Source organism: Hyla sarda, chromosome 11 (assembly GCF_029499605.1).
Source record: "Hyla sarda isolate aHylSar1 chromosome 11, aHylSar1.hap1, whole genome shotgun sequence".
In the NCBI taxonomy this organism is placed as follows: Eukaryota; Metazoa; Chordata; class Amphibia; order Anura; family Hylidae; genus Hyla; species Hyla sarda.
The window spans coordinates 98,080,594-98,217,573 of record NC_079199.1 but is presented as its reverse complement, the minus strand read 5'-3'; the positions used below and the strand labels follow the sequence as shown (position 1 = coordinate 98,217,573).

General features: G+C 44.7%; 1 protein-coding gene across 4 annotated transcripts; it reads left to right on the top strand.

Annotated features, from left to right (window-relative positions):
• Nucleotides 1–50,583: 50,583 nt before the first annotated feature.
• On the top strand, nt 50,584–135,848 carry CASQ1 (calsequestrin 1). 4 transcript variants are annotated; one of them, XM_056544970.1, is made up of 12 exons: nt 50,584–50,599; nt 55,849–56,193; nt 76,277–76,361; nt 93,115–93,215; nt 98,189–98,300; nt 106,160–106,233; nt 112,943–113,073; nt 121,739–121,784; nt 127,237–127,291; nt 128,945–129,045; nt 130,868–130,942; nt 134,695–135,848. In XM_056544970.1, exons 2-12 carry the CDS (start codon nt 55,951–55,953, stop codon nt 134,929–134,931), a joined length of 1,260 nt encoding a protein of 419 aa, XP_056400945.1. In that variant the 5' UTR covers nt 50,584–50,599; nt 55,849–55,950; the 3' UTR covers nt 134,932–135,848. The 4 variants fall into 4 exon arrangements, with proteins under 4 accessions (XP_056400945.1, XP_056400944.1, XP_056400947.1 ...); XM_056544969.1 differs by lacking the exon at nt 50,584–50,599 and having other exon boundaries at nt 55,550–56,193; XM_056544972.1 differs by lacking the exons at nt 50,584–50,599; nt 55,849–56,193 and adding an exon at nt 69,726–69,912.
• Nucleotides 135,849–136,980: the final 1,132 nt, after the last annotated feature.

Genomic DNA, 136,980 nt, shown 5'->3' with positions numbered 1-136,980 from the left:
CAGACAGACTGCAACATGAGCAATGCAGGGGCTGTGCGATTCTAAGAAGCCTGGGTGACTCTATGACCCGACGATAGTCCCAGAGCTAGTATAATGGCAGCTATAGGCTAGCTACTTCCTTAAAGGAGTACTCCAGTACAGTTATAGCTATCCCCTATCCAAAGGATAGGGAATAATTTTTGGATAGGGGATAAGTTTTACTGCACTGGAGTACTCCTTTAAAGAGGTACTCCGCTGCTAGACATCTTATCCCCTATCAAAAGGAAAGGGGATCAGATGTCTGATCGTGGGGGTACTGCTGCAGGGGCCCCCCGCTATCTCCCGCAGTACCTGACATTCTAAACAAACACTGGGTTCCTGTGGCAGTGGTCGTGCTGTCACTGCCACGCCACTCGAGCTGTCATGCCATGCCCCCTCCATTCATGTCTATGGTAGGGGGCGTGTCATGCCGGCACGCCCCCTCCCATAGACATGAATGGAGGGGGCGTGGTGTGACGTCACGAGGGGCGTGACTGTGATGTCTCAATCACGCCCTCCGGCTTCGAGTGTTCTGTACAAAATGTGGAGCACCAGAGTACCCCTTTAAGTCAGACAAAGGTTCAAAGACGTAATCATCTGACATGGCACAACATGATGACATAGAAAGGGTTACATATTTTTTTTTGTGTCAAAAAGAGAAAATTTATTAAAACACAGAGATAAGGTACATAAACCTTGCATTGCACACGCAGGGGTTACATATTTTTTAACCTCATATTTGTTGTTTGTATAATTGCTAATTACATATATAGTCTCAATTGGGCCCCGAGGGTCCACATACCAAAGACTTATTATTAAGGATACTTTAGCGTTGGTCCATGCCCTTCAAAAAGTGCAAACTGTAAGCCAAGAATATATTCCGGAGGCCAACACAGTCTGAAAGAATATTAGTGGTTAAAGGAGGCCTCCAAGAGCCTGTGGTGTTTCCAAAACCATGACCACTCCTCTCACCCATTCATCATGATGTGTTACCCTTACTGGTAGCCATTGGCTCCATGGTCAGTAGATGTCGTCTTCTGTATGCTAAGAAGCTCTGAGAGTCAGCGCCATTTGGTAAGGTGGTCATGTGCTACTAGGAAATAGTGAGATAATAGAGGGGGGTCCGGCTGATAAGAGGACTACTGCTCATAGTGACATAATAGAGGGGGGGGGGGTCCACCTGATAAGAAGATTACTGCTCATAGTGATATAATAGAGGGGGGTCCACCTGATAAGAAGACTACTGCTCATAGTGACATAATAGAGGGGGGTCCACCTGATAAGAGGACTACTGCTCATAGTGAGATAATAGAGGGGGGTCCACCTGATAAGAAGATTACTGCTCATAGTGAGATAATAGAGGGGGGGCCACCTGATAAGAAGACTACTGCTCATAGTGAGATAATAGAGGGGGGGCCACCTGATAAGAAGATTACTGCTCATAGTGACATAATAGAGGGGGGGCCACCTGATAAGAAGATTACTGCTCATAGTGACATAATAGAGGGGGGTCCACCTGATAAGAAGACTACTGCTCATAGTGAGATAATAGAGGGGGTCCACCTGATAAGAAGACTACTGCTCATAGTGAGATAATAGAGGGGGGGCCACCTGATAAGAAGATTACTGCTCATAGTGAGATAATAGAGGGGGGTCCACCTGATAAGAAGACTACTGCTCATAGTGAGATAATAGAGGGGGGTCCATCTGACAAGAAGACTACTGCTCATAGTGATATAATAGAGGAGGGTCCACCTGATAAGAAGACTACTGCTCATAGTGACATAATAGAGGGGGGTCCACCTGATAAGAAGACTACTGCTCATAGTGATATATAGAGGGGGGTCCACCTGATAAGAAGACTACTGCTCATAGTGACATAATAGAGGGGGGTCCACCTGATAAGAGGACTACTGCTCGTAGTGGGATAATAGAGGGGGGTCCATCTGACAAGAAGACTACTGCTCATAGTGATATAATAGAGGAGGGTCCACCTGATAAGAAGACTACTGCTCATAGTGACATAATAGAGGGGGGTCCACCTGATAAGAAGACTACTGCTCATAGTGATATATAGAGGGGGGTCCACCTGATAAGAAGACTACTGCTCATAGTGACATAATAGAGGGGGGTCCACCTGATAAGAGGACTACTGCTCATAGTGGGATAATAGAGGGGGGTCCACCTGATAAGAAGACTACTGCTCATAGTGAGATAATAGAGGGGGGTCCACCTGATAAGAGGACTACTGCTCATAGTGAGATAATAGAGGGGGGTCCACATGATAAGAAGACTACTGCTCATAGTGAGATAATAGAGGGGAGTCCACCTGATAAGAAGACTACTGCTCATAGTGACATAATAGAGGGGGGTCCACTTGATAAGAAGACTACTGCTCATAGTGACATAATAGAGGGGGTCCACCTGATAAGAGGACTACTGCTCATAGTGGGATAATAGAGGGGGGTCCACCTGATAAGAGGACTACTGCTCATAGTGAGATAATAGAGGGGGGTCCGCCTGATAAGAAGACTACTGCTCATAGTGACATAATAGAGGGGGGTCCACCTGATAAGAAGACTACTGCTCAAAGTGAGATAATAGAGGGGGGTCCACCTGATAAGAGGACTACTGCTCATAGTGAGATAATAGAGGGGGGTCCACCTGATAAGAGGACTACTGCTCATAGTGAGATAATAGAGGGGGGGTCCACCTGATAAGAAGATTACTGCTCATAGTGAGATAATAGAGGGGGGGTCCACCTGATAAGAAGACTACTGCTCATAGTGACATAATAGAGGGGGGTCCACCTGATAAGAGGACTACTGCTCATAGTAAGATAATAGAGGGGGGTCCACCTGATAAGAAGACTACTGCTCATAGTGACATAATAGAGGGGGGTCCACCTGATAAGAAGACTACTGCTCATAGTGACATAATAGAGGGGGGTCCACCTGATAAGAAGAATACTGCTCATAGTGACATAATAGAGGGGGGTCCACCTGATAAAAAGACTACTGCTCATAGTGAGATAATAGAGGGGGGTCCACCTGATAAGAAGACTACTGCTCATAGTGAGATAATAGAGGGGGGGTCCACCTGATAAGAAGACTACTGCTCATAGTGACATAATAGAGGGGGGTCCACTTGATAAGAAGACTACTGCTCATAGTGAGATAATAGAGGGGGGGTCCACCTGATAAGAAGACTACTGCTCATAGTGACATAATAGAGGGGGGTCCACCTGATAAGAGGACTACTGCTCATAGTGGGATAATAGAGGGGGGTCCACCTGATAAGAGGACTACTGCTCATAGTGAGATAATAGAGGGGGGGTCCGCCTGATAAGAAGACTACTGCTCATAGTGAGATAATAGAGGGGGGTCCGTCTGATAAGAAGACTACTGCTCATAGTGACATAATAGAGGGGGGTCCACCTGATAAGAGGACTACTGCTCATAGTGAGATAATAGAGGGGGGGTCCACCTGATAAGAAGATTACTGCTCATAGTGAGATAATAGAGGGGGGGTCCACGTGATAAGAAGACTACTGCTCATAGTGACATAATAGAGGGGGGTCCACCTGATAAGAGGACTACTGCTCATAGTGAGATAATAGAGGGGGGTCCACCTGATAAGAAGACTACTGCTCATAGTGACATAATAGAGGGGGGGGTCCACCTGATAAGAAGACTACTGCTCATAGTGAGATAATAGAGGGGGATCCACCTGATAAGAGGACTACTGCTCATAGTGAGATAATAGAGGGGGGTCCACATGATAAGAAGACTACTGCTCATAGTGAGATAATAGAGGGGGGTCCACCTGATAAGAAGACTACTGCTCATAGTGATATAATAGAGGGGGGTCCACCTGATAAGAAGATTACTGCTCATAGTGACATAATAGAGGGGGGTCCACCTGATAAGAAGACTACTGCTCATAGTGACATAATAGAGGGGGGTCCACCTGATAAGAAGACTACTGCTCATAGTGACATAATAGAGGGGGGTCCACCTGATAAGAAGACTACTGCTCATAGTGATATAATAGAGGGGGGTCCACCTGATAAGAAGACTACTGCTCATAGTGACATAATAGAGGGGGGGTCCACCTGATAAGAAGACTACTGCTCATAGTGAGATAATAGAGGGGGGGTCCACCTGATAAGAAGACTACTGCTCATAGTGATATAATATGTTACGCCGAGCGCTCCGGGTCCCTGCTCCTCCCCGGAGCGCTCACGGCGTCTCTCTCCCTGCAGCGCCCCGGTCGGTCCCGCTGACCGGGAGCGCTGCACTGACATGGCCGTCGGGGATGCGATTCGCACAGCGGGACGCGCCCGCTCACGAATCGCATCCCAAGTCACTTACCCGTCCCGGTCCCCTGCTGTCATGTGCTGGCGCGCGCGGCTCCGCTCTCTAGGGCGCGCGCGCGCCAGCTCTCTGAGACTTAAAGGGCCAGTGCACCAATGATTGGTGCCTGGCCCAATTAGCTTAATTGGCTTCCACCTGCTCCCTGGCTATATCACATCACTTCCCCTGCACTCCCTTGCCGGATCTTGTTGCCTTGTGCCAGTGAAAGCGTTTAGTGTTGTCCAAGCCTGTGTTACCTGATCTCCTGCTATCCATATTGACTACGAACCTTGCCGCCTGCCCCGACCTTCTGCTACGTCTGACCTTGCCTCTGCCTAGTCCTTCTGTCCCACGCCTTCTCAGCAGTCAGCGAGGTTGAGCCGTTGCTAGTGGATACGACCTGGTTGCTACTGCCGCAGCAAGACCATCCCGCTTTGCGGCGGGCTCTGGTGAACACCAGTAGCCTCTTAGAACCGGTCCACCAGCACGGTCCACGCCAATCCCTCGCTGACACAGAGGATCCACTACCTGTAAGCCGAATCGTGACAGTAGATCCGGCCATGGATCCCGCTGAGGTGCCGCTGCCAAGTCTCGCTGACCTTCCCACGGTGGTCGCTCAGCAATCGCAGCAGATTGCCCAACAAGGACAGCAGCTGTCGCAGTTGACCGCCATGTTACAGCAACTTTTGCCTCTGCTACAGCAGCAACCATCTCCTCCGCCAGCTCCTGCACCTCCTCCGCAGCGAGTGGCCGCTCCTAGCCTCCGCTTGTCCCTGCCGGACAAATTTGATGGGGACTCTAGACTCTGCCGTGGATTTTTGTCTCAATGTTCCCTGCATATGGAGATGTTGTCGGACTTGTTTCCTACAGAACGGTCTAAGGTGGCGTTCGTAGTGAGCCTTCTTTCAGGAAAGGCCTTGTCTTGGGCCACACCGCTCTGGGACCGCAATGATCCTGCCACAGCCACAGTCCAGTCCTTCTTCGCGGAAGTCCGTAGTGTCTTCGAGGAACCAGCCCGAGCTTCTTCTGCCGAGACTGCCCTGCTGAACCTGGTCCAGGGTAATTCTTCAGTGGGCGAGTACGCCATCCAATTTCGTACTCTTGCTTCCGAATTATCATGGAATAACGAGGCTCTCTGCGCGACCTTTAAAAAAGGCCTATCCAGTAGCATCAAGGATGTGCTGGCCGCACGAGAGATTCCTGCCAACCTGCAAGAACTTATCCATTTGGCCACCTGCATTGACATGCGTTTTTCTGAGAGACATCAGGAGCTCCGCCAGGAAAAAGACTTAGATCTCTGGGCACCTCTCCCACAGCATCCTTTGCAGTCTACGCCTGGGCCTCCCGCCGAGGAGGCCATGCAAGTGGATCAGTCTCGCCTGACCCAGGAAGAGAGGAATCGCCGTAGGGAAGAAAATCTTTGTCTGTACTGTGCCAGTACCGAGCATTTCTTGTTGGATTGCCCTATTCGTCCTCCACGTCTGGGAAACGCACGCACGCACCCAGCTCACGTGGGTGTGGCGTCTCTTGGTTCAAAGTCTGCTTCTCCACGTCTCACGGTGCCCGTGCGGATTTCTCCTTCAGCCAACTCCTCCCTCTCAGCCGTGGCCTGCTTGGACTCTGGTGCCTCTGGGAATTTCATTTTGGAGTCTTTGGTGAATAAATTTTGCATCCCGGTGACCCGTCTCGTCAAGCCGCTCTACATTTCCGCGGTCAACGGAGTCAGATTGGATTGCACCGTGCGTTACCGCACAGAACCCCTCTTGATGTGTATTGGACCCCATCACGAAGTGATTGAGTTCTTCGTCCTTCCCAACTGTACCTCTGAGGTCCTCCTCGGTCTGCCATGGCTCCGGCTTCATTCTCCCACCCTTGACTGGACCACCGGGGAGATCAAGAACTGGGACTCTGCTTTCCATAGGAAGTGCCTCTCCCCCCCTCCCAGTCCCGTCAGGCAAGCCTCAGTGCCTCCTCATGGCCCCCGTCCTGGTGACACACTGCCCCGTGCCAGGCTTCGCCCTCTGCCCTCCCTCCCCATTCCCACTCTTGCTGTACTGCCTGCCTTTGAGGAAACCCTCCATTCACTCCCGGTGTCCTCGTCCCAGGTAAAGCAGTTGTCGGACAAAAAAAGGGGGAGACCTAAGGGGGGGGGGTACTGTTACGCCGAGCGCTCCGGGTCCCTGCTCCTCCCCGGAGCGCTCACGGCGTCTCTCTCCCTGCAGCGCCCCGGTCGGTCCCGCTGACCGGGAGCGCTGCACTGACATGGCCGTCGGGGATGCGATTCGCACAGCGGGACGCGCCCGCTCGCGAATCGCATCCCAAGTCACTTACCCGTCCCGGTCCCCTGCTGTCATGTGCTGGCGCGCGCGGCTCCGCTCTCTAGGGCGCGCGCGCGCCAGCTCTCTGAGACTTAAAGGGCCAGTGCACCAATGATTGGTGCCTGGCCCAATTAGCTTAATTGGCTTCCACCTGCTCCCTGGCTATATCACATCACTTCCCCTGCACTCCCTTGCCGGATCTTGTTGCCTTGTGCCAGTGAAAGCGTTTAGTGTTGTCCAAGCCTGTGTTACCTGATCTCCTGCTATCCATATTGACTACGAACCTTGCCGCCTGCCCCGACCTTCTGCTACGTCTGATCTTGCCTCTGCCTAGTCCTTCTGTCCCACGCCTTCTCAGCAGTCAGCGAGGTTGAGCCGTTGCTAGTGGATACGACCTGGTTGCTACTGCCGCAGCAAGACCATCCCGCTTTGCGGCGGGCTCTGGTGAACACCAGTAGCCTCTTAGAACCGGTCCACCAGCACGGTCCACGCCAATCCCTCGCTGACACAGAGGATCCACTACCTGTAAGCCGAATCGTGACATAATAGAGGGGGGTCCACCTGATAAGAAGACTACTGCTCATAGTGACATAATAGAGGGGGGGGTCCACCTGATAAGAAGACTACTTCTCATAGTGACATAATAGAGGGGGGTCCACCTCATAAGAGGACTACTGCTCATAGTGATATAATAGAGGGAGGTCCACCTGATAAGAAGACTACTGCTCATAGTGACATAATAGAGGGGGGTCCACCTGATAAGAAGACTACTGCTCATAGTGAGATAATAGAGGGGGGGTCTACCTGATAAGAAGACTACTGCTCATAGTGACACAATAGAGGGGGTCCACCTGATAAGAAGACTACTGCTCATAGTGACATAATAGAGGGGGGTCCACCTGATAAGAGGACTACTGCTCATAGTGAGATAATAGAGGGGGGTCCACCTGATAAGAAGACTACTGCTCATAGTGAGATAATAGAGGGGGGTCCACCTGATAAGAGGACTACTGCTCATAGTGAGATAATAGAGGGGGGTCCACCTGATAAGAAGACTACTGCTCATAGTGACATAATAGAGGGGGGTCCACCTGATAAGAAGACTACTGCTCATAGTGACATAATAGAGGGGGGTCCACCTGATAAGAAGACTACTGCTCATAGTGAGATAATAGAGGGGGGTCCACCTGATAAGAAGACTACTGCTCATAGTGAGATAATAGAGGGGGGGGGTCCACCTGATAAGAGGACTACTGCTCATAGTGAGATAATAGAGGGGGGTCCACCTGATAAGAAGACTACTGCTCATAGTGAGATAATAGAGGGGGGGTCCACCTGATAAGAAGACTACTGCTCATAGTGAGATAATAGAGGGGGGTCCACCTGATAAGAAGACTACTGCTCATAGTGACATAATAGAGGGGGGGGGGGGGGTCCACCTGATAAGAAGACTACTTCTCATAGTGACATAATAGAGGGGGGTCCACCTGATAAGAAGACTACTGCTCATAGTGAGATAATAGAGGGGGGTCCACCTGATAAGAAGACTACTGCTCATAGTGAGATAATAGAGGGGGGGTCTACCTGATAAGAAGACTACTGCTCATAGTGACACAATAGAGGGGGGTCCACCTGATAAGAAGACTACTGCTCATAGTGACATAATAGAGGGGGTCCACCTGATAAGAGGACTACTGCTCATAGTGACATAATAGAGGGGGGTCCACCTGATAAGAAGACTACTGCTCATAGTGACATAATAGAGGGGGGTCCACCTGATAAGAAGACTACTGCTCATAGTGAGATAATAGAGGGGGGGGTCTACCTGATAAGAAGACTACTGCTCATAGTGACACAATAGAGGGGGTCCACCTGATAAGAAGACTACTGCTCATAGTGACATAATAGAGGGGGTCCACCTGATAAGAGGACTACTGCTCATAGTGACATAATAGAGGGGGGTCCACCTGATAAGAAGACTACTGCTCATAGTGACATAATAGAGGGGGGTCCACCTGATAAGAAGACTACTGCTCATAGTGAGATAATAGAGGGGGGGGGGGGGGGGTCCACCTTGACCAAGAACCTAATAGGAAGACGACTGCTGAACACATGATGTTCGCGCTGGTTACTAAGAGTCTAAGGTTCTATCTAGAGACCGGTTGAGGTAGAGACCCTCAGCAGATTCCTCCGGAGACCTCAATCCTTGACCATCCCTCCCCTCCCCGGCTATTAATAACACCACCAGGCCGGCAGCTGTAAAATGTAGCACTCTCTGAAATAAGGTATGAAGCTTTGCTGGCGGAGGATAAAGTGTGCCCCATACCAAGTGCGTATCATTACACCACTCCAGGACGCCAGCTTCTCAAACGCATGTAAAGTGGTGACCTTTTCTGACCTCACCTGCTCACCGCCCCACATATCTGTCCGGGATGGAGAATATAGGCAGAATTATTCATGTTATCCCAAAAATCAGCAGGAAACGGCCAAAAGGGGTGCGCAGGACCTGTCGTAATGACCAATATTAATGTGGACAATGCAGTGATCATTTCTGTACTTAAAAATACTTTAAAATACTACCCAGGTGCCACCGCACCCTGTGCATCTCCTATAGGATTCAAATGACTGACATGTTTTGATGATAGTGATCTTATTCATAGTCTATGAGAGTTTTTCCCAACCAGGGTGCCTCCAGCTATTGCAAAACTACAACTCTCAGCATGCCCGGACAGCCGTTGGCTGTCCGGGCATGCTGGGATTTGTAGTTTTGCAACAGCAGGAGGCACCTTGGTTGGGAAACACTGGCCTATGAATAAGATCACTAAGATCAAAACCCTTAGGATTTTATTGGTTTGTTAGCTACTGTGTGAATTATAAAAATATGATGGACAGAGATGTCAGCAGAGAGCACTGTGCTCGTGATGTGAGCAGAGAGTACTGTGTTCAAAAAAAAGAAAATAATTTCCTCTGTAGTATTCAGCAGCTAATAAGTACTGGAAGGATTAAGATTTTTTTTTAAATAGAAGTCATTTACAAATCTGTTCAACTTTCTGTCACCAGTTGATTTAAAGAAAAAAAAGTTTTCCGCCGGAGTACCACGAACACATAAGAAGGTGCAAACAATGCATAGAAGGAAAGAACTACACAGACTGGAAAGAACTACACAACTTCCTCTGGATCATACAGCAGCTGATAAGTACTGGAAGGCTTAAGATTTTTAAATAGAAGTAATTTACAAATCTAAAATTTTATGTTCCGGCACCAGTTGATTTAAAAAAAAAAATATTTCACCAGAGTACCCCTTTTAGGATATGGGATAAGATGTCTAATCGCGGGGGTCCTCGCGGGGGACCCCCATGATCTCTGTGCAGCACCCGGCCTTTGTTTAGAATGCTATGTATGGGCAGCGTCATGTGACGTCATGACCACGCCCCTCGTGATGTCACACCATGCCCCTTCAATGCAAGTCTATGGGATGGGGGTGTGGGGGCTACGCCCCCTCCCATAGACTTGCATTGAGAGGGGCGTGGCATGACGTCCCGAGGGGCGTGGTCATGACGTCACGACTCCTGCCCGCACCCAGCTTTCGGAACAAAATGTTCCTTATGCTGGGGCAGTGGAGTACCCTTTTAAGTCCCTGCCTGTACCTGGACTCCACCTCTCTCTCAATACCAGAGAAGCGGGGGGGGGGGGGAGGGGAGGTATCACCATTAGTGCTTAGATACTCATGGGTCCAGCTCATTCGTTTTTTGAAGTGGCCGCTTAGTGCTGCCAACATGTCACATGACGACTAACACAAGTAACCTTGTACACGACGCATCTAGAGTTACCATTAATAAAGTCAGGCGTGAAATGTCGTCTGTTGTCTATTGTATTTTTAACCTCTGTACATATTTCGGCGTATGTAAATACAACGCAACGTGACGCCGCACATTTATGGAAGCCGCTCACAGACACATCACAGGGCCTCCTGAGGGCCTCCTGAGGGCCCACAAATAAGAGAGGGAAGGGGCCCAACCCCAATCACATCCTCTAAGGATCGGGCACTAGTGTACTGTAACTAACGATTATTAGGAATTAATATTACAGAGCGTTACTGAGCGGGGGCCGAATGGGGAAATATTACTAAGGAGAACAAAGGGGACACTATTATGGAATGGAGGGCCAACTGGGGGCAACATTACCGAGTGGAGGCCAAGGAGAAGCCTTTTACTGACCAGGGGGCCAAAGAGAGAATTATTACTGAATGGGGGGGAGGTCATTATCATTTAATGGGGGGGGGTCATTATTATTTTATGGGGGGGGGGGGTCATTATTATTTAATGGGGGGGGGTCATTATTATTTAATGGGGGCAGGGGTCATTATCATTTAATGGGGGGGGCATTATTATTTAATGGGGGGGCATTATTATTTAATGGGGGGGGTCATTATTATTTAATGGGGGCAGGGGTCATTATTGTTTAATGGGGGGGTCATTATTATTTAATGGGGGAGGGGACATTATTATTTAATGGGGGGGGTCATTATTATTTAATGGGGGGAGGGGTCATTGTTATTTAATGGGGGGAGGGGTCATTATTATTTAATGGGGGGGAGGGGGTCATTATTATTTAATGGGGGGATCATTATTATTTAATGGGGGGGGGGCATTATTATTAAATGGGGAGGTCAAAAGGTGCATTATTAGTGAGGAGGGGAACATGTGCAGTATCATGTAGTGGGGGGCTAAACAGGGCACGAAAGAGACAACCAGGGGGATTTATGTAGCTTCTCCCTAAGGGCCTAATGGACCATTATTACTAAGAAGGGAAACAATGGGGGAAAGTCAGTGAGTAGAGTAGAGGGGGGGGGGCACTATTATTGAGGGGGGCAAAAGTAGACACTGAGATACTGAGTAGGGGAGCCAAAGTTAGCATTAATACTGAATGGGAAAGGCCAAAAAGTGAGAAAAGTGAGGGGAGGGGGGGGGGGGCAAAAAGAAGCAACATTACTGAAGGAAGTCACTAAGGGGGCACAATTACTGATCAGGGGTCAAAAAGTGCATTATTATTGAGTAGGGGCACGAAGTGGGAACCAAAGAGGGAATGATTGCTGCGTAGGGGAAAAAAGGAGCACTATTATGGGGAGGATACAAAAACGGGCATTATTACTGAGCAGGGCACAAAGGGTGCTCTATTACTGTCTAGGGGCACAGAGGCTACAATATTACTGAATAGGGGCAATATTACTTAGTGTGGAAAAAAGGAGGGCAGTAATTTAGAGGAAGCGTCAATGGGGGCACAGGGAGGGCACTATAATTAGTGAGAACACAAAGGGGGCATTACTATTGAATATCTATGAAATCAATATTACTGAGCGAGGGCACTATTATTAATTGGGCGCCAAATGGGGTATTTTTTTTAACTAAATGGGCATTATGGTCAACTCAAGCTGTAATTCCTTTACGGGGCCTATAGGGGCCACAAAAGATGGTTACTGTGTGTCACACAAAGAGGGCATTATTGCCATCTAGGGCAACAGGAAGAATTTATGGTGGGAACAGGGTTAGGTGATTTGTTTGTTTTTCTTTTAGGGGTACAGAGGGGACCTTATTACCGAATGGAGACACAAATGGGGGTGCTAATATGGAGTGAACACCATATGGGGCATTATTATACTAAGGGTCTGAGTGGGCAATATTACTAAGTAGGGGCTGAAGGAGAAATATTACTGAGTGTGTTCCAAATGTAGCAATACAATGATGTGGGCAGCAAAGTAGCATTATTATTACTGAGTGGGGGCACATAAGAAGGCATTATTATTACTGAGTGGGGGCGCATAAGAAGGCATTATTACTGAGTGGGGGCACATAAGAAGGCATTATTACTGAGTGGGGGCACATAAGAAGGCATTATTACTGAGTGGGGGCACATAAGAAGGCATTATTACTGAGTGGGGCGCATAAGAAGGCATTATTACTGAGTGGGGGCACATAAGAAGGCATTATTACTGAGTGGGGCGCATAAGAAGGCATTATTACTGAGTGGGGGCACATAAGAAGGCATTATTACTGAGTGGGGGCACATAAGAAGGCATTATTACTGAGTGGGGGCACATAAGAAGGCATTATTACTGAGTGGGGGCACATAAGAATGCATTATTACTGAGTGGGGGCACATAAGAAGGCATTATTACTGAGTGGGGGCACATAAGGCATTATTACTGAGTGGGGGCACATAAGAAGGCATTATTACTGAGTGGGGCACATAAGAAGGCATTATTACTGAGTGGGGGCACATAAGAAGGCATTATTACTGAGTGGGGGCACATAAGGCATTATTACTGAGTGGGGGCACATAAGAAGGCATTATTACTGAGTGGGGGCACATAAGAAGGCATTATTACTGAGTGGGGGCACATAAGAAGGCATTATTATTACTGAGTGGGGGCACATAAGAAGGCATTACTACTGAGTGGGGGCACATAAGAAGGCATTATTACTGAGTGGGGGCACATAAGAAGGCATTATTATTACTGAGTGGGGGCACATAAGAAGGCATTACTACTGAGTGGGGGCACATAAGAAGGCATTATTACTGAGTGGGGGCACATAAGAAGGCATTATTATTACTGAGTGGGGGCACATAAGAAGGCATTATTACTGAGTGGGGGCACATAAGAAGGTATTATTACTGAGTGGGGGCACATAAGAAGGCATTATTATTACTGAGTGGGGACACATAAGAAGGCATTATTACTGAGTGGGGGCACATAAGGCATTATTACTGAGTGGGGGCACATAAGAAGGCATTATTACTGAGTGGGGGCACATAAGAAGGCATTATTATTACTGAGTGGGGGCACATAAGAAGGCATTATTACTGAGTGGGGGCACATAAAAAGGCATTATTACTGAGTGGGGGCACATAAGAAGGCATTATTACTGAGTGGGGGCACATAAGAAGGCATTATTACTGAGTGGGGCGCATAAGAAGGCATTATTACTGAGTGGGGGCACATAAGAAGGCATTATTACTGAGTGGGGGCACATAAGAAGGCATTATTACTGAGTGGGGGCACATAAGAAGGCATTATTACTGAGTGGGGGCACATAAGAAGGCATTATTACTGAGTGGGGGCACATAAGAAGGCATTATTACTGAGTGGGGGCACATAAGAAGGCATTATTACTGAGTGGGGGCACATAAGGCATTATTACTGAGTGGGGGCACATAAGAAGGCATTATTACTGAGTGGGGCACATAAGAAGGCATTATTACTGAGTGGGGCACATAAGAAGGCATTATTATTACTGAGTGGGGGCACATAAGAAGGCATTATTACTGAGTGGGGGCACATAAGAAGGTATTATTACTGAGTGGGGGCACATAAGAAGGTATTATTACTGAGTGGGGGCACATAAGGCATTATTACTGAGTGGGGGCACATAAGAAGGCATTATTACTGAGTGGGGGCACATAAGAAGGCATTATTACTGAGTGGGGGCACATAAGGCATTATTACTGAGTGGGGGCACATAAGAAGGCATTATTACTGAGTGGGGGCACATAAGAAGGCATTATTATTACTGAGTGGGGGCACATAAGAAGGCATTATTACTGAGTGGGGGCACATAAGAAGGTATTATTACTGAGTGGGGGCACATAAGAAGGTATTATTACTGAGTGGGGGCACATAAGAAGGCATTATTACTGAGTGGGGGCACATAAGAAGGCATTATTACTGAGTGGGGGCACATAAGAAGGCATTATTACTGAGTGGGGGCACATAAGAAGGCATTATTACTGAGTGGGGCACATAAGAAGGCATTATTACTGAGTGGGGGCACATAAGAAGGCATTATTACTGAGTGGGGGCATATAAGAAGGCATTATTACTGAGTGGGGCATATAAGAAGGCATTATTACTGAGTGGGGCACATAAGAAGGTATTATTACTGAGTGGGGGCACATAAGAAGGCATTATTACTGAGTGGGGCACATAAGAAGGCATTATTACTGAGTGGGGGCACATAAGAAGGCATTATTACTGAGTGGGGGCACATAAGAAGGCATTATTACTGAGTGGGGGCACATAAGAAGGCATTATTACTGAGTGGGGGCACATAAGAAGGCATTATTACTGAGTGGGGCACATAAGAAGGCATTATTATTACTGAGTGGGGCACATAAGAAGGCATTATTATTACTGAGTGGGGGCACATAAGAAGGCATTATTATTACTGAGTGGGGCACATAAGAAGGCATTATTACTGAGTGGGGGCACATAAGGCATTATTACTGAGTGGGGCACATAAGAAGGCATTATTACTGAGTGGAGGCACATAAGAAGGCATTATTACTGAGTGGGGGCACATAAGAAGGCATTATTACTGAGTGGGGGCACATAAGAAGGCATTATTACTGAGTGGGGGCACATAAGAAGGCATTATTACTGAGTGGGGGCACATAAGAAGGCATTATTACTGAGTGGGGCACATAAGAAGGCATTATTACTGAGTGGGGGTACATAAGAAGGCATTATTACTGAGTGGGGGCACATAAGAAGGTATTATTACTGAGTGGGGGCACATAAGAAGGCATTATTACTGAGTGGGGCACATAAGAAGGCATTATTACTGAGTGGGGGCACATAAGAAGGCATTATTACTGAGTGGGGGCACATAAGAAGGTATTATTACTGAGTGGGGGCACATAAGAAGGCATTATTACTGAGTGGGGGCACATAAGAAGGCATTATTATTACTGAGTGGGGGCACATAAGAAGGCATTATTACTGAGTGGGGGCACATAAGAAGGCATTATTACTGAGTGGGGCACATAAGAAGGTATTATTACTGAGTGGGGCACATAAGAAGGCATTATTACTGAGTGGGGGCACATAAGAAGGCACTATTATTACTGAGTGGGGGCACATAAGAAGGCATTATTACTGAGTGGGGGCACATAAGAAGGCATTATTACTGAGTGGGGGCACATAAGAAGGCATTATTACTGAGTGGGGCACATAAGAAGGCATTATTACTGAGTGGGGGCACATAAGAAGGCATTATTATTACTGAGTGGGGGCACATAAGAAGGCATTATTACTGAGTGGGGGCACATAAGAAGGCATTATTACTGAGTGGGGGCACATAAGAAGGCATTATTACTGAGTGGGGCACATAAGAAGGCATTATTACTGAGTGGGGGCACATAAGAAGGCATTATTACTGAGTGGGGCACATAAGAAGGCATTATTACTGAGTGGGGGCACATAAGAAGGCATTATTACTGAGTGGGGCACATAAGAAGGCATTATTACTGAGTGGGGGCACATAAGAAGGTATTATTACTGAGTGGGGGCACATAAGAAGGCATTATTATTACTGAGTGGGGGCACATAAGAAGGCATTATTACTGAGTGGGGGCACATAAGAAGGCATTATTACTGAGTGGGGGCACATAAGGCATTATTACTGAGTGGGGGCACATAAGAAGGCATTATTACTGAGTGGGGCACATAAGAAGGCATTATTACTGAGTGGGGCACATAAGAAGGCATTATTATTACTGAGTGGGGGCACATAAGAAGGCATTATTACTGAGTGGGGGCACATAAGAAGGTATTATTACTGAGTGGGGGCACATAAGAAGGTATTATTACTGAGTGGGGGCACATAAGGCATTATTACTGAGTGGGGGCACATAAGAAGGCATTATTACTGAGTGGGGGCACATAAGAAGGCATTATTACTGAGTGGGGGCACATAAGGCATTATTACTGAGTGGGGGCACATAAGAAGGCATTATTACTGAGTGGGGGCACATAAGAAGGCATTATTACTGAGTGGGGGCACATAAGAAGGCAATTATTACTGAGTGGGGGCACATAAGAAGGCATTATTACTGAGTGGGGGCACATAAGAAGGTATTATTACTGAGTGGGGGCACATAAGAAGGCATTATTACTGAGTGGGGGCACATAAGAAGGCATTATTACTGAGTGGGGGCACATAAGAAGGCATTATTACTGAGTGGGGGCACATAAGAAGGGCATTATTACTGAGTGGGGGCACATAAGAAGGCATTATTACTGAGTGGGGGCACATAAGAAGGCATTATTACTGAGTGGGGGCACATAAGAAGGCATTATTACTGAGTGGGGCACTATAAGAAGGCATTATTACTGAGTGGGGCACATAAGAAGGCTATTATTACTGAGTGGGGGCACATAAGAAGGCATTATTACTGAGTGGGGCACATAAGAAGGCATTATTACTGAGTGGGGGCACATAAGAAGGCATTATTACTGAGTGGGGGCACATAAGAAGGCATTATTACTGAGTGGGGGCACATAAGAAGGCATTATTACTGAGTGGGGGCACATAAGAAGGCATTATTACTGAGTGGGGGCACATAAGAAGGCATTATTACTGAGTGGGGGCACATAAGAAGGCATTATTATTACTGAGTGGGGGCACATAAGAAGGCATTATTATTACTGAGTGGGGCACATAAGAAGGCATTATTACTGAGTGGGGGCACATAGAAGGCATTATTACTGAGTGGGGCACATAAGAAGGCATTATTACTGAGTGGGGGCACATAAGAAGGCATTATTACTGAGTGGGGGCACATAAGAAGGCATTATTACTGAGTGGGGGCACATAAGAAGGCATTATTACTGAGTGGGGGCACATAAGAAGGCATTATTACTGAGTGGGGGCACATAAGAAGGCATTATTACTGAGTGGGGCACATAAGAAGGCATTATTACTGAGTGGGGGCACATAAGAAGGCATTATTACTGAGTGGGGGCACATAAGAAGGTATTATTACTGAGTGGGGGCACATAAGAAGGCATTATTACTGAGTGGGGGCACATAAGAAGGCATTATTACTGAGTGGGGGCACATAAGAAGGCATTATTACTGAGTGGGGGCACATAAGAAGGCATTATTACTGAGTGGGGCACATAAGAAGGCATTATTACTGAGTGGGGGCACATAAGAAGGCATTATTATTACTGAGTGGGGGCACATAAGAAGGCATTATTACTGAGTGGGGGCACATAAGAAGGCATTATTACTGAGTGGGGGGCACATAAGAAGGCATTATTACTGAGTGGGGGCACATAAGAAGGCATTATTACTGAGTGGGGGCACATAAGAAGGCTATTATTACTGAGTGGGGGCACATAAGAAGGCATTATTACTGAGTGGGGGCACATAAGAAGGCATTATTACTGAGTGGGGGCACATAAGAAGGCATTATTACTGAGTGGGGCACATAAGAAGGCATTATTACTGAGTGGGGGCACATAAGAAGGCATTATTATTACTGAGTGGGGGCACATAAGAAGGCATTATTACTGAGTGGGGGCACATAAGAAGGCATTATTACTGAGTGGGGGCACATAAGAAGGCATTATTACTGAGTGGGGCACATAAGAAGGCATTATTACTGAGTGGGGGCACATAAGAAGGCATTATTACTGAGTGGGGGCACATAAGAAGGCATTATTACTGAGTGGGGGCACATAAGAAGGCATTATTACTGAGTGGGGCACATAAGAAGGCATTATTACTGAGTGGGGGCACATAAGAAGGCATTATTACTGAGTGGGGGCACATAAGAAGGCATTATTACTGAGTGGGGGCACATAAGAAGGCATTATTACTGAGTGGGGGCACATAAAAAGGCATTATTACTGAGTGGGGGCACATAAGAAGGCATTATTACTGAGTGGGGGCACATAAGAAGGCATTATTACTGTGAGTGGGGGCACATAAGAAGGCATTATTACTGAGTGGGGGCACATAAGAAGGCATTATTACTGAGTGGGGGCACATAAGAAGGCATTATTACTGAGTGGGGGCACATAAGAAGGCATTATTACTGAGTGGGGGCACATAAGAAGGCATTATTACTGAGTGGGGGCACATAAGAAGGCATTATTATTACTGAGTGGGGGCACATAAGAAGGCATTATTACTGAGTGGGGGCACATAAGAAGGCATTATTACTGAGTGGGGGCACATAAGAAGGTATTATTACTGAGTGGGGGCACATAAGAAGGCATTATTATTACTGAGTGGGGGCACATAAGAAGGCATTATTACTGAGTGGGGGCACATAAGAAGGCATTATTACTGAGTGGGGGCACATAAGAAGGCATTATTACTGAGTGGGGGCACATAAGAAGGCATTATTACTGAGTGGGGGCACATAAGAAGGTATTATTACTGAGTGGGGGCACATAAGAAGGCATTATTACTGAGTGGGGGCACATAAGAAGGCATTATTACTGAGTGGGGGCACATAAGAAGGCATTATTACTGAGTGGGGGCACATAAGAAGGCATTATTACTGAGTAGGGGCACATAAGGCATTATTACTGAGTGGGGGCACATAAGAAGGCATTATTACTGAGTGGGGGCACATAAGAAGGCATTATTACTGAGTGGGGGCACATAAGAAGGCATTATTACTGAGTGGGGGCACATAAGAAGGCATTATTACTGAGTGGGGGGCACATAAGAAGGCATTATTACTGAGTGGGGGCACATAAGAAGGCATTATTACTGAGTGGGGCACATAAGAAGGCATTATTACTGAGTGGGGGCACATAAGAAGGCATTATTACTGAGTGGGGGCACATAAGGCATTATTACTGAGTGGGGGCACATAAGAAGGCATTATTACTGAGTGGGGGCACATAAGAAGGCATTATTACTGAGTGGGGGCACATAAGAAGGCATTATTACTGAGTGGGGGCACATAAGAAGGTATTATTACTGAGTGGGGGCACATAAGAAGGTATTATTACTGAGTGGGGGCACATAAGAAGGCATTATTACTGAGTGGGGGCGCATAAGAAGGCATTATTACTGAGTGGGGGCACATAAGAAGGCATTATTACTGAGTGGGGGCACATAAGAAGGCATTATTACTGAGTGGGGCACATAAGAAGGCATTATTACTGAGTGGGGCACATAAGAAGGCATTATTACTGAGTGGGGGCACATAAGGCATTATTACTGAGTGGGGCACATAAGAAGGCATTATTACTGAGTGGGGGCACATAAGAAGGCATTATTACTGAGTGGGGGCACATAAGAAGGCATTATTACTGAGTGGGGGCACATAAGAAGGCATTATTACTGAGTGGGGGCACATAAGAAGGCATTATTACTGAGTGGGGCACATAAGAAGGCATTATTACTGAGTGGGGGCACATAAGAAGGCATTATTACTGAGTGGGGCACATAAGAAGGCATTATTATTACTGAGTGGGGGCACATAAGAAGGCATTATTATTGAGTGGGGGCACATAAGAAGGTATTATTACTGAGTGGGGGCACATAAGAAGGCATTATTACTGAGTGGGGGCACATAAGAAGGCATTATTATTACTGAGTGGGGGCACATAAGAAGGCATTATTACTGAGTGGGGGCACATAAGAAGGCATTATTACTGAGTGGGGGCACATAAGAAGGCATTATTACTGAGTGGGGCACATAAGAAGGCATTATTACTGAGTGGGGGCACATAAGAAGGCATTATTACTGAGTGGGGCACATAAGAAGGCATTATTACTGAGTGGGGGCACATAAGAAGGCATTATTACTGAGTGGGGGCACATAAGAAGGCATTATTACTGAGTGGGGGCACATAAGAAGGCATTATTACTGAGTGGGGGCACATAAGAAGGCATTATTACTGAGTGGGGGGCACATAAGAAGGCATTATTACTGAGTGGGGCACATAAGAAGGCATTATTACTGAGTGGGGGCACATAAGAAGGTATTATTACTGAGTGGGGGCACATAAGAAGGCATTATTACTGAGTGGGGGCACATAAGAAGGCATTATTACTGAGTGGGGCACATAAGAAGGCATTATTACTGAGTGGGGGCACATAAGAAGGCATTATTACTGATTGGGGGCACATAAGAAGGCATTATTACTGAGTGGGGGCACATAAGAAGGCATTATTACTGAGTGGGGGCACATAAGAAGGCATTATTACTGATTGGGGGCACATAAGAAGGCATTATTACTGAGTGGGGGCACATAAGAAGGCATTATTACTGAGTGGGGGCACATAAGAAGGCATTATTACTGAGTGGGGCACATAAGAAGGCATTATTACTGAGTGGGGGCACATAAGAAGGCATTATTACTGAGTGGGGGGCACATAAGAAGGCATTATTACTGAGTGGGGGCACATAAGAAGGCATTATTACTGAGTGGGGGCACATAAGAAGGCATTATTACTGAGTGGGGGCACATAATAAGGTATTATTACTGAGTGGGGCACATAAGAAGGCATTATTACTGAGTGGGGCACATAAGAAGGCATTATTACTGAGTGGGGACACATAAGAAGGCATTATTACTGAGTGGGGACACATAAGAAGGCATTATTACTGAGTGGGGGCACATAAGAAGGCATTATTACTGAGTGGGGCACATAAGAAGGTATTATTACTGAGGGGGGGCACATAAGAAGGCATTATTACTGAGTGGGGGCACATAAGAAGGCATTATTACTGAGTGGGGCACATAAGAAGGCATTATTACTGAGTGGGGCACATAAGAAGGCATTATTACTGAGTGGGGCACATAAGAAGGCATTATTACTGAGTGGGGACACATAAGAAGGCATTATTACTGAGTGGGGACACATAAGAAGGCATTATTACTGAGTGGGGGCACATAAGAAGGCATTATTACTGAGTGGGGCACATAAGAAGGCATTATTACTGAGTGGGGCACATAAGAAGGCATTATTACTGAGTGGGGGCACATAAGAAGGCATTATTATTACTGAGTGGGGGCACATAAGAAGGCATTATTACTGAGTGGGGCACATAAGAAGGTATTATTACTGAGGGGGGGCACATAAGAAGGCATTATTACTGAGTGGGGGCACATAAGAAGGCATTATTACTGAGTGGGGCACATAAGAAGGCATTATTACTGAGGGGGGGCACATAAGAAGGCATTATTACTGAGTGGGGGCACATAAGAAGGCATTATTACTGAGTGGGGGCACATAAGAAGGCATTATTACTGAGTGGGGGCACATAAGAAGGCATTATTACTGAGTGGGGGCACATAAGAATGCATTATTACTGAGTGGGGGCACATAAGAAGGCATTATTACTGAGTGGGGCACATAAGAAGGCATTATTACTGAGTGGGGACACATAAGAAGGCATTATTACTGAGTGGGGGCACATAAGAAGGCATTATTATTACTGAGTGGGGGCACATAAGAAGGCATTATTACTGAGTGGGGCACATAAGAAGGCATTATTACTGAGTGGGGGCACATAAGAAGGCATTATTACTGAGTGGGGGCACATAAGGCATTATTACTGAGTGGGGGCACATAAGAAGGCATTATTACTGAGTGGGGGCAGATAAGGCATTATTACTGAGTGGGGGCACATTAGAAGGCATTATTACTGAGTGAGGGCACATAAGAAGGCATTATTACTGAGTGGGGGCACATAAGAAGGCATTATTACTGAGTGGGGACACATAAGGCATTATTACTGAGTGGGGGCACATAAGAAGGCATTATTACTGAGTGGGGGCACATAAGAAGGCATTATTACTGAGTGGGGGCACATAAGGCATTATTACTGAGTGGGGGCACATAAGAAGGCATTATTACTGAGTGGGGGCACATAAGAAGGCATTATTACTGAGTGGGGCACATAAGAAGGCATTATTACTGAGTGGGGGCACATAAGAAGGCATTATTACTGAGTGGGGGCACATAAGAAGGCATTATTACTGAGTGGGGGCACATAAGGCATTATTACTGAGTGGGGGCACATAAGAAGGCATTATTACTGAGTGGGGGCACATAAGAAGGCATTATTACTGAGTGGGGGCACATAAGGCATTATTACTGAGTGGGGGCACATAAGAAGGCATTATTACTGAGTGGGGGCACATAAGAAGGCATTATTACTGAGTGGGGGCACATAAGAAGGCATTATTACTGAGTGGGGGCACATAAGAAGGCATTATTACTGAGTGGGGGCACATAAGGCATTATTACTGAGTGGGGCACATAAGAAGGCATTATTACTGAGTGGGGGCACATAAGAAGGCATTATTACTGAGTGGGGCACATAAGAAGGCATTATTACTGAGTACGAGCAACTAAAGGAGGGAGCAATGTTTCTGGGGAGTGGGGGGCAAAGGGCTCAATATAACTGAGTGGGCACCAATAGGTGCATTATTACTGATGGAAGGGCACAATGAAGGCACAATTACTAAGTAGGGACACAAAAGGGTTAATATTACTGAGTAGGGGCACAAGTGGGGTCTTTTGCCGCAGTAATTCCATAGTGTGAATGGCGCAGCGGAATCCCATTGAGAACACTGGGGGGAGATTTATCAAAACCTGTGCTGAGGGAGAGTCAAGCAGTTGCCCATAGCAACCAATCACATCGCTTCTTTCATTTTTAAAAGGGCCTCTGGAAAATGAAAGCAGCAAGCTGATTGGTTGCTAGGGGCAACTGCACCAATCTTTTTCTACACAGGTTTTGATAAATCTCCCTCCCCCCCCCCCCCCCCCACCCCACAGGGAGGCTGTTGCATCGTGTTTTCCTAGCGCAATTCCGCTTGAAAAATCCGTAGTGTGAATGGGCCCTAATATTTCCGTGTATTATAAAGCTGCAGAACACTACAGAAGGATTAAAGGGGTACTCCGGTGAAAAAGTGTTTTTCTTTTTTGTTTTTTTTTTAATCAACTGGTGCCAGAAAGTTAAACAGATTTGTAAATTACTTCTATTAAAACATCTTAATTCTTCCTGTACTTATTAGCTGCTGAATACTACAGAGGAAATTCTTTTCTTTTTGGAACACAGAGCTCTCTGCTGACATCTCTGTCCATTTTAGGAACTTTCCAGAGTAAAAGGAAATCCCCATAGCAAACATATGCTGTTCTGGACAGTTCCTAAAATGGACAGAGATGTCAGCAGAGAGCACTGTGGTCATGATGTCAACAGAGAGCTCTGTGTTTCAAAAAGAAAAGAATTTCCGCTGTAGTATTCAGCAGCTAATAAGTACAGGAAGGATTGAGATTTTTTTTTATAGAAGTAATTTACAAATCTGTTTAACTTTCTGGCACCAGTTGATTTAAAAAAAAAAAAAAAAGTTTTTCACCAGAGCACCCCTTTAATCCTTCTATAATAAAGTGTTCTGCAGCTTTATAATACACAGGAATATTAGGGCCCATTCACACTACGGATTTTTTCACCGGAGTACCCCTTTAAGCTTTATTTATATACATCTGGGGAACAACGTCAATATGAACAGTTTGAGCGCTGTCCCTTTAAAGGTGCGGAGGGTGACAGGTGTATATAAGCACCGATCCGCCGCACTGCGCCAAGTCCCGTATCGTCTTACTCACCCTGACTGCTCTATACGCCGCTATCTCTTTAACTGCATTAGTGACGGTACAATGTGTCAGGACGGTGGGGGCTAACAATGAGCAGAATTTACCGTAATTTCCATATTTCTGTAGGGGGCTCATCCCCCCTCTGGCTTTTTGTTGCCCCTCCCACCCCTCCTGGTATTGTCACGGCTGCGGTGCCGGTGGCGGTCAGGGACGCGCTTCTCTTCCTCCGTCTTTAGGAGATTTTGTATAATCAGGCCGGAGTGTTAATCGTGGTAAGAGGATACACGCTGCATTTTAAAAATAAAGCCCCCCGGGTCAGCAGAAAGAAGTGAAATTCTGTCAGGAGCCGTCAGCCCCCAAACATTTCACACTTTTCAAAAATAACCGCAGCTGCGGAGCCAAAACTGCAGATATGATTGTAATTATACCGTAATCCAGAGTAACGGGGGGTTGGTGGGGTAGGGGGTTGTGTCATGGTGAGGGGGTCCTCAGCAGGTAGACGGAACTTGCCTGCAAACTTTTAGGGTCCACTCTTATGGCTGGTATTGGTGTTTCCCAACTAGGATGCCTCCAGCTGTTGCAAAACTACAACTCCCAGCATGCCCGGACAGCCAAAGTATGTGGCCCCTTGCCCCTCTATATTCAGTATGTGTCCCCCTTGGCCCTCTGTATTCAGTATGTGGCCCCTTGGCCCTCTATATTCAGTATGTGTCCCCCTTGGCCCTCTGTATTCAGTATGTGGCCCCTTGGCCCTCTATATTCAGTATGTGTCCCCCTTGGCCCTCTGTATTCAGTATGTGGCCCCTTGGCCCTCTATATTCAGTATGTGTCCCCTTGGCCCTCTATATTCAGTATGTGTCCCCTTGGCCCTCTATATTCAGTATGTGTCCCCCTTGGCCCTCTGTATTCAGTATGTGGCCCCTTGGCCCTCTATATTCAGTATGTGGCTCCTTGGCCCTCTATATTCAGTATGTGTCCCCCTTGGCCCTCTATATTCAGTATGTGTCCCCTTGGCCCTCTATATTCAGTATGTGTCCCCTTGGTCCTCTATATTCAGTATTTGTGGCCCCCTTGGCCCTCTATATTCAGTATGTGTCCCCTTGGCCCTCTATATTCAGTATGTGTCCCCCTTGGCCCTCTATATTCAGTATGTGTTCCCCTTGGCCCTCTGTATTCAGTATGTGTCCCCCTTGGCCCTCTATATTCAGTATGTGTCCCCTTGGCCCTCTATATTCAGTATGTGTCCCCCTTGGCCCTCTGTATTCAGTATGTGGCCCCTTGGCCCTCTATATTCAGTATGTGTCCCCTTGGCCCTCTATATTCAGTATGTGGCCACTTGGCCCTCTATATTCAGTATGTGTCCCCTTGGTCCTCTATATTCAGTATGTGTCCCCTTGGCCCTCTATATTCAGTATGTGGCCCCTTGGCCCTCTATATTCAGTATGTGGCCCCTTGGCCCTCTATATTCAGTATGTGTCCCCTTGGCCCTCTATATTCAGTATGTGGCCCCTTGGCCCTCTATATTCAGTATGTGTCCCCCTTGGCCCTCTGTATTCAGTATGTGGCCCCTTGGCCCTCTTTATTCAGTATGTGTCCCCCTTGGCCCTCTATATTCATTATGTGTCCCCCTTGGCCCTCTATATACAGTATGTGTCCCCCTTGGCCCTCTGTATTCAGTATGTGGCCCCTTGGCCCTCTGTATTCAGTATGTGTCCCCCTTGGCCCTCTATATTCATTATGTGTCCCCCTTGGCCCTCTATATTCATTATGTGTTCCCCTTGGCCCTCTATATTCAGTATGTGTCCCCTTGGCCCTCTATATTCAGTATTTGTGTCCCCCTTGGTCCTCTATATTCAGTATGTGGCCCCTTGGCCCTCTATATTCATTATGTGTTCCCCTTGGCCCTCTATATTCAGTATGTGTCCCCTTGGCCCTCTATATTCAGTATGTGTTCCCCTTGGCCCTCTATATTCAGTATGTGTCCCCCTTGGCCCTCTATATTCAGTATGTGTCCCCTTGGTCCTCTATATTCAGTATGTGTCCCCTTGGCCCTCTATATTCAGTATGTGGCCCCTTGGCCCTCTATATTCAGTATGTGTCCCCCTTGGCCCTCTATATTCAGTATGTGTCCCCTTGGCCCTCTATATTCAGCATGTGTCCCCCTTGGTCCTCTATATTCAGTATGTGTCCCCTTGGTCCTCTATATTCAGTATGTGTCCCCTTGGTCCTCTATATTCAGTATGTAGCCCCTTGGCCCTCTATATTCAGTATGTGGCCCCTTGGCCCTCTATATTCAGTATGTGGCCCCTTGGCCCTCTATATTCAGTATGTGTCCCCCTTGGCCCTCTATATTCAGTATGTGTCCCCTTGGCCCTCTATATTCAGTATGTGTCCCCCTTGGTCCTCTATATTCAGTATGTGTCCCCTTGGTCCTCTATATTCATTATGTGTCCCCTTGGTCCTCTATATTCAGTATGTGTCCCCTTGGTCCTCTATATTCAGTATGTGGCCCCTTGGCCCTCTATATTCAGCATGTGTCCCCCTTGGTCCTCTATATTCAGTATGTGTCCCCTTGGTCCTCTATATTCAGTATGTAGCCCCTTGGCCCTCTATATTCAGTATGTGGCCCCTTGGCCCTCTATATTCAGTATGTGGCCCCTTGGCCCTCTATATTCAGTATGTGGCCCCCTTGGCCCTCTATATTCAGTATGTGTCCCCTTGGCCCTCTATATTCAGTATGTGGCCCCCTTGGCCCTCTATATTCAGTATGTGTCCCCTTGGCCCTCTATATTCAGTATGTGTCCCCTTGGTCCTCTATATTCAGTATGTGTCCCCTTGGCCCTCTAAATTCAGTATGTGTCCCCCTTGGCCCTCTATATTCAGTATGTGTCCCCTTGGCCCTCTATATTCAGTATGTGTCCCCCTTGGCCCTCTATATTCAGTATGTGTCCCCTTGGCCCTCTATATTCAGTATGTGTCCCCTTGGCCCTCTATATTCAGTATGTGGCCCCTTGGCCCTCTATATTCAGTATGTGTCCCCTTGGCCCTCTATATTCAGTATGTGTCCCCTTGGTCTTCTATATTCAGAATGTGTTCCCCTTGGCCCTCTATATTCAGTATGTGTCCCCTTGGCCCTCTATATTCAGTATGTCGCCCCCTTGGCCCTCTATATTCAGTATGTGGCCCCTTGGTCCTCTTTATTCAGTATGTGTCCCCTTGGCCCTCTATATTCAGTATGTGTCCCCTTGGCCCTCTATATTCAGTATGTGTCCCCTTGGCCCTCTATATTCAGTATGTGTTCCCCTTGGCCCTCTATATTCAGTATGTGTCCCCCTTGGCCCTCTATATTCAGTATGTGTCCCCCTTGGCCCTCTATATTCAGTATGTGTCCCCTTGGCCCTCTATATTCAGTATGTGTCCCCTTGGCCCTCTTTATTCAGTATGTGTCCCCCTTGGCCCTCTATATTCAGTATGTGGCCCCTTGGCCCTCCATATTCAGTATGTGGCCCCTTGGCCCTCTATATTCATTATGTGTTCCCCTTGGCCCTCTATATTCAGTATGTGGCCCCTTGGCCCTCTGTATTCAGTTTGTGGCCCCTTGGACCTCTATATTCAGTATGTGTCCCCTTGGCCCTCTATATTCATTATGTGTCCCCCTTGGCCCTCTATATTCATTATGTGTTCCCCTTGGCCCTCTATATTCAGTATGTGTCCCCTTGGCCCTCTATATTCAGTATGTGTCCCCTTGGCCCTCTATATTCAGTATTTGTGGCCCCTTGGCCCTCTATATTCATTATGTGTCCCCCTTGGCCCTCTATATTCAGTATTTGTGTCCCCTTGGCCCTCTATATTCAGTATGTGGCCACTTGGCCCTCTATATTCAGTATGTGTCCCCTTGGCCCTCTATATTCAGTATGTGGCCCCTTGGCCCTCTATATTCAGTATGTGTCCCCTTGGCCCTCTATATTCAGTATGTGGCCCCTTGGCCCTCTATATTCAGTATGTGTCCCCTTGGCCCTCTATATTCAGTATGTGTCCCCCTTGGCCCTCTATATTCAGTATGTGTCCCCTTGGCCCTCTATATTCAGTATGTGGCCCCTTGGCCCTCTATATTCAGTATGTGTCCCCCTTGACCCTCTATATTCAGTATGTGTCCCCCTTGGCCCTCTATATTCAGTATGTGGCCTCTTGGCCCTCTATATTCAGTATTTGTGTCCCCCTTGGCCCTCTATATTCAGTATGTGTCCCCTTGGCCCTCTATATTCAGTATGTGTCCCCTTGGCCCTCTATATTCAGTATGTGTCCCCTTGGCCCTCTATATTCAGTATGTGTCCCCTTGGCCCTCTATATTCATTATGTGTTCCCCTTGGCCCTCTATATTCAGTATGTGTCCCCTTGGCCCTCTATATTCAGTATGTGGCCCCTTGGCCCTCTGCAATCAGTATGTGGCCCCTTGGCCCTCTATATTCAGTATTTGTGTCCCCCTTGGCCCTCTATATTCAGTATGTGGCCCCTTGGCCCTCTATATTCAGTATGTGTCCCCCTTGGCCCTCTATATTCAGTATGTGTCCCCTTGGCCCTCTATATTCAGTATGTGGCCCCTTGGCCCTCTGTAATCAGTATGTGTCCCCTTGGCCCTCTATATTCAGTATGTGTCCCCTTGGCCCTCTATATTCAGTATGTGTCCCCTTGGTCCTCTATATTCAGTATGTGGCCCCTTGGCCCTCTATATTCAGTATGTGGCCCCTTGGCCCTCTATATTCATTATGTGTTCCCCTTGGCCCTCTATATTCAGTATGTGTCCCCTTGGCCCTCTATATTCAGTATGTGTCCCCTTGGTCCTCTATATTCAGTATGTGGCCCCTTGGCCCTCTATATTCAGTATGTGGCCCCTTGGCCCTCTATATTCATTATGTGTTCCCCTTGGCCCTCTATATTCAGTATGTGTCCCCTTGGCCCTCTATATTCAGTATGTGTCCCCTTGGTCCTCTATATTCAGTATGTGGCCCCTTGGCCCTCTATATTTAGTATGTGGCCACTTGGCCCTCTATATTCAGTATGTGGCCCCTTGGCCCTCTATTTTCATTATGTGTTCCCCTTGGCCCTCTATATTCAGTATGTGTCCCCTTGGCCCTCTATATTCAGTATGTGGCCCCTTGGCCCTCTATATTCAGTATGTGGCCCCTTGGCCCTCTATATTCAGTATGTGGCCCCTTGGCCCTCTATATTCAGTATGTGTTCCCCTTGGCCCTCTATATTCAGTATGTGGCCCCTTGGCCCTCTATTTTCATTATGTGTTCCCCTTGGCCCTCTATATTCAGTATGTGTCCCCTTGGCCCTCTATATTCAGTATGTGGCCCCTTGGCCCTCTATATTCAGTATGTGGCCCCTTGGCCCTCTGTATTCAGTTTCTGGCTCCCCTGTACACTTCCATTACTGCTGTATAGTTGCGGTGTCCTCGGGCACAGTCTTACAGAACAGGACATGGATATAAATTGAGTTTGTCTGTGGATATTTCATATTGTTCTCGTTCGGCTACAATCGATTTCCCCTGTTGGATTGGGCGCAGGGCGCAGGTGTCTGTCCTCCCGTAGGGTTTGTTCTATGATAATTGGGCCCAATGATAAGTGCAGGCGCTGAGCACGACACCTGACTGTATACAGACTGGGATGTCTCTGGGCTTTGTCTGGATCTCGTCTTGTACTGGAATTAATGTGACGGCCCGTTCTCCACCAGCACCGGGAGGCAGTGGGGTTGGAGGGGGAGAAGATGCATGCTGACTTGCAGGAAAACTAAAATAATCCTGTGGAAGAGGCAGGGAGGCTGAATAGGGTCGGGAGGGGGATTACATTACGGCCCAGAGACTTCTATCACCCTGTGGGTAAATATAGAGCAGAAGGCTTGGTCATCCGGAATCTGCACACAGAGATGAGCGGTGAATGGAAATCACCTAGGCCTGCAACCCTGACCATGGAACGGGAGCCCTCATGGGAATGTGGCCGGCTACAGGAGATTGGGGGGGGGTATGGGTTCTGTTGTGTTAATGGAGATAAACACTTGGGAATTAACTAGTGGTGGAATGGAACTAAAAAAAAAAAAGTCATATATTAACTATATATTTCCCCGATGAATCATCGGCCACAGGTATTGGGCTGAACCCAGGGCTGGTGCAAGGATTTATGCCACCCCAGGCAAAAGCTAATTTTGATGCCCCTTGACTTGTCCCTTTGACACACCCCTCCTTACTACTGGGGTGACACACTATACCAAACCTCCTCCTCATGTAATCTCCATACTACTGGGGAGACACACTGTAACATACCTCCTCCTCATGTAATCTCCTTACTACTGGGGTGACACACTGTAACAAACCTCCTCCTCATGTAATCTCCATACTACTGGGGAGACACACTGTAACATACCTCCTCCTCATGTAATCTCCTTACTACTGGGGTGACACACTATACCAAACCTCCTCCTCATGTAATCTCCATACTACTGGGGAGACACACTGTAACATACCTCCTCCTCATGTAATCTCCTTACTACTGGGGAGACACACTGTAACATACCTCCTCCTCATGTAATCTCCTTACTACTGGGGTGACACACTGTAACAAACCTCCTCCTCCTCATGTAATCTCCTTACTACTGGGGTGACACATTGTAACAAACCTCCTCCTCCTCATGTAATCTCCTTACTACTGGGGTGACACACTGTACCAAACCTCCTCCTCATGTAATCTCCTTACTACTGGGGAGACACACTGTAACATACCTCCTCCTCATGTAATCTCCTTACTACTGGGGTGACACACTGTAACAAACCTCCTCCTCCTCATGTAATCTCCTTACTACTGGGGTGACACATTGTAACAAACCTCCTCCCCATGTAATTACCTTACTACTGGGGTGACACACTGTAACAAACCTCCTCCTCATGTAATCTCCTTACTACTGGGGAGACACACTGTAACATACCTCCTCCTCATGTAATCTCCTTACTACTGGGGTGACACACTGTAACATACCTCCTCCTCATGTAATCTCCTTACTACTGGGGTGACACACTGTAACAAACCTCCTCCTCCTCATGTAATCTCCTTACTACTGGGGTGACACATTGTAACAAACCTCCTCCCCGTGTAATTATCTTACTACTGGGGTGACACACTGTAACAAACCTCCTCCTCATGTAATCTCCTTACTACTGGGGTGACACACTGTAACAAACCTCCTCCTCCTCATGTAATCTCCTTACTACTGGGGTGACACATTGTAACAAACCTCCTCCTCATGTAATCTCCTTACTACTGGGGTGACACACTGTAACAAACCTCCTCCTCATGTAATCTCCTTACTACTGGGGTGACACACTGTAACAAACCTCCTCCTCATGTAATCTCCTTACTACTGGGGTGACACATTGTAACAAACCTCCTCCTCATGTAATCTCCTTACTACTGGGGTGACACACTGTAACAAACCTCCTCCTCATGTAATCTCCTTACTACTGGGGTGACACACTGTAACAAACCTCCTCCTCATGTAATCTCCTTACTACTGGGGTGACACACTGTAACAAACCTCCTCCTCATGTAATCTCCTTACTACTGGGGTGACACATTGTAACAAACCTCCTCCTCATGTAATCTGTGACCATTTAATACATTTGGTGAATCTACACATTACCAGCACACAAAAAAGGTGTAGAAAAATGCTTCACTTACACCTACAATGATAAATGCCGGCCAATGTCATTTGAACAAAAATGCTTCTTTCTCTCATTATCAAACTCAAGCAAGTCTATGGAGGGAGAACTCAAGACATGCAATGCAAGTCTATGGAGGGGGAGCTCAAGACAAGCAATGCAAATTTATTGAGGGAGAGCTCAAGACAAGCAATGCAAGTCTATGGAGGGGGAGCTCAAGATAAGCAATGCAAGTATATGGAGGGGGAGCTCAAGACAAGCAATGCAAGTCTATGGAGGGAGAGCTCAAGACAAGCAATGCAAGTCTATGGAGGGGGAGCTCAAGACAAGCAATGCAAGTCTATGGAGGGGGAGCTCAAGATAAGCAATGCAAGTATATGAAGGGGGAGCTCAAGACAAGCAATGCAAATTTATTGAGGGGGAGCTCAAGATAAGCATTCAAGTATATGAAGGGGGAGCTCAAGACAAGCAATGCAAGTCTATGGAGGGGGGAGCTCCAGACAAGCAATGCAAGTCTATGGAGGGGGAGCTCAAGACATGCAATGCAAGTCTATGGAGGGGGAACTCAAGACATGCAATGCAAGTCTATGGAGGGGGAGCTCAAGACAAGCAATGCAAGTCTATGGAGGGGGAGCTCGCAATGCAAGTCTATGAAGGGGGAGCTCAAGACAAGCAATGTAAGTCTATGGAGGGGGAGCTCAAGATAAGCAATGCAAGTATATGGAGGGGGAGCTCAAGATAAGCAATGCAAGTATATGAAGGGGGAGCTCCAGACAAGCAATGCAAGTCTATGGAGGGGAGAGCTCAAGACAAGCAATGTAATTCTATAGAGGGGGGAGCTCCAGACAAGCAATGCAAGTCTATGGAGGAAGAGCTCAAGACAAGCAATGCAAGTCTATGGAGGGGGAGCTCAAAACAAGCAAAGCAAGTCTATAGAGGGGGAGGTCGCAATGCAAGTCTATGAAGGGGGAGCTCAAGACAAGCAATGCAAGTCTATGGAGGGGAGAGCTCAAGATAAGCAATGCAAGTCTATGGAGGGGGAGCTCTGCCCACCAGATCTGGGAGAACTATAAAATATAGTTGAAGCCTGCATAGTCAAAATCTGCTGATAATGTAATACACAAGTTATAAAATGGCCAAAAACCGTGCTGCCCCTCATGTACAAACACAGTGCAGCTTATCCTGAAAAGTCACCTGAAATGACAGGTACGCTTATCATTGCACTGCATTTTAAATTAACAGGTTACCTCTAAGGCGTTGTCCAGTATTAGAATAAAATATGACTGCTTTCTTTCAAAAATATCACTATACCTATCCACTGGTTGTATGAGGTATTACAGTGCAGCTCTATTCACAACCCATAAACAGGGTTGGCTGTTTCTAAGGGCTTGTTCACACTGGGCTTGTTCAAAAGGTAGTTTTGTCGGTCATTCTGTTGGAAGGACGGGATTTGAGCGGAGAAAAAAATACTGCATGTCCTATTTTTTTCTCCGCTCAATTCCTCTAAAATACTGGACACCCAATGGACCCCATTCAAGTAAATAGGATCTGTCGGGACCTGGCATTGTCAGTTGTGCTCCGACCCGTTCAAGGTTTGTTTGGGGCAAAAAAAAAAAAAAAGGGTCTTAATAGCCCATAAACAGGTCAGAGCATAACAGCAGTGTGCACCCAGACTAATGTGCTTTTCCTATTATTATGATCTCTGACCTTTGAGACCCTCACATATGTGGTGACACAGGGGTGCAAGGAATACCTGATCACTTTGTGACACCAGGGCACTGTTAGCCTATAAATGGTCCAAGGTAGAGACAGCTTCTCCTGGGCCAGACACGGTAGGTGAAAAAACACATCGACGTCAGGTTATGGATAACTGTCTTTACTGAGCAGGGTGCAAATGTTATTAACAGTATGGAACAAAGTGGAAGGGGTGCAGTGTAACCTGTTGGAAGCCCTGTTGCCTTGCTGGGACTTATGGTACTTTTCACCCACTTGTTTAATACTGACTTGATATGAGAGATAGACGGCGCAAGGGGCGTGGCCGTGATGTCACAACCCCCGCCGTCCGCACCCAGGGTTCTAAACGAATGCCGGGTGCTTCACAGAGATCACGGGTGTTCCCACTGCGGGACCCCCGCAATCAGACATCTTGTCCCCTATCCATTGGATATGGAATAAGATGTCTAGGGGAGGAGTACCCCTTTAAGGGAAAAACATACATAAATAACATATCTTATAGAGAATATGAGAAACAGAATAAAATACATGATAAAGTGCTTGAACAATTTAAATACAGCAGACAGTCACTTAGTGGGCCCAACACCTGTGCTGCAGGTCTGCCCGCGGAGATCCGTACCCCACAGGACAGCCTTTGGTGCTGGGATACCACAAATATCAAGAGAATGGTGGTGGCTCTACACCTGATTCTACATGCAAAGACAACCATTGGCCAAATGCAAGAGACTCAACAGAGAGGTGGCCTTGCGCTCCATTCAAATCGATGGAACTAACGTAAACTCATGTGGTGAGCTGGGTGAGGCAATGGTGTTGTAGGGTCTGGTGGTAACCCTTGGTTTGTTGTGACGCCAGGGTTCGGTTTACTGAGTATAGAAGGCCCTGCCGCCAACCGGCCCAAAAACGGCAGGAAATAAACGGAATGTCCAAAGCTTGATTTATGAGATAACTGGAATTTTTACTGAACTTCGTATGCAAACAGTCTTTATAAACATACAGTCTCTCTCTGGAGGTAACCGGGATGCAGGTTCCTCACAGGCTTTGCTGGGACTAATAGTCTTTAGCTTTAAGGAGGCCACTGTGCAACTAATTGTATGAGTTGAGTTGATTAGTAGTCACAAGGATTTAGGAAACAGAGTTTTATAACTCACGGTTTTAGTGGCTGCTGGTTCTTTAGGCTTTGGCCTAGTTGAGAGGAATTGATATCTGCTGATTGTGCTTGCTTTATAGTCCGGAACTAAGAGAGTAGAGCAAGAGAGCGAATTTACAGACTACAGCCCCTTATTTACTAGGGGGGCTGGACTAATCCCATTGGCTGCAAAGCCTGTAAGTCCTGAACCCAGAGAACTCTGGGTACATCACATGACATTATCACATGACCCTGGAAGGTCCTAAATATCTATACAACCATTATAATATATCATGTGACCTAGGTTGGTCCTATATATTTGTACACTATACAGAAATACATTTATATGAGGCGACCAAGCGGTAAGCCCTGCAGGAGAGCCCTGAGGAATGGAGGGACTCTAACTGAGGGGACTTTGGACAGGGACAGGACAAGGTTCTGTACCGGGACACCGCATCACATTCTCCCTGTTGGTGTCAACGTTGGGATCTGCACCTATAAGACATAATACCACCGGGAAAGAACCTCAACTATCAAGTTCAACCTATCGCTTACCCAGGAAGGCAAACAGACAACTCAGATGTTTGTTGGTGGATCCCTGCAATGTCACTAGGATCTGCCGACAACATTCTGTGCTTGGGACGTGAACTGGTTGACTAGAGAGGGGGCTTGAGCCCCTGCCCTTATGATGTGTATGGTAACAGGGTGACCACCCAGGGATGTCTATTATCAGGGGAAACGAGGACTTGGCCGGCCGCATTTCACTGGCTGTGGATGGGTTAACAGACCGCCGGCTGATATTAACTTTGCTAGTGCTCAATAATTCATGCAGCTATAAATATTGCGGCCTCAATAATTAAAATCCTTTTAGCAATGTTCCCTTTGAGTGCAGAGCAATGCTATGGAGCTATCACTTAACAAAGTGGGCTTAACACACAAGACAGCAGCCGGCCCGGTGATGGACAGAGAGGAACAAGGGCCAGAAGACTATCTTGGGATATTATAAGTGGTAACCATGAGGGCTTGTCAAGAGTTGGCCTTTCTGTGAATCACGGGGTCATCGGCAGGGCTGGCTCTACCTATAGGCAAAATAGGCAGCCGCCTAGAGCGTCCTTATGAAAGTCACAAGAAAGTTAGACAGCCAGCATAAGAACCACTCGCTTAACCAGCTCAGCCAGCAGCGCCACCATAATCCCCTCGGATGTGTGTCACCCCAGTAGTAATGTAATTTCACGAGGAGGAGGTTTGTTACAGTGTGTCACTCCAGTAGTAAGGAGATTACATGAGGAGGAGGTTTGTTACAGTGTGTCACCCCAGTAGTAAGGAGATTACATGAAGAGGGGGTTTGTTATAATGTGTCCCCCCAGTAGTAAGGAGATTACATGAAGAGGAGGTTTGTTACAGTGTGTCACCCCAGTAGTATGGAGATTACATGAAGAGGGAGTTTGTTACAGTGTGTCACCCCAGTAGTAAGGAGATTACATGAGGAGGAGGTTTGTTACAGTGTGTCACCCCAGTAGTAAGGTGAGGCGTGTCAAAGGGCGGGGCAATGGAGAAAGTCAAGGGGACCTCAAAATTAGCTTTTGCCTAGGGTGGCAAAAATCATTGCACCAGCCCTGGTCCTCGGTTACCTTAGGCAGTGAGAGAGGATTTTATCAGAATTATTTTAGGAAAACTGAGATGCTCCCAGCTCGAGTAATGTCAATAGTCAAAGGTGTGGAAAAACTAGGGCAAAACAAGTTATACATATGAGGCTTCGGCAGAGGAAGAGTGTGCTGGGCCGGTGCTGACACATTCAGAGGGATGTATCAAATTGTGTAGTGTCCGTGTTCTAATCATCTGTCATATGCTGACTCGCAAGGCTTGAGGACTTTCACAACTCCAAAAATATTGTCACCATTATTGGGGTCAATTGACTTTGTTAATGATCTGGAACTCCTCAAAGGACGGGCACCAATGACCTTCGAGTTGGCTGGAAAATGTTAAAAGAGGACTCTCAACAAAGTTCTGAACTGGAGACAGATTTATGGTCGGGGCAAAGTGGTGGAGGAACACTGTATATTATAGAGTAATTGTCGCTCATCTATCCATACTACTCAATATATCTGCAAGAACGTCAGGAAAACCTGGGAGAATATGCATGTCAGATGGGGGTCACCCAGCCAGGACCCCTCGATTACCCAGCCCATAAATCCAACAACGTACATTCTTTAAAGGGGTACTCTGCCCCTAGACATCTTATCCCCAATCCAAAGGATAGGGGATAAGATGTCTGATCGCAGGGGTTCCCAGCACGTTCCCCTGCACGCCACCCCGGCATTATAAACTTTTTGTTCTGAACGCTGGGTTTGGGGCCGTGGTCATGATGTCACGCCATGCCACCTCGTGACATCAAGCCAAGCCCCCTCCATTCATGTCTATAGGAGGGGGTTGTGACGGATGTCACGCCCCCTCCCATAGACATGATTGGAGGGGGCAACTAGGGGCGGAGGACCCCTTTAAGGGCTGCACAGGCAGGGTCCTCTAAGAGATTGGGCTTGTTCCAGATTGGCAATGTGCCCATTAGAACCAGTGGTGAGAACTTTACAGCCATGTGGTCAGCAAACAAGTAGAAAAGCACTCATAATAGTGGGAGTGAAGGCATCAGGACCTTCTGTTATAGGCAGTGATGTCAAGCAGAAGACATCTAATTTTTATCTTTGTTACAGGCCCCTCTGTCCTCTTTATGTGGTGACACGGAGGGGGGTGCAAGGAATTCTTATCACTTCGTGACGCCAGGGCACCGTCAGCCTGTACACGCTCCGAGGTAGAGACAGCTTCTCCTGGGCCAGACACGGGGAGTAAGACACACACCTTCGTCAGGTAACGGATAATTGTCTTTTACTGAGCCGGTACAGATGGCATTACACACACAGTACGGAGCACAGTAGAAGGGATGCAGTGTAACCCGTTGGGAGCCCTGTTGTCTTGCTGGCACTTATGGTGCCTTTCACCCACTTGAATAATACTGACTTGAGATTAGAGACTGTAGATTTCCCAAACAGACTAGGGTTCTGACAAGGTCCAAGTACTATCACCGCCAGGGCTTGACTCACCGCTGTACGGGGGACACTTGCAGAATAGCGGGGCTGACTTGAGAAGATATTTTCTTAAGCTTCCCTAAGGATTTCTCCCCACACCACTTCACCTCCTTTCCACACTGTACTCAGCTTTAACACTCAGGCTGGACTGGGGCAACTCCTTCCCCCTACAACTCCTTCCCCTACAACTCCTTTCCCCTACAACTTCTTCCCCCTACATGGACTGGGGCAACTCCTTCCCCAAGGCATGCCCGAGGAGATCCGCAGCCCACAGGACAGCCTTTGGTGCTGGGACTTCACATATACACACCACCACAGCTATGAATTGAAAAGTCCACCTATCTTGGAGAACGTGGCCCATCACATTTTACTTTGGTCATCCATTATCTTCCACGAATAAGTAAAACTACACCGCACAATACGGATGTGCCGGCAGCGTCTTCTGGCAATATCACTTGATCATGGAGGGTCTCGCCAGTTGGACCCCAAGTGATCAGCCAACCACTGAGGTACCTATCTTGGTGGACCAACCACTGTTAAAGGGGTACTCCAGCCCTAAGACATCTTATTCCCTATCCAAAGGGCTGGGGACCCCCGCAATCTTGCATTCGGCACCCACCTCTTTGAGCTGCAAGTCGCGCTGCCAGCTAACAAACTGCCGGGTGCCGACCACGGGTCGGAAGTATTGGGACGTCACGACTCTGCCCCCGTGTGATGTCACACCCCCCCGCCCCCGCTATGCAAGTCTATGGGAGGGTGCGTGACGGCCGTCACGCCCCCTCCCATAGACTTGCATAGCGGGGGCTCGGGGTGACGTCACATGGGGGCGCAGTCGTGACGTCACGATACTCCGGGTCGGCACCCGGCAGTTTGTGAGCTGGCAGCGTGTTTGAGTTGTGGTTTACCATCTTTTAGCAGGTTATCAGCCCATTAGGAGAAGCAAATAATGGAAGGATGTAAAGTCTATGAAGTTTTTTATTTAAAAGTTTCAAAAATAATCTTGCTTTTTTTTTCATGATTTTAGCTCCTTGCGTAATTGTGTCGTCTTGGAGTTCCTCCTCCTTCCAGATAGAGATGCATTGACCCCGCAGTTTTGGATGAGTGTGATTCCGTCTCAGAGATGTCAGCGTAATCTAATAATAAAAGTAATGTGCACAGCTCCCAGCTCAAAGTGCTGATCCACCAGCACCAGCCGCCTGCTATGTACAGCCACACGGAGAGGGGATACATCTCTATCTGAGCTCACTACATGTAGGGAGGCAGGAAAAAGTAGATAGCTGATCGCTGATATGTGTAGATAAGGTTTTCGATACCGGTGTAAAGGCCTATGAGAAGAGCGAGCTTAGCCCAGCCTAGTCCTATTGTTCTATCACAGCAATGGCGGCAAAGAAGTGGAAACAGCAACATGGTCATGTCCACAACTCGTGTAAAGTGGTCCCTCAAGTTACAATATAAATTGGTTCCAGGACGACCATTGTATGTTGAGACCACAACTGTATGGAAACCTGGGAATTGGTTATAAAGCCAACAAAATGTCATCCAAAAATAGGAAAAAGTGAGGATTAAAGAAAAATAAGTAGATAACTAATATACAGTAGATAAAGCTAATTCTTACAAATAAAAGTAATAAAGATGTGCTGGGAGCTGTAATCACTGTCTATGTAGAAGACAGGAGCTTCTTCAGGGTCCTGTACAGTACACAGTGTCCTAAAAAACGTAACATGGAGCCGCCCTCACCTGGTGTCCAAAGGAGCAGGTAACCCTGGTACAGGTAAAGAGTACAGAACATGTAATACCTCCCTGAACTGTAGGGGGCGCTACCAGACACCAGTCAGTGCATACACTTCAGTAATACAGGTAAAGAGTACAGAACATGTAATACCTCCCTGTATTATAGGGGGCGCTACCAGACACTAGTCAGTGCATACACTTCAGTAATACAGGTAAAGAGTACAGAACATGTAATACCTCCCTGTACTGTAGGGGGCGCTACCAGACACCAGTCAGTGCATACACTTCAGTAATACAGGTAAAGAGTAGTACAGAACATGTAATACCTCCCTGTACTGTAGGGGGCGCTACCAGACACCAGTCAGTGCATACACTTCAGTAATACAGGTAAAGAGTAGTACAGAACATGTAATGCCTCCCTGTACTGTAGGGGGCGCTACCAGACACCAGTCAGTGCATACACTTCAGTAATACAGGTAAAGAGTACAGAACATGTAGTACCTCCTTGTACTGTAGGGGGCCCTACCAGACACCAATCAGTGCATACACTTCAGTAATACAGGTAAAGAGTACAGAACATGTAATACCTCCCTGTACTTTAGGGGGCGCTACCAGACACCAGTCAGTGCATGCACTTCAGTAATACAGGTAAAGAGTATACAGAACATGTAATACCTCCCTGTACTGTAGGGGGCGCTACCAGACACCAGTCAGTGCATGCACTTCAGTAATACAGGTGTTTTACCCATGAATGCCCATTCTGATTGGTCGGTTATTCCAGCCAGTGACACGTTTCACAGATCTGGACTGTCTGTACATTGTATGTTGTGTATGACTTCAAGTTACAATGGTCCAGAAAATACTGAAAATATTGTATGTTGAAGCCATTGTAAGTTGAGGGATCACTGTACATATGATGGGAGGAGAAAGGGGGTTGTTGGGTGGTTAAAAAAAAGCAATCATGCTCTCTCATCCCAGGATGGTGGGGTGTGATGATTTTTGCTATGGGACTCATACTAGTCTATGAGGGCTTGGGGTATCTGTATGGCACTATACTTACAGGGCATAATATCTAATGTAAGCTTATGAAGATCCAGCATTGCTCTTGGCCACCACCCGAGCGCCAACTAAAGTTGAGCCGACAGCGTGGCATCCCAGCCAAAGCAGGGATCGGCCCGAGGTTGCATGGAGGTGAGTGACACCAGGAGGGACACCCAAAAGGGCACTGCATCCTGAAAAATCCTTGTGAACGAACAACAAGCAAAGTGAACACAGTGACAAAAAGTTAAAAAAAATAAGAAGTACATTGTGAAATTCAGCCCGGACATCTGGCCAGATCAATAAAAATTCCTCATAAAGACCAGAAGCCAGAAGGCCGGGAAGTTACAGAGGAGTGCTCAGAAGAGTAAAGTGAAGGGCGTGAAAAGTGCTTTCCCTCAGTTGTAGTCCCTCACTCACTAGGGTCACCACTCCCAGGGAACTTTTACACATCAGCTCTAGACCTACCCGAAACCTCATGACCAGATCTGGAGGACCCAGTTACCTCAGGGTAACTGTTGGGCAAGCCTCTGCATACTCAGATCACCCTCTGTGTGCTTCTCCATTCTGCCTTGGTGGTCTACCATACTGCCAACTAACAGAACAGATGCCAAGAAGCAACCGAGAATGCCCTTTAATAGGAACCTTTAGGGGGAGTTACAGGAGATATCCAGTACTGAAAAACTTATCCCCTATCCTAAGGATAAGGGATAAGTTTCAGATCACGGGGGTCCAACCGCTGGGGCCCCCCGCGATCTCCCGCACGGGGCCCCGGCAGCCCGCGGGAAGGGGGCGTTTTGACCACCACATGAAGCGGCGGCTGACACGCCCCCCTCAATACAACTCTATGGCAGAGACGGAGCGATGTATTGAGGGGACGTGTCAGCCGCTGCTTTGTGCTGTGGTCAACACCCGGTATCTGGCCAGCGAGCCGGGGCCCCGTAAAGGAGATCGCGGGAGGCCCCAGCAGTCGGACCCCCTGCTATCTGAAACTTATCCCTTATCCTTAGGATAGGGGGATAAGTTTTTCAGCACTGGATATCTCTTTTAGGTTTACATAAACCCTATGGGGGAGATTTATCAAAATCAGTCCAGAGGAAAAGTTGACCAGTTGCCCATAGCAACCAATCAGATCGCTGCTTTCATTTTTCAAAGGCCTTTTGAAAAATGAAAGAAGTGATCTGATTGGTTGCTATGGGCAACTCAGCAACATGTCCTCTGGACAGGTTTTGATAAATCTCCCCCTATAACTTTATGGCCCAGTGCAGAGCTCTACGATGGGTACTAGGTGGCGAGAGGCCTTTGATGTGAGACAAAGGGGGTAGTGTGTCTCCTTGAGTAGACCACCAAAATGCCTTATGGTGTCTTATAGGACATACAATGCTCCGTGGGGGGGGAAAAAAATGAAAAAGTAAACATTTTAAGGGTCTATTCACACGTACAGTATATTGCGCAGATTTGATGCGCAGGATTTCAAGCTGTGTTCAGTCCTTCAGTTTACATTGAAATCTGCAGCAGAAAATCCTGCGCATCAAATCTGAGCAGAATACTGTATGTGTGAATAGACCCTTAAGGAGAAAAATAACTTGTTTTTTTACTGCCCCCTATTGGAGGCAGCACTCTAAGCATACCTTTGACAGTTTTGTGGTTTCCTCAAGAAAACACACTACCCTTAAAGGGGTACTCCGCCCCTAGACATTGGACAGCTTGGAGCTTCCGCATTTGTAAAGCCACGGCACGCCCTCACCATTCATGTCTATGGTAGGGGACGTAGTCGTTACGCCCCCTCCCATAGACATGAATGGTGGGGGCGTGACGGCTGTAGTCGTCAGTCATTTGTCACGGAGCAGAATTCACTCCGTGCGCGGATGACTGGGGTGCCACACCAGAGATTGCGGGGGTCCCCAATAGCGGGACCCCAGAGATAAGAGGTTTTTTCGGCGGAATACCCCTTTAAGTAACATTTACTTATTTTTTTTTTAAAAACTTGTTAAAAGGGGTACTCCGCTATAAACATCTTATCCCCTATCCAAAGGAAAAGGGATATGATGTTTAAATCCCGGGGGTCCCGCTGCTGGGGACCTCAGTGATCTCCGCTGTGGCCCCCCTGTCATTTGGTGCACGGAGCAAACTCTGCTCCGTGCCCAATGACTGACGATCCCGCCTGCCACGCCCCCTCCATTCACGTCTATGAGAGGAGGCGTGATGGTTATGTACTTGCTGTCACACCCCCTCCCATAGACATGAATGGAGGGGGTGTGGCATGATGCCACAAATGAGGAAGCTGCATGCTTTCGTGTTTAGGACGCCGCCACTGCCAGCCTGGAGATCCCCAGCGGCAGGACCCAGTGATCTAACATCTTATCCCCTATCCTTTGGATAGGGGATAAGACGTTTACAGCGGAGTACCCCTTTAAAGACTTGCAAAAAATGTACAAATTTTTGATAAAACTAGTAGAAAGACCCTAAGCTGTAGACATACAACTCCCAATGTCTTATGACTTGTACATATCTAGTAGTTTATTAGCCTGAAGAGGGTAGAACCACCTTAAAAAACTCCTGGAGTCTGAATTCAGGCTTTGAGCTGACAGGGTAATTCTAGATAAATTCTGGGTGCCTTAGGGACTCACCCACGCAACGTTGTCTCCTATATCTTCTCTCTCTCCCCAATCTCTCCCCTACTCCTCTCCATCAATCTCTTATTACCCAGCATCCGCACACGGCCTTCTTATCTTACTCCAGACTCATCTCAAATTATATTTAGATCTTCTGCTCCGTCTCCCTTCTTAATATGGTGATTGTAAAAAAAAAAAAAATCAATCTATCCGAATTTCAGCAGCTTGCTGGAGAACTGCTTAGGGCCACGAAATTAATGGACAAGCGTCGATAGGAGGATTCCGAAGGGAGTCGGACTCTCAGCTGAGTTTGGATGGTGGCCAATGGGTTACAGGTGGAATAATGGAATAACCTTATCCGCATATATCTCCACCAAGAGCTGGAAGCAACAAGACTGGAAGAGTCATTGTCAATCAATATGGAGTCAGAAGCACCCTTAAAGGGGTACTCCACCCCTACACATCTTATCCCCTATCCAAAGGATAGGGGATAAGATGTCTGATCGCAGGGGTCCTGCTGCTGGGGACCCCTGCAATCTTGGCTGCGGCACCCCAGACATCAGGTGCACGGAGCGAACTTCGGATGACTTTGGATGACTGGCGATGCGGAGGCTCATGACGTCACAGTCAAGCCCCGCTCATGACGTCACGGCCATCCCATAGACTTGCATAGAGGGGGTGTAACCGTTACGCCACGAGAGGGGCGCGACCGTGACATCACCAGCCTCTGGCGCTGTAGGTCCTAAAGTGAGGCAGATGTGGTTCCCCCTTAATAAAGTAGAATCCCAAACAATAAGGATACCCCACCTCCTGATTTTTGGACCAGGTCCTTCTTGGCTAATATGGCACTTACTGTGTAGAGCAATAGATCTGTAGACAAAGATATATTATACCAGCTCTACATGGATCCCACACCAACAGACTTGGCCTTGCTAAGACACATTCCTGCTGGGGCATTCAGATGGGTGTCTACGACAGTTTTTCCATTGTGCTATCAGGCCCATGAAACTTCTCCTGAATGATTCCTTGACTTAAAAAAAAAAAAAAAAACAGCACGAGTAACTTAGGTTTTTATAAACCCGGACTTACATGTACCTGACATATGCTTTGGCCCCTAATGGGCGCTAACACTTTTGTGAAACCTCTGCAGCACATGTGTGGGGTGAGCTATGAGTGGGGTGTCCCTTGCAGCCTCAGCTAAACAGGAAAAAAATACACAAAATCATAAAACACTTTTCACAGGTATTAAGGAAGGAAGCACATGTATATAAAAAAAAAGCTCCAAAGCCACTATATTACCTGGATATGTTCCCTGTAAATGACCCTGCTTGATATGCATGGCTCCTGTGGCCCCTGTTGTCTTCCCTGGCTGCTTGATATGCCTTCCATCCTTCCCTCCTCTTCTGCATGAATACTAAATTTCCCAGCAGCCATTTCGGCTCTGCTCTCACTGTCTTTCTGCTCCCTCTCTGAGAGCAGCCCCCATCCTCCTGCTCTGTGAGGAGAGAGATTCAGTGTCTGTTTGGCAAAGGCCGCACACACCTCCCAGTTAAAGGGAGCATGACTCATCAGTGCAGAGCGGAAACCATGTGGTCTGTGTCTCTCAGAAGTGTGGGAGTTGCTTTCAGAGAGGGACTTGGACAGAGACACAGTGGATGGCTGGATGACCTATTTTCCTCACTCCCTGCTTGTAAGTGACAACTGTAAGAGGGGAAACTGCTCTATATTGCTAATAAATTATGTTTAGACAAAAAAAAAAAAATGGATTATAGGTTTAGAAAAATTGTTCACCTACACCACCCTTGATAAATTCCCCCCAAGATGTATAACTTATACCAGCTGTACATATTTGTTACGGTAGTTTAATTAGGTAAACTTGTGTTTGTGGGAGGGGACTATGATTTTGAGGGCCTTTCCACACCTGCGTGGTCGATGCCCTCGGCTCAACCAGGTCAATCAGTGTATGTGCTGGACTCAGGTAACGTATGTTACGGAGCGTGACGTCACACGGGGGCGGAGCTGTGATGTCACGATCACCAGCCCCGTCATTAGGGCCTGATGAGAGCGTGGTGCTGCGTTCGAGATCGCGGGGGTCCTTTAGATAGGGGATAAGTTGTCAGCACGGTAGTACCCCTTTAAGAATGAAAAAAAAAAGGCCTTCAGGGCTGATCATGCCCCCACAATGACATATAATTGTGGGCGCGAGATCAGCTCTGGGTTCCTGAGGCCGTACTAAGTGTACACATAGGAGCTGCTACTGTGACACCCGTCCTCCACTTACCTCATTAACCCCTACTGACTAAAAGGTAGCTCAGTGTAGTTCACAGAACCCCGTGAGTGGGTTCCATGAGCTAAAATGTCAGAGGAGGGTCCCCTTACCTGCCTGTATCACTGATCACACTGTATAAAGCTATGCCATAGGCATAGCATTATACAGTGAATGCACTTTAATTATTGCATATAAAAGTCCCCTATGGGGACTTAAAAAGTGTAAAATAAATAAATAAAACAAGGTCCCTAAAATTATTTTTTTTTAAAACCTCCCCTAATAAAAAATAAAATCACCTAAAAAAATTAACATATTTGGTATCGCCGAGTGCGTAAATGTCCAGAAAAAATACCAAACATCAGAAATTATGATTTTTAATCACAAAAAAATTATAAAAAGCGATCAAAAAGTCCACTTCAGCCAAAAAAGGGACTAATAAAAACTACAGATCATGGCCCAAAATATGAGCCCTCATATAGCCCTGTATGCAGGAAAAAAAAGTTATAGGGGTCAGAAAAGGACAATTTTATGCATATGAATTTGCTTAATAAAAAAGTTTGTATATATATTTTTTTAAGTAGTACAATAATAGAAAAACTCTATACATTGGGAATCCTTTTAATCACATTGACCTACAGAATAAAGATAATCTATAATTTTTTAGATAAAGTGCACTGTGTAAAAACCAACCCCCCCCCAAAGTTGCAAAAAACAAGCCCTCATATGGGGCTCTAGGTGAAAAAATAAAATAGTTATGGATTTTAAAAAGAGGAGAGGAAAAAAATAAAACGCAAAAATATAAGTTTGCTGTGTTCTTAATGTGGTAGCGGTGTGTGGTGCAGGGCAGATGTTGTAACCCAAGGGGCAGATGGCATTAACCCCTTGTATTCGTGACGCCAGGGCGTGGTTTATCCTCGATACAACCCCGAAGGTATATTGCTGGATCCTGGGCTAGGCACGGGGGCAATAAAGACTCCAATGCCAAGCAACGGATAACGGTAGCTTTACTGAGGGTAGACAGATGGTAAAGTCTATACAGTACAGCCAGGGCCCATGGAGGTGACCAGTGACTCAGAGACCTCGCAGGTTTGCTGAGACTTGTAGTCTGACTGGAGAATTTAGTGCAGGCCATGCTGGGCAGACAGATGACTTGACTTGACAGACTTGTGACTGACAGGATGGTGACTTTATCTTACTTGACTTGACAGATGACAGGGACTGACTTGACTTGACTCATAAAGTTGTGACTTTATCTTACTTGACTTGATGGTGGCTGCAGGACTGGACTTTGAGGTCTCCAACACTCTGGACACACACACTAGACAAGACTACACTGGACTCCAGAAGAAGAGAAAGAAGCTCCACCCAGGGGTTATATGGGGAGACTAGCAGGGAGCCCATAGGTCGCCCTGCAATGACATTAATTGTGGACACGGGACCAGGGCTGGGTGCCTGAGGCCGTACTAAATGTACACATAAGAGCTGCTGCAGTGACACCCGTCCTCCACTTCCCTCATTAACCCCTACTGACTCCCCTACTGGCTGCTATCTAGACCAAATGCTCTTCTGGGGAGAGTTGTTCCCGCTCACTCACTACATTGTCCTCTGTGCAGTCCCCCGAGCTTCAGGGACCGCACAGAGGACAATACAGTGCGGAGGCGGCGAGTGGGAACAACTGTCCCCAGAAGAGCATATGGACTGGATAGCGGCCAGAAGAAGTAATGGAGTCAGCAGGAGTTTATGGAGTCAGTAGGGGTTTATAGAGTCACTAGGGGTTTATGGAGTCAGGAGGGGTTTATAGAGTCAGGAGGGGTTTATGGAGTCAGGAGGGGTTTATGGAGTCACTTGGGCGTTTATGGAGTCAGTAGAGGTTTATGGAGTCAGTAGGGGTTTATGGAGTCACTAGGGGTTTATGGAGTCACTAGGGGTTTATGGAGTCAGGAGGGTTAAAGGAATCAGGGGGGGTTTATGGAGTCAGGAGGGGTTTATGGAAACAGGAGGGGTTTATGGAATCACGAGGGGTTTATGGAGTCAGGAGGGGTTTATGGAATCACTAGGGGTTTATGGAGTCAGGAGGGGTTTATGGAATCACTAGTGGTTTATGGAGTCAGGAGGGGTTTATAGAGTCACTAGGGGTTTATGGAATCACTAGGGATTTATGGAGTCAGGAGGGGTTTATGGAATCACTAGTGGTTTATGGAGTCAGGAGGGGTTTATAGAGTCACTAGGGGTTTATGGAGTCAGGAGAGGTTTATAGAGTCACTAGGGGTTTATGGAGTCAGGAGGGGTTTATGGAGTCACTTGGGGTTTATGGAGTCAGTAGAGGTTTATGGAGTCAGTAGGGGTTTATGGAGTCACTAGGGGTTTATGGAGTCACTAGGGGTTTATGGAGTCACTAGGGGTTTATGGAGTCAGGAGGGGTTTATGGAATCACTAGTGGTTTATGGAGTCAGGAGGGGTTTATAGAGTCACTAGGGGTTTATGGAGTCAGGAGAGGTTTATAGAGTCACTAGGGGTTTATGGAGTCAGGAGGGGTTTATGGAATCACTAGTGGTTTATGGAGTCAGGAGGGGTTTATAGAGTCACTAGGGGTTTATGGAGTCAGGAGAGGTTTATAGAGTCACTAGGGGTTTATGGAGTCAGGAGGGGTTTATGGAGTCACTTGGGGTTTATGGAGTCAGTAGAGGTTTATGGAGTCAGTAGGGGTTTATGGAGTCACTAGGGGTTTATGGAGTCACTAGGGGTTTATGGAGTCAGTAGAGGTTTATGGAGTCACTAGGGGTTTATGGAGTCACTAGGGGTTTATGGAGTCAGTAGAGGTTTATGGAGTCAGGAGAGGTTTATAGAGTCACTAGAGGTTTATGGAGTCAGGAGGGGTTTATGGAGTCACTTGGGGTTTATGGAGTCAGTAGAGGTTTATGGAGTCAGTAGGGGTTTATGGAGTCACTAGGGGTTTATGGAGTCACTAGGGGTTTATGGAGTCAGGAGGGGTTTATGGAATCACTAGTGGTTTATGGAGTCAGGAGAGGTTTATAGAGTCACTAGGGGTTTATGGAGTCAGGAGGGGTTTATAGAGTCACTAGGGGTTTATGGAGTCAGGAGAGGTTTATAGAGTCACTAGGGGTTTATGGAGTCAGGAGGGGTTTATGGAATCACTAGTGGTTTATGGAGTCAGGAGGGGTTTATAGAGTCACTAGGGGTTTATGGAGTCAGGAGAGGTTTATAGAGTCAGGAGGGGTTTATGGAGTCACTTGGGGTTTATGGAGTCAGTAGGGGTTTATGGAGTCACTGGGGGTTTATGGAGTCAGTAGGGGTTTATGGAGTCACTGGGGGTTTATGGAGTCACTAGGGGTTTATGGAGTCAGGAGGGTTTAAGGAATCAGGGGGGTTTTATGGAGTCAGGAGGGTTTATGGAGACAGGAGGGGTTTATGGAATCACGAGGGGTTTATGGAGTCCGGAGGGGTTTATGGAATCACTAGGGGTTTATGGGATCACTAGGGGTTTATGGAGTCAGGAGGGGGTTTATGGAAGGAATCACTAGGGGTTTATGGGGTCAGGAGGGGTTTATGGAGGCAGGAGGGGTTTATGAGGAAAGTGGAGGAAGGGTGTCACAGCAGCATACACTTAGTATGGCCTGATCATGCCCCCGCAGGCCAATTGTACTTTCCAATGACACCCTTAATTTTACCATAAAAGTACAGCACAGCAAAAAAGGTGTTAGGAAGTGAGGGGAAAAAGCAATTTTGCTACTTTGTCAAACTTGTTTAACAAAATAAAGCTACATTTTGTGGTATGGGGGGGGTGTGTGGTGCAGGGCAGATGTTGTTACCCTAGGGGCAGATGGTATTAACCCCTTGTATTTGTGACACCAGGGCGTGGTTTATCCTTAACCACCCGAAGGTATACCGCTGGATCCTGGGCTAGGCGCGGGGGCAATGAAGACACCGATGCCAAATTACAGACAACGGCAGTTTTACTGAGTGTAGACAGCTGGAACAGTCTATGCAGTACAGCCGGGGCCCAAGGAGGTGACCAGTGACACAGAGGCCTTGCAGGCTTACTGGGACTTGTAGTAGGACTGGGGAATTTAGTGCAGGCCACGCTGGGTAGACAGATGACTTGACTGACTTGTGACTAACAGGACGGTGACTTTATCTTACTTGACTTGACTTGACCACTACTCTGGACACACACTAGGCACGACTGCACTGGACCTCAGCAGGAAGCAAGAGCAGAGCTCAAAAAGAGCGAAGCTAGCTCCACCCAGGGCTTATATGGGGGAGACTAGCAGGGAGCCCATAGGTCATCGGGTCACTGGTACCTCTTGGGTAACAATCACATTTTATTACATTTTATTAAAGGTATAACACATCTTTTAATATACACATATATACAAATGGGGAAACAACTACAGGGGGCCTTGGGACACTGAGGGACACTGTCTGACAGGGCCGGAAAGGTACGGGGCAATACCATCCCGTACTGGGCCACCACAATTTGTCTCCAGCAGTGTGAAGTCTGTTTTTTCAGGATCATTAATAGCGGGAGAAAAAATTGTGCTTGCACCGTCTTTTTCTCCCACTATTCTCTCTGGAAATAGCGGTGGCCGACGGACCCCATTGACTATAATGGGGTCCGTCGGGGCCTGTTATGACCCGTCAAAATGATGGCTATCAAACTAAAAAAAAAAAAAAGAGAGAGTTTGGCAGCCGTTATTGATGGGGCATAATCGTAGTGTCAAAGGGGCCAAAGTGTGCTTGAAATTGCCCTATTCTGACCCCTATAACTTTTTTATTTATCTGTATACAGGGCTGTATGAGGGTCATTTTTTGCGCCGTGATCTGTCGTTTTTACCATTTTTTTTTTCCAGAGATTCCTCGGTGATAACCCCACCTCACTGTTCCCAGTACATTTTATTCTCTATTAGGAGTTTTATTGTGTTTATTAAAGTGGTGGAGCGCTTCTTGTTGCGTCTCTTATTTCAGTATTTGTATAGGCTGGCACGGTCACCTATGTATGTGATTTGTGTCGGGATCCATGCTTTACCCTGCAGTCACAGTTTCTAACAGCTGGCCTGGGCGCGTACTGACAGCAGCAGTGCATATGAGGAATTGATAAGTAAGTATCACACTGTCCATTTTCTACGTTACTGGCCATCCATGCTTATCTGTCCTACTCGGCGGTTATGTCTGGTGAGAGGTACCCTGCCCACCATATGGCACTCCAAGCCTCATGTCGTTTTGCACTGGGGGGAATTTGTCATTGTCTGTGTAAGTTTTTTCCCCTGTTGGCGTATGTCACGTGTACTTCCCCCACATTTATGGAAGAGGTGCCCGTTCTTCACAAATAACAAAGTAGTATAGCTTTAGACAAGTTTCAGGCTGGTGTGGGGATCTGCAAAAATGTGATTATTTTGCGTAAAAAATTTCAGACAATTTAAAAAAGAATATATAATAAAGTTGATGTTGATAAACCCTTAACCACTGCTAATCCTATCTGTGCCAAAATACATTCAAGTATTATTTTTTGGGTGCGTGATCAGCGCTGGGTGCCTGAGGCTATACTAAGTGTACATGTGGTATGGGGTGTGAGATGCAGGGCAGATAGAATTACCCTAGGGGCATATGGAGTTAACCCCTTGTATTCGTGACGCCAGGGCGTGGTTTATCCTCATTAACACCCGAAGGTATACCGCTGGATCCTGGGCTAGGCACGGGGGGCAATAAAGACTCTGACTTCATGTTACGGACAACCGTAGCCTATACAGTTCAGCCAGGGCCCACGGAGGTGACCAGTGACGCAGAGACTTAAAGTGTACCCGTCAGATCCAACAAAAACATTTTTTTTATATATATAACTCAGTACCTAATCCTGACCATGTACATCAAATGTTTATGTGTCCAGCACCTTTATTTATTTTTTATTACACTTTTAATTTAGTTCACTAGTCTGAGTTCCTCTAAAGGGAGGGGGCGTGGCCTCAATGTGGAGGTCTCCGCCCCCTCCCTCAGTATGCTGTCTGCTCACATTTCCCCTAGCATTAGCAAAACTACAACTCCCAGCTTGTCCTCACTGACAGTAGCGGGACACAAGCTGACAGTGGGAGGATTTTTCCCTCTAGCTCAGAGCCATGTGCTCACAGCTGTCAATCAAGGAAGTGTGTCCATGACATAGGTGATGACTCATGGACACAGCAGGACTAGTATGTGTCCAAGCAGGCAGGGGGGCAGTTGTTTGACTGGCTTTATCACTATGAAATACTGAAAATTTTCTAATGAAAGCAATTGCAAAACCTATTGGTTATACATGCTGTACAACATATCAAAAGTTTTTGTACCTGACAGTGCCTATTTAAGGGCTTGCTGGGACTTATAGTAGAGGTGGACAATTTAGTGCAGGCCACGTTGACTAGACAGATGACTTTGACTTGACTGAATTGTGACTGACAAGACTGTGACTGTGGTTACTTGCAGGTTTGTAGCTTGTGGATGCAGACTGGACTTAAGGCCTCCTATGACTCCGGACACACACTTAGGCTCAACTTGACTGGACCTCAGCAAAGACTAAGAGAGCAGAGGCTCCACCCAGGGCTTATATGGGGGAAGCTCTGGTGGGGTCCCATTGGTCACCCCTAGGTCACCTGGTCACTGATACCGTGACGTCACGATACTCCAGCCCCATGATCGTGATTCATCAGACCCGGAGCAATGTTCGCTCTGGAGGCTGATGATAACGGGGTGCTGCATGAAAGATTGCAGGGGTTCCCAGCGGTGGGACCCCCACGATCAGGCATTTTATCCCCTATCCTTTGGATAGTGGATAAGATGTCTTAGGGCCGGAGTACCACTTTAAGTCAGTCTACCTTTAAGATACTGAGGTCAGGACTGTATCACATATTCTATACTCTGCTCTTGGGTTTTTCCGTCCCAGGTGCATTATCTTGCACTTTTCCACATAAAATTTTAGTTGCCAGAGTTCTGACCATTCTTCTAGTTTACCCAAATCATTTTCCATTTGATGGATCCCTCCATGTCACAAATCTTTGGTTCATAGCAAAAAGACCAAAACCGAACCAATGAGACCTTCTGGAATGTCACTGATAAAAATATAAAAAATATTATGGGTCTAGTACAGACCCCTGAGGTCCCCACTGGTAACAAGACCTCGCTCTGAATATTCTTCACTGCTTAATCCAATCTACAATATGGAGTCCAAGCTCAATGACTGCAGATTATTGATAAGTCTTCTATGTGGATAGTGTCAGTAGCCTTACTGAAATATAGATATGCAATGTCTACTCCACCCCCACCATCTATTATTTTAGTCACCCAATCATCAATCATAAAAATCTATAAGATTAGTCACAGAATCTCCCTGAAGTAAACCCATGGTGTTTCTCATTTCTTAATCCATATCAATTTAGGCGTTCCACAATCCTATCCTTTAGTAGGGTTTCCATTTATTTCCCAACTATTGATGTCAGGCTTACTGGCTCATAGTTGCCCGATTCCTCCTTTCTACCTTTCTTTTGAATGGGGATAACATTTGCAAGATTCATAAATTTTTTGAACAAACAACAGAGGAATAGCCCAATGCAGAGTTATGAGACCAGGTGCTCCAGAATTATCTCACAACAAATTCAAATATTTACTAAAACAGACATGTCAGGAATGGTAACCGATCCTTTTTAAGAAGGTGATGCAGTGGCAATGCTAGGGGAGTGCAGGGGGGGTTGCGGACCACACCAGGTGACACCCCCTGGTTAGGTGACACCTTGACTGATCAAGGTGCTATCCATCCCACCCCACCCCGTGCATCTATCCTCACAAAATATAATATTGCAAACTGCAATTATACCCTCCGGGTTCATTTGGATTTCAATATCAGGGAGTGGGCTGAGAGTTGTGGAGCTCTGCTGAGGCCGGCACTGACATTTCTTACGTCTGAATAATAAGGGGCAGAAACAGCGCCGCAGCAGGAAGGCCACAAGTGGTACGAGTGGTGTTCCCTGCCTGGTAAGTTAATCACATGAGTCTCAAGGTGGGGAGGGGGATTGGGCTTGGGCATGAGGCACAGTAATGTGAGAGTATGTTGCACAGTTATGTGGGGCTTTGATGGAGGGACATGAGGCACAGAAATGGGGGGGGGGGCGTATGAGGCATGGTAATGTGGGGGCTTGGGGGAGACATAAAGCACAGTAATGTGGGGTTTCAGTGGGGGGAAATGAAACACAGTAATGTTGGGACTTGGGGGGCATAAGACATGGTAATCTAAGGGCTTGGGAGGAAACATGAGGTACATTAATAGGAGGACTTGGGTGAGGCCCTCACCTAGCTCCATCAAAGCCCCACATTACTGTGCATCATGTTTCCTCCCCCCCTCCAAGGCCCCAGATTAATGGGCCCCATGCCCCCCCCCCCCCCCCAAGCCCCACCTGTCAGACAGTGTTATATTCAGAGGATACAGTGTGTGTCAGGGTTACATTTAAAGGAGTAGTCCAGTAGTGAACAAGTGGTGAACAACTTATCCCCTATCCTAAGGATAGGGGCTAAGTTTGAGATCACAGGGGGTCTGACCGCTGGGGCCCCCCGCGAACTCCTGTACGGCGCCCCGACAGCCCGCGCGAATGGGGCGTGTCGACCCCCGCATGAAGCGGCGGCCGACATGCCCCCTCAATACAACTCTATGGCAGAGCCGGATTGCTGCCTTCGGCAATCTCCGGCTCTGCCATAGTGATGTATTGAGGGGGCGTGTCGGCCGCCGCTTCTTGCGGGGGTCGACACCCGCTATCTGGCCGGAGAGCCTGGCCCCCGTACAGAGAGATCGCAGGGAGCCCCAGCGGTCGGACCCCCTGCGATCTCAAACTTAGCCCCTATCCTTAGGATAGGGGATAAGTTTTTCACCACTGGACTACCCCTTTAAGCAGTACAGTGTTTGGCAGTGTAATATTATTTACTGTCTTCATATACAGGATCAGAATCCGCTGACAAAGTGAGGAGCCAATGCCATGAGGGGGTCAAATTCTACACAGAGAAGATTTAGCTGGACAAAGTATGTAGAAGACGTCACTTGTGAGTCACTTATATCATTTGGGTGTTCTGCCTGACTGTCCCATTAGTGCTGGACAGCTTCTTTTACACTTGCCCCTTACTTGGCAAAGTGGTATATTTGATTAATATACTGGAAATAATTTTCCACAATGGACCACACTGCTGGTGTCCATCAAAACAGGCAAAAAAAATTACTTTGGTTTGTGTGTGTGTGTGGGGTCGATGGTAAGGGGTGACACCAATTTCTAACGCTCTGAGTGACACAAATCCTAGCACCGCCACTGAGATGATCTTTTACTTAAAGGGGCACTCCGCCCCTAGACATCTTATCTCCTATCCAAAATCTCGGCTACGGCACCCCAGAGCGAGCTTTGCTCTGTGCCGGATGACTGACAATGCGGGGCGGGGGCTCGTGATGTCACGGTCACGCCCTCATGTTATTTCACGGCCATGCCCCTTCAATGCAAGTCTATCAGAGGGGGCACGACGGCCGTCACGCCCCCTCCCATAGACTTACAATGAGGGGCATGGCCACAACGTCACCAGTGGGGCGCGGCCGTGACGTCATGAGCCACCAGCGCTGCACCCAATGCTCTAAACAAACGCTGGGTGCAGCAGGGAGATCGCAGGGGGTCCCCAGCAGTGGGACCCCCATGATCAGACATCTTATCACCTATCCTTTGGATAGGGGATAAGATGTCTAGGGGCGGAGTACCCCTTTAAGGTTCTCCAACTGTTGTGGCACTACAACACTCCCAGCATCAAGGCACGCCGGAAAGCCTTGCCTCCATTAGAGATCCACTATGACTGTGTGGTTGTAAATATCTCCAAGTCCAGAAGACCTGATAGGTTACAGTGCTCCGAGGAGGCACCAATGTCATATTTGTATTATAAACAACAAAGTAAATCCCACTCCCAAAAACATCCTATGGGGTAGATTTTGATGTAGAAAAACATGCTACTCGATTGTGTTGAGTTGTCTCACTGCCTGTATCCCCCCGTCCTGCTTCTGGCAGTAGGATACTTGAGGACTCACAGTATATTAGGAGACAGATCTCATGTAGACATATATAGACCGTGGTTACAGGAGGAGGGGGGTTCAAGTGACGAATGTCCAGACTGGCAAGCCTGTGAGGATAGGATGTCCCTCCAGAGTTGTTGACCTCCTCCTATCCAGCCCCCTCATCCTCTTTTATGGACTGGGTGTCATATTTTCCCTTTGCTTTTCAGGCTGTGCACACTGGGATAGCCTCCACCACTTGTTCCCAGACTCTCGCCTCCATCTCAACAGCTCCAGGAGCTGTCCCCAAACCCCTAAGTAAGAGTGGAGCCATCTCATCAAGAACCCAGAGGAGATACCTTTCTAATCGAAACTATTCCTTTACCTTTAGGGGAGGAGAAGGGGTTTCGGTACAATCCTCCCAGAGTTTCCCTCGTTGACTTTAAACTGGGACCCTAAATCTGAGACCTGTTGATTTGGAACGTGCGAGAGGATGAAGGGGTTGTGGCTGGTTTTGGCAGCTTTCTGCCTAGCCCTGGTCAACCTGGGTGCCCGGGCCGATGATGGACTCGACTTCCCAGAGTATGACGGAGAGGACAGAGTCATCCACATCAACTTGAAAAACTATAAGGCTGCCCTAAAGAAGTACGAAGTCTTGGCCTTGCTATACCATGAACCTATTGAGGAGGACAAAGCTTCCAAAAGACAGTTTGAGATGGAAGAACTGATACTAGAGGTACAAAGAGACACTAGGAGATATGTATAAGTTATGTCGTGACTGCATGAAAAAGTATCCAAAAATTATGTACAGTCATTCGTGGTACTGCTTAGTGGACCAAACCCCAGTTTTGAGTCTTTTTCCATTGAAATACATAAAAACTTGCTGTAATTGTTTCTTGTAGGATATCAAGTAGCGTATTTTCACCCTAATAACATATATTGGTTTTGGTGCGCCTTCCTGCAACCTATCTCTTAATCAATGTGGTATCATTCTGTGCTTCTCATCCATATCTTGGGTAGTCAAGCACAGTCAGATACATCAATGCCTTTAATATCTATGTTGTAAAAAACTCCTCCTAAACCAGCAGAGTCAAATAGGCACTTGAGACCAGGATAAAATCGAGATGTATCTTTATTCCCACAATGCAACGCGTTTCGTGGAAGTTTCGCTTCATCAGGCATCATGATGCCTGATGAAGCGGAACTTCCACGAAACGCGTTGCATTGTGGGAATAAAGATACATCTCGATTTTATCCCGGTCTCAAGCGACTATTTGACTCTGCTGGGTTTGGAGGAGTTTTTAAAATATATCTACATTTGCATGAGGTGGAGCGGCTGCGGAGACACCATTATACCACATCTTTATCCATGGTTGTACTTGGACGGAGTATGGTAAGCGCATATTCATGTGTTGCGTTACCATTGCATCCTGAGATATCGCACCACGGAGCGCATCCTGTTGTTCTTTTATATTTTAATATCTATGGTTGTACCCAAAGCCATGAATTAAAGTTGTCAGAGGGTACAAAAGCCATTTCAGATATAGAAGCTGCAGCATCACTTAGTCTGATAGATTTAATGTTAATATTAAAGGGGTATTCCAGGCAAAACCTTTTATATATATATATATATATATATATATATATATATATATATATATATATATATATCAACTGGCTCCAGAAAGGTAAACAGATTTGTAAATTACTTATATTAAAAAATATTAATCCTTCCAATAGTTATTAGCTTCTGAAGTTTTCTGTCTAACTGCTCAATGATGATGTCACGTCTTGGGAGCTGTGCATGATGGGAGAATATCCCCATAGGAACTGCACAGCTCCCGGGATGTGAGTCATCAGAGAGCAGTTAGACAGAAAACAACAACTCAACTTCAGAAGCTAATAACTATTGGAAGGATTAAGATTTTTTAATAGAAGTAATTTACAAATCTGTTTAACTTTCCGGAGCCAGTTGATATATATAAAAAAAAGTTTTGGCCTGGAATACCCCTTTAAGTAAAAAGTGTATGAATATTTATGCATTTTGTGACGTGAGAATAATTAATGTGCCTGTTGTATTATATTATTATAATATGCAAATGTTTGTACATTTTTAGGTTAATAGCCTTTAAGTGTAGAACAATATAGGTTCGTTAATTACAGGTCACATGATACAATATCGTTGACTTCTTTCAGTGTCTATTTTATAGGTTTCTAACCTTCTATAAATTTTATAAACATTTGACGAAATTAAACAATTTTACAATTCGACCAGCAATTAGCTCTTGGTGAATACGAGCGTCTGATTGGCTGTTTTAGTTGTTAGTAAATAACATTCAATTTGTAAGTAATTAGTAGGACTTGAAGTAGATTTGCACAAAGCAATTGCCAATGAGCGATTGCAAAGTATCCCTACTCTCTACTGACATGGAAGACCTGACTGGTCAGTATTCGAGGTTAGGTAATATTTTTGACTGACACATTCCACACATCCCTTAGGCTGCTTGCTGGGCAGATTTTCGGAATATCCCAATGTTAGGTCACCATGTCTGTCTTATGGGTGTTTATAGCCTTACACCCATACTTGGGCATGGCCTATTTTTTCCAAAATCTATCTTATTTTTGTCTTCCATGACACCGAAAGGACTAGGGGTTACTTCTCTAAGTCTGACGTCTTCTTCTTGTGTATTAAACTGTATACTTAAAGGGAATGCATCAACTATCGAAAATCTTCTCATCATATACAACATATAATATACCGGAGCTAAATTTGTCAATTATAAGAGACCTGTTCTATTTATAGCAGGAAATGTATTCAAATGTTTACATTCTTTTTTTTTGGTTGGCTGCAGTACCACTTTTTACCATTACGATCTGCTATAGACTACTATGCAACAGTGCCCCCCCTAGGATATAAGATGCTTGCTTTTTTATTTTTTTTAATGATGTTTCCTCAGGATTGAAAGGACCCTCTGTTGCCAATGAGTAGTATCATCTTTCATAGACTCTGCTGTATAACCAGAGCTGGATGAGCCTTATCAGAATTTTAGTTCTTGGTCAAGTCATTGATGACCACGGAATGGCCCATATTTTTTTTATCAGGAACCTAGCTAGGGGTCCTTGGCAGGACAGATCATATGGACCAGCTTTTGAAAGTGACGTCCATCTTCGGTCACCTTCTAGACCAGCGGTTCCCAATCCAATCCTTAGACCCACCAACATTTTCCTTTTTTTTTTTGTTACTGCATTAGAATCAATCAGGGAAAAATTAAAACCCTGGACCATTGGTGGACCTTAAAGGGGTACTCCGGTGGAAAACATATTTTTTAAATCAGCTGGTGCCAGCAAGTTAAACAGATTTGTAAATTACTTCTATTTAAAAAAAATCATAATCCTTTCAGTACTTATCAGCTGCTGTATAATACAGAGGAAGTTCTTTTCTTTATGAATTTCCTTTCTGTCTGACCACAGTGCTCTCTGCTGACACCTCTGTCCATGTCAAGATCTGTCCAGAGCAGCATAGGTTTGCTATGGGGATTTGTTCCTGCTCCGGACAGGTCCTGACATGGACAGAGGGGTCAGCAGAGAGCACTGTGGACAGACAGAAAAGAAATTCAAAAAGAAAAGAACTTCCTCTGTAGTATACAGCAGCTGAAATGTACTGGAAGGATTAAGATTTTGAAATGGAAGTAATTTACAAATCTGTTTAACTTTCTGACACGAGTTGATACAAAGAAAAAAACTTTTCCACCGGAGTACCCCTTTAACCCCTTAAGGACTCAGCCCATTTTGGCCTTAAGGACTCAGACAATTTCATTTTTACGTTTTCATTTTTTCCTCCTCGCCTTCTAAAAATCATAACTCTTTTATATTTTCATCCACAGACTAGTATGAGGGCTTGTTTTTTGCGCGACCAGTTGTCCTTTGTAATGACATCACTCATTATATCATAAAATGTATGGCGCAACCAAAAAACACTATTTTTGTGGGGAAATTAAAACGAAAAACGCAATTTTGCTAATTTTGGAAGGTTTTGTTTTCACGCCGTACAATTTCTGGTAAAAATGACGCGTGTTCTTTATTCTGAGGGTCAATACGATTAAAATGATACCCATTATTATATACTTTTATATTATTGTTGCGCTTAAAAAAAATCACAAACTTTTAAACCAAATTAGTACGTTTATAATCCCTTTATTTTGATGACCTATAACTTTTTTATTTTTCCGTATAAGCGGCGGTATGGGGGCTCATTTTTTGCGCCATGATCTGTACTTTTTTTTGATACCACATTTGTATATAAAAAACTTTTAATACATTTTTTATAATTTTTTTTTTAATAAAATGTATTAAAAAAGTAGGAATTTTGGACTTTTTAAATTTTTTTTCGTTCACGCCGTTCACCGTACGGGATCATTAACATTTTATTTTAATAGTTCGGACATTTACGCACGCGGCGATACCAAATATGTCTATAAAAAATGTTTTTTACGCTTTTTGGGGGTAAAATAGGAAAAAACGGACGTTTTACTTTTTTATTGGGGGAGGGGATTTTTCACTTTTTTTTTACTTTTACTTTTACATTTTTTTACATTTTTTTTTACACTTGAATAGTCCCCATAGGGGACTAATCATAGCAATACCATGATTGCTAATACTGATCTGTTCTATGTATAGGACATAGAACAGATCAGTATTATCGGTCATCTCCTGCTCTGGTCTGCTCGATCACAGACCAGAGCAGGAGACGCCGGGAGCCGCACGGAGGAAGGTGAGGGGACCTCCGTGCGGCGTTATGAATGATCGGATCCCCGCAGCAGCGCTGCGGGCGATCCGATCGTTCATTTTAATCGCGAACTCCCGCAGATGCCGGGATCTGTATTGATCCCGGCACCTGAGGGGTTAATGGCGGACGCCCGCGAGATTGCGGGCGTCGGCCATTGCCGGCGGGTCCCTGGCTGCGATCAGCAGCCGGGATCAGCCGCGCATGACACGGGCATCGCTCCGATGCCCGCGGTTATGCTTAGGACGTAAATGTACGTCCTGGTGCGTTAAGTACCACCTCACCAGGACGTACATTTACGTCCTGCGTCCTTAAGGGGTTAAGGGCTCGGTTGGAGACCTCTGCTCTGGACCTGTCATAATTGACTAGTGGCTTTTTAAAATTATTATAGAAAGTAATATATAGGCTGTGATCTATGAGTTAAAGACCCACCTTGGCATGAAAGGTAGGTTTTTAAAGGGGTACTCCGCCCCTAGACATCTTATCCCCTATCCAAAGGATAGGGGATAAGATGTCTGATCACGGGGGTCCCGCCACTGGGGACCCCCCACAATCTCGGCTGTGGCACCCTAGTCATCCAGTGTACAGAGTGTGCCGGATGACTGCCAATGTGGGGCGGAGGTTCCTGACGTCATGGTCACGCTTCACTCGTGACTTCACGGCCATGCTCCCTCAATGCAAGTCTATGGGAGGGGGAGTGACAGCCATCACACGCCCTCCCATAGACTTGCATTGAGGGGGCGTGGCTGTGATGTCACGAGCTAAGCGCGGCTGTGATGTCACAAGCCTCCGGTGCTGCAACCGACGCCAGGTGCAGCAGGGAAACGAACGCCAGGTGCAGCAGGGAGATCATGAGGGTCCCCAGTGGTCGGACCCCCACAATCACACATCTTATCCCCTATCCTTTGGATAGTGGATTAAATGTATAGGGGTGGAGAACCCCTTTAAGTAAGCTTAACACCTTAAAGGGGTACTCCGGTGAAAAACATTTTTTTTTTAAATCAACTAGCGCCAGAAAGTTAAACAGATTTGTAAATTACTTTGATTTCAAAATATTAATCCTTCCAGTACTTATCAGCTGCAATATGCTGCAGAGAAAGTTTTTTTCTTTTTGAATTTTTCTGTCTGACCACAGTGCTCTCTACTGACACCTCTGTCCATGTTAGGAACTGTCCAGAGCAGGAGTAAATCCCCATAGCAAACCTCTCCTTCTCTGGACAGTTCCTGACATGGACAGAGGTGTCGGCAGAGAGCACTGTAGTCAGACAGAAAATAAATTCCCCCCCCCCCCAAAAAAAACTTCCTGTGGAGCATACAGCAGCTGATAAGTACTGGAAGGATCAATATTTTTTTTTTTTTTAATAACTGTTTTTTTATTAAAGAATTTTTCTTTAAAACAGATATTTGAGAATAAGAAAATAAAATAACATAGAATAATAAACAGAGTCATTACATATTAATAAGACCAGGTTACAATATGATAACATAGATCCGGCTGTAAAGATGTTGTAAAGTCCAGATTTAAATAGAAGTCATTTACAAATCTGTTTTTAACTTTCTGGCTCTAGTTTATTTAACCCCTTAAGGACGCAGGACGTAAATGTACGTCCTGGTGAGGTGGTACTTAACGCACCAGGACGTACATTTACGTCCTAAGCATAACCGCGGGCATCGGAGCGATGCTTGTGTCATGCGCGGCTGATCCCGGCTGCTGATCGCAGCCAGGGACCCGCCAGCAATGGCCGACGCCCGCGATCTCGCGGGCGTCCGCCATTAACCCCTCAGGTGCCGGGATCAATACAGATCCCGACATCTGCGGCGGTTCGCGATTTAAATGAACGATCGGATCGCCCGCAGCGCTGCTGCGGGGATCCGATCATTCATAACGCCGCACGGAGGTCCCCTATGGGGACTATTCAAGTGTAAAAAAAAATGTAAAAAAATGTAAAAGTAAAAGTTAAAAAAAAGTGAAAAATCCCCTCCCCCAATAAAAAAGTAAAACGTCCGTTTTTTCCTATTTTACCCCCAAAAAGCGTAAAAAACATTTTTTATAGACATATTTGGTATCGCCGCATGCGTAAATGTCCGAACTATTAAAATAAAATGTTAATGATCCCGTACGGTGAACGGCGTGAACGAAAAAAAATTTAAAAAGTCCAAAATTCCTACTTTTTTAATACATTTTATTTAAAAAAAAATTATAAAAAATGTATTAAAAGTTTTTTATATGCAAATGTGGTATCAAAACAAAGTACAGATCATGGCGCAAAAAATGAGCCCCCATACCGCCACTTATACGGAAAAATAAAAAAGTTAGAGGTCATCAAAATAAAGGGATTATAAACGTACTAATTTGGTTAAAAAGTTTGTGATTTTTTTTAAGCGCAACAATAATATAAAAGTATATAATAATGGATATCATTTTAATCGTATTGACCCTCAGAATAAAAAACACATGTCACTTTTACCATAAATTGTACGGCGTGAAAACAAAACCTTCCAAAATTAGCAAAATTGCGTTTTTCGTTTTAATTTCCCCACAAAAATAGTGTTTTTTGGTTGCGCCATACATTTTATGATATAATGAGTGATGTCATTACAAAGGACAACTGGTCGTGCAAAAAACAAGCCCTCATACTAGTCTGTGGATGAAAATATAAAAGAGTTATGATTTTTAGAAGGCGAGGAGGAAAAAATGAAAACGTAAAAATTAAATTGTCTGAGTCCTTAAGGCCAAAATGGGCTGAGTCCTTAAGGGGTTAAAGGGGTACAACCCTGGAAATGTTTTTTTTTTTTTTTTTTTTATTTATTTATGCCAGAAAGTTAAACAGATTTGTAAATGACTTCTATTTAAAAATCTTAATCCTTCCAATACTTGTCAGCTGCTGTATGTTCCAAAGAAAGTTCTTTTCTTTTTGGATTTCCTTTCTGTCTGACCACAGTGCTCTCTGCTGACATCTCTGTCCATTTTAGGAACTGTCCAGAGTACAATAAAATCCCCATAGCAAACCTATCCTGCCTTGGACAGTTCCTGACATGGACAGAGGTGTCAGCAGAGAGCACTGTGGTCAGACAGAAAGGAAATTCAAAAGGAAAAGAACTTCCCCTGGAGCATACAACAGCTGATAAGTACTGGAAGGATTAAGATTTTTTTTTAATAGAAGTGATTTACAAATATTTTTAACTTTCTGGCACTAGTTGATATAAAAAAAAATGTTTTCCAGGGGAGTACCCCTTTAAGTAAGCTTCACACCTACCCAACATCACACCTGAGCCAAGCTCAGTTGAAGTCAATGGGCTCAGCTGCAATACCACATATAACCTATGGACAGGTGTGGAGCTGTTTTCGGAAAAATGCAGCCATGTTTTTTCCATTCTTGGAAGCCCATACAAGGGACATGTTAACGCAATAAGGGGCAATAGTAGAGTGATCGTGAACCTTTTCAGATAGGTCAGCTCTCCGTTCGGTTTGATGATGATGCCGCCCTGTAATTTATCCTGATTACCAGTTACCAATTTTGGCCATGTCTACCGCCTAATTGGTTATATTAGATGGCACTGTGGGCAGATGGAATGAGCCGCTCTGTCATAGGCACGAAAGAAGTTTCCGTCCTCAGGGATGGGATCCACTTATAAGTATAGAGTTGCATGCATCGCTTCTTTACAAATCAGTGGCCAATTTGGTTGAGAGAGACTAAATTGTCAGGACGTGTTCTCACACTCAGGTTTTTTAATGCAGGTTTGTAGAATACATATTAAAAGAATACCTGTCACCAAACTAAACTTTAAATATATTGTTCCTTATATATTTATAAGACACTTTGCTATTTACTTGCTGTTAAAATTCTCAACCTTTATACGTTTCTAATGTGATTGAAAAAATGGCCACTAGGTGGCTCTGTTCTGTTCCCAAACAGTTAGTTTGGTCTCCACCCGGACTTGTAGAAGTCCAAACTCAGGAAATGCGTGCGGGGCATGTCAAGGCACGGCTCTCGCTGGCTTCAGAGACGTCGCCCCTGCTGGGGAACGCCCACTTTCTCCTGCCGGGAGCTCACACAATGTGAGCAAGGGGAAAAGAATGATACACAGCTTTTTAAAGCTTGAAAAAGAATCTAGGGCAGGAGGGGTGTTAGGAGTAGTTAGTGAATATAATCTGAGTTAGTTTAGAAAATACGGTTTGATAACATGTATTCTTTAAGGGAAGACTGAGATCCTTCTGCTTTCTAATCCATTCCTGGATTTGTATTCAATAATTGCAATTAAAAACCTGAACGTGTGAACACGGCCTTGGATAATTCTCTAACTGATGATAAAAGTTACTGGTTTGTAAATCTAAGTAATGGGTGTCCCAAAATACCACAATCCCACGGACATGGACCACACGTGAGCAGACTGGGATGGTATTATGGTCGGAGGACCCTGTGGACAATCATCGCCCAGTGGATCTCTCCTGTCTGACGTGGACGTGATACATGAAACCTCCACATATATACTGGACTGTCACAACATGGAGGGGCTAATAATTATTCTATACAATATATTTACCCAAAACATGGACAATGACAGATAAAGAAATGATAGAGGTGAGATAGATATGAGATATAAAGATATGAGATAGATAGATAGATATGAGATAGATATATATGAGATAGATAGATATGAGATAGATAGATAGATATGAGATAGATAGATAGATATGAGATAGATAGATAGATATGAGATAGATAGATGATAGATACATATGAGATAGATATATATGAGATAGATAGATAATGAGATAGATAGATAGATAGATAGATAGATATGAGATAGATAGATAATGAGATAGATAGATAGATAGATATAAGATAGATAGATATGAGATAGATAGATAAATATGAGATATATTTGAGAGAAAGAGATAGATAGAAACATATGAGATAGATAGGAGAAAGATAGATGAATAGATAGATAGTTAGATAAACAGACTACAGATAGATAAATATGAGCTAAATAGCTAGGAGATAGATATGAGATATATAGATAGATATGAGATAGATAGATATGATGTAGATAGATCGATATGAGATAGATAGCTATGAGATAGATATGAGATATATAGATAGATATGAGATAGATATGATAGAGATAGATATGAGATAGATAGATATGAGATAGATATGAGATAGATAGATATGAGATAGATAGATAGATAGATCGAGAGGGAGAGATAAATCAATAGGAAGAGTTGATCCTTATAGTAAAATGTAACTTAATTTCAGCCATAGAAGTTTCTAAATTTACTGTATAGTGCTCTGGTATTTTCCGGTGCCATCGCCCTTTATAAGGTATGTTGTCAGTCTGGGCATAGCGTCTTCGCTGACTCTAGTAAAATACAAAGTCCTCCCAGTTCTCCCAGTGCATTGGAGAAGAGCAGTTGCTGTGGCCAAGAATGGGCTGTCCCGGGGCAGATGGACTGGATCGGGAGAAGTGTTGAGTGGAGCTGGCTGGCATACCTCACCCCGGGCACTGCTTAGGTTACAGGCTGAAGTGCACATTCAGGGGAATAGCAGCCCTGCTCCATATGGTCGTCGCTCCACAGGCTTAGAGGGGACGAAAGCTCCTCTCACCCTGCCCCAGCAGCACCTTCCAAGAGGGTCAAAAATAGACTCTTTATAAGGTTCACCGTAGCTCAGACGCCCGCTCTCCGGACGCCTTAACAGCACCCAAAATACTCCGGACATGAGGACCTATGTGGCCTTATCAAGTCTCATCATTCAGCCTGTAGCAGAGAGCAATAGATTGTATTCACCTGTCCTACAGTCACCTCCCCAACCTGAAATGGCTGATAACAACAAACAATAGATTGTATTCACCTGTCCTACAGTCACCTCCCGCCAACCGGAAATGGCTGATAACAGCGAACAATAGATTGTATTCACCTGTCCTACAGTCACCTCCCCCAACCGGAAATGGCTGATAACAACAAACAATAGATTGTATTCACCTGTCCTACAGTCACCTCCCGCCAACCGGAAATGGCTGATAACAGCGAACAATAGATTGTATTCACCTGTCCTACAGTCACCTCCCCCAACCGGAAATGGCTGATAACAACAAACAATAGATTGTATTCACCTGTCCTACAGTCACCTCCCGCCAACCGGAAATGGCTGATAACAGCGAACAATAGATTGTATTCACCTGTCCTACAGTCACCTCCCCCAACCGGAAATGGCTGATAACAACAAACAATAGATTGTATTCACCTGTCCTACAGTCACCTCCCGCCAACCGGAAATGGCTGATAACAGCGAACAATAGATTGTATTCACCTGTCCTACAGTCACCTCCCCCAACCGGAAATGGCTGATAACAACAAACAATAGATTGTATTCACCTGTCCTACAGTCACCTCCCGCCAACCGGAAATGGCTGATAACAGCGAACAATAGATTGTATTCACCTGTCCTACAGTCACCTCCCCCAACCTGAAATGGCTGATAACAACAAACAATAGATTGTATTCACCTGTCCTACAGTCACCTCCCGCCAACCGAAAATGGCTGATAACAGCGAACAATAGATTGTATTCACCTGTCCTACAGTCACCTCCCGCCAACCGGAAATGGCTGATAACAGCGAACAATAGATTGTATTCACCTGTCCTACAGTCACCTCCCCAACCTGAAATGGCTGATAACAGGGAACGATAGATTGTATTCACCTGTCCTACAGTCACCTCCCGCCAACCGAAAATGGCTGATAACAGCGAACAATAGATTGTATTCACCTGTCCTACAGTCACCTCCCCAACCTGAAATGGCTGATAACAACAAACAATAGATTGTATTCACCTGTCCTACAGTCACCTCCCGCCAACCGGAAATGGCTGATAACAGCGAACAATAGATTGTATTCACCTGTCCTACAGTCACCTCCCCCAACCGGAAATGGCTGATAACAACAAACAATAGATTGTATTCACCTGTCCTACAGTCACCTCCCGCCAACCGGAAATGGCTGATAACAGGGAACGATAGATTGTATTCACCTGTCCTACAGTCACCTCCCGCCAACCGGAAATGGCTGATAACAGCGAACAATAGATTGTATTCACCTGTCCTACAGTCACCTCCCCCAACCTGAAATGGCTGATAACAACAAACAATAGATTGTATTCACCTGTCCTACAGTCACCTCCCGCCAACCGAAAATGGCTGATAACAGCGAACAATAGATTGTATTCACCTGTCCTACAGTCACCTCCCGCCAACCGGAAATGGCTGATAACAGCGAACAATAGATTGTATTCACCTGTCCTACAGTCACCTCCCGCCAACCGGAAATGGCTGATAACAGCGAACAATAGATTGTATTCACCTGTCCTACAGTCACCTCCCGCCAACCGGAAATGGCTGATAACAGCGAACAATAGATTGTATTCACCTGTCCTACAGTCACCTCCCGCCAACCGAAAATTGCTGATAACAGCGAACAATAGATTGTATTCACCTGTCCTACAGTCACCTCCCGCCAACCGGAAATGGCTGATAACAGCGAACAATAGATTGTATTCACCTGTCCTACAGTCACCTCTCCTCAACCTGAAATGGCTGATAACAGGGAGCAATACATTGTATGCACCTGTCCTACAGTTCTCTTTAGCATCGGTTACTTTTTTTTTTTTTTTTTAAACAATACTAGAAATAAAATATATATATTTTTTTAAACTTTTCTATATATCTGTATCTGGTAACAACCAATATGGCCGCCATTACAGCCATTACAAAGTTATTATTATGTTTGAGGGCTTCTCTTATTTTATATAACAATGCCATCTTATAGTGAGATTTTCTTTGTTGCCCATAGCAACCACTCATAGTTCAGCTTTCATTTCTTTTGTTGCTCTGGTAAAGTGAAAGCTGAGCTGTGATTATAGAGCCCACCAATGGTACTGATTATAGAGCCCACCAATGGTACTGATTATAGAGCCCACTAATGGTACTGATTATAGAGCTCACCAATGGTACTGATTATAGAGCCCACCAATGGTACTGATTATAGAGCCCACCAATGGTACTGATTATAGAGCCCACCAATGGTACTGATTATAGAGCCCACCAATGGCACTGATTATAGAGCCCACCAATGGCACTGATTATAGAGCCCACCAATGGTACTGATTATAGAGCCCACCAATGGCACTGATTATAGAGCCCACCAATGGCACTGATTATAGAGCCCACCAATGGTAGTGATTATAGAGCCCACCAATGGCACTGATTATAGAGCCCACCAATGGTACTGATTATAGAGCCCACCAATGGTACTGATTATAGAGCCCACCAATGGTATTGATTATAGAGCCCACCAATGGTACTGATTATAGAGCTCACCAATGGTACTGATTATAGAGCCCACCAATGGTACTGATTATAGAGCCCACCAATGGTACTGATTATAGAGCCCACCAATGGTACTGATTATAGAGCCCACCAATGGCACTGATTATAGAGCCCACCAATGGCACTGATTATAGAGCCCACCAATGGTAGTGATTATAGAGCCCACCATGGCACTGATTATAGAGCCCACCAATGGCAATGATTATAGAGCCCACCAATGGTAATGATTATAGAGCCCACCAATGGTACTGATTATAGAGCCCACCAATGGTGCTGGTTATAGAGCCCACCAATGGCACTGATTATAGAGCCCACCCATGGTACTGATTATAGAGCCCACCAATGCACTGATTATAGAGCCCACCAATGGCACTGATTATAGAGCCCACCAATGGCACTGTTTATAGAGCCCACCGATGGTACTGATTATAAAGCCCACCCATGGCACTGATTATAGAGCCCACCAATGGTACGGATTACAGAGCCCACCAATGGCACTCATTATAGAGCCCACCAATGGCACTCATTATAGAGCCCACCAATGGCACTCATTATAGAGCCCACCAATGGCACTCATTATAGAGCCCACCAATAAAAGTGATTATGGAGCCCACCAATAGCACTGAATAAAGGGCCCACAAATGAAGCTGAATACAGGGCCCACCAATGGTGCTGAATGTAGGGCCCACCAATGGAGCTGAATATAGATATAGGGGGGGATTTATCAAAACTTGTCCAGAGGAAAAGTTGCTGAGTTCCCCATAGCAACCAATCAGATCGCTTCTTTCATTTTTAACAAGGCCTCTGCAAAATGAAAGAAGTTAGTTGATTGGTTGCTATGGGCAACTGGGCAACTTTTCCTCTGCACAGGTTTTGATAAATTTCCCCCATAGAGCCTACGAATGGTGCTTAATATAGAGCCCACCAGGATATAGGCCCACACCAAAAAACGCCAACGCTAATACACACATATATTTTGTTTAATATTTTATTTTTTTAAGCCACTAAAACGGCATCTTGGGAGTGAAAAACATGGAGGCAGTTTTTTTGTGACATTTTATTTTGCTGGACAAAATAAATGCCAAACAAAAGTTTTGTGTAATCCCAATCTAAGGCTCTTAATTTTTAATGCAAGCCCCTCCCCTTTTGTGGTCTAGTTTGTGGGACTGTCCTGCCAAAACTGGGCCTGTTGGCAAATATGTAGTATGTTCTGAAAACCCGCTGGTGATTGAATTTCCCAATAAGTAAAAGTGTTATTCCAGCCCATAATATGCCAAAAGGACAGGTATTTGTCGTACTGGGTGTAAGGGGCTTTATAAGTACTTTGAGGGGAGTCCTAGCAAAGAGAATGGAGTCCAGGGTAGAGAAGTGACCCAGACAGAGATCAGTACCCGGTAAAGAGGATTCCCAGACAGAGAAGTCTGGGCAGAGAGAAGTCCTGGGCAGATACAAGTCGTGGGCAGATAAGAGTCCTGGGCAGGGAAGAGTCCAGGGCAGGGAAGAGTCCAGGGCAGAGAAGTGACCAAGACAGAGATCAGTACCAGGTAAAGAGGAGTCTCAGACAGAGAAGTCTCGGCAGAGAGAAGTCCTGGGTAGATAAGAGTCCTGGGCAGATAAGAGTCCTGGGCAGGGAAGAGTCCTGGGCAGGGAAGAGTCCTGGGCAGGGAAGAGTCCTGGGCAGGGAAAAGTCCTGGGCAGGAAAAAGTCCTGGGCAGGAAAAAGTCCTGGGCAGGGGAAAGTCCTGGGCAGGGAAGAGTCCTGGGCAGGGAAGAGTCCAGGGCAGGGAAGAGTCCAGAGCAGGGAAGAGTGCAGGGCAGGGAAGAGTCCAGGGCAGAGAAGAGTCCAGGGCAGGGAACAGTCCTGGGCAGGGAACAGTCCTGGGCAGGGAACAGTCCTGGGCAGGGAGCTACTGTGATGGACCAAGCAGCTATATCTACATTGAAAACAAGGGATTGGGTTTTTTGATATTCAACATGTCCGATTCTTTTGTTTTCTGACATCATACCAATACCTGAAACACATTAGGTGTTCAAAATCAGTGGGTTTGGCCCATGGTAGTCTAATATGAACAGTCACCTCTAGCCTGGGAGTCCTTTTAGCTATCTTAAAACGGGTGTGGTGAGGGTGTGATGAAGGGCAGATGTTATTACCCTAGGGGCAGATGGCATTAACCCTTGTATTCGTTACACCAGGGAGTGGTTAACCTCTGCACTACCCAAGGTATGGCCGCTGGATCCTGGGCTCAGCGCAGGGCAAATAATGACTCCGATGCCAAGTTACGGAACAATGGCAGCTTTACTTTACTTTACTTTAGACAGGTGTTATAGTCTTTACAGCTCAGTTAGGCCCAAGGAGATGACCGGTGACTTTAGAGACTTGAGGGCTCGCTGGGACTTGTAGTGGACTTGGACTGAAATATGAAGACCCATGTTGACTTTAGAAGGATTGACTGACTAAACTATGACTGACTAGACTTCATCCCTGTGGTAACTTACCAGGCTTTGACATTCACCTGTGGGGCACTTGGTTGGTGAAAGCGTGGCTGCATGGTTAGGCCTTGGGTCTCTTCAGGACACCAGACACTCTCAGGTCTTGACTGTTCTGCACTCAGATAAGACTGGACCTGAAAAGGACCATAGATTGCACAGAAGAGTCACTTCTGTACTGGGCCACCACAAACTCCCCCTCTTAAATAAAGCAGTTCTCGGTGACATGTCCTTGAAGGAGGGTGAAAGACTAGGCCACTGGCCCAAACAATGGTATAGAGTTCCTGGGGCATTTATAGTGAATGTCCTGCACAGGGCTGGTGAATTCGGAAAGAGTCCATATGGCATTTTGATGTCGGGGCCATCGTAGGTCGAGGGGTCACTGTATTACCGCTCTACAGTTCTGGTTTGTTAGAGTCTGCAGTAAAGGATCATGGCTGTAAGCTGGGCACACAACTTATGCAGAATAGTTGCAAATAGTTCTTGGTTAGTCCACCAGACACATTTCTTCAACGTTACGTAGAACCTGTAAAATAAAAGTGGTACTTCCACAAACAACAGTCAGTCTCACGACTTAATGGCAGAAAGAAACAACAGCATCACATGTGAGCTTTATCCTGGGAATTGGCCTTCCCAGCATCGCCTGTCGGATTGCTTTCAAAGTTGGGACATACAGCGGGGACCATGGGACTGTGCCCCCTCCAACGGACTGACTCTTGTATTCCAGGATACTCGTGACAAGGTAGAATCACTGATGGTGGGGCTCACTGTTACCACTATCTGTACCGCAGCAGCTTGTGCCACTGGGGGACAAAGTTTTGGTGACTGTTGGGTCAGCAGGAGTAGACCGAAGCACTTTAGTTGGTGCCCGATGAGCAGGCAAAACCACCTCAACGCCAGGAGTAGGTCTGGGCACTTCTGCAGAATTCTTGCTTGTTCCTGGTTGGTATACGGGAGACATGACGGGCGCCTCGGGCAGGAACTCTTCTTCTTGATCGGTACCTTTAGCTTTAGGGGACAGCAAGCCATTGGGGTCCGCATTAAAATCTTCTGATGGGAAAAAGGCGAAAGGGAGATGTGTTGGATTCTTTGGAGGGGTTACCACTGCCGCCCACTCTCCACTCACACTGCGGACCGGAGTATATTTATTCCACTATCTCCCGCTCTCCAGAGAATGTAGTGGTGGTGGGAGATAGTCTCTCTTGATCGTCCTTCGATTCACAAGAATGGTACCACTGTGGCGGCAGTCTGTTGGGGTGCCATACCCCCATACCTTATGGCTCTCCCTCTCAGGGGTGTTCCAACATCCTGATGTACAGGGTTTCAAGGATTTTTGTTGCGCTTGGCACACTTCATACGGCATTTTCTTAGGGCCATACTCTCTCCTCCTCTGTGCTCTCATCTCCTCCACTATAGCAGGCATCTGGGGCTCTTGCTTAGCCCTCTCGGACTGGGCTATCGGCACTATCTTCCCTGGCAGGGGTAGGAGGTACTGCCTCATATATTGGATTACTTGAGGCTCATCACCAAATATCCACCGGGGCAGCGGTGGTGACTGGGGGCGTGTCGTGGCCTTCTGGACTTGGGGGGTAGACTCTGGGCTAGGAGTGGATGGAGGGGGAAGAAAAAGCGACCTCAGCCGGGGTACTCACATCCGATTCCTTGGAGTAGATCTCCACCCAGGATCCCCAGTCCCAGTGGTGTGGGGACAACCTCACCAGCAACACTCCTCTTGACGATGCAGCGGGACTTTCAGGCAGGCGTCTTAGGCCCCGATTGACATCCTGTGCAGCCAATCCGCCAACTCTTGAAAAACTTGAGCCATGGCCGCTGCAGCATTTTGGGTGCTGGGCGCCATCTAAGGACTCTTGGATCACGTGCTCTGCTGTGCTTCTGCCATGTTGCTCTCTTCACTGACTTCCGTCAGACTGAAGAGGTCCAGCGGCGCTGTTCCCTATATAGTGGGCTTCGGTAAGATGGCCGCCGGCCGGAAATACGTCAGCGGTGCATCGCTGACTTCCGCTCCCTCAGCAATAAGGGGTGTATCTTTCTGGTTCCACCTAGGACTCAGAAGGGCAACATGACTTCCATGCCCAGGGGCGGGATGCTGACCAGCGCGGGACTTTTTCATGCACTTCTCCACATATTTAACTCTTTCAGGTAAAGCCAGCGTTTTGTTACGCAGCAAAACTTCGGCACGTATTTTGCACATGGCAGGCAAAACTTTTCAAGGTTCACAATGGCAGACAATAAACATTTCTTTACCTCCCCCTCTATTTCACAAGCGCCTCACAACATACAAGTTTCACTGAGAAAGTCTCGCAATTTCTTTTCGCATCAGAGTGCGAATTCTCAGCAATACTGGACACAGTTCAGACTGGGGGGGGGGGGGATGTAACTTGGCGTCAAATCGAGGTTCTGCCTAGGGCGGCAAAAAATCCTTGCACCAGCCCTGCACAAAACTCCCTTTACTGGCCATTGCCCCCCCCCCCCCCCCCCATTTATACCCACTTTATACCCGGAAGTAACATTAGGGAACATTTATCAAAACCTGTCCAGAGGAGAAGTTGCTGAGTTGCCCATAGCAACCAATCAGATCGCTTCTTTCATTTTTTCAGGGACCTTTTAAAAAATGAAAGACGTGATCTGGACAACTCAGCAACTTTTCCTCTGAACACGTTTTGATAAATCTCCACCATTGTCTATTATATCCGGTTGAATGGAGGTGTAAAAGTCAGCGTCCAGCTGAAGATGATGCCCACAGATGTGTAGACATTGCACAGCTGCTTCTACCACTAGATGGCATCACAACCCACAAATCCATCCTATGTGTTTGGCCAACTGCTGTTTACTGTAGAGATCACAAGATTTTTTTTCGTATAATTTTTTTTTTGCCTTTTGAGCATCTGCTCGTCTTACTAACCGCATCCAAACATAATAGGTTCCTACGTGGGCGGCGTCACGAGAGCGAGGTGTCGTGGAAGACAGACGGGAGACAGGGTTCAGAAGGCTGCCTTGTAGAAATTGTCTAAACTCTTCAAGAAAAGTAAAGTGTAGCGCCAATTGGCAGAGACGAGGCGCAGGTATCCAGGAGAATTAGTCACTATGGAATCTGGAGATTGGAGCCAAAATAATAATGTAACAGAAAAAAACATTCCAACAGAAATCTAAGAGTTCACAAGTTCTTAAATATTCTTGTATATAGGAGAAGTATTATAGTAGTTATATTCTTGTATATAGGAGCAGTATTATAGTAGTTATATTCCTGTATATAGGAGCAGTATTATAGTAGTTATATTCTTGTATATAGGAGCAGTATTATAGTAGTTATATTCTTGTATATAGGAGGCAGTATTATAGTAGTTATATTCTTGTATATAGGAGGCAGTATTATAGTAATTATATTCTTGTATATAGGAGGCAGTATTATAGTAGTTATATTCTTGTATATAGGAGCAGTATTATAGTAGTTATATTCTTGTATATAGGGAGCAGTATTATAGTAATTATATTCTTGTGTATAGGAGCAGTATTATAGTAGTTATATTCTTGTATATAGGGAGCAGTATTATAGTAATTATATTCTTGTGTATAGGAGCAGTATTATAATAGTTATATTCTTGTATATAGGAGCAGTATTATAGTAGTTATATTCTTGTATATAGGGGCAGTATTATAGTAGTTATATTCTTGTATATAGGAGCAGTATTATAGTAGTTATATTCTTGTATATAGGGAGCAGTATTATAGTAATTATATTCTTGTGTATAGGAGCAGTATTATAGTAGTTATATTCTTGCATATAGGAGCAGTATTATAGTAGTTATATTCTTGTATATAGGAGGCAGTATTATAGTAGTTATATTCTTGTATATAGGAGCAGTATTATAGTAGTTATATTCTTGTATTTAGGAGGCAGTATTATAGTAGTTATATTCTTGTATATAGGAGCAGTATTATAGTAGTTATATTCTTGTATATAGAAGCAGTATTATAGTAGATATATTCTTGTATATAGGAGCAGTATTATAGTAGTTATATTCTTGTATATAGGAGGCAGTATTATAGTAGTTATATTCTTGTATATAGGAGCAGTATTATAGTAGTTATATTCTTGTATATAGGAGCAGTATTATAGTAGTTATATTCTTGTATATAGGAGGCAGTATTATAGTAGTTATATTCTTGTATATAGGAGCAGTATTATAGTAGTTATATTCTTGTATATAGGAGCAGTATTATAGTAGTTATGTTCTTGTAAATTGGGATTAGTTTTAGCTAACAAACTCTATTGAGGTGGATTGTAAACAGCACAAAAATGATAAGCTGTTTTCCAGAACACAAGAACATAATTATTAATGTAAATTACATTCTAGGAAAACTATGCGTTCCTTAATACATGGTATCTATGATGTCACTCAATTTTTGAAAGGTTTATGAGGAAGAATATTTTATTTTAAACTTTTACAACTACTCAGGGTGTCAGGTAAAAACAAAAAACAAAAGTATACTCACCTCCTGATCGGTCCTGATCCCCTCTGTCAGGGCTTCCTGTTCTCCATCCAGACACATAGGAGGTGCCCACTCAGCCAATCACTAACCAGTGTACTTCTTATGTATGGGGATGGAGAACAGGAAGTGGGGAGCAGCGCCAGTGGAGGATCAGCGGCAGGTGAGTACATTTTTTTTTCATGACAGTTTTAAAAATAATTATTAAAATTATTATAATAATTTAATTATCCATTTTGTTTGCCTTCCTTTTGCTGTACCATTTCTGACATTGTTTTGCAGAATTATTCATATGAATGGTTATGGATATCACAGAATCTTTTACAAATTCCGTACCGCCTATGTTATGTCTTTACCAAGTGTCTTAGGAATGATTGTTGTGTAGCGGTGGACCAGACTGTTTATAAGATACACTGTTTCCCAACCGGGGTGCCTTCAGCTGTTGCAAAACTACAACTCCCAGCATGCCCAGACAGCCAAAGGCTGTCCAGGCATGCTGGGAGTTGTAGTTTTGCAACAGCTGGAGGCACCCCGGTTGGGAAACACTGATATAATAGAATGCTCTGAATGCTATTCCTTGGTTTTACAGTCCTAAAACATTCTCTCTTTTCTCTCTTCCCTTTTTTTTCTCTCCCTTTTTGTCTTTTTCCCTAGTTAGCTGCCCAAGTCCTGGAAGATAAAGGGGTGGGATTTGGGTTGGTGGACTCTGAAGAAGATGCCGCAGTAGCCAAAAAATTAGGTGAGAGTCAAAAGACCCAATAGTTTTTTTTTGTTTTTTTTTGCTATCTTTATGATCTTGTTTGTTATTATGGCATCAATGCTTGCTGTGAAATTTTGGCAGCTAAGTCTTAGCCTGCCCTCTAGTGGGCATAAGTGCAAATACTATATATATATATATATATATATATATATATATATATATATATATATATATATATTTATATATAGATATATATTTATTTATTTATATATCTATCTATATATTTATCTATCTATAAATATATATATGTATATATATATACACATACTGTGTATATATATATATATATATATATTGTGTGTATGTATATATATATAGATTGTGTGTATGTATATATATATATATATATATATATATATATATATATATATCTGAATCTCCTGATCTTTGTTTCGGGTTCAGTTTAAAGAACCTGTCAGATTCATTTCAGATCATGTTTTTCAGATTTGGAAAGTGCCCTAATTGCTCTGCCATTGCTCACAGAAAGCATGGACAGGAGCAGGGACTCCTGTCAAAGGTAGGAGTCCCTGTTCCTGTACAGCACAATTGACTGGGCTGTTTACAGAGAAACCATCTCAGCGAACATCGGGGGAGATTGATCAAAACCTGTGCAGAGGAGAATGTGACCAGTTGCCCATAGCAACCAATCAGATCGCTTCTTTCATTTTTTCCAGGCCTTTTCAAAAATGAAAGAAGCGATCTGATTGGTTGCTATGGGCAACTCAGCAACTTTTCCTTTGGCCAGGTTTTGATAAATCTCCCCCATAGTGAATAAAAGCTGTGATGCATACAGGATCGCCGCTTACCTCCGAGCTGCTCAGTGCGCAGGAGAAAGTACGAGACAAATCCAAAACAAATCACAAAAATGTTCAAATCCAAATTTTTGGAAAACTTTTTTTAACTGAATTCTCGCCGAACCGATTTTCTTATCCCTATCTATATATAGTCACTACAAATCCTCTTTCAAGGTGTTTTTCATGGTGACATATGAGATATAAGTACAAAATGAACCCTTTTAGTTCAGCACTCATCGCTGTGTGACTCAATATGGACGACACTTTGCTTCCCCGACACAGTTCGTGATTTCGTTGCCAGCAATGACTCACAGCGAGAAATTATTGAAATCAATGTTATTCTAAAATAAAGTGCTGATCCACAGATTCCCAACATCTGACCAATAATGTCAGTAGAGGAGAATAACAGAAGACTGTAGAGGCGGACATTTTGTCGCCCTGATACAGCAGAGACAGAAATTTTGTACTTTATCTACAGTAGAAGGTGACATGTTGTCCTCCGCCCACAGTAGAGGTAGACATTTTGTCCCAAACACACAGAAGAGATGGACATTTTGTTCTATACACATAATGGAGATTGGTTATCTTCTACCTACAGTGGAGGCAGACATTTTGCCCTTTGCCCACAGTGGAGGCAGACATTTTGTCCTTTGCCCACAGTGGAGGCAGACATTTTGCCCTTTGCCCACAGTAGAGGCAGACATTTTGTCCTTTGCCCACAGTGGAGGCAGACATTTTGTCCTTTGCCCACAGTGGAGGCAGACATTTTGTCCTTTGCCCACAGTGGAGGCAGACATTTTGTCCTCTGCCCACAGTAGAGGCAGACATTTTGTCCTTTGCCCACAGTGGAGGCAGACATTTTGTCCTATGCCCACAGTGGAGGAAGACATTTTGTCCTTTGCCCACAGTGGAGGCAGACATTTTGTCCTTTGCCCACAGTGGAGGCAGACATTTTGTCCTATGCCCACAGTGGAGGAAGACATTTTGTCCTTTGCCCACAGTAGAGGCAGACATTTTGTCCTTTGCCCACAGTGGAGGCAGACATTTTGTCCTTTGCCCACAGTGGAGGCAGACATTTTGTCCTCTGCCCACAGTGGAGGCAGACATTTTGTCCTCTGCCCACAGTGGAGGCAGACATTTTGTCCTTTACCCACAGTGGAGGCAGACATTTTGTCCTTTGCCCACAGTGGAGGCAGACATTTTGCCCTTTGCCCACAGTGGAGGCAGACATTTTGTCCTTTGCCCACAGTGGAGGCAGACATTTTGTCCTCTGCCCACAGTGGAGGCAGACATTTTGTCCTTTGCCCACAGTGGAGGCAGACATTTTGTCATCTCAACACAGTACACACTGATACTGTGTCCACCGCACACTGGAAATGAAGGTGATTTCCCACAGACGTGTTGTTGAGGTAGACATTCTGTTATCTTCAAACAGAACATATTGAATTATTGTCCCTCACACACAGATAAGGCAGACATAGACATATTTACTGCCTAGAATAGAAGTAGACATTATAGGGGTACTCCGGTGGAAAAAAAATTCCAGAAAGTTGAATTACTTCTAATAAAAAAAATCTTAATCCTTCCAGTACTTACCAGCTGCTGTATGCTCCCAAGGAAGTTGTGTAGTTCTTTCCTGTCTGGCCACAGTGCTCTTTGCTGCCACCTCTGTCCATGTCAGGAACTGTCTAGAGCAGGTTAGGTTTGCCATTGGAATTTGTTCCTGCTCTGGACAGTTCCTGACATGGACAGAGGTGTCAGCAGAGAGCACTGTGGTCAGACAGGAAAGAACTAAACAACTTCCTCTGTAGAATACAGCAGCTGATAAGTACTGGAAGGATTAAAAGTTCTTTATAGAAATAATGTACAAATCTGTTTAACTTTCTGGAGCCAGTTGATATGAAAAAAAGATTTGTTTTCCACCGGAGCACCCCTTTAAACCCTCCTTTCGCACGTGAGGTAGACACAGACATTTTGTCACCTCTATATTGTCCACACTAATATGGTATCCCTCGTACACAGTCAGGGAGGCATTTTGTGACGAACATGTAACTAAGTTGATAATTTGTTCCTTCATATACTTAGGAAACAGATTTTTTTACACCCCCCCCCACACCCCTCTTCTGCGCCGTACAGTGGAGACAGACATTTTGTCTCCATTAAAGCCACCATTTTTGTCACCTCCATTTTGTCCTATCAAGCATTTCGGAGAAATACTGGCATAGTGTAACACATAAAACAATATATCTGCCGTGATATCAGTCAACATACAGTGACCTGACTGGTTGCTAATGGCAATGGACGCCTCCATTTTGATTTAGTGAACCGCAACAACAACGATTCCTAATGCATGGTTACAGCCCACAAAATGGCTTCCATCTCCCGAGCGAGCGGCACGATATAGACGTTCATCTTATTTATGTCACAGAAGACGCAGATTTTTTTTCCCTGGTAAACAATCCTACAGAAGGAGCAGGTTATAGACATTAAAGACTAAGTCCAATTAAATTTAAAAGTGAAGCGCCTGGTTGCCATAGAGACCCCTATTCTGATTATACGGGGGGTGGGGGGGCCTCCGGAGCAGCAAAGCTTCCAGGAGAACATGATGTTTTGTCGGAATGAAGCACAAACAGACCAGACTGCGTTAACCTCACTGATCAAACATTTCTTCATTAGCGCTAGATTAGCGTAATGCTTCGTGAGAAGGGCCTGGCACGGACATGAAAAGCCTCAAAATTGAAAGTGGCTGAGTACATCTCGAGCGGGCCTTATTAGCCTTCTCCAAGCATTTTGCTATCAGAGGGTTGTCATGAAGAGGTTAGGAGCCCCCCTCAAGTACTCATTGACAAGATCAACAACTCCCGGGGACTCTCTCTCTACAGTCCTTGTGACTAACTAGGGGTCACTGATGAAACCCGTTCTCGTAAGAAGGGAATGGCAGGAACTTTGACACACTAATATTTAAGGGGTCTTATTGAATAATTCCCCTCTTCCCATCCCACTTAACCGGATTTTAGGACTATTGACTTTTACCACCACAGCCGGTATTGAAACCATTGTATGCTGAGACCATAACTCTATGGAAACCTGGTAATTGGTTCTGAAGCCCCAAAATGTCATCCAAAAATAGGAAAAAGTGAGGATTAAAGGGGTACTCCGGCCCTAAGACAACTTATCCCCTATCTAAAGCCGTCACTCCCCCTCCCATAGACTTACATAGCGGGGGATGACGTCACACGGGGCGGGGGCGGGACGTCACTATACTACGGCCCCGTGGTCGGCACCCGGCATTTTGCGAGCTGGCAGCGCAGCTTGCAGCTCAAAGAGGTGGGTGCCGAATACAAGATTGCAGGGGACCCCTGCGGTCAGATATCTTATCCCCTATTCTTTGGATAGGGGATAAGATGTCTTAGGGCCGGAGTACCCCTTTAAAGAAAAATAAGTAGATAGCTAATATAGATAAAGCAAATCCTTACATATAAAAGTAATAAAGATCTGCTGGGAGCTGTAATCACTGTCTATGTAGAGGACAGGAGCTTCTTCAGGGTCCTGTACAGTACACAGTGTCCTAAAAAAGTAACATGGAGCCGCCCTCACCTGGTGTCTAAAGGAGCAGCTAACCCTGGTACAGGTAAAGAGTACAGAACATGTAATACCTCCCTGTACTGTAGGGGGCGCTACTAGACACCAGTCAGTGCATACACTTCAGTAATACAGGTAAAGAATAGTACAAACATGTAATACCTCCCTGTACTGTAGGGGGCGCTACCAGACACCAGTCAGTGCATACACTTCAGTAATACAGATAAAGAGTAGTACAGAACATGTAATACCTCCCTGTACTGTAGGGGGAGCTACCAGACACCAGTCAGTGCATACACTTCAGTAATACAGGTAAAGAGTACAGAACATGTAATACCTCCCTGTACTGTAGGAGGCGCTACCAGACACCATTCAGTGCATACACTTCAGTAATACAGGTAAAGAGTACAGAACATGTAATGCCTCCCTGTACTGTAGGGGGTGCTACCAGACACCAGTCAGTGCATACACTTCAGTAATACAGGTAAAGAGTAGTACAGAACATGTAATACCTCCCTGTACTGTAGGGGGAGCTACCAGACACCAGTCAGTGTATACACTTCAGTAATACAGGTAAAGGGTACAGAACATGTAATACCTCCTTGTACTGTAGGGGGCGCTACCAGACACCATTCAGTGCATACACTTCAGTAATACAGGTAAAGAGTACAGAACATGTAATGCCTCCCTGTACTGTAGGGGGCGCTACCAGACACAAGTCATTGCATACACTTCAGTAATACAGGTTAAGAGTACAGAACATGTAATACCTCCCTGTACTGTAGGGGGCGCTACTAGACACCAGTCAGTGCATACACTTCAGTAATACAGGTTAAGAGTAGTACAGAACATGTAATGCAAAGAAAATAAAAAAAAAAAAAAAAAATTTAAAAAAATTTAGCCAGCACCTAAACCCAATACACGGGTGCACGCTGCTGTGGCAAGTACAAAACATGTAAAAAAAGAAAATGGCAGCAGCACAATTGGTCAACAAAATGGAGGCTCTTAGCGCACTTTTTGATCAAACGTGTCCCCCCATCCACCACGCGGAGGTGGCCTCTTATCGGATGGGTCCCTAAACACTCACCTACCTCAGGCTGGGTGACATGTTGGATCCACTAACGATCCAAACCACCTCCTGTGAAAATAGGGGAGGGGATGCACGGCTACAGAGGGAGCCACTCCCCCCAAATTTGCACAGCAAAGAAAAAAAAGAAAAAAAATGTAGCCAGCACCTAAACCCAATACACGGGTGCACGCTGCTGTGGCAAGTACAAAACATGTAAAAAAAGAAAATGGCAGCAGCACACTTGGTCAACAAAACAGAACATGTAATACCTACCTGTACTGTAGGAGGCACTACCAGACACAAGTCAGTGCAGTAATACAGGTAAAGAGTAGTACAGAACATGTAATACCTCCCTATACTGTAGGGGGCACTACCAGACACCAGTCAGTGCATACACTTCAGTAATACAGTTAAAGAGTAGTACAGAACATGTAATATCTCCCTGTACTGTAGGGGGAGCTACCAGACACCAGTCAGTGAATACACTTCAGTAATACAGGTAAAGAGTACAGAACATGTAATACCTCCCTGTACTGTAGGGGGCGCTACCAGACACCAGTCAGTGCATACACTTCAGTAATACAGGTAAAGAGTACAGAACATGTAATACCTCCCTGTACTGTAGGGGGCGCTACCAGACACCAGTCAGTGCATACACTTCAGTAATACAGGTAAAGAGTATACAGAACATGTAATACCTCCCTGTACTGTAAGGAGGTGCAACCAGACAGGAAAGGCCATTGTATGGTGAAACTATTGTATGTTGAGGCCATTGTAAGTTGAGGGATCACTGTAAATATCATTGTATGATTAATGATAGAATTGTCACCTTGGGGTGGATTCACACAATATAGTTGTGGTGTGTTTGCTGGTTTTGGCTACAATGTTTTGCAGTGACACTCCAACCCCATAGTGTGACCGCTGTCATGGTTTGTACCCTACTGTGGAGACATGTGACCTAGGTCGGGGTAACCTGTAACAATGTATGGGCTGCTCCGGTTTACATTTTACACTTGATTGATACGCCTCAGAATGGACTCATTGTACGTAGAATGTGCCCGTCTCCGATTCTCTGCTCAACAAAGGGCCATTTCAAGTTAAGGAATTGGGGGGAGGGCTACATCACTAAGCATCGTCATGGAAACCGCTTCTATAGCGATGCACAACCTGGCTCCACAGACACATACACCATACATACTGTCTCCAAATCGTGACCACCCAGCCTTCAGTACAGAGCGTAGAGTGGAGAATGGCCCCCGGCTCAGCACCTTCTCCTTGGCAACCTCCTCATCAACACTCCAAGAAAAGAGAAGGAAAAACTGGGATCTTTTCCATCCATGACTAAGATATCTTCACTCAAAGGGTCAACTTAACCCTATAAAATAATAACCATAAAAATATCCCCCTGTATGGTGCTATGGTCTCTATTTGGGACCATAGTGTAATTCGGTAAAGCATGGTGGCATGAATGGTGGGAAGTCATTGCAATTGGCAATAACTCCAGTTACCAAAATTGTTACCAAGTGCCAGTCTAATGTAACGCGTTTCAGCTGGTGTGACCAGCCTTACTGGTGTGACCAGCATGAGTAAGGCTGGTCACACCAGCTGAAACGTGTTACATTGTGCCCTGCTGTCTTGTGGCTTGAATAAAGAATTCACTTTTATTTGCACGTTATCCTGCGCTGGACATCTGCTTTTTTCTACATTACTTCGGTGTTGGTTCACACAGTACCGTGCGTCAGACGTCTGGCTAAATAGGTGAGCTGAGGAATCATCTACTTTTCAAGTGCCAGTATAGGACCGAAGGGGCTTAAAAAGATAGATAAGTCTTCACTGCGACCCCGTAATTCATAAAACGCGTTGGTATCTGTAGCCCTGGTCAGTTCTCTCCAGCAGTGGGAGGATAAGTGGTCATAATTGTAGGAGCAGCAGCTACTCATGTGCCATTACACGCGGAGTATTCCTGGAGTCGTCCCTCCATTGAGGTTTCCTAGAATACCTAAAGCCCTACAATTTACGGTACTTATTAATGTACAGCGAAGGCCGCAGCATTCTGCCAGCCTGTACAGGAAATCTTTATCTGCTGTTTTTTGTGAATCTCTTAAAGGGAACCTGTCCACCAAATGATGGCTACTTAAAAAAAAAAAAAAAAAAAAGTGGATCCAGCTTGAGCAGTTGAAAAAAAAAGGCCATAGACTTACCGAAACATTTCTTGCGCCTACTAATGTCAGAAACGCGTCGGTAAGTCAGTGGGCTCCGTGCAATATGTATTTTTAATAATGCTTCAATACATGTTGGTGTTTTTAACTACAGGTTGGAGCCGACTGTTTTTTTAAAGTAGATGTGTTGGTGACTTGGGTAATGACATACATTTCAGGGACAGGGGAACTTTCATTCCCTTACTTCTTCAGCCCATTAAGCCACATACATGCTGGAGAAAGTACATTGAATTGAACAGGCTGCACTGTGCTGGGGGATATTTTACACACTACTATAGGTAGCAAGTGAAGAGAGAAGGGGTTACTGATGTTAGCAGACATGAAAAAAACAGTAGCATGAGGACTACAGCAAGGAAAGGGTTACACTAGGCTCTGAGCTGCTACCGTTGTTGCTGAGAAACTAAAGGGAGTGGGCAGGGGAAAATTACAGCTGACCTGAGCTTTATGGGTGGTCAGAGATGAAAGGGAAGCCTTGAGTTACCTTTACGAACAGTGTGGGTCATCTTCAGTAGGCAGAGAGACTCAATTTGCAGGTACAGGCTTTCTCAGACACCCTGTATTTTTCCTGCACAGGGGTAGACCCTTCCCATACTGTAATTTGTCCTCATATAGCTGTTACTAGAGACAGATTTCCCCTGATAACAATCAATGAACAGCATATTGTAAATATTAGGAATCACACTGGGGGGAGTTGTTTGAAATGAAAGCGACCATTTAAGCAATGAGCAGGATGGCATTACATCACCCCTTTGATCGTAATTTTAGGAGAGGAAGGGGATTATGAAAGTGCCCTGTGTGGATACTATGTGCTGATATTGGGCATTGTTGACTCTACTGTTACATGTCAGACATTGTTGGCATGATCTGCTGGATTCTGCTGGCACATGTCGGACATGGTTGCTTTACTGCACTGAAAAGTACAGCACAGATGTTGGGTACTAGTTATATAAGACACTGGCACAGTCAGGTGCTTCGTATATAGGACACTACTGGCCCATTCTGGCAGTTCTTGTGTAGGACAGTCCTGGCACCGTCCAGTGCTTCTTATATTGGGCACATTCTGGAATTTCTTGCTAGTCAGATACTTCTTATATAGGATACTATGTACATTAGAAGAAGCGATGGCCTGGCACTGGCAGGACTAGGGTATATTAATTACGAGCAGGGGAAAGGACTGGGATCTTCCGAAATAAAGTTGGGCCCCGAGGTGCAACGTCCACAAAGAACTTTAACAACTGAGAGGCAAGAAAGAAATGAGACTGCACTCACCATCCAACGTCGTTTTATTTGGTCATATAAAGCTGCAGGTGGGTGCGACAGCGGAGGCAAACCGGAACAGGCTGTTTCACGCTGGACTGTGCTTCTTCAAGCCGGTATACCGGCTTGAAGAAGCGCAGTCCAGCGTGAAACAGCCTGTACTGGTTTATACTATTTATGTAGGCCACTGTTGGTACTGTTGATATATTGTGCTGGGCACTGCCGTCAGTCCTCGGATACTGTAAAATGTAATGGCTTGTCTTAGGTAGAGCAGTTGAGCATTGTCATTAAGTACAGAGCACTGTTGGTACCCTATTACTCTTATAATAATACATTCAGCATTGCTGTTACAGAAATAGCCTCGTGCTCAGACCGGGTCCCATGTGCCCATGCGGCCTGCGCACATTCTTCTAGCTGTGACACTCGGCCTGAATTACTGCTTATTAACATAATTAAGAGGCGACGAAGATAACACTACATCATGTTTCTGAATGCTAGCAGCGTGCGGACGTCTGTCCTGGGTCATTATCAGGAGTGTGCGGCACACTCATGGGAGCCACTGTCATCCGTTAACCTCCACGCACTTGATTTGTCACTGTCTGCTGCATGACCCGACATTATATGGCCCACAACATGAAACATGACTGAGTCCGCAGGGTTAAGTAGCACATTACACCCTTGTGACTGTCGTAGGTGCTGCCCGGCAGTGACAGATTGAAAACTAACCAGCAACTCACTGTATTAGATACTTATAATGATCTCCTAAAGCAATATCCTGTACTAGCAGAGTACCCGACTTTGCCCGCTCTTCCTACCTATCCCTTGCGGGAGAGTAAAAAAGCAAAAAAGACACTCTTGTCCTCATATCCAGTCCTCATCCTCATATCTCGTCCTCATATCCTGTACTCATATCCTGTCCTCATATGCTGTCCTCATATCCTGTCCTCATATCCTGTACTCATATCCTGTCCTCATATGCTGTCCTCATATCCTGTCCTCATATCCCGTCCTCATATCCCGTCCTCATATCCCGTCCTCATATCCCGTCCTCATATCCTGTCCTCATATCCCGTCCTCATATCCCGTCCTCATATCTCATCCTCATATCCTGTCCTCATATCCCATCCTCATATCATAACCTCATATCCTGTCTTCATATCCCGTCCTCATATATCGTCCTCATATCCCGTCCTCATATCTCATCCTCATATCCCGTCCTCATATCTCATCCTCATATCCCGTCCTCATATATCGTCCTCATATCCCGTCCTCATATCTCATCCTCATATCCCATCCTCATATCCTGTCCTCATATCATAACCTCATATCCTGTCCTCATATCCCGTCCTCATATCTCATCCTCATATCCCATCCTCATATCCTGTCCTCATATCATAACCTCATATCCTGTCCTCATATCCCATCCTCATATCCCGTCCACATATCCCATCCTCATATCGCCTCCTCATATCTCATACTCATATCCCATCCTCATATCCGTCCTCATATCCCATCCTCATATCCCGTCCTCATATCCCGTCCTCATATCCCATCCTCATATCCCGTCCACATATCCCATCCTCATATCGCCTCCTCATATCTCATACTCATATCCCATCCTCATATCCCATCCTCATATCCCATCCTCATATCATAACCTCATATCCGGTCCTCATATCCCATCCTCATATCTCATCCTCATATCCTGTCCTTATATCCCATCCTCATATCCCGTCCTCATATCCTGTCCTCATATCCTATGCTCATATCCCATCCTCATATCTCATCCTCATATCCTGTCCTTATATCCCATCCTCATATCCCGTCCTCATATCCTGTCCTCATATCCCATGCTCATATCCCATCCTCATATCTCATCCTCATATCACGTCCTTATATCCCATCCTCATAACCTGTCCTCATAACCTGTCTGGGTTTCCGGGACTGGGGACGTGACGTGACGCCACGCCCCCTCCATTCATGTCTATGGGAGGGGGCGTGATGGCTGTCACGCCCCCTTCCATAGACATGAATGGAGGGGGCGTGGTGTCACGTCATGTCCCCAGTCCCGGAGGTTTCCGAAACTTGAGACGCAGGGGATAAGATTTTTTTGCCCGGAATACCCCTTTAATCCTTCTGTGGTAACGGGGTGTGATGAGGGCAGATGTTGTTACCCTAGGGGAAGATGGCATTAACCCCTTGTATTTGTGATGCCAGGGCGTGGTTTATCCTCGATTCCACCCAAAGGTATACCGCTGGATCCTGGGCAAGGCACGGGGGCAATAATGACTCCGACACCAAGTGACAACACTTTTTTCACACATTACCCAGTATAATACATGGTAAACATATGTACTGGGGGGAAAAAAGTGCAAGGGGGACCCTGGGGACACTGAAGTGCAAGGGTACGGGGTAACAACTCCCATACTGGGCCACCACATTTCCGTTACTTAGTTGCTGCTGTATGCTACAGAGGAAGTTGGGTAGTTCTTTCCAGTCTGACCACAGTGCTCTCTGCTGACACCTCTGTCCATGTCAGGAACTGTCCAGAGCAGGACAGGTTTGCTATGGGGATTTGTTCCTACTCTGGACAGTTCCTGACATGGACAGAGGTGTCAGCAGAGAGCACTGTGGTCAGACTGGAAAGAACTACACAACTTCCTCTGGAGCATACAGCAGCTGATAAGTACTGGAAGGATTAAGATTTTTAAACAGAAGTAAATTACAAATCTGTTTTACTTTCTTCTTTCTGTTTTACTTTTTCGTACCCCTTTAACACCAGGGCCTTCCCCAACTCCACAATAGACAAGACTGCTTGTTACACATAATTAAGGGAAAGCGTCTCATTGTGCACCCAGATGGGCGAATTTAATAAAAAGCGAAAACCTCGCTGCGAGAGTGGTTTTTAGTGTTGCACACGCACCTGGTTTGACAGCTAAAATAATTATTTCCCGAGTTGGTTTGTAATTAGAGACGAGGGGTGAATGACACTCTGATAAACAGTGCGGGGGAGGGCGGCTCCTACTACTATCACCGCGATTACAAGTCAGAGAACGCTTTCTTAGAAAAGCAGGAGCGCCAGTGAGATGAGTCTGCCTGGAACCTGACGAAGGGAATGGAGTCCTCAAAACGCGTTGTCCAACCCAAAAACCTTTGTTATTTTATCGTATCCAAGTCTAGAATTTCAGATGTAGGTATCGATTTTTCCTTTACGGTCAGAAGCGCCATCTATGGACGTCCATCTATGTCCAGAGATGGCGCCAAGGTTCCTATGTATCTTCTGATGGCCAGAGGCTTCTCTGAGAGTCTTTTTTTTTTATGTAATACATGGATAGGCCTACTCTGACTACTATTAGTGGCCTGTCTCTGCCGTCTATAGAGAGGGTGCCATCCACTGGACACATCATATTAAAGGGGTACTCCGGTGCTCCAGTGTTCTGAACATTTTGTTCAGAACACTCGAAGCCGGAAGCCGTGACCGTAACGTCACGGCCATGCCCCCTCCATCCATGTTCGACACATCCCCTCCCATAAACGTGAATGAAGGTGACGTGGCATGCCGCCATGAGGGGAATGGCGGTGACGTCACAACCACTGCTGCAGAAACCCGGCATTTGTTTAGGAGATCGCGCGTGGGGGATGTTGCAGCCCACCAGCGGCCATACCCTATTGTTAAAGGGGTATTCCAGTGAAAAACTATTTTTTTTTTACAACACATTTGTAAATTACTTCTATTAAAAAATCTTAATCCTTTCCGGTACTTATCAGCTGCTGAAGTTGAGTTGTTCTTTTCTGTCTCTCTGCTGACACCTCTGTCTGTCTCAGGAAGTACATTAAGATTTTTTAATAGAAGTAATTTACAAATTTGATTTAAAGGGGTTATCCAGGAAAAAACTTTTTTTTATATATCAACTGGCTCCAGAAAGTTAAACAGATTTGTAATTTACTTCTATTAAAAAATCTTAATCCTTTCAGTACTTATGAGCTTGTGAAGTTAAGGTTGTTCTTTTCTGTCTAAGTCCTCTCTGATGACACGTGTCTTGGGAACCGCCCAGTTTAGAAGCAAATCCCCATAGCAAACCTCTTCTAAACTGGGCGTTTCCCGAGACACATGTCATCAGAGAGCACTTAGACAGAAAAGAACAACCTTAACTTCAGAAGCTCATAAGTACTGAAAGGATTAAGATTTTTTAATAGAAGTAATTTACAAATCTGTTTAACTTTCTGGAGCCAGTTGATATATATAAAAAAAAAGTTTTTTTTTCCTGGATAACCCCTTTAAAACAGATTTGTAAAATCCTTCCTGTACTTCCTGAGACAGACAGAGGTGTCAGCAGAGAGACAGAAAAGAACAACTCAACTTCAGCAGCTGATAAGTACCGGAAAGGATTAAGATTTTTTAATAGAAGTAATTTACAAATGTGTTGTAAAAAAAAATAGTTTTTCACTGGAATACCCCTTTAAGGAACATTTATAATGATTAGAAAGGAAACTTCCGGCCATCTGTAGAGGGCATTACATAAGGAATGTACTGATTTGAGTTAGTTATATGTAATGCCTAGTTTGTGGGGAAGCCTTGCAGTAACTGTTTGCCCTCCCTGCAGGGCAGGGAGGCCAAACAGTTACTGCAAGGCTTCCCCACAGATGACAGCTGATCTCTAGGGGTCCAGAAAAGGAGGATCCTTTGTGATTAGTGACACTTAAAGGGTTACTCCGCTCCCTAGTGTCCGGAACTCAATGTTCCGAATGCTGGGTGCGGGCGTCCGTGTTCATGCCCGCCCCCTCGTGACATCACGCCCCACCCCCCTCAATGAATGTCTATGGGAAGGGGGCGCGACAGCCATCATGCCCCCTCTTATAGACTTGCATTGAGGGGGCGGGACGTACGTCACGGGGCAGGGCGTGACATCACGAGGGGGCGGGTGTGAACACGGAAGCCCGCACCCAGCGTTCAGAACATTGAGTTCCGGACGCTGGGGAGCGGAGTAACCCTTTAACAAGTAGGGATCGTCCACAGATGACAACGTGTAAGATGGCAGATGTATGGCAGCTGCCAACCCGCGGCGATTACACCTGAGCTTCCTGCAGAAGGTTACTCAGCGCCATCGTAAACACCTTCGCTTGGCTTCCCTCCCGTATTGATTCCTATATTGATGGCGGCAGCTTGTGGAGAGTTTTTATTTATCCATAATATAAATCACCCATCTGATCAAATATTTTACTCCATAACAAATCTCTGTGGAGCCGCAGGCAGATGTCTCAGACACACGGCCCAGCTGGCTTCAATAGCTCACAGTGCTGACAATTTGTACTGAGAAACATGCTAATAAGCCTCATATAGAGCACTTGTTTTAAAGGGGCACTCCAGTGGGGGGGGAAAAAAAAATTCAAATCAACTGGTGGCAGAAAGTTATACAGATTTGTCAATTACTTCTATTAAAAAATCTTAATCCTTCCAGTACTTATCAGCTGCTTTAAAGGGGTACTCCGACGCTAAGACATCTTATCCCCTATCCAAAGGATAGGGGATAAGATGCCTGATCGCAGGGGTCCCGCCGCTGGGGACCCCTGTGATCTTCCACGCCGCACCCAGTTAGAATCAGCCCCCAGAGCTTGCTCGCTCCGAGTCTGATTACTGGCGATCATGGGGACGGAGCATAGTTATGTCACGGCTCCACCCCCGTGTGACATCACGCTCCGCCCCCTCAATGCAAGCCTATGGGAGGGGGCGTGACAGCTTGCATTGAGGGGGCGGAGCGTGACGTCACTATGCTCCGTCCCCGTGATCGCCAGTAATCAGACCCGGAGGGAGCAAGCTCTGGGGGCTGATTCTAACAGGGTGCGGCGTGGAAGATCACAGGGGGTCCCCAGCAGCGGGACCCCTGCGATCAGGCATCTTATCCTCTATCCTTTGGATAGGGGATAAGATGTCTTAGCGCCGGAGTACCCCTTTAAGCTCTAGAGGAAGTTGTGTAGTTTTTTCCAATCTGACCACATTGCCCTCTGCTGCCACCTCTGTCTGTCTCAGGAACTGTCCAGAGCAGGATAGGTTTACTATGGGGATTTGCTCCTGCTCTGGACAGTTCCTGACATGGACAGAGGTGTCAGCATAGAGCACTGTGGTCAGACTGGAAAAAACTACACAACTTCTACTGGGGCATACAGCAGCTGCTAAGTACTGGGAGGATTAAGATTTTTTTTTTTTATAGAAGTAATTTACAAATCTGTTTAACTTTCTGGAACAAGTTGTCTCCATGGTAACAGGCTACAATCAACCCTGTCTAGTCTCATACTGTAGTCATGTTACTCCACTCACGTTGCCCCTATTTTTTATAACCCTAAAGACTGTAAAAAAAAAGGAGCAAACATAAAGAAGTAGCATGACTACAAAATCAGACTACAAAGGTTTGTAGTCTGTTACCATGGAGACACATAGACCTTTAGGGTAGGTTCACACTAAGGAATAGGCGAGGAATTAACAAGGAATCATTTTAGTAAGGACATTTTTCAAATCTGTTATCTTCTGCTTGTGGCGGAATTGGTGTGAAATTTGAGGAGGAATTTGACGCAGAATTTTTAACCCCTTAACGACGCAGGACGTATATTTACGTCCTGCGCCGGCTCCCGCGATATGAAGCGGGATCGCGCCGCGATCCCGCATCATATCGCGTGGGTCCCGGCGCTAATCAACGGCCGGGACCCGCGGCTAATACCACACATCGCCGATCGCGGCGATGTGCGGTATTAACCCTTTAGAAGCGGCGGTCAAAGCTGACCGCCGCTTCTAAAGTGAAACTGAAAGTGTCCCGGCTGCTCAGTCGGGCTGTTCGGGACCGCCGCGGTGAAATCGCGGCGTCCCGAACAGCTGATCGGACACCGGGAGGGCCCTTACCTGTCTCCCTGGTGTCTGATCGACGAATGACTGCTCCGTGCCTGAGATCACACGGCAGAATTTACAAGCGAAATATTCCACTCTCAAATTGGGTTGCAGCAGAGTCCCATTGATTTCAATGGGATTCTGTTGAACTGCGCACATGGTGGAATTTTCGCCACAGGTGTTTCTTCTGCGCAAATCCCGATTCCCGTGTCCACAGAAAAAATAGACATGTCTAATCCATTACTGTCTATGAGACTATGCGGAATGTACATCTAAAATGGATACCCTAAGACTATCTGCAAAGTTTAGTTTTTAGATGCCTTATATAGAGAATAATGGCTGCAAAAAAGTATATGCACCCCTGCCATTATTCTCAGTTTGGTTTACCTTGCAGCAAATGTCAGCATGTAAGGGCCCAAAAACTGAACCACCCCAAGAAAATCCACATAAAAAACTTGAAGCAAAACAAAACTCTAACAGGCTAAAAGCTCAGAAAAGTTTTAGAAAAATCTATACATTTCCTAAAAAAAAAAAGTTCTGTATAAATTTAAATAAACACAAAAACGAATGCTGACAAAAATAGGATAAAAGATTCAACCGTAAACTAACACGACGTGAAAGATGAAATATGGAACGTATCAATTTCCATCTGAACAAATGGCAATATTGTTAATAAGTAACGACAGTAGCAGCAAAATCTGTTAATGAGTAAACGTGTGAAAAACCTGGTAAAAATAAAAAAGGAGAAAAAAACTCGCAATTTTTTTAAACAGATGATGTAAAAAATAATAAAACAGAAATAAACATTAAAAAAATCATTTCAATTAATTAAGAAAAATCTGTTGAAAAGATTTAAAATTTTTGTTTGTCTTTTGATCATAACCTGTATTTTAATTTTTTTCTTCTTGTTTTTCTTTTTAATTTTTATTTTTAGGACTGCACGAAGAAGACAGTATCTATGTGTTTAAGGATGACGAGATTATTGAGTACGATGGAGAGTTTTCAGCGGACACTTTGGTGGAGTTCCTGCTTGACGTGAGTCCAATGAAAGTCGTTTCTTAATATTAGGAACGTTATGTGTTTCGCGTTGTGTTTACCTCCTATTATGGCTCCATAGAAGTTTTCGGGGTGGAGGAATGAAGTATTGCACATTTTCTAATGTAATAAGGAATAAATTTCACCATCAGAAGAAGATCAATCCGTCCAGGAAAGTGGTCTCCAAATGGTGGATCTCGAGCTGTTGCAAAACTACAACTTCCAACATGCCAACGGCTGTCCAGGCATGTTGGAAGTTGTAGTTTTGCAACAGTTGGAGGTCCAACGTTTGGGCATCTAGGTTTTAGGACCAGACTGACTAAGCTAGAAAAGAAAGAAAAAGGTTAGGCTACGTTCAAACGGCCATTGTGCTCCTACTTGTTTAGGATCTTTGCTTTGGGTTGAAGCATAACGACGGAGTTCCCTTTACCGGAGCACAGTGGCTGCGAGAAAATGGCCTTAGATTGATAATAGGAGGTATAGGGAAAGGGAGATGGATAGCTAAAAAATTTAAAAGAAGAGAAAGTGAGAGAAGAAAGTTACGGAGAAGGGAAACAGAAAGAGGGCAGAAGGCTGTAGAAGAGGAACAGGAAAAAGTGAAAGAGATAATTCAAAAGATGAAAAGTATAAATAAAAAGGATAAGAAAGCAGCAAGTAAAGAACAAAAGAGGAAAGAAGAGTAGAGTAGAGCTAAGGAATACAAAAGTAGAGAAAGTGAGAGAAGGAAGTTAGGGAGAAGGGGGGCAGAAAGAGGGCAGAAGGTCGTAGAAGAGGAATAGGAAAAAGTGAAAGAGAAAATGCAAAAGATGAAAAGAATAAATAAAAAGGATAAGAGAGCAGCAAGTAAAGAACAAAATCAGAAAGAAGAGTAGAGTAAAGCTAAGGAGAAAAAGGACAGAAAGTGAGAAAAGAAAGTTAGGGAGAAGGGACACAGAAAGAGGGCAGAAGGTTCTAGAAGAGGAACAATAAAAAGTGGTAGAGATAATTCAAAAGATGAAAAGAATAAATAAAAAGGATAACAGAGCAGCAAGTAAAGAGCAAAAGCAGAAAGAAGAATAGAGTAGAGCTGAGGACAAAAAATTAGGTAAAGTGAGAGAATGAAATTAGGGAGAAAGGAAGCAGAAAGAGGAAAGAAGGTCGTAGAAGAGGAACAGGAAAAAGTGGAAGAGAGATAATGCAAAGGATGCAAGAAAAGAAGTAAGGAAGCAGAAGGGGATAGAAGGTAATTAATAAGGACCATACAGAAAGCGGAAAAGAAGAAAGGAAAGATGATAGCAGATCACCACAGGGTAGAGATATAATTGAAAATAGAAGGTACAAAGTAAAAAAATAAATAAAAATGGAGTACGGTAAAAAGATGAAGAATGTGAGAGGGTGGAAAGTAAAAAGAGGAGATCAGAGCAAAATTGAAAGAGAAGAGAGAAAATGAGAGATAGAAGATATGAAGTAAAGCAGCAGAAGGACAAATGTAACAAGAGAGGATAAGGGAAAAAGGAAGATGAGATGGAAATAAGGAAGTAGAAAAACAACTGAGAAAAAGAGCAAGAATGAAAGAAAAACTGAACAACAAATAATATATGAATAAAATAGCATGGATATAGGGAACAAAGCCAAATGGTAGAATGTTAAAATGAGGCAAACAGTGGAAGGTGTTGGAAGAGATGGACCAAAGGGGTGGAAAGTATCAGAAGAGAAAGATGACAAGGAGAAAAGAAAATAAGTTTAAGAAGGTAAAAAAAAGAACATAAAATAAATGTGATAGAATAGTGTGCAAAAAGAAAGGAAGAAACACAAGATGGACAGCAAATAGGGAGTTTTTGGGCCATAGTGACCAGAAATAGTAAAGAGAAGAAAGGAAGGAAGGAACCACCTAGACAATCAGGTGATGTGATAAACGGTAAGACATATCAGAAGACAAAGGGGACACAAGCTTCCAGAAGAGTAAAAATAGGCAACAGATGTGATATAAATGACAGGGTGAGGAATATGGGAGAAATAAGACCTGGGAGTGAAGAGAAAGATGATGAGGAGAGACGAGGTGGTTCAAGATGAGTCACAAGGTGAAGGGAGAGATGGATACAGTGAAGAATAAAGCAATGTAATGACGAGGATGAGACAAAAGCAACAGGAGGCCAAGAGAGAAGCGTGACATTAGCAGGAGAGGAAAAATACATCCAACCCCAGCCGACTAGTCAAGAGACAGATGACAGGAGGGGCTGCAGGAGCCTCGGTGGGTGAAAAAGGCCCAAGATGAAGATGGAAGAGGCTTCTTCTGCAGGTGGATGACCTTAGGACTCTACATTTAAGCTAAAATTCCCGACACTGTGGCAGTGCTAAAACCTCTTCTTCATCATTAAGATGCCTCCTGCCACTAGTTATTGGCAGTGTTATTTAAAGAGGACACACTCTGCTTAGCACAGACAGTAAATCCTGGCAGTGTTTACAGAATGAAGTCCCGGCTGACCCCAATTACAGCTACAGAATCCAAAATCGGAAAGACTGCACAACACAACCAGGAAAAGCTATTGAAATCCCTTCCCTCAGAAAGAGACACATTTGGAATAAGACCGTTTAGCCCTGTGAGGTTATATAAGCCTTTCGGAAGGTCCTTGGGGCCACCAGGTCACTGTCCATCACAAGAGACATATTGATAATGTTTTCTACATTCTACATTTGCGTGCATAAAGTTTAACACTATCGAAAGTACTTAAAAAAAGTGGAATAAACATCATCTCTCTCGGTCCATATGTTACATCCCGGAGAGAGTGCAGATGGTATGTGTCCTGTGGTTGAAGGGGTTTGGGGTAACCTTGATGGTTGTGTGCAAGAATGAATGCAAGACATAGATGGAACTCGAAAACAACTCATTGCTCGCTTTACTGGTAGTTACAAAAAATCATCCAACATGGAGGCACATAAACATAAGCAGGTTTAGCTTGGGCTGGAGAAGGGTGGTCCAGAGTGTATGCTTTTTCCTAAGGTCCAAGGAGCTAGGCCTTCTTTACTCTAGTAATCCTACATGGCTTGAAAAACATTGCAAAAAGAAGGCCATATTGGCCAAAACATGATTAAACCAGCAGGTACAAAGATAAAGAAATCGCATCCAAGCATTTTAGAAAACATACTATAAACGTTGGTGAAAAGCCACTAACAAAAAGTTGGTCACAACCCACCATGACATTAAGTTACCTCCCCCACTAATATAACATCATACTTCTGCTCAACTCTCGGCCTTCCGACGGACTAAGCGACAAGAGCTCCCTATACCGGAGCACAGCGGCTGTGTGAAAATGGCCTTAGATTGATAATAAGAGGTATAGGGAAAGGGAGATGGATAGTAAAGATATAAAAAAAGAAGAGATAGTGACAGGGAGAAGGGAAACAGAAAGATGGCAGAAGGTTGTAGAAGAGGAACAGAAAAAAATGAAAGAGATAATTCAAAAAGATGAAAAGAATAAATAAAAAGGATAAGAGAGCAGCAAGTAAAGAACAAAAGAAGAAACAAGAGTAGAGTAGAGCTAAGGACAAAAAAGTAGAGAAAGTGGGACAAGGAAGTTAGGGAGAAGGGGAGCAGAAAGAGGGCAGAAGGTCTCAGAAGAGGAATAGGAAAAAGTGGAAGAGATAATGCAAAAGATGGAAAGAATAAATGAAAAGGATAAGAGAGCAGAAGAAAGGTTTAGTTTGGGCTGGAGAAGGGTGGTCAGATATTGGGTGCTCAACTTCTTAAGAATAAAGCAATATCCACAGTTCAAATCCATATGAGAAAAGGTAAGATGAAGCACTCACTATATTGTCCAAATCTTCTTTATTTCATGCAAAAAGTACAGACATAGCGGGGGAGACATCACAGGGGGCTGGGGAACGTGGCAAGACAACAGTTCGGCACCTATGGGTGCTTTGTCCGGCTGGACAGTATGGTGAGTGCTCCATAGGCCGGAGGAAGCACCCGTAGTGCAAAACTGTTGTTTAACCCACGTTCCCCAGCACTCTGTGATGTCTTCCTGCTATGTCTGTACTTTTTGTATGCACACATTGGTGCAAAACTGTTGTCCAGTGGGCCAAGTGGATGTGTGGACCAAGTGGATGTGTTTTCCTACCTCTGATCTCTGCTATGTTCCAAGAGGTAGAGTAAAGAAGAATCCATATGAGAAAAGGTAAGATGGAACACCCACCATACTGTCCAGCCGGACGAAGTACCCATTGGTGCAAAACTGTTGGTTCCCCACAATCCCAAGCCCTTTGTGATGTCTCCCCGCTATGTCTGTACTTTTTGTATGAAATAAAGGAGATTTTGACAGTGTGGTGAGTGCTCCATCTTACCTTTTCTCATATGGATTGCTATTTACTCTACCTCTTGGAACATGACTGAGCTCAGAGCTAAGAAAACCCATCCAATTGGCCACCGGTACTGCAATTCCCAATGGTGGGGTGTAGATCTAGTAAAATCATGAAGTCACACAGCACTAGGGCTGGCAAGAAGACCATTTTGGTCTTAGCAAGTAGCTATGGTGCCCTTGTTCAACTTCTCCCCAAAGACTGGAATTCTTCCTGCACTCAGATTAGGAACTGGTTAGGAGAGTGTCTTGGACAGGATTCTTAGCAGAATCTGACTTTGCCCCCAGGCTCTTTTGGACTACCGTCCTCTCACAACTTCTCACATAGGAAGAGGATGACTAATCCGAAAGGTAAAAGCAGTGGTGCTTAGGCTGGGAGGCAGGTTGCTTTAACAGAAACCTTCCTCCTGCTGAACTGTCTCTAAAAGAGATCAAACCTTTAGTAACCTAATAGTAACCCTTTTCCTAAGCCCCGCCTTCTAATGCTCCAGTCAAGCAGGGCTAATGCATTGAGATCTTTGATAATGCCTAATCCTATAGGCAATACCTAAAGGTGGTTCAAGTCATCTAAAATTGTGCTGCCCACTGGTGCTTGAAGTGAGTAGAAGTCTTAACTATAATGGATATTTTCCTTTGCAGGTTCTGGAGGACCCAGTGGAATTCATTGATGGAAGTCACGAACTTGCCGCCTTTGAGAATATTGAAGATGAACCGAAGCTGATTGGATATTTCAAGAACGAGGATTCTGAGCGTAAGTAGAATTGTGTTTCTTTGTTCATTTCCTTCACAGGTGACAACTCTTCACTATGGCGGCCATTAGTGGTTTTCACTCTACATAGGGGCAGTCATCCCGAAGTCTGGCACACCTGTCCTGCATTATAGGGCATTCTGAGGCAGTTCTATCGTTTCTGAAAGTTCTTCTGTCTTTTGACTACAACCATTCAGTATGAACTGGGGCAGAAATGCTGACGGGGGTTTTCAGTCTGTTGGAGGAATTTTCTACCCATGAAGCCTTGTGAAGAGGGGATGAATGCAGATTATGTGATGATACTCAGCAGATCCCCAGTACAATGGGTGCTCAGAGAGTGGGCCGGAGAAGCAGTGACTGCAGAGCTTTTTACTTAGTGGTCTTTACGTACTATCTCTATATCCCTATGTACAATCTATATGTCTTCACATACTATCTCTATATCCCTATGTACAATCTATATGTCTTCACATACTATCTCTATATCCCTATGTATAATCTCTATATCCCTATATACAATCTATATGTCTTCACATGCCATCTCTATATCTCTATGTATAATCCATATGTCTTCACATACTATCTCTATATCCCTATATACAATCTATATGTCTTCACATACTATCTCTATATCCCTATATACAATCTATATGTCTTCACATACTATCTCTATATCCCTATATACAATCTATATGTCTTCACATACTATCTCTATATCCCTAAGTACAATCTATATGTCTTCACATACTATCTATACAGTATATCTCTATATACAATCTATATGTCTTCACATACTATCTCTATATCTCTATATACAATCTATATGTCTTCACATACTATCTCTACATCCCTATGTACTATCTATATGTGTTTACATACTATCTATATATCCCTATGTACAATCTATATGTCTTCACATACTATCTCTATATCTCTATGTATAATCTATATGTCTTCAGAGTCGCCAAAATACCGTCTGTGCTGGTAAAAATACCGGCAATGCAATGGCCGGTATTTATCCAACCAATCCTCCAACTCCCGGAATGTTGCACCATATCCTATACCAGAGTTTCCCAACCAGAGTGCCTCCAGCTGTTGCAAAACTCCAACTCTCAGCATGCCCGGACAGCCGTTGGCTGTCCGGGCATGCTGGAAGTTGTAGTTTTGCAACAGCTGGAGGCGCCCCTGGTTGGCAAACACTGACCTACACTATATACTACTATATAGTCCAACATGCCGGGAGTTGTAGTTTTGCCGCAGCTGGAGGCACCCCTGGTTGGGAAACACTGACCTATACTATATACTGCTATATGGTCCAACATGCTGGGAGTTGTAGTTTTGCAACAGCTGGAGGCACCCCTGGTTGGGAAACACTGACCTATACTATATACTGCTACATGGTCCAACATGCTGGGAGTTGTAGTTTTGCAGCAGCTGGAGGCACCCTCTGGTTGGGAAACACTGACCTATACTATAAACTACTACATAGTCCAACATGTTGGGAGTTGTAGTTTTGCAACTGCTGGAGGCACCCCTGGTTGGGAAACACTGATCTATACTGTATACTACTTTATAGTCCAACATGCTGGTAGTTGTAGTTTTGCAACAGCTGGAGGCACCCCTGGTTGGAAAACACTGACCTATACTACATACTACTATATAGTCCAACATGCTGGGAGTTGTAGTTTTGCAACAGCTGGAGGCACCCCTGTTTGGGAAACACTGACCTATACTATATACTACTATATAGTCCAACATGCTGGGAGTTGTAGTTTTGCAACAGCTGGAGGCACCCCTGGTTGGGAAACACTGATCTATACTATATACTACTATATAGTCCAACATGCTGGGAGTTGTAGTTTTGCAACAGCTGCAGGCACCCCTGGTTGGGAAACATTGACCTATACTATATACTACTATATAGTCCAACAAGCTGGGAGTTGTAGTTTTCGTTTGGGGCAGCTGCTGAGCCACAGGCTGTATCAGGGCATGCTGGGAGTTGTAGTTAGTAACTAACTGCAACTCTCGAATTTAATTACAAAAAAGCGATCAAAAAGTCACAACAAAACAAAAATGGTTCTGTTCAAAACTACAGATCGGGCGCAAAAAATGCCCCTCATACAGGCCCCGTATAAGGAGAAATAAAAAAGTTATAGGGGTCAGAATAGGACAAAATTCCCCTGCATATGTGTATCCTGTGATGTCACGCATATATAATTAATTATGCAAATTAGCATGGCCGGGATTTTTTGGCAAGAAAGGTGGCCACCCTAGTGGTGTTACATCTCATCGCCATGCTATTAGTGATTCCCTATTAGGAACAGGGGGGCGGAGATGGTGCAGGTGAAGCAGGGGGGTGACTGATTTCACGCTAGACGGCGCTTCCTCTGGTACTGGCCAGAGGAAGCGCCGCCGAGCACGAAACTAGTTGCCGCCCCCATGTCACGCCCCCGCATCACCTGCACCATCATCGCTCCCCGTGTATCTGTCCATTGCTGTGAAGCTGTCCGCTGAAGTTTTGTAATAAAGTCTGAACTAATGCATCGGTACCTGTGGTGAGTGCGTTATCTTCTGCCATCTTTAGATTTTTTAGACTCCCTATTAGGTTCTGGAGTGTGGATAAACATTAGATGTCCAGCTGTGCACTTAGGGGTTAATTGCTCAAATGAAAGGCCCATTTAATGGGGGTATTAAGGGATTTAGTGAGTCAGCAGCTCGCCCGCTACCACTCCATTCACCAGCACAAAACAAGCTTCCGCAGCACCCCCGCCATGGCGTCCCACCGACCCCCCTCCCCAAACCTCTCTTGTTTATTTGGACCATTGAGAGAACTTTCCTTTCGACTGCTGAGTGAAAAGATCTGGTCAGATTCCAATGAACAGGACCCAGAAGCCATTACAGGAAGTCCTTCATCTACCGCCCCAAAATCCAGGGAATCCATTATGTACAAATTCATTATACAATGTAAGGATATGAACAGTCAAGGGTTAAACCGCTACACATTACATAAACCACTGACAGAATAATCTCCCCTGAAGTTTTACAGAACTGTACCCCAAGTGTTATTATCCTGTACCCCAAGTGTTATTATCCTGTACCCCAAGTGTTATTATCCTGTACCCCAAGTGTTATCATCCTGTACCCCAAGTGTTATTATCCTGTACCCCAAGTGTCAATATCCTGTACCCCAAGTGTTATCATCCTGTACCCCAAGTGTTATCATCCTGTACCCCAAGTGTCGTCATCCTGTACCCAAAGTGTTATCATCCTGTACCCCAAGTGTTATCATCCTGTACCCCGAGTGTTATTATCCTGTACCCCGAGTGTTATCATCCTGTACCCCAAGTGTTATTATCCTGTACCCCAAGTGTCGTCATCATGCCGTACCCCAAGTGTTATCATCCTGTACCCCAAGTGTCATCATCCTGTACCCCAAGTGTTATTATCCTGTACCCCAAGTGTCATCATCCTGTACCCCAAGTGTTATCATCCTGTACCCCAAGTGTCATCATCCTGTACCCCAAGTGTTATTATCCTGTACCCCAAGTGTTATCATCCTGTACCCCAAGTGTTATCATCCTGTACCCCAAGTGTCGTCATCCTGTACCCCAAGTGTCATCATCTTGTACCCCAAGTGTTATCATCCTGTACCCCAAATGTTATCATCCTGTACCCCAAGCGTTATCATCCTGCACCCCAAGTGTTATCATCCTGCACCCCAAGTGTTATCATCCTGTACCCCAAGTGTTATCATCCTGTACCCCAAGTGTCATCATCCTGTACCCCAAGTGTCATTATCCTGTACCCCAAGTGTTATTATCCTGTACCCCAAGTGTTATCATCCTGTACCCCAAGTGTTATCATCCTGTACCCCAAGTGTCGTCATCCTGTACCCCAAGTGTCATCATCTTGTACCCCAAGTGTTATTATCCTGTACCAAGTGTTATTATCCTGTACCCCAAGTTTTATTATCCTGTACCCCAAGTGTTATTATCCTGTACCCCAAGTGTTATCATCCTGTACCCCAAGTGTTATTATCCTGTACCCCAAGTGTTATCATCCTGTACCCCAAGTGTTATTATCCTGTACCCCAAGTGTTATTATCCTGTACCCCAAGTGTTATTATCCTGTACCCCAAGTGTTATCATCCTGTACCCCAAGTGTTATCATCCTGTACCTCAAGTGTTATCATCCTGTACCCCAAGTGTTATCATCCTGTACCCCAAGTGTCATTATCCTGTACCCCAAGTGTCATCATCCTGTACCCCAAGTGTCATCATCCTGTACCCCAAGTGTTATCATCCTGTACCCCGAGTGTTATCATCCTGTACCCCGAGTGTTATCATCATGTACCCCAAGTGTTACTATCCCAAATGTCAGTGTGCCATCCCGTTCATGCACCCTTGCATTTAGTAAATTCCTGTTTAGCAGAAAGCATGGAGCCGATTCCCTGTACGCCAGTATCAGTCATGGACTCTGTGTTTTATGAGATGATCTATTCCTCTGTACATGTTACTATCATTAGGACGGCAGCTTGTTAGTTCTGGCTGAGCTGCATGGTGTAGTCGTGCCAGTAACACATATCCTGTATAGCTTTCCAACCAAGCATGGTGCCACTATTGCACCATTCTGCTGGAACTACATCAGAGGCTTCAAATCGCCATGATACATCTTTAGAAAGTCATTTGGTTTATTCTACAAATGGTTAAAAAAAAATTTCAGTGGAGAACCCCTTTAAGGAGACCATAGAGGCCATAAAGCTTTTCTGTAGCAAGTGGAGAGAAAATACCCAGACCTGGTAGGTCCCTAGCCCTTTGTTATTGTGTGGTGAGAACCAATAGAGGTCTCCCCTCTCCATAGGAACCACATTGTTACCAAGCAGGGGTGTCATGGAAAGGGTAGGAAAGAAAAGGGAGACCCAAGGCCTTCTGTCCTTGGTCACAAAATCTGCATCCTATCTAAAGGTCCATAATAATATTTGATCATGGGACCAATCCGTCTTCTATGGACTCTAGGCCCTTTTGTCTTGGTTGGCAAAACATGGTGATCAGTGCCGGATGAATGGTGATGCAAGGCGGAGGCTTGTGACATCACGGCAACGCCTCCTCAATGCAAGTCTATGGGAGGGGGCGTAACGGAGGCGACTATAGTCTTAAAGGGGTACTCCACCCCAAGTCATCATAGGCTACGTTCACACAGCCGTCTGCTCTGCCCATTATGCAACCCGTTTACTAATTTTGCAAACAGGTTGCAAAGGGCTGTAAACAGATCCCAATGATCTCAATGGGATTTTTTTTACAGTCCTTTATCACCCATTTGTAACCCGTTATTTTTCACGGCCAAAAGTCGTTTCATGCAGTATTTTTTTGGTCGTCAAAAATAACGGGTTAAAAACAGGTCTTTTAAATTTAACATTGAAGTCTATGGGAAACGGGTTACAAACGGGTTACTCTTTAATATACCCGTTTGCACTCGTTTTTAACTCGTTTTTTGCACTCGTTTTTTTTTATGTTCCGTTATTTTACTTAAACGGCATAATATCGGAACGGGAACAAACGGCTGTGTGAATGAAGCCTAATACCCTATCCAAAGGATAGGGTATAAAATGTCTGATCCCAGGTGCCCTACCGCTGGGTACCCCCGCGATCTTGGCTGCGGCCCCTAGACTTCCTGTGCACGGTGCAAACTTGGTCCATGCCGGATGACTGGCGATTTGGGGCGGAGACTCGTGACGTCATGGCCATGCCCCCTCAATGCAAGTCTATAAGGGGCAGTCACGCCCCCTCTTTTAGACTTGCATTGTGGGGGCATGGCCGTGACATCACAAGTGGGGCGCGGCCGTGACGTCATGAGCCTCCAGGGCTGCACCCGATGCTAGTCCCCCATTCAATGAGATGGCCAAAATATCCCACATAATAAGGAATAATGGGCTAGGTCAGTGGGGTAGTGTGTAGAAGGACAACTTTAAAGACTTTTGAGTCCACCATATCCTCCACCATTTGGACCCTAGAGGTCATTGCACCCCTAGAAACCAATAAAATGTCTCAATTGAAAGGGTTATTTTCCGGTGACCATGCCAAAAGATTCGAAATGGTTGAGGAGAAAATTGAAAATGATAATAGTCCCAGTCCAGCAGCTACTGTCTCTTATCGAAGACAAGATTGACCGAATTTTATAATGACCTAGTCATTCAGCCCAATGTTCTCTTATCTGACTTTTCAGCATAATGTTAAATGTTCCAACATGTGTAATGCAACGATAAGAGAGAGGCTGACGCAGCCCTCGCCGCTCTTAATAATGGAGGAGGCTAATGTAATGCTTCCAAATAAAACTCAAATAAAAATGGATGACTGCTCCCTTTGAGACACGGCGGACATAGTATTACAATGTGCAGATGGATGAGGAGGGGAGACACGCTTAATCTTCCGAATTCACTCGCGGGCAACGTCCTTGAAAATGTCATATTTTTCCATAACTGTGTAAGTTTATCTGAAGGAGTCAGAAGAACCCATTTTATCATTGACAACTGGTTAACATTTACATGCAGACCAAGAAAGAGCTTCAATCTGACTGTAGTGAGGCCCGTAGAAGTAGGGCTTCATCCCCCATGGCTATAGGATGTGGGAATCCCGGCAGTGCTTCAATTCTTCATGGCCCTGCAATGGCACAAGACATGGAGGCCAACCAAAGGGTCATGTTGACTTTTCATGGCATGAACCAATCAGAGGGGGGGGGTCATTTATATTTTTGCAACATCATGGAGCCTGACTGATCTTGAAGTCCATTCAACTTTTTACAAGAAATGACCATGGTTGATCAGAATGTATGTTATAAAGGAGTCAACTATATTCTTAAAGCGATACTCCGGTGAAAAACATTTTTTTTTAATCAACTGGTGCCAGAAAGTTAAACTGATTTGTAAATTACCTCTATTTAAAAAATCCTTAAGGATAGGGGATAAGTTTCAGATAGCGGGGGGTCCGACTGCTGGGACCCCACGCGATCTCTCTGTACGGGGGCCAGGCTCTCCGGCCCGATAGCGTGTGTCGATCACCGCACGAAGCGGCGGTCGACACGCTCCCTCAATATAGCGCTATAGCAGAGCCAGAGATTGCCGAAGGCAGCACTGCAGCTTCCATAGATTTGTATTGAGGGGGCGTGTCAGCCGACGCTTTGTGCGGTGGTCGACATGCCCCCTTCCCGCAGGCTGCCAGGGCCTCGTACGGGAGATTGCGGTCAGACCCCCCACTATCTGAAACTTATCCCCTATCCTTAGGATAGTGGTGAACAGGGCGGGCTTCTGGTTCAGGAATTTCTCAGCGCTGACCGGGAGAAGGATAGGGGATACGTTTTTCAGGACTGGACTACTCCTTTAATCCTTCCAGTATTTATCAACTGCTGTATGATCCAGAGGAAATTGTGTAGTTCTTTCCAGTCTGACCACAGTGCTCTCTGCTGGCACCTCTGTCCCTGTCAGGAACTGTCCAGAGCAGGAGATGTTTGCTATGGGGATTTGCTCCTGCTCTGGACAGTTCCTGACATGAGAGCACTGTGGTCAGACAGAAAATAAATTCAAAAAGAAAAGAACTTCCTGTGGAGCATACAGCAGCTGATAAGTACCAGAAGGGTTTACATTTTTAAATAGAAGTAATTTACAAATCTGTTTAACTTTCTCCCATCAGTTGATCACATTTTTTTTTCCCACCGGAGTACCCCTGTAAGAACTAGAGACAATGTATTTGATTTGTCAAATCTTTAGGAATGAGACACCTGGTTTAGCTATTTTACCAATGGGACAGTCTTTTCTTTAATATTCAACTTAAAGTCAGTAGGAAACAATATGTATGTTCTTTCTTTTACAGATTACAAGGCCTTTGAGGATGCAGCTGAAGAATTCCACCCCTACATCCCATTCTTTGCCACTTTTGACAGCAAGGTAAAAGTCATGTGATACTAGTCTGAAAACTTACCAATGCTTAAAGGGGTACTCTGCCGGAAAACATCTTATCCCCTACCCAAAGGATAGGGGATAAGATGTCTAATTGCAGGGGTCCTGCCGCTGGGGACCCCCACGATCTCCAACGCGCCACCCCAGTCATCCGGTGCACGGAGCAAACTCCGCTCCCTGCCCGATGACTGGTAACTACAGCTGCCACGCCCCCTAAATTGATGTCCATGGGAGGAGGAAGCGTGATGGCTCCTAACTAGCCGTACTAGCCATAGACATAAATTGAGGGGGCATGGCATGACGTCACGAACACGGAAGCTCCAAGCTTCCGTTTTCCAGACGCCACTACTGCCGGCCCAGAGATCGCGGGGTCCAGCACTGGGACCCCCGTGAACAGAAATCTTATCACTTATCCTTGGGATAGAAGATGAGATGTTTTCTGGCGGATTACCCCTTTAAGGCAATTTGCTCAAACACTATAGGGGAGATTTATCAAAACCTGTCTAGAGGAAACGTTGCTGAGTTGCCCATAGCAACCAATCAGATCGCTTCTTTAATTTTTCACAGCCTTTTTAATAAATGAAAGAAGTGATCTGATTGGTTGCTATGGGCAACTGGTCAACTTCTCCTCTAGACAAGTTTTGATAAATCTCCCCCTAAGTGATCTGCTCTAGAAACTTATCGCTATTGACTTACATGTCATTGAGACTTATCCTAAGAGAAGACGATATCTGAAAAGGTCCACGAGCACCACTAACAGAATAGAGGGGCACTAAGTGGTACACTGGAACCTTCTTGATACTATTAGAGGATTTCAAGTCACATCTTCTGAGGTGACAACCAGGGTTACCATGAGTACAAACCTGGGCAGGGTAAACATACTATTTACTTGTCAAGCTAAGAATGAGAAAGAGAGTGGGCCTACTCTGACCCCACGCCTAAGGTTCAACATACTTCTGGCGCCAACCATTGTTTGATGGTGCGGCGTCGTATACATGTGTTACAGCACCATTTTTTATTGATGGCAGTCTCAAAAGTTTGATATTCTAAGCTGTAGGAATGTGGTTACACGGGGTGGTATTGGTGGAAATACCTGATCACTTTGTGACGCCAGAGCACAGTAAACCTATACACGGTCCGAGGTTAGAGACAGCTTTTCCTGGGCCAGACATGTGGAGTAAATAAACACACCAACGTCAAATTAATTTAGAAAAATATATTACCTGGCATTATAATACACAACTAATGTAACAGTAGAACTCTGATGGGCCCAACACCTTGTGCTGCCAAGCTGCCTGAGACAGTCCAAAGCCACAGGACAGCTATTGGTGCTGGGACACCATAGAAACACCTACTAGATCAAAAGGGTTCTGCTGTTGGCACAACCCCTCACTGTATGGAGTTGGCAGGATATCCCAGATCATGGACCACCAAAGGTGTTGACTAGTCTCTGTGACCCATCAGAAGATAAGCAAAGGTTAATACCAACCATGACACACACACCTGCTGTGTGTTGCATCAGTCTAATGTCAGAATACAATAGAAAATTCTTTCAAGGTGGCGGAAACACAAGACACAAGCGCGCGGCCAGACCGAGTAATGAGTATTTTGATACAATTCCCTACATTGCAATTAAAAGCCATGACTGCCACTTTGGCTGTCAGAGAAATACTGTGTAATGGAGAAAAGGCTAGTTAGTCACCGACTTGTCACATAAGGGTGGGATCGGGGGGTCATTAGTCATGGCATTGCTTTACATTTTTTAAAAGGGCAGAAGAAAAAATCCTACCGAGGACATCTAACTATTTAATCTGCAATTCTTGTGACGATGAGCATCAATGGGGTCGTAAACACTCCAATCACATCCTAAAACTGAGATTTTGATGAATACCTCTTACTTTATTCTGAATGTTCCTTCTTCCATCATGCCCCTCCTGGGAGGAGCTATCAGCTTAATAGTAACTGGAAAAAGAGGGTTGGTCAACTTAAATGGGTACTCCGCCCCTAGACATCTTATCCCCCTATCCAAAGGATAGGATAAGATGTCAGATCGCCGGGGTCCCGCTGCTGGGGACCCCGGGATCTCCGCTGCGGCACCCCGCTATCATTACTGCACAGAGCATGCTCGCTCTGTGCGTAATGACCAGCAATACAGGGGCCGGAGCATGGTTAAGTCGTGATGTCAGGCCCGCCCCCTCAATACAAGTCTATGGGAGGGGGTGTGGCGGCCATCACGCCCCCTCCCATAGACTTGCATTAAGGGGGTGGGCTGTGACCTCACAAGGGGTGGGGCTGTGACGTCACGATGCTCTGGCCCCTGTATCGCCAGTCATTACGCACAGAGCGAGCGTGCTCTGTGCAGTAATGATAGCGGGGTGCCGCAGCGGAGATCCCGGGGGTCCCCAGCAGCGGGACCCCGGCGAACTGACATCCTATCCCATATCCTTGGGATAGGGGATAAGGTGTCTAGGGGCGGAGTAACCTAGACATAAAGATACTTCTATTAAAAAATCTTAATACTTCCAGTACTGATCAGCTGCTGTATGCTTCAAAGGAAGTTCTTTTCATTTTTAATTTATTTTCTGTCTAACCACAGTGCTCTCTGCTGACACCTCTGTCCATGTCAGGAACTGTCCAGAAAAGGCACAAATCCCCATAGCAAACCCATCCTGCTCTGGACAGTTCCTGACATGGACAGAGGTGTCAGCAGAGAGCACTGTGGTCAGACAGAAAAGAAATTAAAAATAAAAAGAACTTCCTGTGGAGCATACAACAGCTGATAAATACTGGAAGGATTAAGATTTTTTTAATAGAAGTAATTTACAAATCTGTTTAACGTTCTGGCACCAACTGATTAAGAAATTCCACCGCAGTATCCCTGACAGCCCGCGGGAAGGGGGCGTGTTGACCACCTGCACAAAGCAGCGGCTGACACGCCCCCTCAATATAACTCTATGGCAGAGCCGGAGATTGCCGAAGGCAGCGCTCCAGCTCTGCCATAGACTTGCATTGCGGGGGGGTGTCGGCCGCCGTTTCGTGCAGGTGGTCAACACGCCCCCTTCCCGCAGGCTGTCAGGGCCCAGTACAGGAGATCGCAGGGGGCCCCAGCGGTCGGACCCCCCGGCGATCTGAAACGTATCCCCTATCCTTAGGATAGGGGATACGTTTTTCACCACTGGACTACCCCTTTAATACCCACCTATGCAAAGCTCAGATTCAGAAGGAGTTAAAATGATAACATTCAACACTGGGATGAGTTCCAGAATAAGTCTATAGCATAAGCAAGTAATAAAAAACACTGTCACGAGTTACGCCTAATATCCGATACATGTAAGCAATAACCAGACTTAATTGTGCATCCCCATCGATTTCTGCTGTAGGCTTAAGCTACGTATGAATGATTGGAGGAGATGTCTTATCTGTGGAGTACACAAAAGAAGTGGAGGAAAGGAACGAATTTAGATGCCAAAGTTTGGGCAGAAAATCCAGTGACATCTCAATGATATTCAATTATTCAATTAGTGATGGGCGGTATACCGGTATGAACCGGATACCGTGTATTTTTTCTCCCACGGTATGGATTTTTGCCCGTACCGCTATATCGGTCGGGCCCCTCCCCCACCCTCCGAGTCAATAAAAAAAATTAAACTTACCCATAGTGGGGGTGGTCCGGGCCATCCATCCTTCCTGTAGTGTCCGGCGGCATTCCGGGTGAAGAGTGAACCGGTCCGGGCTGTCCTTCTCCGGGGGTCCTCTTCTCCACTTCGGGCAGGCTCCGGCCTAGTACGCTGCATAGACGGCGCTACGCTGTGACGTCAGGTGCGTCACTGTGCAGCGGCGTCTATGCAGCGTTACTAGGCCGGAGCCTGCCCGGAGTGGAGAAGAGGACCCCCGGAGAAGAAGGACAGCCTGGACCGGTTCACCCTCCCACCCGGAATGCCGCCGGACACTACAGGAAGGATGGATGGCCCGGACCACCCTCCCCGGACGGTCCCTGCAGCAACTGGGAAGGTGAGTCAGAGTTCTGGGATGGACAGGGGTCTGTATAATATACTATATCTACAGTAGGCCCTCCAGCTGTTGAGGCCCTCCAGCTGTTGCAAAACTACAACTCCCAGCATGCCCGGACAGCCAACGGCTGTCCGGGCATGCTGGGAGTAGTAGTTTTGCAACAGCTGGAGGCACCCCTAGTTGGGAAACATTGACCTATACTATACACTACTATATAGTCCAACATGCTGGGAGTTGTAGTTTTGCAACAGCTGGAGGCTGTAGGGTTGTTTGTTACATCTATTTAAAAGGGTACTCCACTGCCCCCCAGTGTTCAGATCATTTAGTTCCAAAAGCCCATTTAGTTCCGCTACGCCACCAAAATACCGTGAAATACCGTGATACTTTAGAAAAATACCATGATACTCATTTTTGGTCCTATCGCCCAGCACTATATTCAATATACATATATATCACTGTATATATATATATGTTGTGGGAGATTAGCTCAGTAGAACCTTTCAAATTGCAGTCGAAGACAGGGACGCAGAAGTAACATTTAATGGCTCCTCCTGTCTTTTTCAATAACAATACAAATATAATCTTGAGGCTCAGACATAAACACCAAAAAATCCTGTTTGTCCAGCACCAACTATACAGATCTCTTCCCTGTCTATACAGGTGGCTTACTACCAGCCACCCAACAAAGCAGACAACAGATATGTTACTCACACAGGTCACAAAGTCTTGCAAACCTCTGGGATCTGATTGTCATCAGTGGTGCAAGATTCTCACAACCGCACTTGCAGACTAACTCTCATCTAGTTTTAAAGCCAAGTGAGGAGCTGTCTTCAGCACCTGTGTTGATCTAGGCTAGTCTTAAAACCCGAAGTGTCCCTCTAGGCTAGTCTTAAAACCTAAAGTGTCCCTCGAAGGGGGTGAAAGTCCCCACTACCAAACCTACCTTTTATCCCATAAAAAAAAACCAGGCCTGATAACAGGACTTACCAAGGTCCCTGGATGAGATCTCCGCCTTCTGAAACCTGGGGTCCACATGACAGGTATCTTGGGGACTGTTCGTTCTAAATTCATAAAGTGTTATGGAAGTTTCTTAGGATTTTTATGGTTTGTTGGCCGTTCTGATCTAATCAGTAGGGGTATTTAATACTGTTTAATATTATTTAAATGTGAACCTGCCCCACGACATCTTATCCCCTATACAAAGGATAGGAGATAAGATACCTGATGTCCCGCCGCTGGGGACCCCCGCGATCTCAGCTGCGGTACCCCATTCATCTGGTGCATGGAGCGAACTTTGCTCCATGCCGGATGACTGGTGATGCGGAGCCAGAGGCTCGCAATGTCACGGCCACGCCCCCTCATGACGTCACGGCCATGCCCCTCAATGAAAGTATATGGGAGGGGGCTTGACAGCCATCACGCCCCAATCCCATAGACTTGCATTGAGGGGCGTGGCCGTGATGTCACGAGCCTCTGGCGTTGCACCTAATGCTCTAAACGAACGCTGGGTGCAGCAGGGAGAACACGGGAGGCCCCAGCAGCGGGATCCCCGCGATCGGACATCTTATTCCCTATCCTTTGGATAGGGGATAAGATGTCTAGGGGCAGAGTACTCCTTCAATAGAACCCAGAGGTTTGCAGACTCAAAAAGAAGACTTTGTGACCTATGTGAGTAACATTTTTGTTCTCTACTTTGTTAGGTGGCTGGTAGTAAGCCACCTGTATAGACAGGGAATAGTATTTCATAGTTGTCCGTTGGTAACCATACTAGCCATGATCATAATACTAAAATAATAAGAATAGGAAGCTTAGTCTACAGTGCCTTTGGCCATAGTCCACCTTAAAGGGGTACTCCCGTGGAAAACTTTTTTTTTTTTTTTTTTTAAATAAACTGGTGCCAAAAAGTTAAACAGATTTGTAAATTACTTCTATTAAAATATCTTAATTCTTCCAATAGTTATTAGCTTCTGAAGTTTTCTGTCTAACTGCTCAATGATGATGTCACATCCCGGGAGCTGTGCATGATGGGAAAATATCCCCATAGGAACTGCACAGCTCCCGGGACATGAGTCATCAGAAAGCAGTTAGACAGAAAACAACTCAACTTCAGAAGCTAATAACTATTGGAAGGATTAAGATTTTTTAATAGAAGTAATTCACAAATCTGTTTCATTTTCCGTAGTCAGTTGATATATTAAAAAAAAGTTTTTGCCTGGAATACCCCTTGAATAGTTTTTTTCTGTCAGATCACAGTGCTCTCTGCTGACACCTCTGTCTGTCTCTGGCACTGTCAAGAGCAGGAGATGTTTGCTATGGGGATTTTCTCCCACTCTGGACAGTTCCCGAGACAGACAGCGGTGTCAGCAGAGAGCACTGTGGTCAGACAGAAAAGAACAACTCAACTTCAGCAGCTGATAAGTACTGGAAGGATTAAGTATTTTTTAATAGAAGTCATTTACAAATCTGTTTAACTTTCTGGGGCTAGTTGATATGAAATTTTTTTTTTTCACTGGAGTACCCCTTTAAAGACTGAATAAGAAGGGACACGAGGATGAGTAAGATGTTGTAGATAAAGCACTGGAGCCCCTCACCAAATTGCTATTCAGGGACGATGCTCATAGGGTCTAAGTTGTACATCATACAAAATTATTTTTTTCACCCTCCCACTTTTTGTCTTTAAACCCAGGTCGCCAAGAAGTTGACCTTGAAGCTCAATGAGATTGACTACTACGAGCCATTCCATGATGAGCCCGTGACTATTCCCAACAAGCCCAACAGCGAGAAGGAGATTGTAGACTTCCTGCACCAACACAAGAGGTAAATCTCCATTATCCTAGTTCGGTAAAGGTGGATGAATTTAGGACGGATGTCCTTCACTATGACCGGAACCAATCATACGAAATCCCAAACATCAAGAATCCGACCCAACTGGTCACTGTCTTACCTACGTTCAGTTAGATAGATCTTAGACATGGGACTCTATATACCGACCATGTTTGGGGACACCTATCTAATTTCTATCCATAGCAGTTGGAATCTGGTGGAATCCATAAGAAAGCCCCCATAGACTTAGAAGATGACGTGTTCTTAAAGGGGTACTCCGCCCCTAGACGACATCTTATCCCCTACGATCTCCGTGCTGCACCCGGCATTCGTTTACAGCGTCAGTTTCAGTGCCGGAGGCTCGTGACGTCATGTCCGCGCCCCGCTCGTGACGTCACGGCCACGCCCCCTCAATGCAAGTCTATAAGAGGGGAGCGTGACGGCAGTCACGCTCCCCTCTTATAGACTTGCATTGAGGGGGCGTGGCTGTGACGTTACGAGCGGGGCGTGATCGTGACGTCAGGAGTCTCCACCTCACATTGCCAGTCATCCGGCAAGGAGCAAGATTTGCTCCGTGCACTGGATGTCTGGGGTGCCGCAGCCGGGACCCCCCGCAGTCAGACATCTTATCCCCTATCCTTTGGAAAGGGGATAAGATGTCTGGGGGTGGAGTACCCCTTTAAGAGCTTCAGATATAGAACAACACAGGAAGCATTATAGTATCATCTAGCCATCTCCAGCGAAGGGCGAGAGGCAGTAGTACTCACTGGGGAAGTTACCATGGTACCTGGCAAATAATGAAGCTGCCATAGAAACATGAGAAATAACAGGGATCGTGTCACCTGCTTTAAATTGAGGTTGACTTAACCCAACGTCCTCCCTACAGCTACAAAAGGTTTATAGAGAAATGAGAACTCACCTACTTCCGCAGATTATCTTTCTTCTACTTAGGAAGTAGCATTACAGTAGTTATATTCTTGTATATAGGAGCAGTATTATAGTAGCTATATTCTTGTATATAGGAGGCAGTATTATAGTAGTTATATTCTTGTATATATAGGAGCAGTATTATAGTGGTTATATTCTTGTATATAGGAGGCAGTATTATAGTAGTTATATTCTTGTATATAGGAGCAGTATTATAGTAGTTATATTCTTGTATATAGGAGCAGTATTATAGTAGTTATATTCTGGTATATAGGAGCAGTATTATTGTAGATATATTCTTGTATATAGGAGCAGTATTATAGTAGTTATATTCTTGTATATAGGAGCAGTATTATAGTAGATATATTCTTGTATATAGGAGCAGTATTATAGTAGTTATATTCTTGTATATAGGAGGCAGTATTATAGTAGTTATATTCTTGTACATAGGAGGCAGTATTATAGTAGTTATATTCTTGTATATAGGAGGCAATATTATAGTAGTTATATTCTTGTATATAGGAGGCAGTATTATAGTAGTTATATTCTTGTATATAGGAGCAGTATTATAGTAGTTATATTCTTGTATATAGGGGCAGTATTATAGTAGTTATATTCTTGTATATAGGAGCAGTATTATAGTAGTTATATTCTTGTACATAGGAGCAGTATTATAGTAGTTATATTCTTGTATATAGGAACAGTATTATAGTAGTTATATTCATGTATATAGGAGCAGTATTATAGTAGTTATATTCTTGTATATAGGAGCAGTATTATAGTAGTTATATTCTTGTATATAGGAGCAGTATTATAGTAATTATATTCTTGTATATAGGAGACAGTATTATAGTAGTTATATTCTTGTATATAGGAGCAGTATTATAGTAGTTATATTCTTGTATATAGGAGCAGTATTATAGTAGTTATATTCTTATATATGGGAGCAGTATTATAGTAGTTATATTCTTATATATGGGAGCAGTATTATAGTAGTTATATTCTTGTATATAGAAGCAGTATTATAGTAGTTATATTCTTGTATATAGGAACAGTATTATAGTAGTTATATTCATGTATATAGGAGCAGTATTATAGTAGTTATATTCTTGTATATAGGAGCAGTATTATAGTAGTTATATTCTTGTATATAGGAGCAGTATTATAGTAATTATATTCTTGTATATAGGAGACAGTATTATAGTAGTTATATTCTTGTATATAGGAGCAGTATTATAGTAGTTATATTCTTGTATATAGGAGCAGTATTATAGTAGTTATATTCTTATATATGGGAGCAGTATTATAGTATTTATATTCTTATATATGGGAGCAGTATTATAGTAGTTATATTCTTGTATATAGGAGCAGTATTATAGTAGTTATATTCTTATATATGGGAGCAGTATTATAGTAGTTATATTCTTGTATATAGGAGCAGTATTATAGTAGTTATATTCTTGTATATAGGAGCAGTATTATAGTAGTTATATTCTTATATATGGGAGCAGTATTATAGTAGTTATATTCTTGTATATAGGAGGCAGTATTATAGTAGTTATATTCTTGTATATAGGAGCAGTATTATAGTAGATGTATTCTTGTACATAACGTTAGTTAAGTAGTTACTATTAATTATTTTGCTAACAATATTCATGATAGTCTGTTAGGACTGTAGGGTAACAAAACAATCAAACATCAATCAGCTTTACTTTCTATCCGGCATTTAAAGGGGTACTCCACTGGAAAAAACTTTTTTTAAATCAACTGGTGCCAGAAAGTTAAACAGATTTGTAAATTACTTATTTTAAAAAATCTTAAAGTAGTACTCCGGTGCGCACTTTTCCCATTTTATCCCGTCCGGGCTGCAAAATAAAAGAAAACAAACTTACTCCTACCTGCCAACGAGCCCCCGGAGCTCCGGTACAGGTGTTCGGTCCCTGGGCTGTATTCTTCTTACTTCCTGTTAGCCCGACACGTCACACGGAGCTTCAGCCTGCGGCCGGTGATAGGCTGAAGCTCTGTGTGACGTGCCGGGCTAACAGGAAGTAAGAAGAATACAGCAGGGGACCGAACACCTGTACAGGAGTGTACCGGAGCTCCGGGGGCTCGTTGGCAAGTAAGAGAAAGTTTGTTTTCTTTTATTTTGCAGCCCGGACGGGATAAAATGAGAAAAATGCGCACCGGACTACTCCCTTAATCCTTTCAATACTTTTCAGTTGCTGTTATGATCCACAGGAAGTTCTTTTCTTTTTAAATTTCCTTTCTGTCTGACCACAGTGCTCTCTGCTGACACCTCTGTCCATTTTAGGAACTGTCCAGAGTAGGAGCAAATCCCCATAGAAAACCCATCCTGCTCTGGACAGTTCCTAAAATGGACAGAGGTGTCAGCAGAGAGCACTGTCGTCAGACAGAAAGGAAATTCCAAAAGAACAGAACTTCCTGTGGAGCATACAGCAGCTGATAAGTACTGGAAGGATTAAGATTTTTTTAATAGAAGTAATTTACAAATCTGTTTAGCTTTGTGGCACCAGTTGATTTAAAAAAAAATATTTTCCAGTGGAGTACCCCTTTAACACTGGACCCATTCGGGTATCATTAATGGTGATATCATGTCTTTTTCTCTCTGTAGACGTTTGTTTTTGAGGATCTTTTTGATGTGCTTTCAGAGCTGGCAGCGTAGGCTGACAATGGAATAGTTCCTAATGCTTCTATTATTTTGGGTCACAAACCTGGATCATTCTTTCGTAGTGTCTACCGCGAGACAAGCTCATGTCACACAGCGTCTGGCTTTTCAGCAGTGAAATAAGTGGCCTCATATCTGTTTTACTCCCTTTCGGACACAATAGTCTGTGTTCTGGGGATCGCTGCCCTGTTATTTTGTCATTAGTTCCCAGTTTGCCTTGTTTATGTGCAGTTTAAGCTTTTATTGTGGATATCTTAAAGGGGTACTCCCCCGGAAGACATTATTTTTAAATCAACTGGTGCCAGAAAGTTAAGCAGATTTGTAAATTACTTCTATTAAAAAAAATCTTAATCCTTCCAGTACCTATCAGCTGCTGTTGTGATCCACAGGAAGTTCTTTTCTTTTTGAATTTCCTTTCTGCCTGACCACAGTGCTCTCTGCTGACACCTCTGTCCATTTTAGGAACAGTTTAGGTACTAGCTGCCGAGCTGTTATATTTAAAGGGGTACTCTGCCCCTAGATATCTTATCCCCTATTCAAAGGATAGGGGATAAGATGTCTGATCGCTGGGGTCCCGCCGCTTGAGACCCCCGCCCTCTAAGCTGCGGCACCCCAGACATCTACAGAACTTCGCTCCATGCCGGATGATGTCATACCCCACTCATAACGTCACGCCCCCCCCCCCCCCAATGGAAGTCTACGTCTGTCACGCCCCCTCCCATATACTTGTGCCTCCGGTGCTGCACGCAACACTCTAAACTTACGCCACGTGGAGCAGGGAGATCGCGGGGATCCCTTTAACTTAGATACATCGGCTCATCGTACATCACACATGTAAGGCTTAAAGGGGAACTCCGCCCTTAGACATCTTATCCGCTATCCTTTGGATAGCGGATAAGATGTCTAAGGGCGGAGTTCCCCTTTAAGCCTTACATGTGTGATGTACGATGAGCCGATGTATCTAAGTTAAAGGGGTACTCCGGTGGAAAACTTTTTTTTTTTTTTTTTAATGAACTGGTGCCAGAAAGTTATACAGATTTGTAAATTACTTCTATTAAAAAATCTTTACCCTTTCAGTACTTTTTAGCAGCTGTATTCTACAGAGGAAATTCTATTCTTTTAGAATTTCTTTTTTGTCTTGTCCACAGTGCTCTCTGCTGACACCTCTGTCCGTATCAGGAACTGTCCAGAGCAGGAGAAAATCCCCATTGCAAACCTATGCTACTCTTGACAGTTCCTGACAAGGACAGAGGTGTCAGCAGAGAGCACTGTGGACAAGACAAAAAAGAAATTCAAAAAGAAAAGAATTTCCTCTGTAGAATACAGCTGCTAAAAAGTACTGGAAGGGTAAAGATTTTTTTAATAGAAGTAATTTACAAATCTGTTTAACTTTCTGGCACCAGTTGACTTATAAAAGACCTAAAAAAAATGTTTTCCACCGGAGTACCCCTTTAACCCTTTAATTATACATGATACTGTCTGCTGAGCTGGTGATTCTGAGCCTATCATGTTTGATGTGTGATACTGACCGGTGAGCCGGAGTACCTAAGTCTAATAGGAATAATACCATTTGCTGAGAACGTGTATCTAAGCCTATCACGCATGATACTGCTCAGCCCATGTATTGAAACCTCACATGTGTGATACTGATACTGCCTGCTGAGCTGGTGTATGTAAGTCAATTACGCCTGATTTTGTCTGCTAAGCCAGTGTATCTAAGCCTACCATGTGTGATACTGCCTGCTGAGCTGGTGTATCTAAGCCTACCATGTGTGATACTGCCTGCTGAGCTGGTGTATCTAAGCCTACCATGTGTGATACTGCCTGCTGAGCTGGTGTATCTAAGCCTACCATGTGTGATACTGCCTGCTGAGTTGGTGTATCTAAGCCTACCATGTGTGATACTGCCTGCTGAGCTGGTGCATCTAAGCCTACCATGTGTGATACTGCCTGCTGAGCTGGTGTATCTAAGAATACAATGTGTGATACTGCCTGCTGAGCTGGTGTATCTAAGAATACAATGTGTGATACTGCCTGCTGAGCTGGTGTATCTAAGCCAAGCATGTGTGATACTGCCTGCTGAGTTGGTGTATCTAAGCCTACCATGTGTGATACTGCCTGCTGAGCTGGTGCATCTAAGCCTACCATGTGTGATACTGCCTGCTGAGCTGGTGTATCTAAGCCTACCATGTGTGATACTGCCTGCTGAGCTGGTGTATCTAAGCCTACCATGTGTGATACTGCCTGCTGAGCTGGTGTATCTAAGCCAAGCATGTGTGATACTGCCTGCTGAGCTGGTGTATCTAAGCCTACCATGTGTGATACTGCCTGCTGAGCTGGTGTATTTAAGAATACCATGTGTGATACTGCCTGCTGAGCTGGTGTATCTAAGCCTACCATGTGTGATACTGCCTGCTGAGCTGGTGTATCTAAGCCAAGCATGTGTGATACTGCCTGCTGAGCTGGTGTATCTAAGCCTGTCATGTGTGATACTATCTGCTGAGCTGATACATCTAAGCCTTCAGTACCACAAAGATGTACATTCAGTGTGTTGGCGGCGTTTCCCCATCTGACTATGTCGGGGGCTCTGCGCCTCTTTGTAGCAGGTGTCTCTTTGCCGACAGTCTCAGGAGGGTTAAGTGTAGATAAGAGACTCCTCGGAGCTCGGTATTTGATGAAAGCGCCTCTCCATAGACACACTTTAAATATTGGCAGCTCAGAGACCCCGGTTGCCTTGACAACGAGGCCCTTAAACCGCGTACAAAGCAAATACCTTATTATTGTTGTTTCTTATGTATCATATCATTAATACTAAATCAGAGCGCAACGCAAATCCCCAGGCCATGGAGTGTAGGGAGGGAGACGCCTCGCTCACTTACTCTCTACAAAATGAGAACTTCAGGGCGAATATATAGGAAAAGGAGCTTATTTTCCATACGTAAGCCCCGCCTCTAATTGAGGTGGCCACACCCTTTCTATTTCCTGACTATTGCCCTAATCACAATGCCAATGGTGCCCCATTAACAATATGTTACCCCCATAACAATACTCTGGTGCCCCACAACAATATGTTACCCCCATAACAATACTCTGGTGCCCCACAACAATATGTTACCCCCATAACAATACTCTGGTGCCCCACAACAATATGTTACCCCCATAACAATACTCTGGTGCCCCACAACAATATGTTACCCCCATAACAATACTCTGGTGCCCCATTAACAATATGTTACACCCATAACAATACTCTGGTGCCCCATTAACAATATGTTACCCCCATAACAATACTCTGGTGCCACACAACAATATGTTACCCCCATAACAATACTCTGGTGCCCCATTAACAATATGTTACCCCCATAACAATACTCTGGTGCCCCATTAACAATATGGTACCCCCATAACAATTCTCTGGTGCCCCATTAACAATATGTTACACCCATAACAATACTCTGGTGCCCCAGTAACAATATGTTACCCCCATAACAATTCTCTGGTGCCCCATTAACAATATGTTACACCCATAACAATTCTCTGGTGCCCCATTAACAATATGTTACACCCATAACAATACTCTGGTGCCCCAGTAACAATATGTTACCCCCATAACAATACTCTGGTGCCCCATTAACAATATGGTACACCCATAACAATACTCTGGTGCCCCATTAACAATATGTTACCCCCATAACAATACTCTGGTGCCCCATTAACAATATGGTACCCCCATAACAATACTCTGGTGCCCCATTAACAATATGTTACCCCCATAACAATACTCTGGTGCCCCATTAACAATATGGTACCCCCATAACAATACTCTGGTGCCCCATTAACAATATGTTACCCCCATAACAATACTCTGGTGCCCCATTAACAATATGGTACCCCCATAACAATACTCTGGTGCCCCATTAACAATATGGTACCCCCATAACAATACTCTGGTGCCCCATTAACAATATGGTACCCCCATAACAATACTCTGGTGCCCCATTAACAATATGGTACCCCCATAACAATACTCTGGTGCCCCATTAACAATATGGTACCCCATAACAATACTCTAGTGCCCCATTAACAATATGGTACCCCCATAACAACACTCTGGTGCCCCATTAACAATATGGTACCCCCATAACCATACTCTGGTGCCCCACAACAATTAGTATGTTTCCCTCATAACAATAACACTCTATAACATAGTAATCCATAGAGGGTAATATTCATGAAAATTAAAGGGATAAAGGGGTACTCCAGTGGAAATTTTTTATTTTATTTATTTATTTTTAATCAACTGGTGCCAGAAAGTTAAACAGATTTGTAAATTACTTCTAATAAAAATCTTAATCCTTCCAGTACTTATTAGCTGCTGGATACTACAGAGGAAATTCTTTTCTGTTTGGAACACAGAGCTCTCTGCTGACATCATGTCCACAGTGCTCTCTGCTGACACCTCTGTCCATTTTAGGAACTGTCCAGAGTAGGAGAAAATCCCCATAGCAAACATATGCTGCTCTGGACAATTCCTAAAATGGACAGAGATGTCAGCAGAGAGCACTGTCCTCGTGATGTCAGCAGAGAGCTCTGTGTTACATACAAAGAAAATAATCTCCTCTGTTGTATTCAGCAGCTAATAAGTACTGGAAGGATTAAGATTTTTTTAATAGAAGGCATTTACAAATCTGTTTAACTTTCTGGCACCAGTTGATTTTAAAAAAAAGTTTTCCACCAGAGTACCCCTTTAACTAGCCGTAGTCTTAGCCAAGGATGGGCCATTTTTGAGGTAACTTTATTGCAGCGGGCAGAGCGGCGTCCTAATCGAGGGCGCTCTAGGCGGCTGCCTATTATGCCGCATCCAGTGTATTACACTATAGTATAAGAAAATGGTATAGAAAGAATAGAAAAGAGCAAAACACTTATTTAAAAAAAAAGGGAATCAAGTGACAACACCCAACTAATAGGCCTTACAGGGTCCCCAGTAGGACACTGCAGTTCTTTATGGTCCTGCTCACATGTATGGTTCCTTCTTATGTCTTTCAGACCAACACTGAGAAAACTCCAGCCTGACAGCATGTATGAGACCTGGGTAAGTTTACTTTACTGTATTAATAACTGAGAGAGCTACCAAAACTGATCTCATTACCTGGCTGTCCCTATGATAACACTTATTGTTCTGCTGTTTCCATGTATTATTTACTGTATGTGAAGCTAAATCCCCATTAACGTTTCCACCCTAATTGATTTACATTACGAGGGGTTTTCATGTACTCCAGTGGACTTTGATTGGGATGGTGATCTGGGTTTATACAAAGGCCGTCTGTATACATAGTAGGGTCGCCACCTGGCCGGTATTTTGGCCACCCATACGGTATTTTTATATAAAAAATACTGGCAATGCAATGGCCGGTATTTATCCAACCAATCCTCCAACTCCCGGAATGTTGCAGCATATACTATACCAGTGTTTCCCAACCAGAGCGCCTCCTGCTGTTGCAAAACTACAACTTCCAGCATGTTGAACTATATAGTAGTATATAGCATAGGTCAGTGTTTTCCAACCAGGGGTGCCTCCAGCTGTTGCAAAACTACAACTCCCAGCATGCCCGGACAGCCAACGGCTGTCCGGGCATGCTGGGAGTTGTAGTTTTGCAACAGCTGGAGGCACCCCTGGTTGGAAAACACTGACCTATGCTATATACTACTATATAGTTCAACATGCTGGGAGTTGTAGTTTTGCAGCAGCTGGAGGCACCCCTGGTTGGGAAACACTGACCTATACTATATACTACTATATAGTCCAACATGCTGGGAGTTGTAGTTTTACAACAGCTGGAGGCACCCCTGGTTGGGAAACACTGACCTATACTATATACTACTATATAGTCCAACATGCTGGGAGTTGTAGTTTTACAACAGCTGGAGGCACCCCTGGTTGGGAAACACTGACCTATACTATATACTACTATATAGTCCAACATGCTGGGGGTTGTAGTTTTGTAACAGCTGGAGGCACCCCTGGTTGGAAAACACTGACCTATACTATATACTACTATATAGTCCAACATGCTGGGAGTTGTAGTTTTACAACAGCTGAAGGCCCCCCTGGTTGGGAAACACTGACCTATACTATATACTACTATATAGTCCAACATGCTTGGAGTTGTAGTTCTGCAACAGCTGGAGGCGCCCCTGGTTGGGAAACATTGTCCTATACTATATACTACTATATAGTCCAACATGCTGGGAGTTGTAGTTCTGCAACAGCTGGAGGCGCCCCTGGTTGGGAAACATTGTCCTATACTATATACTACTATATAGTCCAACATGCTGGGAGTTGTAGTTTTGCAACAGCTGGAGGCACCCCTGGTTGGGAAACACTGACCTATACTATATACTACTATATAGTCCAACATGCTTGGAGTTGTAGTTCTGCAACAGCTGGAGGCGCCCCTGGTTGGGAAACATTGTCCTATACTATATACTACTATATAGTCCAACATGCTGGGAGTTGTAGTTTTGCAACAGCTGGAGGCACCCCTGGTTGGGAAACATTGACCTATACTATATACTACTATATAGTCCAACATGCTGGGAGTTGTAGTTTTTGTTTGGGGCAGCTGCTGAGCCACAGGCTGTATCAGGGCATGCTGGGAGTTGTAGTTAGTAACTAACTGTAACTCCTGAATATAATAAAAAAAAAAAAAAGCGATCAAAAAGTCCCATCAAAACAAAAATGATCCTGTTAAAATCTACAGATCGGGGCGCAAAAAATGCCCCTCATACAGGCCCCGTATAAGGAGAAATAAAAAAGTTATAGGGGTCAGAATAGGACAAAATTCCCCCGCATATGTGTATCCTGTGATGTCACGCATATATAATTAATTATGCAAATTAGCATGGCCGGTATTTTTTATATATTTTTTTGCTCGGTGGCCACCCTAATACATAGTTACATTACATTGTGTCTTCTGTGACTTCATTAGAAGCCTTCGACTTTGTATGAAATCTATCAATATTTCGAGTCCCAGCTGATCTCCCTCATTAAACCTTCATGCCCTTATTAATGTGCACTATGTGGCGGTATGTACGGCATTCACACGGCCATGACTCACTGCGGCAGCGGAAAGTGGAATCTACGGCAGGAATCTCGGCTCTGTACACCACGACGTGTCTATTACAGAGATTAATATAAGGGATACAAAGCAGAACTAATGAAAGTAATAAGTAACAGATGTAACACGGCCGAGCGAGATATATACAAGGAGCAAGAGGGATTATTCATGGCCGGTAACTAAAGCTGGCCATAGATATAGCGAGCCCATGGCCATCCGTTATCAGTGACAAGACCCCCATTAATATATATATATATATATATATATATATATATGTCGTTTCTATATCTCTACTGGGTATAAATGGACTGGACAAGAAAAATCACATTTAAAGGGGTACTCACGTGGAAAACTTTTTTTTTTAAATCAACTGGTGCCAGAAAGTTAAACAGATTTGTAAATCACTTCTATTAAAAAATCTTAATCATTCCAGTACTTTTTAGCGGCTGTATGCCAAAGAGAAATCCAAAAAAGAAATGCATTTCCTCTGATGTCATGACCACAGTGCTCTCTGTTGACCTCTGCTGTCCATTTTAGGAACTGTCCAGGGCAGCATATGTTTGCTATGGGGATTTTCTCCTGCTCTGGACAGTTCCTAAAATGGACAGCAGAGGTCAGCAGAAAGCACTGTGGTCATGACATCAGAGGAAATGCATTTCTTTTTTGGATTTCTCTTTAGTATACAGCCCCTAAAAAGTACTGGAAGGATGAAGATTTTTTTTTAATAGAAGTGATTTACAAATCTGTTTAACTTTCTGGCACCAGTTGATTTAAAAAAAAAAAAAAAAAAAAAAAAAGTTTTCCATGGGAGTACCCCTTTAAATGGATTATTTACTAGGCCGCCGGGCCTTATGAACACAAGGTTGTTATACAAATGTCCGCCGGGGTGGGCCATTCACATAGGCATCACATTTAGTAATATCAGACCCCCAGACTAGTCTTCTTTATTCATTTCAAACTCTAGACCCCTTAAATATAGTCAGGACCCAGACCAAACCCCCTAAATATTAGGGAGGTGCAAAGTAAAAAGTAAGATGCTCAAGTAAAAAAAAAAAAAAAGGGCACAACACAACACAAAATAAGGGACCTCCGTCAGTCATGTCAGCTGAATAGGACCTGCATCACCCCATGGAAGTCCAAATCATTGAGGGCATTATAGAGCAGGTGCATTAAAGGGGTACTCCGGCCCTAAGACATCTTATCTCCTATCCAAAGGATAGGGGCTAAGATGTCTGGCCGGAGTATTGTGACGTCACGACTCTGCCCCCGTGTGACGTCACGCCCCGCCCCCGCTATGCAAGTCTATGGGAGGGGGCGTCACGCCCCCTCCCATAGACTTGCATAGTGGGGGTGGGGCTTGACGTCACACGGGGCGGAGTCGTGACATCACAACACTCCGGCCCCGTGGTCGGCACCCGGCAGTTTGTGAGCTGGCAGCGCGGCGTGCAGCTCAAAGAGGTGGGTGCCGAATGCAAGATTGCGGAGGTCCCTATTGGCGGGACCCCCGCGGTCAGACATCTTCTCCACTATTCTTTGGATAGGGGATAAGATGTCTTAGGACCGGAGTACCCCTTTAAAAGGGCAGGGGCTCAAGCCACCTTTTGGGCCTATATGTGCAAATCCCTGCTAAATATATTCAGATCTATGACCAGACCCCCTAAATATATTAAAACCCCCAGAACAGACCCCATAACTTTATTTAGACCCCCATATATGTCATATCAACCCAGCTACACCAGAACCCCCTATTTTAACCCCCTCAGCATCAAACTCCACTTGTGTGGGGATCCAAGTCACAAGGTTGTTACAGAGATGTCAAACGGGTTGAGCCTCTCACATGGCATCCCATATAGTAATATCAGACCCCAGACCAGTTTCCTATATCAACTTAAACACTGAACCTTCTAAATATAGTCAGACCCAATACTAGTCTTCTATATCAATTCAGAACCTAAACCCTCTAAATAAAGTCAGACCACAGACCAGTCTCCTATATCAATTTGAACCCTAAACCCTCTAAATATAGTCAGGCCACAGACCAGTCTCCTATATCAGTTTCAAACTCTGGGCCCTCTAAATATAGTCAGACCATCTACATATATTCGGATCCCCGAGCAGACCCCTAAATGTAATCAGACCCAAGACCAGACCCCCTAACTTTATTCAGACCCCCACATACATATCAACCGCCAACTACATCAGAACCCCTACATACAGCACGTCACCCCCCCCCCCCCCCACTACACCAGAACCCCTATTTTCACCCACTCAGCATCAAACGCCCCTTTCCCAGCACATTAGGCCCACAATAGGGGGAGTCGAGGCAAACCTGAGAGAGGTGACATGTTGGTTGTTAAAGCCTCTTTCAAGTCATAAAGATTATCCACATTCCATAATGTAAAAAGGTTTTTGGGGGTGCCATAGAGATACCAACAGCTTTCACAAAATGACTCTAGTGTCACGTCGGGCAAGGATAAAGTGCAGCCCTATTCTAGACCAAACCCTCTGTCCCTGCCTACTTGCGTACCCGCCCTACACGACGGGTCGAGAACCACGATGACAGCCCCTCCCTAATTACATGCAGGGACTGACAGAAAGTCAAAATAATAAACAACAAAAACGGACGAGGTCGGGAAATAGCTGGAAGCACACAACTAACAAAAATACAACTAAACACACAGAGAACTCGAAGTCAGGCTAGCTGGGTCAAACACTGGAGTGTACCGAAACACAATAGTTGAAGTGAGGTCAAGAGCCGAGCCAAATAAGAAACCAGAATTCAGAATACAGACCCAATAAACGCTAGTTACTAGAAGCAAGTTCTTTCACAGGCAACCAGGCATGGTGTGAGCTGGACTTATATCCAGCTCACAGGGGAAGCTCAGCCTGATTGCTGCTGCAGCCATAAGGCATAACCCAGCAACCAGGCTAAACAACATCTCAGGGAGAATTAACCCTTTGAGATGTTACATCTGATCAGAGGCTTTTAGTAGGTTCACATATCAGATTTCTTCACCCTTCTGTGACGCTAGAAGTTTTCCTCAAGCTTCTGAGACTCTCACTTAAACCTCTTCAGATCATAGGAGACCCACAACTCATTTCTTTGGGATGGGGGGCACTCCCTTTCTTTGAATCCATGAGAATCTTTATTGTGGTTTAAAGAGGTTGTCCAGGAATCAAAAACAGACCTGTTTTCTTTCAAGGACTGCTCCCTGTCTGTCTCCAGGTAGGGGGTGGTATTACAACTTGGCTCCATTCACTTCAATGGAACTGAGCTGCAGAACCACGCCCAACCTGGAGACAGACGGGGAGCGGTCTTTGAAAGAAATTATCTCTCTTTTTCAATTCCTGGATAACCCTTTTAAAACTTTTAAAAATGAGAAGTCTTCCCCGTATTAATTGCTCCTGCTCTTTTTCTCCTCCCAGGAAGATGATTTGAATGGAATCCACATTGTAGCTTTTGCAGAAGAGGACGATCCCGGTAAGTATTTTAAGGTTGCAAACGAAAAAATTTAGAGAAGATCACACCCAATTGTACTATTGTCCATTGTTTTTTAGATACCAAGTGGGCCAATAATGTTGTCTGCCACATATAGACCAAACATCTGTGTTTTTCAGAGGGATTAAAGGGGTACTCCACAATTTGTTCCGAACGCTGGGTGTGTCGTGATGTCACGGCCACACACCCTCACAACGTCACACCACGCCCCCTCAATGCAAGTCTATGGGAGGGGGTGTGATGGCTGTCATGCCCCCTCCCATAGTCTTGCATTGAGGGGGGCGTGGCATGACATCACAAGGACCGTGACATCACGACCCCCGCAGCTTGAACCCAGCGTTCGGGAAAAAAATATTCCGAATGCTGGGGCAGTGGAGTACCCCTTTAAAGGGGTACCCCAGTGAAAAACAATTTTTTTTTTAATCAACTAGTGCCACAAAGTTAAACAGATTTGTAAATTACTTCTATCTAAAAATCGTAATCCTTCCAGTATTTATTAGCTGCTGTATACTACAGAGAAAGTTGTATTTCTTTCTGGAATTCTTTTCTGTCTGACCACAGTGCTCTCTGCTGACACCTCTGTCCGTATCAGGAACTGTCCAGAGCAGGAGAGGTTTGCTATGGGGATTTGCTTGTACTCTGTACAGTTCCTTACATGGACAGAGGTGTCAGCAGAGAACACTGTGGTCAGACTGAAAATAACTCCAGAAAGAAATACAACTTCCTCTGCAGCATACAGCAGCTGATAAGTACTGGAAGGATTAATATTTTTAAATAGAAGTAATTAACAATTGTGTTTAACATTCTGGCACCGGTTGATTTAAAAAAAAATTTTTTTCCACCGGAGTACCTCTTTAAGGATAGGAAAACCTCAACAAGCTCTGGCTCCCTGTTGTGTGTTAGGCCACTTCAGTCAAGTATACGATCTAACAACTTTAACTATAGAACCTTCGCCATGAAGAATTTTTTTTTATGTTTCTGAGAAGATAGTCTTAAAGTAAAATTGGAAATTCCATTAATGACTACTTATATACTTTAAAGAACTTCATGGTTCTCCTTTCTTGGAATTTATTATATCAGTACCATTTACTAGCTATACTAAAGCTTTACTAAAATAACACGTTTTGTTTAATTTTTTTATGTTATGATAAAATATTAATATATAATATTATATTATATAAGATTATAATATTTTGTATAATATTGTTTTATATTGCAATATAATATTAAAATATAATATTATATACGATTATAATATTTTGTACAATCTTTTTTTTATATTACGATATACCGGTAATATTAAAATATAATATTATATAAGATTATAAAATATTTTGTACAATTTTTTTATATTACGATACACCGGTAATAATAAAATATAATATTATATAAGATTATAATATTTTGTACAATCTTTTTTTTATATTACGATATACCGGTAATATTAAAATATAATATTATATAAGATTATAATATTTTGTATAATATTTTTTTATATTGCAATTTAATATTAAAATACAATATTATATAAGATTATAATATTTTGTACAATCTTTTTTTATATTACGATATACCGGTAATATTAAAATATAATATTATATACGATTATAATATTTTGTATCATCTTTTTTTCAGATGGTTATGAATTCCTGGAAATCATCAAAGAGGTTGCAGAAGACAATACAGATAACCCAGACCTCAGCATTATCTGGATTGACCCTGAGGACTTCCCATTGGTAAGATAACCTCTGCATTTTGATATAAATACTGGCTTAATGGACAGAAGTGTCTTATCTGCTTAGAATTTAGAATTTTCCCGTCAAATAAAAATAACAAATAATAACATTAAAAAAAAATTAAATTTATAATTTAATCACATTTTTTTATTTTAAAGGGGTACTTCAATGGAAAACAATTTTTTTTTTGATCGACTGGTGCCAAAAAGTTAAACAAATCTGTAAATTACTTCTATTTAAAAATCTTAATCCTTCCAGTACTTATCAGTTGCTGTATGCTCCAGAGGAAGTTCTTTTCTTTCTGAATTTCCTTTCTGTCTGACCACAGTGCTCTCTGCTGACACCTCTGTCCATATCAAGAAAGGTCCAGAACAGGAGCAAATCCCCATAGAAAACCTCTCCTGCTCTGGACAGTTCCTGACATGGACAGAGGTGTCAGCAGAGAGCAATGTGGTCAGACTAACTGGAAAGAAATTCAAAAAGAAAAGAACTTCCTCTGTAGTATACAGCAGCTGATAAGTACTGGAAGGATTAAGATTTTTAAATAGAACTAATTTACAAATCTGTTTAATTTTCTGGCACCAGTTGATTTAAAAATAAATGTTACCACTTTAATGGACAGAGGTGTCTTATCTGCTTAGAATTTAGAATTTTCCCTGTCGAATAAAAATTGCATAAAGCATTTGAAAGTTTACAAATTTTATAAAATTTTTGGAATTTAAACCAAATAAAAAATGAAAAATGGAAATTGAGGCTCAGGGTCAATGAATATTGGATGATGATATGTTTATTTTAATAAAATATATATGATAATTAAAGTGTGTGCCGAACCTCACAGGGCCCTTGTGGGTCGGCAAATTCACAATAAAAATTCACAATAAATATACAAATATAATACGGCAATTGTAACTAATATCAACAGGTATTAGTAAAATTCATAAAAATGTAAAAAATATGAGTGTCCACAGTATCCGATAAAACAGCCAAAATTATCCACAGTGTCCGATAAATCAGTTAAAATTATCCACAGTGTCCGATAAGCCAGCCGAAAAAATTGAGATATTTTTGAGAAATTGATCTAATAGTTCAGATGGTGGGTACTAGAGATGAGCGAATTTACAGTAAATTCGATTCGTCACAAACTTCTCGGCTCAGCAGTTGATGACTTTATCCTGCATAAATTAGTTCAGCTTTCAGGTGCTCCCGTGGGCTGGAAAAGGTGGATACAGTCCTAGGAGACTCTTTCCTAGGACTGTATCCACCTTTTCCAGCCCACCGGAGCACCTGAAAGCTGAACTAATTTATGCAGGATAAGTCATCAACTGCAGAGCCGAGAAGTTCGTGACGAATCGAATTTACTGTAAGTTCGCTCATCTCTAGTGGGTACCATGAAAATAAAGTGCATATTAATCTCTTAGTAGTTTTGTTCAAATGAATCCCCTTGTATATGAATATTTGTAATCCGATGTATAAGTTATAATAAAAAATGAAGTGTAGGATTTGTAGTTCCCACTGGCTCTGTACTGGGAAGGTGACAGTATCTTTTACAGGCCATAATCTCATTGCCTGGCTCACAAGGATTGGGAACGGGTATATAACAAAGGCTGTATTTTAGTTAAATAGTATGCAGTCTAAGATGGCTGCACACTCGGAATAGCTGAACAGCGTGTCCTTGGCGTTCTTGGCACCATCAGCGCATCTTCCGAATGTGGGAACACGGTGACTGGGTGCAGGAATAGTAAAGAGATGAGAATTAGAAGGGACGTGTGGAGAATTGGATCTGCGAGCACCCTTTATTCAATTCCTTCCTTTTGTTTTTTAGTTGATTCCCTACTGGGAGGAGAAGTTTGGCATTGACCTGTCTCGCCCTCATATCGGTGTGGTGAATGTGACAGATGTAAGTAAGACACAACCGCTACTGTAATACATGTTTTGTGTACTTGAAAGGTTTCGTCTCGTCTTGCTGTAAAGCTTCACATGGAGATGTCCAGATTATAGGGAAAGCGCAAGGGGCTTAGAACCAACCCTTTAGTGGCCCTACAAGGTTCCCTGCTCACGATGGGTCATAAAAGTCCACCAGATTGAGGGACACAGATCCCTGGTGGCCACAATGTTACTTTCACTTTCAGTCTACTTGGTGGTCGCCATCATCATGTCCATTTACAAGAAGTTACAGATAGTCCGGATCACAGACTGGAAGAAGATCTACACGTCAAGGCCACCTATTTAGAGTGGGTCCCTAACCTAACACTGGCGTAGCGCCGGGTGGCGACTACTGCCTCCATGACACCATGCCCACAGGGGGAACGACCCAGTGGCCAGGCAGCCCCACTGCTGCCCGACCAAGCCTCTGGCTCCGGGCCACACCACCCAACAGACAAAGCATCACAGAAACAATGGCCGCCACAAAGCACCACACCAGTGTGACTATATAGGTAGCATTGACGCTGCTTATCTCTGGAACCCCTACCGCTAAGGAAAAATGGGGTTTCTGGATTCATGTTCGGCAATCCTATCCACAAAAAAGAGGTGGAGAGGTGGTTAAAGGGGTACTCCGCTGCTCAGTGTTTGGAACAAACTGTTCCGAACACTGGAGTCGGCACCGGGAGCTCGTGACGTCATAGCCACGGCCCGCCCCTTCAATGCAAGTCTATGGGAGGGGGCGTGACGGCAGTCACGCCCCCTTCCGTAGACTTGTATTGAGGGGGCGGGGTGTGACGTCATGAGGGGGTGGGTCTATGATGTCACGAGCTCCCGGTGCGAGCTCCAGCGTTCGGAACAGTTTGAAAGGGTCATCTTTCCTGTATTTGGAATCAGGTTTGGTCTGGTTCCTAGAATTGTTATGGGGAACATTTTTTGCCCAAGAGTGTCCACAAACCTTAAAGGGGTACTCTGGTGGAAAACATTTTTTTCAAATCAACTGGTGCCAGGAAGTTCTACAGATTTGTAAATTACTTCTATTTAAAAATCTTAATCCTTCCAGTACTTATTAGTAATTTACAAATCTGTGTAATGTTCTGGCACCAGTTGATTTAAAAGAAAAAAATTTCACCGGAGTACCCCTTTAAATCCTTGTATCTATTGAACTAGCTCATCTGTGATTCACTGCTATAAACATTGTGCTGCTTATTCGTGTGTTCTTTTTCAGCAACCAGTCCCCCCCACCAGTCCCATCCTTTAACATCTCTGTTTGGTTTGGCCTACAGCGTCCGGCATGTATAAATGCACCTCTTAAGGCTTTTGTTCCACCTGCCTTCATGACTTCCATCTTGGCTGTCTATTATCCCGATCCCACATTGTGTCCTTTCTGTGGAACATAATTGCTGCTTTCTGCTGCCGCTTCCCGTAATGTTGTGAGTGGCAGTGCGGCACGCTGAGGTCTGCTCGTAATCTTCAGATGGCACAGCTGTGCTATTCAACAATCTGACAGTGGTCGGTGGACTTACGTGTTCACGCTGAGCCTAAGCCGAAGATGTTATCGTAAACGTATGCGTAAAACCTCAATGTCGTATCCTATGTCCCCAACCAAACCTAGACTATCCCTACTGAAAAGCCTTAAAGGGGTAGTCTGGTGAAAAACTTTTTTTTTTTCTAATGATTTGGTGCCAAAAAGTTAAACAGATTTGTAAATTACTCTATTTAAAAATCTTAATCCTTCCAGTACTTATCAGCTGCTGTATGCTACAGAGGAAATTCTGTTCTTTTTTCATTTCTTTTTTGTCTTGTCCACAGTGCTCTCTGCTGACACCTCTGTCTGTGTCAGGAACTGTCCAGAGCTGCATAGGGTTCCTATGGGGATTTTCTCCTGCTCTGGACAGTTCCTGATACGGGCATCAGGTGTCAGCAGAGAGCACTGTGGACAAGACAAAAAAAAAATTCAAAAAGAACAGAATTTCCTCTGTAGCATACAGCTGCTAAAAAGTACTGGAAGGTAAAGATTTTTTAATAGTTGTATAGTTCTTTCCAGTCTGACCACAGTGATCTCTGCTGCCACCTCTGTCCATGTCAGGAACTGTCCAAAGCAGGAGAGGTTTGCTATGAGGATTTGTTCCTGCTCTGGACAGTTCCTGAAACGGACAGAGAGCACTGTGGTCAGACTGAAAAGAACTACACAACTTCCTGTGGAACATACAGCAGCTGTTAAGTACTGGAAGGATTAAGATTTTTAAATAGAAGTAATATACAAATCTGTGTAACTTTCTGGAGCCGGTTGATGAGAAAAAAATAGTTTAATAACTAACTTTAATAATTAAATCAATTTCCTTTAAAACTGACCAAAGATAGTGAAATGTTTCACCACAATGCGCCTAGGTGGACTCTCACCTTAAAGGGGTACTCCAGTGGAAAACATTTTTTTTTTCATATCAACTGGCTCCAGAAAGTTAAACAGATTTGTAAATTACTTCTATTAAAAAATCTGAATCCTTCCAGTACTTATCAGTTGCTGTATGTTCCACAGGAAGTTGTGTAGTTCTTTTCAGTGTGACCACAGTGCTCTCTGCTGACACCTCTGTCTGTGTCAGGAACTGTCCAGAGAAGAAGCAAATGCCCATAGCAAACCTCTCCTGCTCTGGACAGTTCCTGACACGGACAGAGAGCACTGTGGTCAGACTAAAAAGAACAACTCAACTTCCTGTGGAGCGTACAGCAGCTGATAAGTACTGGAAGGATTAAGATTTTTTAATAGATGTAATTTACAAATCTGTTTAACTTTCTGGCACCAGTTGATTTGAAAAAGAAAATCTCACTGGAGTACCCCTTTAAAACCCCCCTTGGGTACGTGCGTATCACCCCTCAAGGGGTAGCTGATGGAACAGAACAGAGTACCCCTTTAATGCATTTATGTGAATGACACTGTGTGATTAGGGTCGCCACCTTTCTTGCAAAAAAATAAATAAATACCTGCTATGCTAATTTACATAATTCATGATATATGCGTGACATCACAGGAAGCTCCGCCCACATCCAGACATGTGTCACGTACCAGCCCAGTGTCGGCAAATTAACACCTCACCCTCTGGAGTCTGGCAGTGAGGTCCACAGCAGGGGGCAGAGGTGGATTGACAACTCATGGGGACCCCGAGAAAGAGCGGATGATAGGGGGCCGCTAGGGTTGCTATCTTTCTTGCCCCAAAAATACCTGCCATTCTAATTTGCATAATTACTTATATATGCGTGACATCCCATCAATCCCCCCCCGATCCCCCTGTGCTATAATCATTCCAGTTGATTCCCCCGTGCCATACTCTTTTACTCATTTCAATTGATCCCCTTCCTGAACCCTGTATCGTGACCATTCCCCCCCCCCCCTCCCACCGATCGCCCTGTACCATAACCATTTAACTATGGTTAAAAAATGCCGGCTTTTGCATATTTTTACTTCAAAATAACCAGCAGAGGCATGAAAATACCAGCTGTGGGTGGCAACCATATGTGTGATGCCTAATTTCACCTGTGGGGGCACTGCAGAGAAATACTTACAGGTTTCCTGACAGATGATCACTGGGGAGTACCAGCAGAGAGGACAAGTGTAGATGTCCAAAAGGGACAACTTTGTAAACATTTTTGGTTTATTTTGCAAAAAAAAAAAAGATAGCAAAATTAGATTGTTGGACTGTTTTGAGATTTAACAAGAACTTTCTCCTATAGGCCGATAGTGTTTGGATGGACATGGATGATGAAGAAGACCTGCCTACAGTAGATGAACTGGAAGACTGGATTGAAGATGTTCTGGATGGAGATATCAATACTGAAGATGACGACGACGACGATGACGACGACGACGATGATGATGATGATGACGACGACGATGATGATGACGACGATGACGATGATGATGACGACGATGATGACGATGATGACGACGATGATGATGACGATGACTAAACAGTCATTGATTAAGTCGTTAGCATCTAACTATGTTATACATATGTTATTCACACGACAAAAAATCTAATTTTAGTAACAACATATTTTTATATGAATTCTCGGAAGCCAATTGAGCTTCACATTGATCACATCTACTTCAAATCACACAAATCTACAACAAATATGGTTCACCCAAGGCTGTGGGCAAAGGGCATCTCTTAAGATATCTTCTATAATCAACCAGGGCCACCCAAAAATGTAAATTTTATGACTACATGATGACTATGTCCCTTGTGTACTCTCGTAGATAACCACCTAAAGCTCACAGAAATATAAGTAACCCCGTATTAAAGAGAACTCATCAAAAGGACAGACTCCATTTCTGCAATTTCAATGCCAAACTAGTGGGCATGGCTGTGCCATGGTCGCCTGTCGTGCCAATCAAAGGGTTAAATACTCCAACTCCATTAAAATGTGCCAGGTCTAACGGGAAGATGGCTCTATGATGCTTTTTACCTATGCTAAATGGTTAAGAGGGTTTACAAAAAGACCGGCTGAATTCAATAGCTGTTTTTTAATCCCGACTGGCACTTTAAGTGTGGGCGAGACTGCATTGTTGTAGCCACAAAATTAGCGCTATTAGGGTATCTGTATGTTGTCCTAATGAAAGAAGTCTGTCCTAGTGATGAATCCTTATCTCATATCACAGGAGACATAAAAAAATATATATTTCATATCGGCCTCCCATACTATACAACTACCCCTGTCTCCTGTGCGGACAGAAATTTGGACATTTTGCATTTTGATGTTTATATGGAACGGAATCCTGTCTATAAATGTATGCATCACTGTCAAGGTCTTAAAAGTTCTCTACTGTGACCTCTGTGGAAAGAAAATAATTCCCACTATTCGGAAAAAAAGAAAAATGATAACACCCAAAAACTTGTGCGTTTCTTTCTTGGGTATTGATGGTTGCGGTGGTTGGAGGGTTGTAGAAGGCCTCAAAGGCTACAGCTCAGAAGGCCTCGAAGGCTACAGCTCAGAAGGCCTCGAAGGCTACAGCTCAGAGGCTACAGACAGTGGTTTTGGGCGATCAACGCCCTTCTTCTGGCCTCGAAGAACCGCTGGTTGTAGCCTCTGAGCCCCCCTTGCATACTCAACGTCTCCCTTGTGACACCCAAAAAACGTGTTTGTGTCTTTCTTGAGTATTGAGGGTTGTAGTGGTTGTAGAAGGCCTAGAAGCTACAGCTTAGAAGGCTACAGCCGACAGTTTCGTGCGATTGACACACTTCTTCCGGAAGTGTGTCAATCGCACAAAACTGCGGGCTGTAGCCCCTGAGCCCCCGTGCATACTCAGCGTATCCCTTGTGACACCCAAAAAACTTGTGCGTGTCTTTCTTGGGTATTGAGGGTTGTAGTGTTTGTACGGTTGTAGAAGGCTTTGAAGGCCTCGAAGGTTACAGCTCAGAAGGCCTTAAAGGCTACAGCTCAGAAGGTCTTGAAGGCTACAGTTCAGAGGCTACAGCAAGTGGTTTCGTGTGATGGACGCACTTCTACCGGCCTCAAAGGCTACAGCTCAGAAGGCCTCGAAGGCTACAGCTCAAAAGGCCTAGAAGGCTACAGCTCAGAGGCTACAGCTGGCGGTTTCGTGTGATTGACGCACTTCTTCCAGCCTCAAAGGCTACAGCTCAAAGGCCTGGAAGGCTACAAGCTCAGAAGGCCTGGAAGGCTACAGCTCAGAAGGCCTGGAAGGCTACAGCTCAGAGGCTACAGACGGCAGTTTTGTGCGATTGACACACTTCTTCCGGCCTTGAAGAGGCCAGAAGAAGTGCGTCAATCGCTGTAGCCTCTGAGCCCCCCATGCATACTCAGCGTCTCCCTTGTGACACCCAAAAAACTTGTGTGTGTGTCTTTCTTGGGTATTGAGGCTTGTAGTGGTTGTTGGGTTGTAGAAGGCCTCGAAGGCTACAGCTCAGAGGCTACAGCCAGTGGTTTTGTGCAATTGATGCACTTCTTCCGGCCCCTTCGAGCCTGTGTAGGGGAAGAGTGGTACAGTTGCCCATAGCA

Excerpts from the sequence above, each read along its gene's own strand:
- CASQ1 (XM_056544970.1), top strand. The coding sequence starts at position 55,951 with ATGAAGGGGTTGTGGCTGGTTTTGGCAGCTTTCTGCCTAGCCCTGGTC. Across the intron at positions 93,216-98,188 it reads TGGTGGAGTTCCTGCTTGAC|GTTCTGGAGGACCCAGTGGA; the intron begins GTGAGTCCAATG and ends TTTCCTTTGCAG. Across the intron at positions 129,046-130,867 it reads ACCCTGAGGACTTCCCATTG|TTGATTCCCTACTGGGAGGA; the intron begins GTAAGATAACCT and ends TTTGTTTTTTAG.